Source organism: Carcharodon carcharias, chromosome 4 (genome assembly GCF_017639515.1).
Source record: "Carcharodon carcharias isolate sCarCar2 chromosome 4, sCarCar2.pri, whole genome shotgun sequence".
Taxonomy (NCBI): Eukaryota; Metazoa; Chordata; class Chondrichthyes; order Lamniformes; family Lamnidae; genus Carcharodon; species Carcharodon carcharias.
Genome location: NC_054470.1, coordinates 162,143,599 through 162,265,494, shown reverse-complemented (window position 1 = coordinate 162,265,494; position 121,896 = coordinate 162,143,599). Strand labels below are relative to the sequence as shown.

The 121,896-nt window shown below is 43.7% G+C and overlaps 2 protein-coding genes across 4 annotated transcripts in view; one reads left to right on the top strand and one right to left on the bottom strand.

Moving 5' to 3' along the window:
* Window positions 1-4,373: 4,373 nt before the first annotated feature.
* On the bottom strand, window positions 4,374-61,598 carry scamp1 (secretory carrier membrane protein 1). 2 transcript variants are annotated; one of them, XM_041185909.1, is made up of 9 exons: window positions 61,421-61,598; window positions 38,425-38,502; window positions 32,628-32,726; window positions 26,758-26,866; window positions 26,109-26,237; window positions 25,173-25,332; window positions 21,964-22,065; window positions 18,122-18,239; window positions 4,374-10,695 (listed from the first exon to the last, which is right to left on the bottom strand). In XM_041185909.1, the coding sequence occupies exons 1-9, from the start codon at window positions 61,475-61,477 to the stop codon at window positions 10,543-10,545; spliced, it is 1,005 nt and encodes a 334-aa protein (XP_041041843.1). In that variant the 5' UTR covers window positions 61,478-61,598; the 3' UTR covers window positions 4,374-10,542. The 2 variants fall into 2 exon arrangements, with proteins under 2 accessions (XP_041041843.1, XP_041041844.1); XM_041185910.1 differs by lacking the exon at window positions 26,109-26,237.
* A 58,042-nt stretch (window positions 61,599-119,640) lies between these two features.
* ap3b1a (adaptor related protein complex 3 subunit beta 1a) overlaps window positions 119,641-121,896 on the top strand; it is a 338,438-nt gene continuing 336,182 nt past the window's right edge. For both annotated transcript variants that reach the window (XM_041185794.1, XM_041185792.1), the window contains exon 1: window positions 119,641-119,962. In XM_041185794.1, coding sequence (XP_041041728.1) covers window positions 119,811-119,962 — 152 coding nt within the window. In that variant the 5' untranslated portion in view covers window positions 119,641-119,810. The remainder of the gene's footprint in view (window positions 119,963-121,896) is intronic.

Genomic DNA, 121,896 nt, shown 5'->3' with positions numbered 1-121,896 from the left:
TTCCAAGTTTGCTGATGACAAAACTAGGTGGGAATGGGTGTTGAGGAAGATGCAGAGCAGCTTCAAGGGGATTTGAATAGGCTGAGTGAACAAGGACATGACTGATGGAATATAACGTGGAAAAATCAGAGGTTATTCACTTTGGTAGGAGGAACAGATGTGCAGAGTATTTCTTAAATGGTAAGAGATTAGAAAGTGTAGATATAAAAAGGGACCTTGGTGTCCTCCTCAGTAATTCACTGAACTCCAACATGCAGGTGCAACAAGCAATTAGGAAGGCGAATGGTATCTTAGCCTTTATCACAAGAGGATTCAAGTATAGGAATAGCTGAGTCTTGCTTCAATTATATGGAGCCTTGGTACTGTGTGCAGTTTTGGTCCTTATCTTCAGTTAGATATTATTGCCAGATGGAGTGCAGCAAAGATTCACCAGATTTGTTCCCGGGATGGTGGGACTGTCCTACGGAGAGAGATTGGGAAACTGGGCCTGTATTCTCTAAACAACGAGAGGTGATCTCGTCAAAAATCTACAAAATATTTAAAGGGATAGACAGGATAGATGCAAGTAAGATGTTTCCCCTGGTTGGAGAGTCTAGAATCAGAGAACACAATTTCAAATAAAGGTCGAAGCAGAGAAATATTTTTACTCGGGGTTGTGAATCTTTGGAGCTCAGTGAGTATGTTTAAAATAGAGATTGTCATTGACAGATTTCTAAAGACCAAAGGGATCTGGGGATAGTTGTTGGGTGGGGGTGGTGGTTTGGGGCGGGGGGGGGTGAAGGCATTTAAGTGGATGATCAACCATGATCATATTGGATGGTGGAGCAGGCTCAATGGGCTGAATGGCCTACTATGTTCCTTTGCTGCAACAACTGGAGTAGCACTGTGTAGATGTGCTAAAAGGGAGAGAGAGAGCAAGCAAATGCAAGAGCAAGGAATGGAGCCATTTATAGTGAGACAATGAGGGAGGAGCATGGTCTGTTCCAGGGAGTGAGAAGCAGAGTGGTCATTTACAAGGAGAGGGTGCGAGAGGAGCCAGGCCTTTAACAGTGAGTGAGAGAGAGAGAGAGAGAGAGAGAGAGAGAGAGAGGGGGAGAGAGAGAGAGAGAGAGAAAAGAATGAGACACCATTAAAGAGCACGAGAGGGAAAAGAGCACAGGCAGCAGCTAATTGGTGAGTATTTCTAGTCCTTAAAGTAAGGTCTTTAGTTTGTGTTTAGATCTTGTCTTTTGTTCCCCCCAAAGATCAATACTGGTTTGTATAAGAAAATAATAATAATAAAAGTGTAAAGCATGGAGGTATTAGGGTAACCAATTATTAAATTGAAAATGCGATAGTGATGGCAAGATGGGTAATGTGTTGCTGCTGCAGCATGTGGGTACTGCTGGACACCAAGATGAACCAGAGCAAACACATCTGTACCAAGTGTTTGCAGCTCGAGGAACTTCAGATCTGAGTTAAGGAGCTGCAGTCTGAGCTGCAGGCACTGCACCAGGGGAAAGCTACCTGGGCATTTTGCTCTAGGAGGCAGTCACACCTCTCAGATTAGGTAATTCAAATTTGGTCTGTGATCAGGGACAGGAGGGTGTGATTGCAGGTGAAACAGGTATGCACTTTGGTAGGCAGAATAGAGGAGCTGAATATTATTTAAATGGATAAAGACTGCAGAAGGCTGCAGCACAGAGGGATTTGGGAGTCCTTGTGCATGAATCTCAAAAAGCTAACAAACAAGTTCAGCAGGTAATAGGGAAGGCAAATGGAATGCCGGCCTTTATTTCAAAGGGAATGGAGTATAAAAACAGGGAAGTCTTGCTAAAACTATACAAGGCACTAGTTAGACCGCACCTAGAATACAGTGAACAATTTTGGTCCCCTTATCCAAGGAAATATATACTGGCGTTGGAGGCCGGCCAAAGAATGTTCACTAGGTTGATCCCAAGGATGAAGGCATTTTCTCGTGAGGAGAAGTTTGAGTAGGTTGGGCCTGTACTCATTGGAGTTTAGAAGAATGAGAGGCGACCTTCTTGAAACACGTAAGAATCTTAGGGGGCTTGACAGGGTAGATGCTAAGAGTTTGTTTTCCCCTTGTTGGAGAATCTAGGACCAGAGGGCATAATCTCAGAGTAAGGGGGCACCCATTTAAACAGGTGAGGAGGAATTTCTTCTCTCAGAGGGTAGCAAATCTGTGGAATTCTTTACCACAGAGGGCTGTAGATGCTGGGTTGTTAAGTATATTCAAGGCTGAGATAGACAGATTTTTAAATCAGTAAGGGAATCAAGGGTTCTTAGGGCAAGGCAGGAAAGTGGAGTGAGGATTATCAGATCAGCCATGATCTCATGGCCTACTACTGCTCCTATGTCATATTGTCTTAAGAAAAGCCAAAGCATGTAGAAGATAAGCTTTAATGGAATATATGGAATAATTAGTTGCTTTTTGCATGGAATATTGGATGGTTTGATAAGTTTGTTTATTGGTGACTTTTAATGTAGCATTGTGGCCAAGACAATTGTCAAATGAAAGAGGCAAAATAGTGTGGGACTGTTGTTGAACTTCAGATAATTGAAACAGTTGGCTATGAGTTACTAACACTTAAGTCTGAAGTGTAGGAGCTAGAGTCTCCTTTAGTAGGAATGAACCAGAAGTTCAATTTCCCAATTTCTGACATTTTTTAATGTAAAAAGGAGCCTCATCGTATTGAAGATGGCAGTTAAAACAATATTTCTTGCATCTGTATTTTAAGGCTTAGATTTATACAATGCCTTTCATAATGTCAAGACATTCCAAAGCACTTTATAGCCAATGTTTGAGGCATAATCACTGTTGGAATGTAGGAAAAGTGGCAGCCAAATTTGCACATCTAAGAAAACAGCCTCTGAATGACCAAATAATCATTTGCTGATCAAACAAAAAAAAACAGGAGCAAAAATAGACCACAGAGCTCATCGAACCTACTCCACCATTCAATACAATCATGGATGATCTTGAGCTTCAACTGCGCTTTCTTGCCAGCTCTCCATATCCCCCAATTTTCCTGAGACATCAAATGTCTATCCCAATCTCAAATGTATTCAACAATGGAGCATCCACAACCCTCTGGGATAGGGAATTCCAAAGATTCACAATTTTCTGAAGTAGTTTCTCAGCATCTAAGTTCTGAGTGGCCTCAGATCAGCCCCTTATCTTTATTGATGCGTGCCAGGAATATTTCTGCTCTTCTTAAATAGTGCCATGGGTTTTTTAAGGTCCATGTAAAAGCAGATGGGGCCTCACTTAAGTGTCATCCAAAAGACACGTCCTGATAATGCAGCACTCCCTCAGTACAGCACTAGAGTTCAGCGAAGATTTGTGCACTCAGGTCACTAGAGTGGGACATGAGCCCAAAACCTTGTGACTCAGACAACAGTGCTGTCAACTGAACTACAGCTGAACTCCAAGAGCCTTATTAAGAACTAATGTCATGAGGGAGTGAGTTGCAAGGTCTAAGGTGCAGGCATTGTGTTGGGATAAGCAATGCATGAGTAATGAATGAACAAAGAACTATTGGATCCTTTTTTTAGAAAGAGTAAAATTAACTTGGAAGACTGCCTTATGGGCCACTGGTTTTCCACTTTAGTTCAGCTCTTTTTTGGATGGAGTTCAAAAATGGAATTCAACTAAAAAACAGTTTAGAAATAGAATCCATTCAGTGGGTGAAAGCATAGCATAGTAATTAACCATGCATAGAAGGTTTTAATCTATTGTTAAACTCAACTGGAGCAAGCTAGGAATGAAAAGAGAAAGAATCAGATTGGTCAGAATTTTGATCAGTGTTTGGATGACAGTCAAGTTTGGCTGTGAGGCCACCTTATGGCCAAGTAGCATCACTATTTGCTGCCCATGTTTGTAGCTTACTATTTGGGAAAATTACAATAGGATGACTCCATGGCTGCACCATTACACTTCTGAAGTGTCCATCAGCTAATCACTGCAAGTTAGCACTGATCAAGTTATTTGTTTCTTTCAGCTGAAATGAGGCACAAAGCTCTTTCAATGAAAGAAATGCCATGAAATGAATTCCTGACAACTGTACCAGAAGCCCCAAGGATACACAAAATATTTAAATTTAAAATGAGATAGCTAGCTGTTTCAAATCTGGAATTGTGCAGCTTTGGATCCAATTTAGAAATATCTCTGCCTTATAACATGAGCAGATTTCAGGAAGAAAACAGTAAAATGAAGAATGTTATTAAAGTTCAGCAAAATAAGTGTTGCTAAACTCTTCCTTTCTCACATAGCCTCTTTTCAAAATTAGTTGCATGTATGCTATATCCTCTCAAGGGCCATGCAGAGGAAACTAGGCAAACAAACAAAAAAGCTTGGAACTATTCTTCAGTGCGTTGTAACTTTTTTTTATTGTAGAATGGAAAGAGAATTTGTACAGCGTACTGCAACTTGAAACAATGGCAGAATGCAATTTACAAAATATACAAATAAATATCTTAGATTTTAATAAACCAAAACTCTTGAATGCAAGGTGACCATGGAAATCCACATCTTCAAATAGAGTTCTAATTAAATACTAAGTCCAAGGTTGAAACCTGGGCTTTCAGATGAGAGCAAGAGCAAAGAAAACAGTGTTACACTGTGAATAAGTGTTTTTTTTAAAGCAAATTCTATTTTTTTTAAATAAATCAATGCTACCCATCAGTTAGCTGAAATCAGGCAAAACATCATATTCTTCAGAATGTAAAGAGGCTGTGTAAAATTGATATTTACACATTCTGCCCAATTAGAGCGTACATATTCCACACTGCATAATTCCTTGATTGATACTGCCTCACTAAATTAGTTTTTTTTCCTTAAACAACCCAAGGAGATTACTGGTATTGCCATACTCCTTTCTCAAAAAAACTGGAAAGAAGTTCAGAATTAGGGCTTACATGGAAATGTCCTTGGTCCATTTATTTTCACCATTTCAAAACACAAGACCAACTGTCTTCCCATTACCTGTTTCTGAAAACAGCCCAGTATTTTGGAAAAACCCTTCAAGCAGAAATGTAAAACTTGGCCTGCACATGTAATCAGTTTGCAAATTTTGAACGATCCTGAAATATCAAATTCCAGCTATGAACTTATCAAGTTGCTAGTATAATGTTAAGGTCTTTTGAAAAAATTCAAGCTAGCATTAGAATCCGAAGTGAACGTTTCTCTCAGCAATCCAGTTGCCAATTTAGTAGGAAGTTTTTAAAAACTGCATTAAAAAAGATAAATTAGGGTGGAATTTTACAGCCCTGTCACAACAGGGTGGGGCCATAAAATGCAACGAGCCATTCAAAAGTCCACTGATTACGGCAGGACCAGAAAGTTCAGCTGGCAGGATGGGCAGTAAAATTCCACCTCAGGTTGGCAGTGATGGATCTAGCAAAAAGGTTGGGAGATGGAAAAGCAGCAAGAAAGAAATTCTCCTTTAAAAAGTAAAGTGGGTAGCTTGGAATATCATTTTGTTACATAAATTTTCTTTTATAAACAAGGTATAGGCCTTGAGTTTAGCAGTAGCAATAACAGCAAATCTGTCATTACTCCAACGAAACGAAAAGCAGCTTCTGGAGTCCATGCATGGACATTTAAATGTGAAAGTCACTGACAGCAACTTCTGGATTATGTTCCTCCAGTGTTCCTCCAATCACTAAACAAATCAGTGAATTGATAAACACTTACTTTTACACTCAGTCTCACTGTAAAGAAACATGAAAAAAATGACATCATGTTGAATACGGTGTAGGTATAACTGGGTTTTGGGTTTTTAAAATAGAACATCAAGTTCATAATTACTGAACATATAGTTGGTCCTGAAAAGCAACTTGTTTTTGGAATGTCAATTAATTTTTTGATGTGTTTGGATTGAGAGAGAAGTTAAAATTATAAGCAATCTTTTATTTTACTATCTGAAATTTAAATTAATCATGAAGGTATGCAGTGCTTTCAAACTTCATGATCTGTTTTGTGAGAATACTTCAATATTTACCCTATTTGCTGAATGCCTGTGGCATTAGATTTAAAACTGCTGTTGGGAAAGGGAGATCTGTGCAGAGACGACCAGATCTTTGTAGGCAGCTTTCATAGAGGTCAGTGGTGAACATCACTGACTGCAAATTCTGGTGCATATTATTGCAAGTTCTTCACAAGAACTGGTATAGTGCTCAATCCACTAAGAAACAGATACTACACTCAAGAATTGCAATGTGGTATGCAGACAGAACCAAACTTTGAACAGAAATTACATTAAAAATGAACACAAAACAGTTTACTTGTACTTTACAGCAGATATGGAAGAAACAAATATCCTGTCAGTATGGTTATGCTAATTATGGGGCATAAGTGATTTTTCTGGCAAGTGTCATATTTTAAAATGTTTAATTGTGAAGTATGATTTCAAGCCAGGCTTAAAAATGCATTTTAGCTTCAGGTTTACCATAAGTTTGTTTGTATACACATTCTAAAAAGCTTTCCTTTTTAAATGTGCCCTATTGACATATTAATTTAGGAATGAATCAACTTAGACATGAAGAATTATGAAATGACAAACTTAAATGTTTAGAGCTAGAATGTTGTTGAACAGCACTGTAGCCTGAAGTTTGTTTTGGTACTGTACTTAACTACTACATTGTAGTTGACCATTGCTGCAGGTGGAGCTATGTTCATCCCTACTCCTTATATTCAACCAGTGTTTCTGAACTTCTAGTTTTATTAAAAAGAAAATTGGGATACACAATTAACAGAATTTAAATGTTAAATTTCCACCTGACCACTGGTGCTCAAGTTTCTGCTTTTCACTTGTTTCCATACCATAGTCCCTCCTGGAAACACCTAGTCATGCTAAAGTGCTGTTACTTGGGAACTACAAGTACCCTCTATCTCACCCCAGTGATTATTTCTTACGTTTGCTTAGACAGTATCAATAGGCACAGAACTAAATTAAGCCTGGTCTCCACCAAATTCCACAGGTACACATTTCCAAAGTATTCCCTGACTGACTTCTCTTCATCAGTAACCCAAGGACAAGAGTTAAATTTTATTAATTTCAACACTACCTTGATGACTTCACCTAACTCTGATCCAGGATCAAACCTAGGATCTTGCTACTCTGTATGACTCCATACCACATTAGATGGCGCAACTACTTACAGCCATCTGTGGAACAGCACAAAAATGGGCCTCTTGGTTTATAAATGTGGACCTACAGTAAATAGGAATAAAACTCCCAGTTGAGTTTCGTTTCTTTCACATAACATGCAGAAAGTTAAGTTCTACTTGTTATATTCATCCATTTACCTTTAAATTAGCTCATTTCAATCTACTTCATATTCCATTAAAAAAAGTATTCGACTCAACTTCGAAAACAGGAAAAAAATGATATATTACATTGTAAATTGAGAACAATCATGTTTCTTCCTTTAACTATAGGCAGTATTACATAGTTCAAAAAAGATCGACAAGACTACAAAGTAAAATGGGCAGAATAACCAACACTCAAAAAGAGATACTAGTCAAATGCAATATTTAGGATTTAGGAAAGGATCCAACTGCAAAGTTAGGACCTCAATCAGTAACTTCACAGGACATTTACATAATCCACTGGTTAATAACCATCCTCCAACATCAACATATTCACAACTGCAGGATACCCCCAAAAGTACATCTCAACCTTTGTGTCACTAAAATTGGTTTTAAAAAAAAAAGTCCTCATCTGCATTTAAACATATATTCCATGATCATTTGCGGTGATGTGGGATAAAGATACTTACTCAAGCTACTCTACTTCATTCATTTCAAGGAATTACTGTTGAAATTTAAGCACTGTTTACCCAAGTTAAAATATTTAGCAATTCAAAAATTGCTATTTCTGCTGACATAATACTAATGCACTCCATTTCACAATTCAGTTAAAAATATAATCACAGTACTTCACAACTGTGAGATTTAAAAACCAATTTTAAGTAGAAAACAGCAATATCACTAACTACATAAACTAACAATGACATTTCTTTCAGGGTCTCTTGTAACATTGAAATATTTACCACCATATTTAAACAGAAGTACAAGTAACTGCAGTTTGTTACTTACCATTTGAAGCTCTTTGATTCACTCCAAACCGAGTATCTGGTCACATTACAAGCCTATTAAAACAGCACTCTCCATTTACATTTTCATAACTAGCATTTTAAATGATGTATAAATCAAGATTTCATTCACTAGTTATTTAAAAAATATATTTTAATAAGAGTTGATTCAAAACATGCCTGCAAGGAAATGCATCTTATTTGTTACGATTGAACAAGTTCAGAATTGTTCAATGCTTGGGGATATGAATTTTACATTATGTCTTTGCTTGCCTACCCAAGTTTATCTTGATCCATTCACTACTGGATGAAATATCTGGACATGCCCTGTAGGTGCTAGTTCCAGGAAAACGGACAGTTCCATGGCCAAAGCTGCAGTGTGGATTCTGGCTACATCAAATGTCATGGTGAGTTAAGTTAATCTACAGCTTTCCTCCCCAGCCAGTCCGGAAATACTCTAATAGTTATAGGTGATGGAAATAGCAGTGGCAATTTTATGGGCGTTTATACACACAACCAAGAAACATCACAAAATCAATCGACTTATTAATTTCAACTCTTAACTCCTAACTTTTCAGACAGTGTTCATTTCAACATCCAAATACATCATGCCTAGATCTTCTGTAAAACATTACAACTGCCTTCCAAATAAAAGTACATTGTCCCCTAAAACATAGCACATTTATACAAGAATACAGATACATTTAATGCATGTACAAACAGGATAAAACAAAATTTAAAAGCGTGTCTCTTGATTAACAACTGATGGTGCACCTAGTTGTTGAAAATCAAGCTAACACATGCATGCGCACGCGTATACACACACACAAATCAACACCTCTTAATAAAATTTGAAAAGAAAACAAATGGAAGGGATTCAAGTGAGACCACTCAAGCAGAGTGGAGAGATCTCCAAGAGGCATGTACAGCTTGCAAGTATTCCTTTATACAATAACCATCAGCATTGCAGAAAACAGTCCAACAAAAAAAAAAAGCATTTTATGATCTACACACAAACCAGTGTGGAATAAGGATTAACTAATAAAATCCAAAATCTGCTTTTGAAACCATCTGCAGCTGATATGCACATTTAGATCAAAGCTTAAATCAGTGTTGGAGAACTATGTATATACAAAGGCTCTGTACAATTCCCTTCTCGGGACATGTTTAACAAATCAGGTCATATAGTACAGGATCCATTTTCAAAATTAAAACTCTTCCTTTCTTCAGGCCCACCATTAAGTTTGTTCTATAACATCACTGGCCTGTTTTATTTTAGGTAGTTTGTACTACTTCTAGGTCTGGCCTGTGGAAATTTATACACAAAAATCAACAGTCATAACTACCAGAACAAAATGAGATGATCTCGTTGATCAAGAAGTCTGAAAGATTTAACAGTAAACAGTTGTTCTACTTATCAATGTCACATTTTAAAAAGCAGTCAATTCAACCACTCTTTACTGAAGTCTTGTTCCTAAATCCTTCAGAAATCCATTTAAAGCAATATTTTATTGATATTTAGGAAAGTCTTAAATGCTATTGCACAAGTCTGAGTGGCAACAGCTGGATTTATTTTTTATCCATTTAAAACGGTAAGTAGAACCCTAGGTTTTGCATTTGTAGAGTGCCTATTTCTCAAGGATGGGCAGAATTTATTTTCTAATTTAAGTAATGCGATTAATAGGAAGGCACAACATACATTATTGCAGTTCAATTTTCAAAAGACATAGTCCAAACAGTTCACTACCTGTACTTGGCAACACAGTTACACTGTACCACAGTTCATACTTCAAACTATTTAGGCTTCTCAGTTATGTATTAATAACAATACAAAAAGTAAATCAACCATGTGATTATGCCACCAAAAATTACAAGGATCATGCCATTCATTTTCAGTTAACAGTGCAGGAGAGCAATAAGAAAAAATTAAAGTTAGTTACTTTGACATTGACTTGGAAGTGCTTTTCATAAAGGCAGTTACGGATGTTTCACAGAAAAATAAGTTTCCAGTCCAATGTACTAGGCAGTACAAACAATTCTCCAAGATCAAAGTTGCGTGCAAATCAGTCAGCAGTCCAGTGTAGCACAGAAGACATAAGATTCTCCAGTAATTCTGGAGTGCAATATTAAAGAAGCAGTGACAACATGCAAATTACAGTCTGTTAACCAAAAAAGGGCAATATGATCATCCAAAACAGTTATGAAAAATAAAAAGCAATTTAAAAACAGAAGGTTTTGTCAAGCAAGAGTACTGTTTGTAAGTTTTTAGCCCATGCAAAAACCTAATTCAAGGGCTACATGGAGTTTTTTTTTATACAAAGGTTCATGCTGGAGCTATGGTGAGATCATGTTCAGAGACATCAGTATGCATGTAATGACTGGAGTGGTATATGGATGATGAGTGATTGAGAGGAGGGTGGGTGATTTGCTTTCCTTTTTCCCTTAAATTTGGTTGCCTTTGAAAGCACCACGAGCTGCAGTAGAAGCTGCATTTGCTGCAGCTGTCTGTACAGTTTTATTCGACATGACTCCTGTTGCAAACTCTTGCTGTGCTTTCTCAAAGCTAGCTCCTGTAGTACGATACATTCCATGTACCTAAAGGAAGAAAAATATCTTAAGTTATTAAGTGTTTCTCACTTCAAGACTTAAGTGTGAGAAATAAAGCTTAAAAAGATTAGCTTTATTGTTGCTTGTAGCATAGCTCAAGAAAATGCTCATTTAGTAACAGCAATCATAAAATAGAAAGGAAGACAGATCTGTGGAAATGAAAGCAAGGCTTCAGAAGCAACAAAAGCCTCTTAATTTTTTTGACATCCAAGTTATCTGCACTACGTTTATCTACATTTTAATTTGCATACATCAAATCTTTGCAAAACCTTTTTTTATTCATTCATGTGGTGTGGCTGGGGGGGGGGGGGGATGTTCCAGAATTTTAAGCCAGTGACGGTGAAGGAATGGAGATATAGCTCCGTTTTGCAGGAGAATTTGCAGGTAGTGGTGTTTCCATGCATCTGCTGTCCTTCCCTTCTAGGTAGCAGAAGTCCCTGATTTGGAAGGTGATGTCCAAAAATTTTTTATCCAGAAATAGAGTCATAGGAGATCAACAGCAGAGAAAAAAGGCCCTTCGACCCATCAAGTCTGTGCCAGTCAAACAAGTACCTAACTATTCTAATCCCATTTTCCAGCACTAGGCCCATAGCCTTGTGTGCCATGGCATTGCAAGTGCACATCCAAATACTTCTCAAATGTTATGAGGGTTTCTGCCTCAACCACCCTTTCAGGCAGTGAGTTCCAGATTCCCACCATCCTCTGGGTGAAAAAATTCTTCCTCACATCCCCTCTAAACCTCCTGACCCCTACCTTAAATCTATGACCCCGGTATTGATCCCTCCACCAAGGAGAAAAGTTCCTTCCTGTCTACCCTATCTATGCCCCTCAATTTTATACACCTCAATCACATCCCTCCTCAATCTCCTCTGCTCCAGGGAATATAGCCCCAGTCTATCCAATCTCTCCTCATAACTAAAAGTCTCCAGCCCAGGCAACATCCTGGTAAATCTCCTCTGCACTCTCTCTAGTACAATCACATCCTTTCTATAATACAGGTTCCAGAACTGCATAACCAGCATCTTATACAGTTCCAGCATACCCTCCCTGCTCTTATATTCTATGCCTCGGCTAATAAAGGCAAGGATCCCAAATGCCTTTTTAACCACCTTATCTACCTGTCCCGCTACCTAAGAGACCAGTGGACATGCAGTTGCTGCAGTGAATTTTCTGGATGGTACACATTACTGCCAGTGCACCAGAGGAGGGAGCGAATGTTTAAGGTGATGGATGGGGAGTCAATCAAGCATGCTGCTTTGTCCTGGATGGTGTCAGGCTATTTGAGTTGTTGGAATTGCACTTAGCCTGGCAAATGCAAAGTATTCCATCACAATCCTGACTCGTGTCTTGTTGGTGGTGAACAGGCTTCGAGTCAGGAGAATTCACCACAGAATTCCCAGCCTCTAACCTACTCCTGTGTCCAGGGTATTTATATGGCTGGTCCAGTTAACTTTCTGGTCGATGGTAACCTCCAGAAAGTTGGTGGCAGGGTACTCGGCTATTGAATGTCAGGGAAATGATAATTGCCAGGCATAAGTGGGTTTCTCTATTGTTTAGAACTTTGAGACCAGTTTAAATTTTCTACCACTTGCATATGCAATCATCAATTAGTGTTTTATAAAAATTTTGTTAAAAGCTGCATTTTGTTTCTGATACACACTAATTCACTTAAAAGCGCAAATACATTTAGAAACTTTGCACTATCCAAGACTTTTTAAAAAATTTCTACTCAGCAGCTTTTCTGCCATCATCTGGACAAGGGTTTCATCTCTAAATGCGCCATCATCAGAATTAAGTAATTGCACTTAGATTTCCTATGATGCGCGCACACAGCAAGTTAAACACACAGGTGAAACAGAGAAACAAAATGTAGTGGGTAAAATGCCACAAGCTGTGACTAAAATGTAACACACACAGAAAATGGATAGTTTTAAGAAAAAATATTTTTGATAAATATCCCCACTTAAATCAGTTAACCCCAAGAATCAACATCAGTAAAGTACACAATCAGCAAATCCGGTCATGAATTGAAAAACTATAGGAATTGACTGCACTTAAAGCATTGGTCGCACTCTTCTTCTTAATTGTTGCTTGCTTACATTTGCACATTTTTTTAAATTAAAGGTTCAAGACGACTTAACTTACAAATACACTGCTAAACTATTCTACATTCAAATGTGCCACTCACTGGGAAAGATCTCAGCCGACTCAATACCCAGATTTGATTATTACACAGTTTATTTATTAAATATATATGGCCCTTAACAATAGCCAGCTTTTATGTATCCTAGTCAATGGCTGCACAAAAAAATGTCAGCTCTTTCAAATGAATTAAGCAACCTCTACTTTCTGAACATGTTTTTGAGGATAATTAGGATACATACAAGTGTTTTCTTAGATTGCCCAGTGAAAGCAATCTTTGCTGAATGTTTTCCCAGATTACTCAAAATGGAAAATCTACAAAATTTTCTCCAAATAAAAATAAATGTCTTTTTGGATAAAGTGCTATTCAAATTTTCCTCTAGATTACTTATTGGCAAAATTCTCTCTGCTTTTCCCCCATCCTCAAAATAAAATGGTACTTCTGTTTTCAAATGTGTGCATCCTCCTTCAGCTGAAAGCTGAATAAATTCTTTTCCATAGCTATGTTAATCTATCCATTCAGTTGATTTATTACGTAATAACTTACATTAAATAGCATTTTTAAATGTAGAGAAAATGAATCCAATGGTATTTCACAGAAGCAGAAGGGTGAAAAATGATTACATTTCCTAAATTTTGGTTCAGCAAGGACTCAGAAATGGGTTTTAAATAGGTTATTAAACAGGAGGAACAGGAGATGGAGAAATTTGAAGATGTGGAGCTTAGATGGCTGAAAGCACATCAATCATTGGGGTGGGGTAGGAGTTTTACTGCTAAAGATTGGAGATGGGGAAAGAGAGTGTTTAAACTAGAGGATGAGAATTTTAAATGTGAGGAGAACCAGGAGTGAAATGCAGATCAGCAAGGACTTACTCCAGGATACGCTATGTGCAGTAAAGTTTTGGATGAGCTGAAAATTTATGAATGATTATGAGCATTTGAATAAATACAGCCTTGAAGTAATACAGGCATGAAGATTTAAATCGGTGAGTGTGAGTCGAGACAAGAGTGGGAACAGCAGATGTGACGGGGGCAGAAGTTTGTGGTCTTTGTGAAGGAGAGGATGTGGCATCAGAAGCTCAGCTTTGGGGTCAAATAGGATGTTTGCTATTAGGTTGGTTCAGCTTGAGACAATGGCAGGGGAGTGGAATGGAGTTTATAACAGTCTGAAAACAACTAAGTCAAGCAACATGACAGCAAAGAGGCATAAAATAGAAATGATATTTTGAGATGAAGGACATTAGCAATTTGAGACAAGAAATATGATAAATGAAGCATGGTTGGATGCTATGGTTCCCCAAGCCTTCCACCATTATGGATTTTCATTTCCTCATGTTTGGGTCTGTTTAGACCAAATGATAGAGATTGAATTGTCAACAACTTAATTATTGCTGCATCCGGTGACTTTGAGGATGGTTGAAGATGAATTAAAAAGGACACTTGTCTTCAATCATCTGGAAATTCCCATGTTTCTTACAGCCAGAATGGAAGACAGCAAAAACGTGAGTGAGTGGTTGGCCAGAGGTATTGTAGCAAATGGAGGCCCAAGGCAGACAACTGAGCGTGGAAAATGTCAAAGGCAAAAGGGTAGCTGTTAATATGGATGAAAGTGTGTGTGCACGTGCAGGGATTTTTAGAGAACAAGAGAAGTTGAAATGAAAACTGAATTCACAGAGGATGAGGGTACAAATGAGGAAGGTTCTCTCAGATCCCAGTAGATGGTGAGAATTTTAAAGGAAAGTGAGAAGGTTGGAACAAAGTATGATTCTCATAAGAAAATATTCTAAAGTAGTAACAAAAAAGAGACAACAAGCTGAGATTTGATGGTAAGAGCCATATTGCCACCACAGTTTATTTGGGGAAGGTAACAGTAAGTATTATCAAACCAGAAAGCTTCATTCAGGGTCAAAAGATTGACTACTGTGTTGCAGGGTGACAAAGTCATACCTGTCTGTAGAATAATCCATTATAAGATTCTGGGTGGCAAGGGCCTTGCTTGCATGGGAACAGACATTTTGGAAGGGTAGCAGATTCTAAGCAGAAAGTGCTGGGTGGGATGAGCAGAAGGACGTTGGCAAGGTTAAACTCTAGTGGGCAGATTGAGGCGTGTGATTGGGGGAGGGGGAAAAGGAAGGAAAGAAGGTGACTTGCAGTTGATGTCAAAATGGGGTCAAAAGCAAAAACGGACAGTAACAATACATTTTAAAAAACTTCAGAAATATCAAACAGCATATTGATTATTTTCAAGCAACACAATTCAGATTACAACTGCCTATAGTAGTGCTCTGACTGCCATCTGCTGGAATATTTAGATAAACAATTTGCAACAGCCAATCAGTAATACAAGTGCAAATTTACATAATCTTAATTAAAATTACAAAGGCCCTCTGGCACTTACACAACTGTTCTGGAGAGCTTCAACAGCAAATATCAGGAGGTTATTCAACTTCACGGGGACATTAGAACCGAGCTTGAACCAATCATAACCTGATGGTCAACCCCTTGGAACTGAGGAAGGTTAGAGATAGGAGGGGCAATACAGTGAAGGGGTATAAAAACAAGAATTAGAATTTTAAATTTGAGGTGATGTAGGGCAAGGAGCAATGCAAATGAGCGAGACCATGAATAAGTGAGCAGAACTTGTTGCAGGATAGGAAACAGCAAGTACAGCTTGAGGTGGAGTTGGGGGTTCAGACGGTGCAAAGCAGGAGGCCAGCAAAGCATCTGGACATTACAAGAAGTGGATGAGAGTTATAACTGGGCTCTTTTCTTAATATCTTAATCGTTCATGGAATTTGGGTGTCACTGACAAGCCACCCCCAATCGCTCTTTGCTTTTTAATGTCTAAGCGAAGCCAAGATAAAAGAAACACCAGATGAAGTACAGAAAGGTGTCAAAGTAGAGGTCAATTGGTGTGGTGGTGGTGGTGGCTGCAGCAGTACAGAAAGAAAGATTGTTAGTGAATATTATCGGGTGAAAGCAACAAGTTTGGATTGGCCATATGATAAAGGCATGCAAACTTGCTGAATAAAAGATTAGAGGGATGTATTCCAAGAGGGGGAAAGAGAATGATGTTAAACAAATTGAAATTGAAAAATGTGGCCGGGGTGGGGGTCTTATGACGAAAGCACAAGACTGAGGCGCAGAGAAATGCACTGAGGACAAATCCTCTGTTCCAGTAACCAAGATTTTGGTGAAAGGTTTTGGAATTCCATTATCCAGTGAGGGAGAAAGAAGCTGTGAAATACCTCCCTTATAGCAACAGTGGGTGCTTATTGTAATATTTCTGGGTGTTTTGGATTAAGAATCTATTTGGACAGTTGCCTGAAAGGGATGTGTAGTGGGAGCTTAGTCAAGTAGAAATCTTGTGAGAACTGTTATAGAACTAAATGCAACTGCGTAACTGTAGTCTTGTGTGTTTAGATTTTCTTTTCTTTTGCTAATAAATCTTTTAATTTAATCTTTAAAATCTCAAAAGGTGGTAGTGGACTCATTACTTTTGACTTCAGCGTACAAGCCTTCTCATAATAAATACAAATTACAAAGTTGTTGTGATAGGGTTGCCAAGTTTCCCTTTCGGATTTGGTCAGCCTGGCAATATCATTTACCATATCTTAAATGGTATTTATATGGTAGACCCAGATGAGTTTCTGGTCAATGGTGTTAGGGTGTTAATGGAGGGGAAATTCAGCCATGGTAATGCGTTGGACATCAAGGGGAAGATGTTCAGAGCCTGGCACTTGTGTGGCACGAACATTACATGCCATTTGTCTGCCAAGCATGAATGTTGTCCAGGTCTTGCTGCATGTGGCACCGACTGATTAATTATTTGAGGAGTTGCAAATGGCCTTGAACGCTGTTCAACCATCAGCGAACATCCCCAGTTCTGGCCTCATGACAGAGAAAAATGAAGCAGCTGAAGATAGTTGGACCTAGGACACTACCCTGAGGAACTCCTGTAGTGATGTCCTGGGGCTGAGGTGATCACTCTCCAGTAAACACAACCACCTTCTTTGAGCTAGATATGATAACTACAAACAGTGGAGAGTTTCTACCCCTGCCTCCAATTTTGTTGGGTTGCCTTGGTGGTGAAATGCTGCCTCTGTCAAAGGGCAGTAAATTGGGGAGAAGGCGGGAAATTGGAGTTGAAGCTGGAATTAGATCAGCCATGATCGGAATGAATGGTGGGGCAGGCATGAGGGGCTGAATTGCCTCTTGCTCCTAGTTATGTTCTTACATTCTCACTGCATTCTGGAATTCAATTCTATCACCCATGTTTAGGCTAAGGCTGTAATGATGTCTGGAGCCAAATGGGCCTGGCAGAACCCATACTGTGCACTGATGAGCAGGTTAATGCTGAGTAAGTACTAAGGTAGAGGCAGAAGAATGTGATGTCAGGAACCTTTATGTTGGGGGAGTATATGGGGTTAGATGCGTGGCTTATAAAGCATATCAAGATTGGGGCCAGCCTGAGGCAAGGACTGGAATGGAATCAGAGACGAAGGAATGGAATATGCAGCCAGGGCTGAAGGCAAAACATAATTTTTCTATGGCAGTAACTTTAGTAGTTCTGGAAATTCAAAGTTTCAATATTACAGAGGTGGTCATTTCAAATGGATTCAGAGTTGATCAAAATCCACCATATAATTAAATTCATTGGAGCAGAAGTGGCTCTTGTAAACCATCAAATAAAGGGGTATTCTTACTTTGGGAACTGAAAGCGGGTTTTGCATAAGAAAAGCCTAAACAGAACCTAACAGAAATCACTGCCTTAAGAATAACACCTTTTAAAAATAAATCAAATGTGAAAAATTGGGGCCCTGACTCTCACCCATCAATTCCAAACAAACATTCTAGAAATTATCCTGAAGAGGACCACCAAACATCAAGTAAACCCAATTCAACATTACATATACACAGGTACCAAGCAACTGTTTCAAGATACTTGTTTGATTCAAGAGTCTGAATGACCATCATAATCTTAGTTTAAAAATGTCATCTGAGTCTAGAAATGTAAAATAGATAATTTTCATTCTAAGTATTTATATTTCAGATCCCTGGCTATCAAGAATATTGATTATTTTGATAAATGCCATCAGTTTTATATCAATAAAGAAGACTTCACAATTTTATACAAAGTAGTAAAAATTTTATTCTTTTCAAAAGCATTTAGCAGGGGTTAAAAATATGAGGATAAAAAGTATGGAAACTAATGAATACAAAAAGTTCACATAATGTTGTGTATTACAATGGATAGTTAAAAAATGCTTACCTTTTTGAACATAATTAGTGAGACAACGGCTGAGCCAGTAAAAGCTGCTGCAACAATCATCATCAGAACTCCAACAGGAATGCTGTTATTAAGAGCTGTAAGTGCTGAAATCCAGCCACTGAAACAGAGATGGATTTCAGTTCTGCCTTTCAAAATGCAAGTTAAGACAACCAGTAACATTTGAAGTTAATAGCCACAAACTCTACAGATTTTCTACAAGTTTTAATGGCCTACATTTTGCAGTCAGTGACAAAGCAAGGATGCTTGCCGCTGACCTCAAACAAAGTCTCACTAAGAGATTTAGAAATGTGTGACAAAGACTTAACCTCCTCTCCCCATTCAGTTGATTGTGGTGTTCTTTAGTAAGTTTCCCAGCGTGGAGTTGCAGTGATGTCATCAAGCTGTTCAAACAGCCAATCAATTCTCATGACAGCCAACCAGGAAATAAAAAGTACTAAAAGTAAACGACTTTTTAAAAAAAAACAAGGAAATAGAGGGTTGGGACATATGCATCGGGTGAAAGAAGCAGCTGGAACATCATGGAAAAAAAATCTAGAAATTAATCATTAGTGATATTTAACAACAATCCACAAATATAAAATTATTTTTTCAGGACTAGCTCCGTTGTTCAGCAAAAACTATTATTCAGATCATCATTAAAAACCAAGCTACAAATCAATGTGTAATTTTTAAAACAGCGAAGCTAGGCCAGCAAAAGGGCAAGTTCACACCACATGAATTGCTCTTAATTATTGCCAGCTCTGGGGGTTCCATAGTGGAGTCTGTGGCACAGCAATGAAAGCCAAACTGCGACTTCAGGATTTCCACGTTAATCTTCCCCAAATCACAAAGTTGTCATCAGTTTCAAGGGAGTAACGATTTGGAGTGCTGACAGCTCACTGTCAAAAACCCCTGCAAAATCCAGGCCAATACATTCCTTGAAAATTAAAAGATTTGCATTTTTCTTCCACATTCCAAAAGATAATTGAGTGTTCCAGACAATACACTGGAGGAGGAGGCTCCACAAATATTCCCATCCTCAATGATGGAGGAGCCTAGCACATCAGTGCAAAAGATAAGGATTTGCTACAACCTTCAGCGAGAAGTGCCAAGTGGATGGTCCATCTCAGCTTCCTCCAGAGGTCCCTAGCATCACAGATGCCAGTCTTCAGCCAATTCGATTCACTCCACATGATATCAAGAAACGGCTGAAAGCACTGGATACTGCAAAGGCTATGGGGCTAGACAATATTCTGGCAATAGTACTGAAGACTTGATCTCCAGAACTTGCCGCCCCCCTAGCCAAGCTGTTCCACTACAGCTACAACACTGGCATCCACCTGGCTATGTGGAAAATTGCCCAGGTATGTCTTGTACACACAAAGCAGGAGAAGTCCAACCCAGCCAATTACTCATCAGTCTACTTCAGCATAAATAATGGAAGATGCCATCAACAGTGCTATCAAGCGGCACTTGCTTGGCAATAACCTGCTCACTGATACCCAGTTTGGGTTCCACCGGGGCCACTCAGCTTCTGACCTCATTATGGCCTTGGTTCAAACATGGACAAAAAAAGAGCTGAACTTCTAAGGTGAGGTGAGTGGCTGCACTTGACATCGAGCCTGTATTTGATGGAGTGTGGAATCAAGGAGCCCTGGCAAAACTGGAGTCAATGGGAATCAGGGGGAAAACTCTCCACTGGTTAGTCATACCTAACACAAAGGAAGATGGTTGTGGTTGATAGAAATCAGTCATCTCAGCCCCAGGAGTTCCTCAGGGTAGTGTCCTTGGCTCAACCATCTTCAGCTGCTTCATTAATGACCCTCCCTCCATCATAAGGATGTTTGCTGGTGATTGCACAATGTTCAGCACCATTTGTGACTCCTCAGATCTGAAGCAGTCCATGTCCAAATGCAGAAGACCTGGACAATATCCAGGTTTGGGCTGAAAACTAGCAAGTAACATTCATGCCACACAAGTGGCGGGCAAGGACCATCTCCAACAAGAGAGTGTCTAACCATTCAATCAATGGCACTACCATCGCCGAATCCCCCATTAACAACATCCTGGGGGTTACCATTGACCAGAAACTGAACTGGGTTAGCCATATAAATACATGGCTACAAGGGCAGGTCAGAGGCTAGGAATTTAACGAGTAACCCACCTCCTGACTCCCCAAAGCCTGTCCACCATTGACAAGGCACAAGTCAGGAGTGCGATGGAAAATTCCCCACTTGCCTGGATAAGTGCAGCTCCCACAACACTGAAGAAACTCGACACCTTCCAGGACAAAGCAGCCCGCTTGATTGGCACCACATCTACCAACATTCACTCTCTCCACCAACAGCGCAGAGTAGCAGCAATGTGTGCCATCTATAAGATGCACTGCAAGAATTCACCAAGGCTCCTTAGACACCTTCCAAACCCACAACCACTACCACCTCAAAGGACGAGAACAGCAGATAGATGGGAACACCACCACCTGGAATTTCCCCTCCAAGGCACTCACCATTCTGACTTGGAAATATATTGCCATTCCCTCAGTGTCACTCCCTAACAGCACTGTGGGTGTACCTACACTACATAGACTGCAGCAATTCAAGGCAGCAGCTCACCACCACCTTCTCAAGGGCAGCTAGGGATGTGCAATAAATGCTGGCCCAGCCAGCGAAGCCCACATCCCGTTAATGAATAAACAATTTTTTTCTAAAACAAGCAAAATATTTGCACCAATATTATTTCAATACCTCAATTATATCAAAGTAAAATAATTTGAAATCACTGGAGTAACCTGGGTTTCACAAGTAGAGGTATTAAGTACAAAAGCAGGGAAGTTATGCTGGACCTTTATAAAGCTCTGATTAGGCCTCAATTAGAAAACTCTGCCCAGTTCTTTAGGAAGGATACGAGGATTCTTGAGGGGGTCCAGAGGAGATTTACTCGAATTTTTCCAGGGGTGAAGGATTTTAGCTTCAAGGTTAGTTTGGAGAAAGTGAGGTCATTCCCCCTGGTACAAATGCGATTGAGGGGAGATTTGATAGAGGTACTCAAGATTATGGCAGGTTTGGGCAAGGTGGACAAAGAAAAGCTGTTCCCCTTAGCTGAGGGTGCAAGGACGAGGGGGCACAGATTTAAGAGAAATGGGTGAGGATGTGAGGAAGAACTCTGTGCAGCAAGTGCTGATCACATGGAACTTTCTGCCTAGGAGGGTGGGGGAAGATGGAGACAATGATTTCCTAAGGAAATTGAATAAGCATTGAGAAAAAGGAACTTCCAGGGCTACAGAGATCAAGTAGGGGAATGGAACTGACTCGATTGCTCCACAGAGAATCAGCATGGGCTTGATGGGCTAAATGGTCTACTTCTGCACCATAATTGCACTGCTGAGTGTGGACACAGACCAGGAAGATCCAGTTTTGATTTCTTGGCTGAGATTAGCCAAGTAACCAGAGATTGTAGCAGCTGGAACACTCCAGTCCTCAGCAGCTGTGTGTGGAGGGGAAGAGAGAGGGTGAGGTCAGAAGAAAAAAATTCCTCCACTTTGATATTTGTCCATTGACTCCTGCTCCAACAGCAGGTATGTATGTGGATGCTGACTGAGAAGTAAACCAGTCATGGCTATAATGCTCACCCAAGGAAAGTGAAAAAGCAGCACAAAAAGGACTGACCTGAATACCTCAAGTTCCATTTAACTTAATTTATGGTTTCCTTTGTGAACTCAAAAACTTCACTTAAATGTAGTTTATTTGAAACCAAAAAAAAGTCAATGGAACAATTTGGTCTAATTAGAAATGAGAACACTCAGATGACAATGACTTTGAAACCTAGGAATTAATACTCACCAGTTTCCCCACTGTGGAATTCCTACTGACTGCAGTACATGGACAGCAAATTGACAGATAAATACGAAGAAGAATAGAAAGAAGCTGAAGGAACTGTCACTCCTGAAAAACAATATACCTTCATCAATTTTATTGAAAATGCTAATAACGTCGATGAATACTGCACCCCTGCCTCACAGTGTGCATCTTGGGATAAATCGATCAGAGGCACAGAATTTGTACAAGATCATTGTTCATTTCAAATCTTATGAAAATGAGAATTAAAGCAGAGTTTTTCTTTCCCCAATGAAGCAAAAAAAAAAGCAAACCGAATAAATAGTAGATTGAAAGGCAGGTTTGTTGGGAAAAGGGTGCACGAGTAGTATACTTTAAATGGGGGCAAAGTTGGGTGATATGGAGGAGCAGAGTAATTTAGAAATTCAGGTTCACAAGCACCTTGATACCATTAAAAAGACAATGGAAATGTTAAATATAAAAGCCGATATGTTGAATCCATGTAAAATCTCTAAGTCCAGTGCACAAATTCAACTGGATGCTGTCTTATATAAAGAAATATGAAAATAAATTTGATAAACTGGGGCTTTTTAAATCAAGCAGTGGAGGAGATTACAGAGATAATTTGATCAGTGCTCAAAATTGAGAAAGCAAGAGATCATGCAGGTCAACACACTAATTTTTATGCATGAGAGATCTAGAACAAGCAGGTATAGACACAAGATTAGAAACAAGAGTGGGCCATTCAGCCCCTTTGAGCCCGTTTAGGAGCCATTCATCAAATTCTTAATCTCTTGATATTTTGACCTAACAAACGCCCATTAATCTTGAACAAAAACAGAAAATGCTGGAAAAACTCAGCAGATCTAGCAGCATCCGTGGAGCGAGAGAAACAGTTAACGTTTCAAGTCCTTATGGCCTTTCTTCAGAGCTCTGGTGGATGTGGAGAGAATGCTTCCTTTTGTGGGAGAATCTAGAACAAGGGGTCACTGTTTAAAAGTAAGGGGTCACTCACTTAAGACATAGATGAGGAGAAATTCTCTGAGGGTAGTGAGTCTTTGGAACTCTGCTTCCACCAACTTTTGAGGAAGAGTCTTTGAATATTTTTTAAGGCACAGCTAGATAGATTTATCATTAAGAAGGGGGTGAAAGGCTATCTGGGGGCAGGCAGGAATGTGGGGTTGAGGTTACAATCAGATTAGCCATGATCTTATTGAATGGTGGAGCAGGATCATGGGGCCAAGTGGCCTACTCCTGCTAACATGCATGGACATCCGTATCTCTATACATGGACACAGAAATCTATATGCTCCTCCACAGTCCCTAGCTTATTTTCTTTCCATTCAGCAAATATTCTGATTTGTCTTTCTTGTATTCAAAATGGATGGACTGCATTAGTCATGGTTTTCAGCACTTATTCAATCTACATCCCTTCCTCCTCCTATCTGCATAACTTACTTACCACCAAAGAATGCATGTAATTCTATTCCTTCAAGTCATTAGTGTGTCATGAAAAGCAGAGGCCCACTTGTCATATGCTAACAATCAGAACAATCCTTTATGCCTTCTCTCATGTCCTCCCTCTCAAATCAATGTGACTGTAGAATTTTTCTCAAAAAAAAATACAACAGGCTTGTTAGGATATGGAATACACTACCAGAATTAGACAGATATAGGGGTCAGAAACACTTACAGATTGGACAGATGGTTGATGGAAAAGGGAATGAAAAGATATGCAATTGTGTCTTGTGCAGAGAGAAGCTATACAGATTTGACATTTAACAATACAAATCTCATGGGGGTGGGTGGGAGAGAAAAAGAGATGGTGGCGTAGTGGTACTATCATTGGACTAGTAATCCACATGCCTGGGTAATGCCCCAGGGACATAGGTTCAATTCCCACCACAGGAGCTGTGAAATTTGAATTCAGTTAATAAGTCTGGAATATAAAACTAGTCTCAGTAATAGTAACCGTGACAACTATCATCAATTGCGTAAAACCCATCTGGCTCACTAATGTCCTTGAGTGAAGGAAATCTGCCACGTGACTCCAGACCCACAGCAATGTGGTTGACTATTAAATGCCCTTTGAAATGGCCCAGAAGTCACTCAGCTCAAGTGCAATTGGGCATGGGCAATGAATGCTGGACTTGGCAGCAATACCCACATACCATGAAAGAATCAAAGAAGTCACTCATTCCAATGAGAAGAAAAATCAGGATCATTCTTAACTGGTTGAACAGTGGATTTATTTTCCACACAGTTATTATGTTCTTACCAGACCCAAAGAGGTCAACATTTTGCAGCCATTTTAGAAAGCAGTTATGTATCTGGACTTCATGCTCTCTTTGTACACACCCTTCAATGCTTGTGTTTACCAAATAATCCCATTTTTTTTCCCACCTGCCCCAAAACGTTAACTTTCAACTGTCTTCTCATTGCACTAACACGTCTGCATCTTCCGAAAAATCATCATTTTCCTAAAGAAATGCCCTCCACTTTATTTGCAGAATCTCCTACTTGTGACATCAGCAAATCCCTACTCAATGCACTAATCTCTCACTCTAATAAGTTAAATGGAAAGTGAGAGTTTCTCATGTCTGCCAACTGATGCACAAAATTTAATATGCCAAATGTCAGCATATAAGACCATAAGACAAAGGAGCAGAAATTAGGCCATTCGGCACATTGAGTCTGCTCCTCCATTCAATCATGGCTGATAAATTTCTCAACCCCATTCTCCTGCCTTCTTCCCGTAACCTTTGATCCCCTTACCAATCAAGAACCTATCTATCTCGGTCTTAAATACACTCAATGACCTGGCCTCCACAGCCTTCTGTGGCAATGAATTCCATAGATTCACCACTCTCTGGCTAAAGAAGTTTCTCCTCATATATCTTCTGATTGTCCACAAAGGAAACCAGGAACTTTGGTACATCATGCAATGTCCCTATTCAGTTCAATAGCAACTTACAAAGTTATGTATTGATAAATAACTTGAAGGTCATACATCATGAACAGCATTCTGATTAGTAAAATTTCAGCAACACTTATCGCAATGAAGTTACAATTTCCAGAATTTATTTTTAAAATTCTCGTGGATGTGCACTTTCTGCAAGCTAAAAAAAGCCAGTTTGGAAATCACACTTATTTTTGAAGTTATAGGTTTTACATTTATTTCACCTTTTAAACATTATAAATAGTGAGTTACTAACCTGAAGGCTTTGTAGAGTGGTCTGTACCAACAAATAAATGAACAGGGGGTAAAAAGCAAGAACCAGAGAATGGCCAGGCCAAAGTCCACCCCTCGGTAGCTATCAACACAGAACCAGGCAAGGCAACCAATAATATTTACCAAGAGTGTAACAGCATGGACTGTGGAGGAGAAAAAAAATAAAATTAAGTCTAAAAATTGAACTGTTTAAAGCACATTTTTGGAGGTGCAAGAATATAACTTTAGAATTGGACCTAACCTTGATCACAAACCAGTTCCATTGGTCACAGATTTCCTTTGAAACACCATTAAATATTGCAAGTTGCTCACATTTATGACATTTGGCCAACAAAAAAAAACTTGCACCAGTGAATAAGTTGCCAATTTACAATAAAATGTCATGAAATTACAAAACAAAATTGGATGGTCAGCAATTCCTAATAGTACAGAGTGTGTCCATTCAATTCAATTATCTTAATGCTCTCAAACTGATAAGCATTGATCGAGGTAGTAGGTTTGAAGTTAGCCCAACTAGAATTTCATGGCAATTATATAAAATTAATTTTGGGGGGGGCACAGCAGGAGAAGTTGGTGCAGAGTTTCGGAAAATGTTTCTAAAAAAGCATTTTTTACCTTTACCTTCCAGCTAATTTAAATGCTAATAAATTTCTTTATTCAGGCTTGGCTTTGTACTATATGAATTTTGGAGAACTTGATTTTTTACTATAGATACTGAAACGCTTACACAAATTGTAAGTATGCATCAGGCAGTAACTCCCACACATTTCCTGTAATCAGTGGCAAGCATTCTGCAAACATTTGTAACTTAACATGTTTGACAAAATAATGCCTGTGAAAATTTAGATATTTTACATGCTACCATCCAAAAGATAAACATAAACATTAAAATTAAAGAAAGTTGGCAGAATTTACATACACATCCATAAGTAGTAGAGCATCTTGACTGTTTTTTGAAATTCAACAGGGATATCTACAGAGAGGTCCTGATAGAAACATGGTCCCACAGGGCATCGTTCTGGAAGGGGTGGCCAATTGTTCTTCCGAGCTGAAAAGAAAATAGCTTACTGTGTGCAGTTCTATAAATCAATTGATAATGAATAAGAAAACCCTATTTTCATCTTGGCTAAAGGAAAGAAAAATCTTTGGGAATAAAAAACACATTATTGCTTATCAATAAATAAGGGTCACAAAAAGGAAAATTAAATCTGTCAGTGTATGTAGAATGCCATGGTGCAGTTTTATAATCATAAATATATTTTACACACATATACCTCAACCACCCATGCACCACACAAATTGACTTAAAATATTAATTAATTAGCAATGGACAACAAATGCAATTATGGAAAGCTTGAATGCTGGTTTGATACCTTAGAACTCAATTGTAGAAAATATGACTACGAGGTAATTAGCAAAGCTGGATGCTAAAACCTGAATTAACTTTTAGCCAAATTGTCTGCTATATCGAAGTAGTGAACTTTGGGGTATAAACATTACTTTCCACTAATATAGGAAATCTATGTACAAATGCAAGGATTTTTTTCCAAAGCAATGCAACTACATACGATCGTAGCTGAGATTTTTCATCTCACGTTCCCGTCGATCAAGCTCTGCTGCCTTTTGCTCTAGTTCTTCCTGACGTCTCAGCAGCTCAGCCTGGGCTGCAGCAGTTTCCTAGAATACAAATTCAAGCTTGTTTTAACAAATTGAAAGCTACAATTCAAATTAAACACAAATTTAATAGCCTGATGGTTATCTTAAGCAGGTATTTTAATTTTGTACAGGGTTTTGTAAAGGGATAATGTAAATGTGATTTTGTGCAGGTGGAGGGATAAAGTCCAGCGAGGCTACTTCCAAACTATATCATCTTTCCAGAGCAGCCATGCTCCAAGAACTTCTCTGACCAGTTTCAGCCAACGCAGATATCCTCCACGAGAAAAGCAAAAACCCACAAAGCACGCCCAACTATGACAATTCAACCTTACTGTAAAGTTTCAGGCGGTGATCCAGGCAAAGACACAGGCTTCATCATTATAGCATGTTAAAATTTCTGCATTATTATAAAAGAAAAGTAGCCAGAACATGGGAGCAGGGTTTTAAAAAAGTACGCCATGACAAGAGTTATAGAGGTCTACAGCACAGACAAAAGGCCCTTCAGCCCATCGAGTCTGCACTGGTCAAACAAGTATCTAACTATTCTAAACCCATTTTCCAGCATGAGGCCCATAGCCTTGTATGCCAAGACATCCAAGTGCGTATCCAAATACTTCTTAAATATTACGAGGGTTTCTGCCTCTACCATCCTTTCAGGCAGTGAGTTCCAGATTCCCACCATCCTCTGGGTGAAAAAAAATTCTTCCTCACATCCCTTCTAAACTTCCTGCCCCTTGGCTTAAATCTATGCCCCCTGGTTATTGATCCCCCCCCCACCAAGGGGAAGAGTTCCATCCTGTCTACCCTTTCTATGCCCCTCAATTTTATACACCTCAATCATGTCCCCCCTCAATCTCCTCTGCTCCATGGAAAATAACCCCAGTCTATCCAATCTCTCCTCATAACTAAAACTCTCCAGCCCAGGCAACATCCTGGTAAATCTTCTCTGCACTCTCTCTAGTGCAATCACATCCTTCCTATAATGCGGATTCCAGAACTGCACGCAATACTCTAGCTGTGGCCTAACCTGTGTTTTATACGGTTCCAGCATAACCTCCCTGCTTTTATATTCTATGCCTCGGCCAATAAAGGCAAGTATCCCATATGCCCTCTTAACCACCTTATCTACTTGTCCTGCTACCTCAAGGGACCGGTGGGCACGCACACCAAGGTCTCTCTGATCCTCGGGTCCTACCATTTATCGTGTATTCCCATGCCTTGTTTGTCCTACCCAAGTGCATCACCTCACACTTATCTGGATTAAATTCCATTTGCCACTGATCAGCCCATCTGACCAGCCCATCTTTACCCTCCTGTGTATCTAAGGCTACCACCCCACCAATTTTCGTGTCATCCGCAAACTTACTGATCAATCCTCCTATATTCAGGTCTAAATAGATTATATATACCACAAACAGCAAGCAGCTCAACACCGATCCCTATGGAACCTCACTGGACACAGGCATCCAGTCACAAAAACACCCCTCGACCATCACCCTCTGCTTCCTGCCACTCAGCCAATTCTGGATCCACTTTGCCAATTGCCTTGGATCCCATGGGCTCTTACCTTCATTATTGGTCTCCATTGCTGGACCTTATCAAAACCCCTGCTGAAGTCCAAATAGACTACGTCAACAGCATTGCCCTCATCTACACACCTGGTCACCTCTTTGAAAAATTCAATCAAATTGGTCAGACATGACCTCCCCTTAACAAAACCATGCTGTCCTTGATTAATCCCTGCCTCTCCAACTGTACATTAATTCTGTCCTTCAGAATTGCTTCCAATAGTTTCCCTGCCACTAAGGTTAGACTGACTGGCCTGAGGTTGCATGGTTTACTTCCTCCCTTCTTGAATAACAGGACCACACTGGCAGTCCTCCAGTCCTCTGGCACCTCTCCTGTGGCCAGAGAGGTATTGAAAATTATTGCCAGCGCCTCTGCTATCTCCTCCCTTGCCTCACTCAACAGCCTGGGATACGTTTCATCCGGGCCTGGAGATCTATCTACTTTTAAGCCTGCTAGACCACTTAGAACCTCCTTACTTTCTATGCTAATTTCTTTACTTATATCAGTCCTTCTGCCCGATTTCCATACCCACAATCTATTCTTTCAGTCTGCAAGAAGGGCAAATATACAATTATGCCTAGAGATTTAGTGTAGTTAAATCCAGATAAACTTTCTCCAATCTGCGACATTAGATGGTTTGCCAATGCATATTGTTTCGATGGCCTAAAGGGAACGGTGGGGGAAAAAGGTAATCTGCCAGCATGCAAAATTCCTCTTGCCTCAGGAAGCCAAGAGCTATTGTTATTTGCCATGCATTTGAAGCCATAAAGGTTAACAATCTTTTCTGAGGTGTTGAGATAGGAGCTCCACAGCCCTACCAAAGATACTTTGAAGGCCAATTTTGAACCGAAGGCACCAGAAAATGCCCAAATCATCTAAAATTACTGCAACGTACAAGTTTATTTGTTTCAACTATTTAGCATTACAAGAGAAGAGCACCTCCCCCCAACGAAAAAAAACTAAAAATTCTGAAATGCTAGGCAAGTGGTTTCAAATGTTGGCAGGCATTGAAGTGCAGTTCAGCAGAATCACAGTTGGGGAGGCGATGGCGTAATGGTGTTGTTGTTGGACCAGTAACCCAGGGTAATGGGTCTGGGGACCCAGGTTCGAATCCCACCAAGGCAGATGGTGGAATTTGGATTCAATAAAAATCTGGAATTAGAAGTCTAATGATGACCATGAAACCATTGTCAATTGTTGTAAAGACACATCTGGTTCAATAATGAAATCTGTTGTCCTTACCTGGTCTGGCCTACATGTGACTCCAGACCCAAAGCAATGTGGTTGACTCTTATGTGCTCTCTGAAATAGCCAAGCAAGCCACTCAGTTGTAACAAACCACAACAAGGCACAAAACTGGACGGATCACCCGGCATTGATGGGCATTGGAAACGACAACGGCAATCTCAGACGTGTCGATGCTGCCAAGTCCTCCTTACTAACATCCGAGTGCCAAAATTGGGAGAGCTGTCTCACAGACTAGTCAAGCAACAGCCTGACAGTCATCCTCAGAATCATACCTAACAGATAATCACCATCCCAGAGTGTGTCCTGTCCCACCGACAGGAAAGGCCCAGCAGAGGTGGCAGCACAGTGGTATTCAGGAAGGAAGTTCCTCTGTGAATCCTCAACATCGACTCCCTACCCCATCAGGTCAAACATGACCAAGGAAATCTCCTGCCACTTACCACGTACTGCCCTCCCTCAGCTGATGAATCAGTGCTCCTCCATGTTGAACACCACTTGGAAGCACTAAGGGTAGCAAGGGCACTGGATGGGGAACTTCAACATCCATCACCAAGAGTGACTCGGTAGCACCATTACTGACCGAGCTGGTCGAGTCCTAAATGACATAGCTGTGAGTCTGCAGCAGGTGGCGAGGGAACCAAGAGGGGAAAAAAAACATACTTGACCACATCCTCGCCAACCTGTCTACCACAGATGCATCTGTTCATGACAGTATCAGTAGGCGTGACCACCGCACAGTCCTTGTGGAGATGAAGGCGAATTCTCACCTTCACATTGAGGATACCCTCCATCGTGTCATGTTACACTACCACTGTGCTAAATGGGATAGATTTCGAACAGATCTAGTAACTCAAGACTGGGCATCCATGAGGCACTGTGGGCCAGCAGCAGTAGAATTGTACTCGAACGCAATCTGCAACCTCATGGCCCAGCATATCCCCCACTCTACCATTACCATCAAGCCAGGGGATCAACCCTGGTTGAATGAAGAGTGCAGGAGGGCATGCCAGGAGCAGCACCAGGCATACCTAAAAATGAGGTGTCAACCTGGTGAAGCTATATTATAGGGTTACAGGATAAGCAGCAATTGATAGATGGGGCTAAGCGATCCCACAATCAACGGATCAGATGTAAACTCTGCACTCCTGCCACATCCAGTCATGAATGGTGGTGGACAATCAAACAACTCACTGGAGGAAGAGGCTCCACAAATATCCCCATCCTCAACGATGGAGGAGCCCAGCACATCAGTGCAAAAGATAAGGCTGAAGCATTCGGTATAACCTTCAGCCAGACGTGCTGAGTGAATGATCCATCTCAGCCTCCTCTGGAGGTCCCCAGCATCATAGATGCTGGTCTTCAGTCAATTCGATTCACTCCACATGATAGTAAGAAACGGCTGAAGGCACTGAAAACGGCAAAGGCTTTGGGCCCTGACAATATTGCGGCAATAGTACTGAAGACGTGTGCTCCAGAACTTGCTGCGCCCCTAGCCAAGCTGTTCCAGTGCAGCTACAACACTGTCATCTATGCAGCTATATGAAAAAGTGCCCACAAATGTTCTGTATACAAAAATGACAAATCCAACCTGACCAATTACCGCCCCATCAGTCGACTCTCCATCATCAGTAAGGTAATGGAAGGGGTCATCAACAGTGCTGTTATCAAGCAGCATTTGTTTAGCAATAACCTGCTCACCGACGCCCAGTTTGGGTTCTGCCAAGGCCACTCAGCTCCTGACCTCATTACAGCCTTCAAACATGGGCAAAAGAACTGAACTGAGGTGAGAGTGACTGCCCTTGACAGCAAGGCAGCATTTGACAGAGTGTGGCATCACGGAGCCCTAGCAAAACTGAAGTCAATGGGAATCAGGGGGAGTACCCTCCACTTGCTGGGGTCATACCTAGCACAAAGGAAGGTGGTTGTGGTTGTTGGAGCTCAGTCATCTCAGCTCCATGACCACACTGCAGGAGTTCCCCCGGGTAGTGTCCTTGGCTCAACCATCTTCAGCTGCTTCATCAATGACCTTCCTTCCATCATAAAAGGTCAGAAGCGGGGATGCTCACTGCGGATTGAATGATGTTCATCATTCAACATTCATGTCACACAGTGTGAGGCAATGACCACCTCCAAAAAGAGAGAATCTAACCATCGTCCCTTGACGTTCAATGGCACTACCATCGCCGAATCCCCCAATAACAACATCCTGGGGGGTTACCATTGACCAGAAACTGAACTGGGTTTGCCATATAAATACGTGGCTACAAGAGGAGGTCAGAAGCTAGGAATTGTGCAATAAGTAACTCACCTCCTGACTCCCCAAAGCCTGTCCACCATCTATAAGGCACAAGTCCGGAGTGCAATAGAATACTCCCCACTTGCCTGGATGAATGCAGCTCCCACAATACTCAAGAAGCTCAACACCATCCAGGACAAAGCAGCCTGTTTGATTGACACCACATCCACAATCTACAAGATGCAGTGCAGGAATTCACCAAGTCTCCTTCAACAGCACCTTCCAAACCCACAACCACTACCATCTAGAAGGATGAGGGCAGCAGATAGATGGGAACCACCACCATCTGAAGTTCCCCTCCAAGTCACTCATCATCCTGACTTGGAAATATATCGCAGTTCCTTCATTGTCGCTGGGTCAAAATCCTGCAAGTCCCACCTTAACAGCACTGTGGGTGTACCTACACCATATGGACTGTAGCGGTTCAACAAGGGTGCTCAGCACCACCTTCTCAAGGGCAACTAGGGATGGCCAATAAATGCTGGCCCAGTCAGTGAAGCCCACATCCCATGAATGAATTAAAAAAAAACTTGTAAAGTCATATGGTTGAGCAGTTTGTGTCCGGATCTTTCTGCACGTAAATAATTATAAAAATTTTAACATGGCATTTAAAATCCTAACACTACAAATTACCACAAATTCAAAAATACTCATGCGTTTTAAACTTGCCTGTGTATGTGGTGCATATGTGGGCGGTTCCTCTGTTGGCTTCATAATAGCTGGCTGTGTACTGGGCATAGGACGCTTTTCAGCATTTCCTGGTGGTGCCTGAGTAATTAGAAAAACACAATACATGTTTTCATACAATCAGCAGCAACATCATGGCACTTCATATTAATTATATTTGTCAACAAAAAAAATCTTGCAATCTTCAAGTCTGGCAAAAAGGGAAGTGCAGGCAATTATGGGATCTTACAATATTGTGAAGGGGCGGGGGGGGGGGGGGTGTTGGCGGCGAGAAACAACAAGCATGTGGTAACATTGAAAGCAAGGCTCCGTTTCTGCTGTGCATCCTATGGCCATTCCTCTGTGCCTCACCCCAACAACTCCACTGTGAGACTCATTTACCAGCATTGAGTTGAGTTAGGTATCCCGCCCATCAGTTAATACTTCTAATAACTGAATGACAAAAAACTGTGGAAGCACAATAAACAGTCTTGAATTCTATTAATGTTTCTGGCTCAGAGCAAGGAATCTGGCAGTACGACTAGATGCTGGTGAGCTAGGACTGGATTCTGGTGGATGGTGAGTAAGGAGCCTTAATTTTAAAAAAAATCTTTTTGTAAAAATCTTAATGTTTCTAGTTCGAATTTAAACTGTAGATTTCAGTTAAAAGCTAAAATTCCCAGCAATAAGCAGGGTTTTAACATTGGGTGAGTAGTTGGACTTATTAATTAAAGAAGCAGCTGAAACTGGGTCCCTTCCTGTGTAAGTGGGTCAACTAGCCTTTATGTGCTCTTGAGACAAAGCCAGCCAACTTAATGCGACTTTTAGAACAGAGTGTTGGGAGTTGGCTGATTAAGGGAGTTAGGGGAGGAAGGGAAAAAGGTGCTCCTTTGTTTTTGATATTTGATAATGAGAGGAGCAGTGACCTTAAAGAGCGAGGGGAACCAGGCCCAAGGGCAGGACTGGGAGCCAGCTCGAGAGGAGCGGCAGCCTTGGTAAGTAGGACCTGGTGAGTATTTCAACTGTCCAGTCTTTGAAGTAAAAATTGGTCTTTAGCTTAGATTAGATAGTGTTTAAAGTACAGGTAAGTAAGGTGCCGAGTATATATTTAATATTCCTTAAACTTGAGGAAGCAAACATAAAGGGGGTAACTTAAGGGTAAGTCATGGCAGGGCAGCTTGGTCATGTGAAATGCTCCTCCTGTGCAATATGGGAAGTCAGAGACACTTCCAGTGTCCAAGGCAACCACATGTGCAGGGCTATCTCCTGCTGCAGCAACTCAAAATCCACAAGCTGCAGCTACAGCTAGAGTCACTGTAGTACATCCGCAAGGCTGAGATCTTCATGGGTAGAACATACAGTGAGGTGGTCACACTGCAGGTACAGATTGCACAGGCAGAAAGGGAATGGGTGACTGCCAGACAAAGTAAAAGCACTAGATAGTTAGTGCAAGAGTCCCCTGGATCCATCTCCTTCTCTAACAGATTTTCCATTTTGGATACTGCTGGGGGAGATGGTTTCTCAGGGGAATGCAGTGAAAGCCAAGTCCATGGCACCATGAGTGGCTCAGCTGTACAAGGGGAGGGAAGAAGAAACAAAAAAAAAGAGCGGGACAGCACGAGTGACAGGGGATTTTATCATAAGGGAAACAGATATAAGTTTCTGCAGCCACAGATGTGACACCTGGATGTTATGTTGCCTCCCTGGTGCCAAGGTCAAGGATGTCACTAAGTGGCTACAGGCCATTCTGAATGGGGGGTGGGATAAACAGCCAGAGATCGTGGTCCATATTGATACCAACGACATAGGTAAAAATAGGTATGAGGTCCTGAAATCAGATTATAGGATTTTAATCTCAGGATTACACCCAGTGCCAAACGCTGGTGAGATCAGGAATAAGAGAACAAAGCAGATGAATGCATGGCTGGAGAGATGGTTTGGAGGGAGGGGTTTAGATTCCTGAGGCAATGGGACTGATTCTGGGAAGATGGGACCTGTACAAGCTGGACGGGTTGCACCCCAGCAAGACCAGAACCAAATCCTCACGGGGCTACTCAATAGTACTGTGGGGGAGTGTTTAAACTAGAGTAGCGGGAGATGGGAACTGGAGCAGGGATACACGAGAGGAGGAAACAAAGTTAGGAATGAAAGGCAGAAAAGTAGAAAGCAAAAGCAGAAGGCAGAGGAAACAAAAGCTGGCAGCAAATAGGGCCACAGTACAAAAAACGTATAAAAATGTTAAGACAAGACTAAAAAGGTACTGCATCTGAATGCACAGAGCATTAATAATAAAGGTAAATGAATTAACACATCAAATAGATGTTAACAGGTACAATATGATTGCGATTACGGAGACATGGCTGCAGGGTGACCAGGGCTGGGGACTGAATGTGCAAGGGTACTCGATATTCACGAAGGACAGGCAAAAAGGAAAGGAGGTGGGGTGGCATTCTTAGTTAAGGATGAAATCAGTGCAATAGAGAAAGAGGATATTGGCTCAGAAAATCTAGATGTAGAATCAGTCTAGGTGGAGCTAAGAAGCAACAAGGGGGTGGAAAACATTAGTAGGAGTGGTCTATTGGCCTCCGAAACAGTGGTGCTAAGGTAGGGGACAGCATTGAAAAAAGAAAACTAGAGATGCATGTAACAAGGCTGCTACAGTAATCATGGGTGACCTTAATCTACATATAGACTGATGGCAAACCAAATTAGCAATAATACTGTGGCAGATCAATTCCTGGAGGGTGTACAAGATGTTGTTTTTTAGACCAGTACATCAAGGAACCAACGAGGGAACAAGCTACCCTAAATTTGGTATTGTGCAATGAGAAGGGGTTAATAGTAATACTTGTGCTGGGTCCTTTAGGGAACAGTAAACATAACGTGACAGAATTCTTCATTAGGATGGAAAGTGAAGTAGTCCTATCTGAAACTAGAGTTCTAAAATCACAAAAAAGGAAACTACAAAGACATGAGGGGTGAGTTGACTATGATAGATTGTGGAACTTCATTAAAAGGCATGATGGTGGATAGGCAATGGCTAATATTTAAGGAATGCATGCATTGCAACAATTGTACATTCTTTTCTGGAGCAAAAACAAAGGAAAAGGTGCTCAATTTCTTTTGTTAGCCACGGTTGCACAGAGTATTAGATCCAAAGAGGAGTTATATAAAGTTGCTAGAAAAAGTAGCAAGCCTGAGGATAGGGAGCAGTTAAGAATTCAGCAAAGGATGACCAACAGATTAAGAGGGGAAAAAGAGAGTAAACTTGCAAGGAGCATAAAAGCAGACTGTAAAAGCTTCTATAAAAGTGTGTAAAAAAAAATAGTTAAATCAAAACGTAGGTCTATTACAGTCCGAGAGTTAATCGTAGAGAACAAGGAAATGGCAGAGCAACAAAACAGCTACCTTAGTTCGGTCTTCACAGAGAAGACACAATTAACTCCCCAGAAATGCCAGGGAATCAAGGGTTGAGTGAGAAGGAGGAATTGAAGGAAAGTAGTATTACTAAAAAAGTGGAGAAATTAATGGGACTGAAAGCTAATAAATTCCCAGGGCCTGATAATCTACATCCCAGGGTACTAAAGGGGGTGGCCATCGAAATAAGGGATGTGTTGTTTGTCACCTTCCAAAATTCTGTAGATTCTGGAGCAGTCCCAGCAGATTGGAGGGTGCCAAGTGTAACCCCACTATTTATAAAAAAGGGAGAAAACAGGGAGTTACAGACCTGTTAACCTAACATTAGTAGGGAAAATGCCAGAGTCTTAGTAAATACCAATGGGATTAGGCAAAGTCAATATGGATTTATGAAAGGGAAGTCATGTTTGACAAACTTACCGGAGTTTGAGGACGTAACTAGCAGAACCAGTGGATGTGGTGTATTTGGATTTTCAGAAAGCTTTCGATAAAGTCCCACATAAGAGGTTAGTGTGCAAAATTAAAGCACATGGGACTAAGGAAAAAAAATTGGCAGGAATTGAGGAAACAGAGGAAGAATAAAATGGGTCTTTCAGAGTGGCAAACAGGAACTAGCTGGATACCGCAGGGATCAGTGCTTGGACCCCAGCTATTCACAACATAGATCAATGATTTGGAATCAAATGGAAAATTTCCAAGTTTGCTGATGACAACAAACCTAGGTGGGAATGTGAATGACGGGGAGCGTGTTAAGAGGCTTCAAGGCAATTTAGACAAGTTGAGCGAGTTGGCAAATACATGGCAGATGTAATAAAACATGGATAAGTGTGAAGTTATCCACTTCGGTTGGCAAAACAGAATGGCAGAGTATTATATAAATGGTGATAGATTTGGAAATGTTGATGTACAAAGGGATCTGAGAGTCCTTGTCCACCAGTCACAGAAAACAAGCATGCAGGTGCAGCAAGCAGTTAGGAAAGCAAATGGTATGTTGGCCTTCATTGCAAGAGGATTTGAGTACAGGAGCAAGGATGTCTTACTGCAGCTGTACAGGGCCTTGGTGAGACCACACCTGGAGTATTTTGTGCAGTTTTAGTCTCCTTACCTTAGAAAGGATATACTTGCTATCCCAGGAAATCGGTCTGGTGAAGCTTTGCTGCACTGCCTCTAGGACAAGATTGGCGTATAAGGAGAGACTGGGTCAACTGGGAGTTTAGAAGCATGAGTGTGGATCTCATTGAAATGTATAAAATTCTGACAGGGATGGACAGAGTGGATTCCGGGGTAATGTTTCCCCTGGCTTTTTGGGGGGGTCTAGATCAAGGGATCATAGTCTGAGGGTATGGGATAGGCCTTCAGGATTGAGAGGAGAAATTTCTTCACTCGGTGATGAATCTGTGGAATTCTCTACCACAGAAGGCTGTGGAGGCCAAGTCACTGAATAGATTTAAGGAAATAGATAGATTTCTAAACTCTAAAGGAGTCAAGGGGTATAGGGAGAGAGGGGGAGTATGGTGCCGAGATAGAAGATCTGTCATGAATGGTGAAGCAGGCTCGATGGGTAGAATAACCTACCCCTGCTCTTATTTTCTCTTTGTTTCTAGTAGAAAAGGAGGACTAGGGAAGGGTAAGGGGAAAGAAAGTTGTTTTTAAACTCATTCTTGGGGTGTGGGCGTTGCTAGATAGGCCAGCATTTATGTTCATATTTCTTCTTAGACTTCTCTGCCCAAAGGCAGGTCCTTGGCAATTATTTGTTGAACCACAGCAAAGTACCATTTTTAAAAAAAATAAACAGGTAGGGTGAGAAGGCAGATCCCGAGTCTGCCTCAGCAGGGATAAAATCCCATACTGTTGGCATTAACCTCATCCTCACATTAGCTGTCTGGCCAACTGAGCTAACCAGCACCCATTAAGTCAATTCCTTCTCATCCCAGCGCCAATTCCAATATGACCAGACTGAAGTTTCATTTGAGGAGAAAATGGCTTCTTATATAACTAGACATTCTAGATCTATTTTAGGAGGAAGAAAAAACACTATGGAATTGACAACATGGTATATGGGAAGTTTCATCAACAGGAGTCTTCAAATGCTCAAACCTACAAATTTGAGTATGTGTGTCAAAATATCTGTGCTAGTATCACAGGCCTTTTGCCAATGCCACTTTTGAACCAGTGATCGCATGGTATGTGATCCAAGACGATTAGCCCCTGGATTTTCTATTCCTCTGCGCTGTTTACACCTGGCCTCTTGTAATATCATTTTTCTTCAATTTAATTCCTTAGTCTGATTGTGGAATAATGCATGGCAATTACACTTAGCATCCAATAGGTAAATGTTCTTAGCTATGCACAACGGTAAAGTAGTGAATTGAAATTCTCATACTGTCCGTCCATCTGTGAAAGGATTGTATTCCTCTAATGCTGGTGGAGGATTTCTTGTTACTTGTGTAACTGATGGATCCTAGGATGAAAAGCAGCAAGAATCAACAAATGAAGAGGCTTTGCATTGTGAAAGTGCAATCACCAATCACCATGGTTAAACATAGCCAGAAGGAGTCGAGCAGAAGGCAACATTTACTCAAGTTTTAGATTTATTTGCAGTCAGACATTACAAACGTATAGCTCCCAACTCCACAAGCCACCACCAGTGTCAAGTGTTTCTTAATACTCTTTTGTGCAAACAATAACTAAACAAATTAACTTAAGAACAACACCTTAAAAGGGGTACTATAACCAAGACAAAAACATCAATGGAAAATTAAATTAAAATGTCATTACTGGGACAGGTGATGCACTCCAACCCCTGCATCATCCTCTGATTGCAGAAGACTTCGAGTGTACCGGAGAACACTGTGCTCCCTCTTCAGGAACACCCAGATGCGGATGGGAGAGAGAGGCAGGCAGTGGGGTTGAACGATCCCTCTCAACCACCCACTGCCTGCACCTGTTTATGGATACCTCAGCCAGGTGAGGAGCATGCTGGTGTTCGTTTATCTTATGTGCAAAAAAAGTACAAACAAATAATTTAATTGACAGCCCTTTAAAGAGGCACTGTAACAAAACCAAATCTTTAAAGGAAACTTATCAAATTAAAATGTTGTTTTGTGGCCTGTTGATGCACTCCAGCTCCTGCTGTGCCCACTGGTTGTGGAAGACCTCAAGCATACCAGTGTCCTTTCCAGGGACACCCAGACGACATGGATGTAACACGTAAGAGAGGTGGCCTGGTCGGGTCCAACAACCCCCTCAATGGCTCACTGCCTGTTTATGGCCGCTTGGCCAGGCCCAGGAACAGTGTAGCACCCACTAGGTACTGCATGGTAGCATCAGGCTGGATTTTGGGTCTGAGTATCTGAACTTGGACTTGAACCCACAAACTTCTGCTTCAAGAGAGCTATCCACTGAATCACATTAATGTTTCTTAATATGAGCACAAGTCATTACCCAACGAGTGGTGCCAACTGTAGACACTGAATTAACAGACTCTTAAAAATGTTCAAATAATATTTCAAAACCCAAAGAAAAAATGATTTTCCATAATTCTCTATAAAGCCTCTCTTCTCAGACCCCCAATAATCTTCTGGTACAAGCATCTATTTTCATGAAATAAGCAAACAAGATTGCACTGACCCATTTGATCTTGGAGATTTCCATTTTCTCTCACAAAAATTAAGGATTGATCTTGCTAGCCTGAAACAATTTTCACTAACACTTTTGATCAAGTGAACTTTATCCCACAAAGAATGGTTATCTGTGTAACATTCAATGGGAAAATTGTTTTCAGTGCAGTCCTTTTACAGAATTTCCCAAATATTTGACAAATAGAATCCCATTTCCACTGCTTCCACAAGTGCCAGTGTTTCCGCAGCTAAAAGTACTTTTAGCAACTCTTTTCATTTTCTTAGTGTCCCAGGCTAAAGGCCAACATTTCCCATTTTCACACACCAAAAAAGATATGAAACCCAATGCACTTGAATACCCATCAGGAAGATTGGCATGAGAAACATCATTAAAAAGAACCAATTTCATGTTCTTTGGGTCACTCAAGGATAGAAACTAAAAGTATTCATTTATCCATTTTTAATTTTTTGAAATATTTTATTTGCCCTTAAAGCATCGACTTTAGGGTGATTCACCATAGTACTAGTTCCAAAAGATCAAAACTGGCATCCGGTCTTGTTTAAGTGTATAACCAATTCAACTAATCCAGATCTGCTAAAAATGCTTTCATCCACATTCCTTCCATGTGCAACTCTTCCTTTGTACTGGCACCTGCATATCCATTATCTGGATGATCTCAAAATGCCACAAAGAGTCCTCCATCCTTTGTGACAATTGGGGTCCCAATTGTGCCATTAAAGCTGCTAGAAATGACTGCTTCCCCAGGAATTTTTTCAAGGCAGTGGAAATCTGCTCCAAAAGGAAGTCTCCTTCCAAGACCAGGAGCCTGCCCATATACAACACCTTAGCACAATCAAATCATTTAAAGAGGGCAGAACAAGGAGTTTCCAAATTGAATTTCTGCTTTTTTTTTTAAATACAGCTAAAGCCCATGATATATTCATTCCAAGGAGGAATATTGTCTTTTGAAATCCATCAGTCTGACCATGTCTCATTGGCATCCAATAGATCATCTTTCTGATGCATTTTATCCATGAAACCTAATAGTAGAGCCAATCCTTCCTCAGTATCCAACTGACGGGCTTCCAGCTTACAAACTTTCAATTTTACTTGTTAGGAAATGACAATGTCAAGGCCATAACTCGTTTCTTCTTTGGTAAGGATGTAACCTATGCCCACATATCCCACTTCATTCTTCTACTGATCATAAAGTTCAGACTCTTGAGTGCCAGAGGGTAATCAGACCCTGATCAGCTTGTTTTCAAACATTCTTCAAAAGCATACTTTTGCTGGACCTGGTCCTAATTTACAACCTAATAGCTATGCATTTCAAAATGTCCATGCCATTGTTACTATTTTGAAACGGTCTACACAAATAAAACTGGAAACCAAATAACTACATACACAAAACTGATTAACTATGATTAACATTCACTGCAGCAGAAGCATTTTACAAGGCATTTTGCTGCTGAAAGAATGCTCCTTGAGAAAGACAAAATTGTTCTTCACATTACATGGAGTTTGCCTACTTGGTCCGTCACTGAGATCACAAAACTTCAGTAGGGGATATCGGCAAATATATATCAAAATTAACTACTGCTATCTTTACGGAACAAAAATAAAAATAGCTGGAAAAACTCAGCAGGTCTGACAGCATCTGCGGAGAGGAACACAGTCAACATTGAATCCATATGACTCCATCAGAACTCATTTCCAGCATCCGCAGTATTTTGTTTTTATCTAGCTGCTATCTTTACAGCACTTTTATCACCAGCTTCACCTCTCTGAACCCACTAGCTCATTAGATAAAGCCTTCAAGCTCTCAATTTCATGAGATAAAGTTACAAACTTTTTTTAAAAAAAAGATCCTTGACCTGCATCCTACAAATTTTGCATTCTTGATAATTTTGACATTGAATCACTTCTCTCCTCTTGATGACAGCAAGACTGTTCTTCTCAATTCCTATGCCCATTGTAAACTTAGACTGAAAAATCGATGAAAATATTACCAAGATTAATTTTTTCCCTCAAGTGAAAAAGTGAGTAACAATATACCCCAAACTCAACGTATTAGATAACTGTAAAAGCGCATGTTTTCATGTTAAACTTATCTGTGTCAATGATTTTCTTGACAAAATGAATTGAAAAATGCAGTGTATGAATTATGCATTTGCAGCTGACATGAGAAATGATAGGATAATTGTGCCCAAATAACATTTTTGACCCAAAACACAGCTTTACTATAATTAAAAAACATGAGCTTAACTATTGTATAAGTCTTTTATGAAGTAAACATCTAGTTCAAAGACTTTTAGACTCAAATTCTATAAACTTATCAGGAAAGCTACTGAGTTTATAGATTTTAGATAAACATTTTTAAGAGGGAAAAAATTATCCTGAATCACAACTTGGTAGAACATCATCTGGCAACACAAGTATAGATAGTAAGTCTGGAATGGATCTCATTTATGGCTCAGTGGTAGCACTCACCTCAAATCCACACTCAATTCCACTCAAGATTTAGACATGTAATCTAGGCCAACACCCTACTGCAGTACCAAGAGAATGCAACACCATCAGAGGTGCCCTCTTTCAAGTGAAAGGTTAAACCAAGACCATCTGCCTTTTCAGGTAGAACGAAAAAAGATCCCATGGCACAATTTGAAGTACAGCAGGGTCCAGGTTAATAATTATCCATCAACCCACATCACTAGAACCAATTGTCTGGACATGAGCACATTTTTGCTTGAGAGCACTTGTGTGCAAATTGGCTATAGCCCACTTTATACATTTCCCAAGTAGTCATTATTCATGTATGAAATTTGATAGCAAGTGCCAGCAGGGGGAATGATAGATAACAGCTCTGAAGATTACAGTAGACATAAAAATCAGGACAGCAGCGGGCATTCTGCTGCCAATTTGGTCAGAGGTAGAATGTATAGCAAATTGGATGTGCTTTGTTTTGTACAATGCTACTAAGCATATTGTAGCTGCATGAAACTTCAACCTTTCAGTTTTGAAGCATGATAATATAGTCATCCAGTCACAAGATTCTGAAATAGCATTGCATACATACCCATTTACCACATGGGGCTAAGGAAGTCAAATCTGTGGGGACAGTACCAATGTCAATGAACAAGAATGATTTCTACATTTGGGAATTAAGACTCAAGGTTGAAAAGCAAATCAATGATTGAAAGACTGTGGTAGCTGTTAAGGTAGCTGGCTTATTCAGCAAAAGGACACCATTTGTTCAGACAAATATAGTAATCATGTAAAGTCTGGGAAACAAAAGTGGTGGACAGAGCTGTTACAAAGTGAGAACAAAAGGATATGTAGGGAAGATATGCACCCAGGCAGGATATTATATTTTGGCCTCTAACATGGTAAACATTTCATAAATCTAAATAAATTAGGAACATTGGGATTCCCTGTGATTATTTCCTTGACTCAATGTCAGGTACACAATATTTTTATTTTAGTAGCCATTCCTTGAATAAAATTTAATGCCTTAGTAGCAAGACTATGGCCCGGATTTTCACTGAATCAGGTTAACTCTGGAGGCATTTAAAAATCGTGGGATGGATCAAGTCTGGGATTCCAGCCCCCATTCCTGACATGAGTATTTCATACCAATGAAGAATAAGAGTGCAGGTTGGCAGTTCACACCCTGCGCTCCTGAGCTGTTCAGATCTGCTGCAGAGATAGGCATCTTGTATCCAGCCCTGCAAATTTGAGGAGTTGGACCAGCTTCTGGAAGTCCCCTGGTTCACAGACCCCTCAGAGCAGTCATGAGCCATACCTTTTGAAACCTAAGCCTTACCCATGCCATGACCATTCTCCATATGCATTATGGAGAACAAATGCACCATATAACAATGGCAAGTGCTCACCAAAAAGAAATGCCCATTCAGAAATTTGCTTTGAAAAAAAAAAACTGTTGTTCTATAGCCATATAAAAGTGTGTCTGAGAGCCATATCATCAATAACAGCCTCACTTCACACTTAATCTTGTCCAGATAAACAGATATTGATAAAACAAAATAAATCATAACCTCAAAGATGTCAATCCATTGAAGCAAACACTCCACTTCAACAAAACAAGAGTTCTGCTGAACTAATCCATTTCAGTTTTGGAGCTCAGCCAAGCATTCATAAGAGCCTAGTGGAGAGACAGATATCTGGCATCTCTGTTGATACAGTTCCCAGTTGGTCTCAGGTGATTGCTTGGTTAAGCTCCAAGACAAAAGGTAGTGAAAATCCTGCCCCATGGTGTTCAGAGTCAACAAGTATATATAGCCAACCACTAAATATTTGATGGAAACCCCTATCTTGAGGGCTTTTTTGCAATGAGGGCTTACCATAAAAAGTACTAGCGAAAGCCAACTTGTTTGAGGGACCAATTTCTGATATATTCTATGCAAAACAACTTTAGAGGACTGGCCAGAAATTTGGATGGATTCTAGCAAGCAGTGCAACTTCTTGGAATTAAATAATTAGAAGGTGAACCACAGACAATTTCAGTTTTGGAAATGTTAAGGATTGGGAGAGTTAATATTTTATAGACTTTTGCTTTGCAAACAATGAGACAGAATTTAGACATAGGTCTGTTCTAAAGGGAAAATGAACCCTTTCCAAATGTTAATTAGGGTATTGGGCACACAATGATTACTTTCCAAAGAAGCACTAATTGCTGGTTTGATAATTGAACCAATTTCATTACCTGATGAGAAAAAAAAATCAATTTGTGATGAACTCCTGACACTGAAAACTTGGCTCACAAGAATAGTGTGCAAGCAAAGCTTATTCTGCATAGAGCATTTAATATGTCATAAAGCAGCAATTTTGAACTTGTAAAGTAATTGAAGGGGTCATCAACAGTGCTATCAAGTGGCACTTGCTTAGGAATAACCTGACACCCAGGTTGTTTTCCGCCAGGGACACTCAACTCCTTACCTCATTACAGCCTTGGTTCAAACATGGACAAAACAGCTGACTCCAGGAGTGAGGCAAGAGCGACTGTCCTTTACATTAAGGCCACATTTGACAGCGTGGCATCAAGGCACCCTAGCAAAAAATGGAGTCAACAGGAATCGGGGGGAAATTCACCACTGGTTAGAGTCATACCTAACACAAAGGAAGATGGTTGTGGTTGTTCGAGGTCAGTCATCTCAGCAGGAGTTCCTCAAGGGCGTGTCCTTGACCCAACACCTTCACTTGCTTCAATGGCCTTCCTTCCATCACAAGGTCAGAAGTGGGGATGTTCACTGACAATTGCACGATGTTCAGCATCATTCACGACACCTCAGATACTGAAGCAGTCCATGTCCAAATGCAGCAAGACCTGGATAATTTCCAGGCTTGGGCTGACAAGTGGCAAGTAACATTCAGGTCACGCAAATGCTAGGCAATGACCATCTCCAACAGGAAAGAATCTAACCATCACCCCTTGATGTTCAATGGCATTTCATCACTGAATCCTCCATTGTCAACATCCTGGGAGTTACCATTGACCAGAAACTGAACTGGACAAGCCATATAAATAACGATGGCTGCAAAAGCAAGTCAGAAGCTAGGAACCACGCGACGATTAACTCACCTAACTCCCCAAAGCTTGTCCACCATCTACAAAGGCACTAGTCAGGAGTGTGATGGAATACTCCACACTTTGCTGGATGAGTGCAGCTCCCACAACACTAAAGAAGCTCAACACCGCCCAGGACAAAGCAGCCCAATTGATTGCCACCACATCAACAAACATTCACTCCCTCCACCACCAAAGCACAGTTTCAGCAGTGTGTACCATCTACAAGATGCACTGCAAGAGTTCACCAAGGTTCCTTAGACAGCTCCTTCAAAAGCCCCTGACCACGACTATCTAGAAGGTCAAGGGCAGCAAATACATGGGAACAGCACCACCTGGAAGTTCCCCTCCAAGTCATTCATCATCCTGACTTGGAAACATGTTGTTGTTCCTTCACTATTCAAAATCCAAGAACTCCCTTCCTAACAGCACTGTGGGTGTATCTACACTACATAGACTGCAGCGGTTCAAGAAGGCAGCTCACCACCACCTTCTCAAGGGCAACTAGGGGTGGGCAATAAATGCAGGCCGAGCCAGCGAAGCCTACATCCCATGAATGAACCAAAAAAAAGTCAAATTGGCATTAATGCAAACAATTATTGTTAGTTTGACAATACAAATGACTGACCCTTTTAAATATGTACATTTTAAGCACAGAGGTCTATAGTGAGAATGGACAGCATCTCTTGGTGGACAATTAATGGACTGCTGCTTTATGAGGGCAAGCATGAAAAATGGTAGTTGGGCATATGAATGGAGGACTGTCAGTTGCCGTAGGTGAGTTTTTTGATTTTAGAAGAAATTTAGAGAATAAGACAGAGCATGTGCGAGACACAATCAAAATACTGATGAATTTGAAAACTTTTGCAAAACTAAAATAAAACTACAAGTTGACTCACGCCACCTAGATGCCGAGACAAAAACTTCCTGACATACAGCAATTTTATGCCACTTGCATAACATGGAATTATTTTGTCACAAGTGATTTTACTACCAAGCATACTGCAAAGTCCAAAATAATTAATAGAATAGGGGAGTGAATCCAGGAACAATACAGTTCTTTTTTCAACCCACTAAATTTTAAGCAAATCGGTAAACCACCAGGTGAGCAATATTAATTTTCAAAAGAGAAGATGGGATGTATAGCAAAAAAAAAAGCTAGAGATTACACAATATGCTAGGCATATTCACATGTTTTAGTGGAAATGCTATGAACAAAAATAAAACAGGAGGGAAAAAAATAGGTCCATTATTCAGCTGTTCTGGCCAATTTCATTTTTTTGTGCTCTCCTTCAGAAGCTGTGCAATTTCTAAGACTTCCACTGGTTTTAAGATTAGAAAATGCTGAACATATGGTTCTATAGTTGTAAAGAACACCCAACTCTGCTAAACTTGCTGAAATTATTCCAGCCCTTGTATACACCAGATAACAAAACAAGCTCATCAAAATAACGAGTGAGCGAAAATGAGTTTCCTCCAAACGAGACTTGTGCCTAACTGCCTCCAGTGAAACAATGCTCAGATTTCCATGCAAACTAATTAAAATAAGCCAGAAAGTCAGATCTCTTAAGAATCAGTGCAATCAAGCAGTGGAAAAGAGGCAAATCAATTCATTACAGAGCCTGTGGGTGTTAGGTTGGGCCAATATAAGAATGGAAAAACAAAACTTCCCCCTTTGGAGTAGGGCTGCAGACCATAAGGGAAGGAGCGCTCATCTGTCGTGCAATATTTACACAGTAATTTAAAAATCCATCTGACCAGAATCCAAAAACACTTGGAAACTTCTCCCCTACTGTATTTGACCGATAACAGTAAAAAAAAATCTTCAATTTTGCAGAAAGCAGATGTTCAGCGCTCTAGGCCGAGGACCAGGCATGCAAAGAAGGCTGGTGGCCTCATCAGGAATGCAGCCCTTAGCAGAAATGACCAAGACAAGACGACCAAAACATAGACAGATCACAGAATGGTGGACTGTGCCTAAAAAAACTCAATGACCTGACTAGGTAAAGGAAATCAAGACATTTATTTTTAATAATCTCATTTTGTCACACCAAATACACCAGACTCAAGATGAATCAACTTTTCCTTCATGTCTTTGTTGGACAAGAACACGAACAATGCCCAAATGAGAGAATGAGGAGTAGTGTGGATTTCCCCAAGCCTCCAAACGCTGCCCCCTGCAACCCCATGATCAGAAAGCAATGGGGCCGCACAACAGCTGAGGTGGGTGAACAGTCTAAACTTTGGTTATTTATTATGCTTCCATACAGACAGTGACACATGGTTGCCACCCCACACCCTTTGCCACTCGCAACAGTTCCCAAGTTTCTGACACCAGTAACATTGTGGCAGTGGGGGACAGAGGACAACAGCCAGAATGAGGTCAGCGGAGCCTAATTTGTCAGCTGCATGCAAGAGGCCCACTGACTGAAATGCATCAACAATAATATGGACAATCTTGCCAGCCTGGTGTCAAAGTATTGTGGAAAGCTTCAGCAGCACTAACAAACTAAAGTACAACTGCAGGAGCCCATGAAGCAGTTGACCGTTAACACAAGATATCTGGTCAGTCCCCTACATAGAGTCCATGAAGCAGTCATGGCCTTCAATTTAGTGGAGGCTGAGGTTTCTGTTCAGAATGGCATAGTGAGAGAGTGAGCTGCACATTTTGAAATTTCATATTTTGCACCCTTGATCATGTTTAAAAGTTACGTTTAATAAAAGAAAATAAAACTAAACAATGTTCATAAATTGAAAGAGGAAACAGTTGTACCTTTTCAGATGTTTAAATTTCTATTCTATCATTGCAGAATCAGAAATTATTATAACTAATCTCTTCTGTATTTGAAATAGGTCAGATTTATGAAAGTCTGTTTTTAAGCTGTGCTGACAGGCCTGCCCTTTTGGGTGTTTGCCTCCTCCACAAGTTATACACCCTTCCGCTCAGAATCCTGTGGCACTGCATCTTCTATCTCTACCAAATGCTCTCTGATGTAGAGTTAGAAACCTTCTACCATTGTGAAGTTGGGCATGTCCTGTAAACCACCACAAATCATCACCACTCTCCAGAATACTGCATTAAGCCCCAGACCTTCCCAAACACACTCAAGTGGCTCTTCACCAGCCCACAGGTCTTTTTCTGTCCAGTGGGTACATGCTTGATGCTCATAGTTCTCTGCTTAGGTCTATGCCACCTGAAACAATTTCATAAGGCATGCCAACAGCAGGAGTATTTTGCTTCAAAAACATCCATTTCACTTTCACTGAGCATATGCACTATCTTGGAATTCCTCATGGTGAGCATATCATGGCATAAATACAAACGCGCACACAACATTACACTATTGAGGTCAAATGACCAATGCTTGTTCAAAGTAGTCAGCTTCAAAGGAATATCTTCAAAATGGAGGAAGGAGAGGTAGAGAGGGTACAGTCTAAGCATCTGACTTTGCCCGATTTTACCATGCACTTCCAAGTATTCTGAAATCTCATCCTTAATAATGGACTCTAAAATCTTACCAACGACTGAGGTCAGGCTAATCGGCCTGTAATTTCCCGTCTTTTGCCTCACTCCCTTCTTAAACATGGGGGTTACATTAGCGATTTTCCAGTCCTCTAGGACCCTCCCTGAATCCAGTGATTCCTGAAAGATCACCACTAACACCTCCACTATCTCCTTCAGAACTCAGGGGTGTAATCCATCTGGTCCAGGTAATTTATCCACCTTCAGACCTTTCAGTTTTCCTAGCACCTTCTCCTTGGTAATGGCCACCATACTCACCTCTGTCTTCTGACTCTCTTGAACATTGGGGATGTCACTCTTGAACATTGGGGATGTCACTCTTGAACATTGGGGATGTCACTCTTGAACATTGGGGATGTCACTCTTGAACATTGGGGATGTCACTCTTGAACATTGGGGATGTCACTCTTGAACATTGGGGATGTCACTCTTGAACATTGGGGATGTCACTCTTGAACATTGGGGATGTCACTCTTGAACATTGGGGATGTCACTCTTGAACATTGGGGATGTCACTCTTGAACATTGGGGATGTCACTCTTGAACATTGGGGATGTCACTCTTGAACATTGGGGATGTCACTCTTGAACATTGGGGATGTCACTCTTGAACATTGGGGATGTCACTCTTGAACATTGGGGATGTCACTCTTGAACATTGGGGATGTCACTCTTGAACATTGGGGATGTCACTCTTGAACATTGGGGATGTCACTCTTGAACATTGGGGATGTCACTCTTGAACATTGGGGATGTCACTCTTGAACATTGGGGATGTCACTCTTGAACATTGGGGATGTCACTCTTGAACATTGGGGATGTCACTCTTGAACATTGGGGATGTCACTCTTGAACATTGGGGATGTCACTCGTGTCTTCCACTGCGAAGACTGACGCAAAGTACCTATTCAGTTCCTCCGCCATTTCTTTGTTCCCCATTACTACTTCTCCAGGGTCATTTTCCAGCAGCCCAATGTCCACTTTTGCCTCTCTCTTACCTTTTATATATCTAAAAAATCTCTTGCAATCTTATTTTATATTACTAGCTAGTTTACCCTCATATTTAATCTTCTCCCTCCTTATTTCTTTTTTAGTTGTCCTCTGTTGGTCTTTGTAGGCTTCCCAATCCCCTGGTTTCCCACAGCTCTTCGCCACATTGTACGCTTTCTCTTTAGCTTTTATGCTGTCCCTGATTTCCCTTGTCAGCCATGGTTGCCTCATCCTCCCTTTAGTATGCTTCTTCTTCATAGGGATGTATTTTTGCTGTGTCTCCCAAATTACTCCCAGAAACTTCTGCCATTGCTGTTCCACTGTCTTTCCTGCTAGGCTCATCTCCCAGTCAATTCTGGCCAGCTCCTCCCTCATGCCTCTGTAGTTGCCTTTATTCAACTTTAATATTGTTACATCTGATTCCAGCTTTTTCCTCTCAAATTGCAGGGTAAATTCTATCATATTATGGTCACTTCCTCCTAAGGGTTCCTTCACCTTAAGCTCCCTTATCAAATCTGCCCCATTACACATCACTAAATCTAGAATTGCCTGTTCCCTAGTGGGCTCCACCAAAAAGCAATCTCGTACACATTCCATAAATTCCTTTGCTTGGGATCCACTACCAACCTGATTTTCCCAGTCTACCTGCAGATTGAAATCCCATGATCACTGTAACCTTGCCTTCCTTACACACCTTTTCTATCTCTTGGTGTATCTTGCGCCCCACATCCTGACTACTGTTCGGAGGCCTGTACATAACTCCCATTATGGTTTTTTCACCTTTGCAGTTCCTCAACTCTACCCACACAGATTCTACATCATCTGACCCTACATCATTTCTTGCTATCGATTTAATTTAATTTATTACTAACAAAGCAACCCCACTCGTTCTGCCAACCTGATCTTTTCGATAGGATGTATATCCTTGGATATTTAGCTCCCAGTCCTGATCCCCTTGCAGCCATGTCTGTTATGCCAACCACATCATACCTGTCAATTTCAATCTGCTCCACAAGCTCATTTACCTTATTTCATATCCTGTGTGCATTCAGATACGATACCTGTATTTCCCATCCCCTCTCTCATTGTCGTCCCTTTATCTGATGTGCTTGAAGTTAGATTCCTAGCCCTTTCCAAACACTCTGTCCTATTTTGTGTTGAATCTCCCCACCCCCCACCCCTCCACCACCACCACCACCAAATGCTAACCTGCTTTCTTTCCCATTAGTCATACTTCTAGGAGTTTGTGTACAGGAGATACCTGGGTATTTTTCCATCTTGCCAGGTGGATGCCAGTGTTGTCGCTGCACTGGAACAGCTTGGCTAGGGGTGCGGCAAGCTCTGGAGCACAAGTCTTCAGTACTATTGCTGAAGTATTATCAGGGCCCATAGCCTTTGCAATACCCAGTGCCTACAGTCATTTCTTGATATCAGCCAGAGTGATTCGAATTGACAGAAGACTGGCATCTGTGATGCTGGGAGCCTCCAGATGTGTTGCAACAGCTGATATTTTATTTTAACAAGGAAAATACACCAAGGGGCGATTGCTCCCCTATACGCTTGTTTATTCAAAAATGGTGCAAAGTCTGGATATGGTTGCTGCAGCTTCCAGCAAAGGTGAAAGTGAGCTACATTGCGAGCCTGACAGATAATCTTAAATTGGTTGTTTGTAAGATTCTGCCTACTGCAAACAGCAGAAGGGACATAGTGTTTGATACAATCTGATAGTTGTTGGGGCGTATGGCCTATGTACCTGGCAATGCACAGGCGCTGAAATTCATATCACAGGCAGACAGGACATCTGAAACAAAAACAAAAACAGAAAATGCTGGAAAAACTCAGCAGGTCGAGCAGCAACTGTAGAGAGAGAAACAGTTAACATGAGTCTGTATGACCCTTCTTCGGTTATACAGACTCAAAACATTAACTGTTTCTCTCTCCACAGATGCTGCTAGACCTGCTGAGTTTTTCCAGCATTTTCGGTTTTTGTTTCAGATTTCCAGCATCCGCAGTATTTTGCTCATCAGACAGGACATCTTTTTGACTTGATGGCAGCACCCTGTTAGAGGAAAACACCTCTCCTCATATGCAGTGCAATATGCGAGAGGTGTTTTCCTCTAACAGGATGCTGCCATCAAGTCAAAAAGATGTCCTGTCCACCACACAATTGGGTAGTGTGATGCACAAATTGTCGGTGTGATGTTAATGATTGGCTAACGGTACTCAAGTACCCCTGTATGTTAACAGGCAAGCAACTGGTGTACACTCCTACCGTGAGCAACCCTAATGAAGTGAAGGGTAAAATCTATGATGTTCTCCACTCAGTGATTGCTACTGTGCCAAAGTCAGACAAGTTAATCATTTCTTCATGACTTCAAATGCAAGAGCTAGTGCAGATTATCAGGCATGCGAAGGGGTCATTGGGAATTTTAAAAAAAACTGGGGGTGACAGTTGCAACAGCAATGGTCTCCTCATGCTGAAAATGTGCACTAAGCATTGGCATCTAAAAATCAACTGTCATTACCAGGCAGAGGAATAGGTGGAACGCACATGTAACAAAAGTCATATGCAGTGATGCCTGCTAGACTAACCAACATATTCCAAAGCTAAGACAGACAGACAGAGAGACACACACACACACAGACAGACACACACACAGACACACAAGTGTGAGTGTGTGATCACCAACGTCTAACAATAAAACCCCTTTCATAGCACCAATTTTATTTGTAATATAAACATATTGCTTGATATCTGCTAGATACCAAGTAATATGTTTATATTACAAATAAAATTGGTGTCAGTTTTCACCCCATTTCTTGGATGCTCTATTCAAAAAAAAATGCAAATGCACTCTACCTCTGTTTACATTTCAAAAGCTAGAACACAAAGCACCCAGACGAGCTGGCTTTAATCCAATTAAGACACACCCACAGACTAAACCTCTACTTTAAAAGAAAAAGATTTTCCAATATTATATACATTAATAGCTTCATGACAAAAAGCACTTGACCGACTGGAAGCAGACAAACTTCAGTCACATGCAGATCATGAAGTCTAAAAGATTCTATGATGCTCTGAACTGTTTACAGGTGCCATTCTACTTGGTTCATCACCAAGCTTTCAGCTGATGGGACAACTCTGCTCAAAGAGGAGGGCCACAAATTCTAAAAATACCTGACAGAACACTTTAAACACACCTAAAAAGCTTCACTTTCTTGGCTAGAAATGACAAATGCAATCAAACTCCTGTCTAGTGCCAAAGGTCCAGCTGGAGCTCTACAAAGGCTGGAGTCAATGTCTGGTGAAGAACCTTTCTGGCTATATGGGAGCAAGGAACCATCCTGCAAAGATAAAGATGCCTTCCCTTGCCTACTTGGAAAGTGAAAAGAATTCACCAGAACCCTTCTGAACTGCTTAGTGCAATATCATGACCAGCATCTGCTGTCAGAGAGTTGATGTGCTTCAGAAAAGTTTGAGGAACCATTGATTATGGTATTTGGGATTAGGACAGCTCCAGAGAAATGCCAAGTACAGAACATGGACCTCTACACCACATTTATTGCCCTGACCAAAGCCTTTGACACAGTCAGCCATGAGGGCCCTTGGAACCTAAAATGAAGAAGTACTTTCTCCAAGAAATTCATCACAATTTTTCGATATTTCCATAAATAGAATGCTCACGCATAACCTGGATGATGGCGAGTCTTCTGACCCATTCCCAGTTACTAATGGAACTAAACAGGTCTGTGCGCTAATCCCAACCCTCTTCAGCAGGTTTTTCCTCCACTATGCTCTCCAATGCCTTCAATGAGAGTGATCCTGGCACTGAAATCAGATATCACATGGACCAAAAAGCTGCTCAGGGATGACTCCAGGCAAAGACCAAAGATCTCCAAGGGCATACTTTATGTTCCTGACTGTGCACTAGCTGCTGGCTCAAAGCTGGACATGAAAAGTAGCATTGACTTGTTCGCCAATGCATTGATAACTTCAGCTACTCTAAGAAAGCCCCATCTAGGCCAAGGTTTCAGTCCATGACTAGAACATATCAGCAGTGGTTAAGTTCATTTACCTCAGCAGCACACAAAGTGTCTAAAGTAATGACAAGACACACCCAAGAATTGCCAAAGCAAAAAACGTAGTCTTCAGCAGATTTCATACATCAGTCGGAAGAGGAGCAAGTCTGCCTATCAAATTCAAAGTTGATAGAGCAATAGTCCTGCCCACTGTTCTAGTCATATGGGGCTTGGACTGTGTAGTGTCTGGAATAGGCTGAGCACCTCCCATTCCTTGGCAGCCATATCGCTCAGAAAAGGCCATTGGTGTGGAGATTCAACAGCGGATCAGCTGTGCCACAAACTGCAGGAGAGTGTTTGACCAAGACCTCTGCAAGTCAAAAGTCCTGTGTACAAAGCAGTTGTCACCACACCTGGACTTCAGCATGACCTGGGTTGTGTGTCAGTGACACACAAGAGTGCTAGTGAAATTACATAGCAAGTTCACATCAAGTCATTTCTAAAGATTTCCTAGTGCAGAGGGCTTTAGCAGCACATCGTGTAGCAGGGGGTCATTAATAGCAACTTTGGGATTTCCACAGTTAATTGTGCAAATGTGGATGCCAGGATTTGCTCAGTTTTGTCGTCACTATAGCTGCAAAGTCCAAGCCATTATCTTACCCTCAGATCACATTCAAGGCAAGATGTGGGGCTCTTCAGCCTCGTACCTCAGTTTTGACACCTGGGATCAACTGGATTGTATACCTTTCAAAAACTAAGCGCAAAGTGATCTTGAACTTCAATGATAGAACCAAATGGCCTGACCAGAATACTAAACAACTTTAGCATGATCTTCTCAGAATTGTACTTGAGTAATCGAATATGGCTCAGCATGATGTTCATACAGTAGCAACACAGTGGTTGGACACATTAAAATATCTCTCAGACCTCTCTGAACCTCCTCCCTGGCTCAAAACAGATTAGGGGAAACTATTGGCCATTGCGGGCATGCATGCAGAATCCATCTAAATTTCGTTTCCCTATCGCCAATCAAGTCAGCCAGTCACAGACTACTCCAACTTTAAAAACAGAGTCAAAATCCCTCAATTCCCTACCTAATAGCACCGTGGTTGTGTACCTAAACCACACACTGCAGTGGCCTCAAAGCAGTGACTCACCACCCTCTCAAGGGTAATTAGGGATGAGCAATAGCTGGCTTTGCCAGTGACTCCCAAATCTCAAACAAACGACTGAGGCCCAAGATGTTTTACTAATGCAGAAACAGGTTCTCAAATGTTCGAGGAAAGTTCAGCACAATTTAGAGAATGGGACATGGAGGTCACTGTCCCTATAGGAGGAACACAGTTAGACAAAGTGTTTTAGGTCAACTCCAGGGGCAAGAGCAGCAGTAGGTTTTGACCCACTGGATATAAATTAGGTTATGTACTTGGGATGAAAGGCCATTAGGCCCATACGCACTCGCCCTACTTCTTACTTGATTCTTTTGTGATCCACATCTTTGTCCATCACTCATAAACCCCCCCAACATAAGTATTCTAGAAATATTAAGAATGCCTGACTCTTCAAAATAACCAGCCTAAATTTTCACTTTTCCTTCTGTTATTTGGAAAACTATAAAATCATAACTTGGGCTTTGATAAAATGCAAGGAGTCAGTCAAGTCAATAACTAAGATAAAACATTCACACATCTAACCCCACAGGGCTCTTTCATATTAAGTGAATAACCTTCAGTTCTATCCAGCACCATCACAAACAAAGAATCTACCTATAGTTTGGAAGGCACTAATTTAATTCAAACCTAAATTAAGTGTTGGATTTGCTGCAAAGCATCTAAGGCATGAAGCCCACTGCCAGAGATCAATTCACTTACATCTCAGATCCTCCTCCTTGCCCTTCTACTTCCAAAGCAAACTTCTTAGCATCCTTCCACCTCATGAGACGACGATTTGCGCCATGGCGGTTAATTTTGTTAAACAGCCTGGTGCAGCTCGGAAGCCCCACTCTAGCGTAGCTGTCATATTTGCTGCACGTCAAGACATTTGGCTGAGAAAGTGCATGATTCACTAGCCTGTCTGCTCTGGGCCCTCTTGGCAAGCTGAGCTTTGTGTCTGCTCGTACCTTCTAATGCCCCTCCAAACAGTTAGCCTTCAGGGGTCAGACATTGGAGATTTTCAGTTGTCAGTGTCAAGGTCCACCACCTTCATAACTCACTTGCAGGACTCCTTGTAGCAGAGGTATGGATGCCCAGCAGGTGGTGACCGATTCACCATACAGATGGTCTTCGGGCAGATGTCAGTGGCTTGGTCAGAGTGTATTCCGGTGAAATTAGCACACTCCAGGGTCTCAGAACTAGTGGCCTTGTCCTGCTAAGAGATGCTGCGACTGCATCCGAGACAGTGAAGGTGGAAACTGTTCAGCTTTTTCATATCACGCACGTTTTTCAGGTCTCACCATTGTAAAAAGGAGTAACAGGCTTGGGTAGACATGCACTTTGGTCAGGTTGCTGTTGTTCCACATTCTTACTCAGCTTACATACAACAGCTACAACTTTGAGGTGTTGGTTCCAGCATCTTGGGGGACTGATTGTTGGCAATTGCAGCTCACAGTCAGCATCACATCGTCAATGCTGATAGATGGCAAGATGGCAGTCTGGCATCCTGGACCACGTCATTTTTCTTCCTGATGGACAAACGAAACTCCCTATAAGCGCAAGAGAGTCTGTCCATTTGCCGCTGAAGGCATTCTCAGTATGGAATGCTAGTGCAGCTTCGTCAGCATCGAGCAACTCTGATGATGGTACTTAGCACATTTTTGTTTTGGATCTCTGGTGAGCAAAACCATTTGACTCCATCGCAGATCTAAGACTTCCAATATTGCCCCATCATAGTTGACCTTACCCATCATGTTATCACAAAGAGAGACCACACTCAGCTGCTTCAGAAGGGATGCCATTTTCGCCAGCAGCTTCAATAGACCACCTCTGCTAACATAAATCAAAAGCCTTGGTGAGATCAATGGAGATAATATACAGTGGTCTCCTTTGTTCATGGCATTTCTCTTCCAGCTGCCAAACCGAAAAGATCATGTCAATTGTGGGTCTTCAAGTCTGAAACCACACTGGGATTCAGAAGGGGGCATTACAGTCTTACAAGCACATTGTTGCAGAAGCATTTGCCCACAATGTTCAGCACAGAGATGCCTGGATAGTTGTTGCAATTGCTGTGGTTGCCCTTGCTCTTGTGCAAGGTCACAAATTTTGTATCACGCACATCCTGGAGTGATGCCCCATCCCTCCAACAAGGGCAGAGCAGTTTGTACAGGTACTGAAGTGCCAGTTTCCCATGTTTGGACATTGGCATAGCTTCTCTACAAGAGGAGAGGGAAAGCTTACATAGAGTGGATCATCGAAAGAAAAATATTTCAGTTCATCTGCAGAGGAAACACGTGGGCAGGGCGTAGGCTCAGCTGTTAGAAACTCTGCTCGATGATAGGACCCCCCACCCAAACACAACTGGTTCAGAGCATGTTCTTTCTTTGTGTCTCAACTCAAAATAGGACCAGTTAACCTCACTGATGTTTCAACACTGTACTCTAGTAGAGGCAAAAGACCAGTTCTATGAAGAGCATGACACTGCTATCAGCAGGATCCCCAAGTCAGAACACCTATAACCTACTGGGGGATTTCAATGATGAGCATGGACCATTGACTCCTGCCTTGGGAAAGATAAACGAAAATGGACGAAGACTGAGTTTTGCTGCTGCCACAAGCTGTGTGGAAGGTACAACTTCTTTCAGAAAAAAAACATGCTACAAGGTGTCCTGGAGGCATCCAAGATCTGGGCATTGGCTCCAGCTGATCTGATCACCATCAGACATGACTCTGAACAGTATTCTCAACATACGCAGCTATCACAGTGCCAATTGAGATACAAGTCACTCCCTGGTGTGTAATAGGATCAGGATGCAACCTATGGAAGCTTTTTCAAAGCAGAAATGCCATCCTCATATCAACGTCAGCCATATTGCTTATCTAGATAATAACCAACAATTCCTTGACTTGATTGAGCAAGTGCTCTACAACACACCACCAGAGTGGAGGGGTAAAATGGAATATTTTGAGACACCACTTACAATATCACAAGGCGTGGGAAGCAAAGAGCGGAAAAACACCGAATGGTTCAGGCCAATGTCACTGTGATGGAAACCATCATTGAAATCAAATGATCCACTCATTTGTTTCAAGAGAAATTTGAGCAAGGAGACTATGAATGCATTAAGAACTGCTCAATGTAAAAACCAACAGACTGCTAGGCACTGTGCCAATGACTCCTGTTTACAATTTTGCCAGAATATCCAGGTGCCCTTTGACACCGAGAATGCTAGGGGCATGTATGCCCCAATTAACATTTATACCATAAGGAACAATCGATGCCCAAGTCTCTCCTACTTCACTTCAGCACCCAGTTTATGATCTAGATCCAAATTTGCACACCAAAATGCCCAGGTGCTTTTTCCACCTCTAGTCCTTTCTACATTCAGCTCCAAGCGATTCTGACATGTAAACAATCTACTTGATATTTAGTTTTACAAACTGAAGTAACAGATCCAACACTCATCGCTTAAAATAAAATACAAAATCTGTTCAAATCTGCTGCTGTGACCATGCTGCCATTTGCGATTCTGTCCAAGTCAGCCACCAGCATAACCCAGTTTAACATAAAAAAGATATATTTCCTTTGTTTGATTTGCTTCAGCTATTCTGCTTTCTGAATTTGTTTTAGTTTGCTAATATTTCTTTAACGCCAACTGCTCTTTAATAATCTTCCCTATCTGAAAAAAGACATTCAAAAAGGCAAATTGCCCAATTAAGTCCAATTGTCTAATTAAGTCTTCAAGACTCAGCAATATCCAAAGATTGACATTCATTAAAGATTTTTTTAATTTAAAAATGTCCACAATAGTCATACAACTCACTTTCATTTAACTATCAAAGTGTCTCGCCATTTCTGTAAACCAGGCCTTAAGTGCAATAAATTATCTTAAAACATTTCTCCCTGACTCAAACTGACAAACAGCAGATAACATTCACACTACATTCGAGCACAAGGTGCGCCCCCACTACTAGGTTACCTAGCAACTGTGACTCATCCCTGATCACCAAATGCAAGATATTATCCTCTCTAGCACTGGGATTCACACTGAATTAAGCAGCAACCACTGATTGCATCACAAAAAAAATGCTCACAGGAGGCTTCCCAAGCTTATCCCCACTTTGATAATATATTATATTATAACAGGATAATTCTCCTATCACCACTATGACACAAGAATTCAGGGAACCAAATTGATTTTTTTCATAATGGTGAGAGATGATATTTTGACAAGGATTATAAAAGACTGCTGGAGATGCAGATAGGTGGTAAATACAGAAAATGTTCAATAATAAATGTTTGAAGTAGTGGAGCATAAAAAGATCAGAACGGATAACATTTTAAATAGAACAGAGACAAATCCATGCCTGCGGAAATACAGGTTCATGAAAGGTTGCTGCAAAAGTAAATAAGCCAATAAAAAAGACAAACAGAACCCCCAGTTTCATCTTTAGAAGCGTAAAACACAAATGAGGGAATGTTGAACTTGTACCAGGTTTTAGTTTGGTCTCAGTTAGAATACCGTTTACACTCTAGGGAATCCCATTCTCAGAAGCATATAAAGAGCACGATAGATTTAATAGATGTTGTCAGGGATGAGGGGGCTAGGCCAGGATTTATTGCCCATCCACAATTGCCCTCGAATTACTTTCTTGAACTGCTACAGGCCATATAATGTAGATATACTCACAGTGCTGTTAGGAAGCAAGTTCCAAGATTTTGACACAGCAGTGAAGGAATGGCAGTATAGTCCAGAGGCAGGATGGTGTATAGTTTGGAGGGGAACTTGCAAGCGATGTTCCCATCCATCTGCTGCCCTTGCCCTTCAAGGTGGATCTTCAAAATTATGGAGGGTTATGGTAGGATAAACAACCAGCTGCTTCCAAGTGGTCAGGGCACAAATTTAAGTTAATCATAAAAAAATTTGAAGGAATTTCTTTTACACCAATTGTAGCTAATAAGTGAGATTCTTGGTCATAACACGTGGTTGAAGCAGAACCCATAAATTTTAAACTGGAATTGGAGAGTTGCTCGCAAAAAGATCCATCCTGTACACCATGCTCATTTTGACAAAAAAAGGTATCCCACCAAACTCCACAAATTTCAATCCCATCTTGTAATAAACCATTAAATCAATGCCCCATCTGCCCTCTCTGGTGGGCAAACAGACCTCAAAATGCTACCCAGTTCTGACAAAAAAAGAAAATCACCAAACTTAACCTTATCCTTCCTGCACAGTTGCTGTTTGACTAGTTATTCTTAATTTCAGATTTCCAGTACCTGCAGGAATTTGCTTTGACTTGTGTCCCAGCCAACATTTATCTCTTGACCAACACATCCAAAAACAAACAAACAACCTGGTTACTTACCTCACTTCTGTATGTGAGAAGCTTGCTGTGCATTTCCCTACATTACCACAATGCCATATTTCAGAACAATTCATTGGGTGTAAAGCACTGAGCAAAAGAAACTCCCCCGATGAGCTATTAAATCAGGTTTCCCAATGTTAGTCAGCTCAGTGCCCAGCTTCTGTAGGGAGCACTTCAAAAAGGTAACAATCTTCCAAAACATAGCATCCATACTCAGAATGAGAATAAACAAAGTAACGATTTCCACTTAAAAGACGATTTAAGATTAATAGAAGTCAACTAACTAAAATTATTAAGCAACAGAGATATTAGTGCATCATCTATAGACTACACATTACTTATAATAGATAGTTCTCATCTACCTTACTTAAGTTTGCACTGCACTGATGCAAATTTTTAGAAAGTTTACTAGCAGTCAGTCATCACCTCAGGTGTAGAAGCATTAAGTAAATGTTCAAGATAAGAAATAGTGCACGCAAATAAATTTTGCAAATTATTTAAAAACGTGCCCTAAACTAGTTAGCAGAAGAACTTCAATGTTTGTCAGTATGAATACCGCTTTTAAAAAATAATATTTAGTTCAGTTAGGCGGCTACAAGATGCAGAGGGAGAGAACTTAATACGCGCGTTACAGAAAGAAACTACTCGAATAGTGACACACAACCTTTATTCATCTCTTCATTAGCACTTCGTACCGCTGGGATCCCAAAGAGCCGAGAGCACCCGCGACAAAACAAACAGTTACGATCCGGTTAGAATCTGCCCTTAGAAATATCTCCACCAACTTAGACATTAAAGCCACCTGGCACAACGTCTTCTGTGGCTTTTCCCCATTCTATCAACCACAGGGTTCGGCCGGCAAAAGAAAACAAAGTGATGGATCAGATACATCCCTGCTTCTTCTCAGGGCCGGTGAGAAGCTCCCCTCCCCCTCCCCTCCCCCTCCCCAGGCTCCCCTGCGCCCCGAAACAGTCGGATCCTCTTTCGCCCCCTCCCCTCTATCATCCTCCCAAGCCCTGCCTCCCCCTCCATCACAGACACTGTCCGCCGCGGTTCCCAGGGCCCCCGGCCATCCCCAAACGCTATTAAAGTAACGACATGGCGACTCCGATGTCATTTACCTTAAAGGGATTGTTAAATTCAGGATCGGCGAAGGGATTGCTATCGAAGTCCGACATATCCAAGCCTTGCGACACGTTTCCTCCGTTCCGTGTTTATTTCAAGGCACCGATTAACGGCCTTTCTCCCCCCCCCTTTAAACCGCAATCGACTCACATCGGCGAGAGAAAATGGCGGCGCCGGAAGTGGTTGTTCGGTCACGGGGTTTACATTACGTCATCGCTCGTGGCGGGAAAAGGCGGGACAGCTGAGCGCGTGTCTGCCAGGAGGGCAACCCGGAGAGCGCGAGGTAGTAACTAAGGTCCCCTATTGTGCGCAACAATGTTGTTTGCGAACAGCACAGTGAGAAAGATGAAAGCAAAAAAACTGCGGATGCTGGGAATCCAAAACAGAAATACCTGGAAAAACTCAGCAGGTCTGGCAGCATCTGCGGAGAGGAGCACAGTTAACGTTTCGAGTCCGTATGACTCTTCAACAGAACTAAGGAAAAATAGAAGAGGTGAAATATAAGCTGGTTTAAGGGGGGGGGGGGTGGGGGGGCGGAGGTGGTGGGACAGATAGAGCTGGATAGAGGGCCAGTGATAGGTGGAGACAACCTAAAGATGTCACAGGCAAAAGGACAAAGAGGTGTTGAAGCTGGTGATATTATCTAAGGAATGTGATAATCAAGGTACAAACAGCCCTAGATGGGGGGGGGGGGGGGAAATCGAAATTGGCCAAAAGGCAGAGATAAAACAATGAATGGAAATACATTTAAAAATAATGGAAATAGGTGGGAAAAGAAAAATCTATATAAATTATTGAAAAAAGATGCACTGTTGACAGATTTCAAAAGTTTTTTCGTTGGACGTGCAAGGAATTGCAATTCCTACTTCCAAAATAGGTTTCACCACAGGAATTTGTTAAATTGTGTGTCTTTAGAAAAGAAAGCTTGCGAAGATAGTGCCTGTTGATTGCTTAATCGCAAGATTGAGGAACATTTGGAAATGGTGAACTCAGCTGCACTAATCATTTTAAGACATCAGATTTTGCAAAGTCTAGCACTTGCACGTAGACATTATGTGGGCTTTCACACTGAAAGAACAAATTTAATTTTTTATATTTAACTCACCCAAGACTAATTAAAATCTGAAGGAATAAGAGTCCATTATTAGAAACAACAATTTTCAGTGTCAGAGAGGTTGTTTAATAGTAACTGTAAGTTTCTATGGTTCTTTATCCATTGCGAGAATGGATTTTGAAAAATATTTTTGGGGAATTTTGTGCCATTCTGTAAAGAAGGCTGGGTTTATGTGTGTGTGATTTAATTAAGCTGGGAAGAGATTGATAGGAGTCAGGTAGTCTGAGGGCTTTGAAACATGAAAAGGATAGAGGTGTTAAGTTTGAGGTAAATAGGTTAGATGTAACATTTGCATTTTCAGTTAAGTTGAGAGTTTGTTGAATATTAAAGGAGAGTCAGAGGTGAAAAGAAATAAGCTTGCACCTTGCAGGAGTTCCATAGATAAATAGTAGTGGGGATATTATATTTTATTGACCTGAAAGCAAAAGCAAGAGAGAGATTTGAAAGATTTGATATGTGGAAGGATTTGAGTTTCAAAAAGGTATGAGAACACTAAAGCCAGAGATGAAAGCGGAGAAAAGATATTTTAGTGTTACTGTGGAGAATTTAGGATATGGAGATAGCTGGAGCTCTGGACTGGGAGAGGATGCCAGTTGAACCAGTCATCCAGTCATGCCAGAAAGGTCTTGGGCTGCAACAAGCAGTTTTATTCTGAAGTGGATTCCATCTCAGAGTGGATGAGGGTAGAGATCATGTGGTATGCCTTTGTTGAAGCTACAGCAGTTTGCCTTGTGTAAGGCAAATTACTGGAATTCTGCATAGTTAGCATCTATCTAAAAGATAGCGTTGCTTGGAGGTGGTTACTTATGGGTTTGACCAAGTAGAAAGTTTTTGGAGGAATGTTTTGTAAAATTAACGTTAATTGTGTAACTGTAATCTTGTGTACTTAAGTTTTCTTTTATTCCTCTCAATAAAACTTTTACTTTTAATTTTAAAAAACCCTACAAGTGTTACTGGACCTCTTACTGTTGAGATTGGTACATCTTCTCATTTCCAGAATACCAAAATAAAAGGTATGGCCAGCAATTAACACGGGCTGTGGCCGTAACAACATTTTTAGCAGACAAGGCTCCTTGTCAAGATCAAAGTTAGAAAATCACCCATTAACTCTGTTTTGTCACAGAAGATATGGTAACACTGTTTATTTGATTGGACTAGTAATCCAGAAGCCTCGACTAATGATCTGGAGACATGAGTTGGTTTGAATCATACCTAGCCCAAAAGAAGATGGCTGTGGTTGTTGGAGCTCAATCATCTCAGTTCCAGGACATCACTGCAGGAGTTCCTCAGGGTGGTGTCCTGGGCCCAACCATCTTCAACTGCTTCATCAATGACTTTTTTTCCATCATAAGGTCAGAAGTGGGGATGTTTGTTGATGATTGCACAATGTTGTGCACCATTCGCGGCTCCTCAGATACTGAAGCAGCCCCATGTCCAAATATAGCAAGACCCGGACAATATCCAGGCTTGGGCTGACAAGTGGCAAATAATATTCATGCCACACAAGTGCCAGGCCATGACCATCTCCAACAAGAGAGAATCTAACCATTGCCCCTTGACGTTCAATGGCATTACCATCACTGAATCCCCCAATATCAACATCCTGGGGGTTACCATTGACCAGAAACTGAACTGAATTAGTCATGTAAATACAGTGGCTACAAGAGCAAGTCAAAGGCTAGGAATCCTGCAGCGAGTAACTCACCACCTGTCTCTGCAAAGCCTGTCCACCATCTATAAGGCACAATTCAGGAGTGTGATGGAATACTCTCCACTTGCCTGGATGAGTGTGGCTCCAACAACACTCAAGAAGCCTGACATCAGGACAAAGCATTACCTGGCACCCCATCCACACACATACACTCCCTCCATCACCAATGCACAGTGGCAGCAGGGTGTACCACCTACAAGATGTACTGCAGGAACTCATCAAGGATCCTTAGACAGCACCTTCCAAATCCACGACTGCTACCATCTAGAAGAGTGATCTTCACTATTTTTCAAGCAAGGGCCACTTTAGCTAAAAACCTGCAATATGAGAGCTACATCAACTACTATAATAGAGGGCATTACCCGATTCTCTCCTGCATGCAATAACATAAAGAAAGAAAGGACATTAATCCAAAGCAGAAAACTTTCTGGGGGAATGCAGGCTTGAATTGGACTGACTGGATCACTCATCAGTGCCAGAGTGAGGGATTTACCTGCAGAATGTGCTTCACTCTCCCAATCAACCAGTGGCACACTCCTGTATGCTACTGAGATAGCGGCTGCCCCTTGAACATTTTCAGTAGCCAACTGGATCGCAATGCCAGATGATGCATCCGTGGCGGGGTTGGGGGGGCGGGGGTGGCATTGTCAGGATAGTCACACTCCTGAACAAGCGGGCCTGTTTTCTGGATACAAACGGATCTCCTACATACACTCACTTACTCTCTCACTCACACATACACAATCACTTTCTCACTCCCGCACACATACTCACTCACTGTCTCACTCCCGCACACACACTCACTCACTCTCTCACTCCTGCACACACATTCACTCACTCTCTCACTTCCACACACACTCACTCTTTCACTCTCGCACGCACACTCACTTACTCCCACACACACACAGCAGTCAGCCTCTTCCTCGCCCCCCCATCCCATGACCTGGGGCTCCACTCCGCAGAGGCTTGCTCCTGGATCTCGCAGCCAGCCTCGCCTCCCCGAGGCCCCAGACCTCGCAGTCAGCCTCGCCTCCCCTGGACCTCCACTCTGCTCTTTGGGCCCTGGTTGGAGGTGCTGTAGCTCTGCTCTGGCAGCATGACACCACTGGTCGAAGAGTCGCACTTAGCATCAATGGGAGCCATCATTGGCTTGCGTGCCTTGCAATGAAGAACACTGATTTAGAAGGACAAGGGCAGCAGACACATGGGAACACCACCACCTGGAAGTTCCCCTTCAAGCCACTCACCGTCCTGACTTGGAAGCATATCGCCGTTCCTTCACTGTCGCTGGGCTAAAATCCTGGAACTCCTTCCCTAACAGCACTGTGCATGTACCTACACTACATGGACTGCAGGGGTTCAAGAAGGCAACTCACCACCACCTCAAGGACAATTAAGGATGGGCAACAAATGCAGACTTAGCCAGTGATGCCCATGTCCCATGAACAAATAATAAAAATAAATCTTACCATATCACCAGGGGAACTTAAGTTAATTAAATGAATCTGGAATGAAAAATGAGTCTCAGTAATGGTAACCATGAACCTACAAAATTATTGAAGAAACCCATCTCATTCACTAATGTTCTTTAAGGAAGGACATATGCCATTCTGATCCAGTCTGATCCAGACCTCCATGAATGTGGTTGATCTTGCTTGTCTTCTGAAATAGCCTAGCAAAGCATTCAGCTGCATCAAAGCACTGCAAAAAAATTATTATAGAAATAAAACTGGACAGGTCAATAGACATCGTCCCTGGACATCGGACATGATAAAGGCACATCCAATACTGTCAATATTGCAAAGACTTGTTCACTGACATCTGGGGATTTGTGCCAAGAGCTGTCCCACAGGTACTAATCAAGCAACAGCCTGACATAATCATATTCAGGAATCATATTTTATAGCCAATGCCCTCGACGCCTCCATCTCCATCCTGGGTATTTCATGACATACTGGCAGGACAGACCAAGTACAGATGGCAGCGGCACAATGGTCCACAGTCTGGAAGGAGTGTTTCTGGGAGTCCACAGCATTGTCTCCAGGCATCATGAAGTCTCAAAAAATCAGGGCAAATATCAGCTACGAAACCTCTTGCTGATTATCACCTACCACTCTCCCTCAAATGAAGTACTTTTGCTCTTCCATATAGAGCACTACCTGAAAAAAGCACTGAAGGTAACAAGGGTACAGGATGTATTATGAATGGGGAAATTCAACGTCCATCCCCAAGAGTGGCTCGAAAGCACCAGTGCTGATTGAGCTAGCTGAGACCGGAAGGACATATTTTCCAGTCTGGGCCTGCAGCAGATGGTAAGAAAACCAAAATGAGGAAAATATCTACTTGACCTTACCCTCACCCAACTGCCTGTCACAGATGCATTTAATTATGATAGTACCGATAGGAGTGACCACCACACAGTCCTGGTAGTGATGAAATCCTGTCTTCATATTGAGGGTATCTCCGTTGTTCTATATGGAAGAGCAAAAGTACTTCATTTGAGGGAGAGTGGTAGGTGATAATCAGCAAGAGGTTTCGTAGCTGATATTTGCCCTGATTTCTTGGTGCAACCTCAGTGCCTAATTGGATAGATTTAGAACAGATTTAGCAGTTTAAAACTGGACGCCCATGAGGCACTGTGGGCTAGCAGCAGCAAATTGTATTCCACTGCTATCTTAATCTCACGGCCTGGAATATTTCTCACTCCACTATAACCAGCAAGCCAAGGAATCAACCCGGTTCAATGAAGAATATGGAGGAATGTGCCAGGAACAGGTCCAGGCATGCTTAAAAATGAGACACCAACTTTGTGAAGCTACAACACAGGACTAACTGAGGAAAAAAACAAAAAAACTGCGGATGCTGGAAATCCAAAACAAAAACAGAATTACCTGGAAAAACTCAGCAGGTCTGGCAGCATCGGCGGAGAAGAAAAGAGTTGACGTTTCGAGTCCTCATGACCCTTCGACAGAACTTGCGTTCGAGTCCAAGAAAGAGTTGAAATATAAGCTGGTTTAAGGTGTGTGTGTGGGGGGCAGAGAGATAGGGAGACAAAGAGGTGGAGGGGGGGGGTGGGGGGGTGTGGTTGTAGGGACAAACAAGCAGTGATAGAAGCAGATCATCAAAAGATGTCAACGACAATAGTACAATAGAACACATAGGTGTTAAAATTAAAGTTGGTGATATTATCTAAACGAATGTGCTAATTAAGAATGGATGGTAGGGCACTCAAGGTATAGCTCTAGTGGGTTTTTTTATATATAATGGAAATAGGTGGGAAAAGGAAAATCTTTATAATTTATTGGAAAAAAAAAGGGAAGGGGGAAACAGAAAGGGGGTGGGGATGGGGGAGGGAGCTTACGACCTAAAGTTGTTGAATTCAATATTCAGTCCAGAAGGCTGTAAAGTCCCTAGTCGGAAGATGAGGTGTTGTTCCTCCAGTTTGCGTTGGGCTTGACTGGAACAATGCAGCAAGCCAAGGACAGACATGTGGGCAAGAGAGCAGGGTGGAGTGTTGAAATGGCAAGCAACAGGGAGGTTTGGGTCATTCTTGCGGACAGACCGCAGGTGTTCTGCAAAGCGGTCGCCCAGTTTACGTTTGGTCTCTCCAATGTAGAGGAGACCACATTGGGAGCAATGGATGCAGTAGACTAAGTTGGGGGAAATGCAAGTGAAATGCTGCTTCACTTGAAAGGAGTGTTTGGGTCCTTGGACGGTGAGGAGAGAGGAAGTGAAGGGGCAGGTGTTGCATTTTTTGCGTGGGCATGGGGTGGTGCCATAGGAGGGGGTTGAGGAGTAGGGGGTGATGGAGGAGTGGACCAGGGTGTCCCGGAGGGAGCGATCCCTACGGAATGCCGATAAGGGGGGTGAAGGGAAGATGTGTTTGGTGGTGGCATCATGCTGGAGTTGGCGGAAATGGCGGAGGATGATCCTTTGAATGCGGAGGCTGGTGGGGTGATAAGTGAGGACAAGGGGGACCCTATCATGTTTCTGGGAGGGAGGAGAAGGCGTGAGGGTGGATGCGCGGGAGATGGGCCGGACACGGTTGAGGGCCCTGTCAACGACCGTGGGTGGAAAACCTCGGTTAAGGAAGAAGGAGGACATGTCAGAGGAACTTTTTTTGAATGTAGCATCATCGGAACAGATGCGACGGAGGCGAAGGAACTGAGAGAATGGGATGGAGTCCTTACAGGAAGCAGGGTGTGAGGAGCTGTAGTCGAGATAGCTGTGGGAGTCGGTGGGTTTGTAATGGATATTGGTGGACAGTCTATCACCAGAGATTGAGACAGAGAGGTCAAGGAAGGGAAGGGAAGTGTCAGAGATGGACCACGTGAAAATGATGGAGGGGTGGAGATTGGAAGCAAAATTAATAAATTTTTCCAAGTCCTGACGAGAGCATGAAGCGGCACCGAAGTAATCATCGATGTACCGGAGAAAGAGTTGTGGAAGGGGGCCGGAGTAGGACTGCAACAAGGAATGTTCCACATACCCCATAAAGAGACAGGCATAGCTGGGGCCCATGCGGGTACCCATAGCCACACCTTTTATTTGGAGGAAGTGAGAGGAGTTGAAGGAGAAATTGTTCAGTGTGAGAACAAGTTCAGCCAGACGGAGGAGAGTAGTGGTGGATGGGGATTGTTCGGGCCTCTGTTCGAGGAAGAAGCTAAGGGCCCTCAGACCATCCTGGTGGTGGATGGAGGTGTAGAGGGATTGGACGTCCATGGTGAAGAGTGAGCGGTTGGGGCCAGGGAACTGGAAATTGTTGATGTGACGTAAGGTGTCAGAGGAATCACGGATGTAGGTGGGAAGGGACTGGACAAGGGGAGAGAGAAGGGAGTCAAGATAACGAGAAATGAGTTCTGTGGGGCAGGAGCAAGCTGAGACGATCGGTCTACCGGGGCAGTTCTGTTTGTGGATTTTGGGTAGGAGATAGAAGCGGGCCGTCCGAGGTTGGGCGACTATCAGGTTGGAAGCTGTGGGAGGGAGATCCCCAGAGGAGATGAGGTCACTGACAGTCCTGGAAACAATGGCTTGATGTTCAGTGGTGGGGTCATGGTCCAGGGAGAGGTAGGAGGAAGTGTCTGCGAGTTGACGCTCAGCCTCCGCGAGGTAGAGGTCAGTGCGCCAGACAACAACAGCACCACCCTTGTCAGCGGGTTTGATGACAATGTCAGGGTTGGACCTGAGAGAATGGAGTGCAGTAAGTTCAGAGAGAGACAGGTTAGAATGGGTGAGAGGAGCAGAGAAATTGAGACTCTAATGTTGCGCCGACAGTTCTCAATGAAAAGATCGAGAGAAGGTAAGAATCCAGAGGGAGGGGTCCAGGTGGAGGGAGAATATTGGAGATGGGTAAAAGGATCTGTTGAACTGGGAGAGGACTCCTGCCCAAAGAAGTGAGCCCGGAGACGAAGACGGCGGAAGAAGAGTTCAGTATCATGCCGAGCCCGAAATTCATTGAGGTGAGGGCGTAAGGGTATGAAACTAAGTCCTTTGCTGAGCACTGAACGTTCAGCATCGGAGAGGGGAAGGTCAGGGGGTATAGTGAATACACGGCTGGGGTTGGGATTGGAAGAAAGGGTGGGGACGGAGGAACAGGCAGGGGTGGGGGGTCCTAGATGGGTGTTGGTGTCGATGAGTTGTTGGAGCTTGCGTTCCTTAGCACTTGAGAGAAAGAGAAAAAGTTTCTTGTTGAGGCGTCGGATGAGCCGAAGGATAAAATGAAACTGGGGGCACGCGCAGCTTTGAAAAAGGGTACGGCGGTGCTGCTGGAGGGAGAGGTCGAGTGTGTTCATATGGCGGCGCATGGCACTGAGTGTGGATTTCAGAATGTGACGGGAACAGCAGTCCGAGAAACGTTTTATGTCCCGGAGATACCTGTAATCCTGGGTGGGTTCGAAACATGAGGGGTGGAATTTCAGTTGAAATCCACGTGGGGTAAGTCGGAGACGGAGACAGTCACTGAGAAAGGAGATATGGCTGTGAAAGCGGGTTTTAGTAAACACCTTGTCAAACACTAGGAGGGAAATGGAAAGCAAAGAAGGTGAGCAAGACAACAAAGAGATACGGAAATCTTGTCGCAGAGAGGAACAGAACTTCTTCAAGGAGGTAGGCATTTCTTGAAGAGCAGTGGCAGTCAATTAAACACAAAGATAAAAACAAAAAAACTGCGGATGCTGGAAATCCAAAACAAAAACAGAATTACCTGGAAAAACTCAGCAGGTCTGGCAGCATCGGCGGAGAAGAAAAGAGTTGACGTTTCGAGTCCTCATGACCCTTCGACAGAACTTGCGTTCGAGTCCAAGAAAGAGTTGAAATATAAGCTGGTTTAAGTTGTGTGTGTGGGGGGCGGACAGATAGAGAGACAAAGAGGTGGAGGGGGGGGTGGGGGTGTGTGGTTGTAGGGACAAACAAGCAGTGATAGAAGGAGATCATCAAAAGATGTCAACGACAATAGTACAATAGAACACATAGGTGTTAAAATTAAAGTTGGTGATATTATCTAAACGAATGTGCTAATTAAGAATGGATGGTAGGGCACTCAAGGTATAGCTCTAGTGGGTTTTTTTTATATAATGGAAATAGGTGGGAAAAGGAAAATCTTTATAATTTATTGGAAAAAAAAAGGGAAGGGGGAAACAGAACGGGGGTGGGGATGGGGGAGGGAGCTTACGACCTAAAGTTGTTGAATTCAATATTCAGTTCAGAAGGCTGTAAAGTCCCTAGTTGAAAGATGACCAAACATAAACTGGGCGACCGCTTTGCAGAACACCTGCGGTCTGTCCGCAAGAATGACCCAAACCTCCCTGTCGCTTGCCATTTCAACACTCCACCCTGCTCTCTTGCCCACATGTCTGTCCTTGGCTTGCTGCATTGTTCCAGTCAAGCCCAACGCAAACTGGAGGAACAACACCTCATCTTCCGACTAGGGACTTTACAGCCTTCTGGACTGAATATTGAATTCAACAACTTTAGGTCGTAAGCTCCCTCCCCCATCCCCACCCCCTTTCTGTTTCCCCCTTCCCTTTTTTTTTCCAATAAATTATAAAGATTTTCCTTTTCCCACCTATTTCCATTATATAAAAAAAAAACCCACTAGAGCTATACCTTGAGTGCCCTACCATCCATTCTTAATTAGCACATTCGTTTAGATAATATCACCAACTTTAATTTTAACACCTATGTGTTCTATTGTACTATTGTCGTTGACATCTTTTGATGATCTGCTTCTATCACTGCTTGTTTGTCCCTACAACCACACACTCCCACCCCGCCCTCCACCTCTTTGTCTCTCTATCTCTCCGCCCCCCACACACACACCTTAAACCAGCTTATATTTCAACTCTTTCTTGGACTCGAACGCAAGTTCTGTCGAAGGGTCATGAGGACTCGAAACGTCAACTCTTTTCTTCTCCGCCGATGCTGCCAGACCTGCTGAGTTTTTCCAGGTAATTCTGTTTTTGTTTTGGATTTCCAGCATCCGCAGTTTTTTTGTTTTTATCTCTGTGTTTAATTGACTGCCACTGCTCTTCAAGAAATGCCTACCTCCTTGAAGAAGTTCTGTTCCTCTCTGCGACAAGATTTCCGTATCTCTCTGTTGTCTTGCTCACCTTCTTTGCTTTCCATTTCCCTCCTAGTGTTTGACAAGGTGTTTACTAAAACCCGCTTTCACAGCCATATCTCCTTTCTCAGTGACTGTCTCCGTCTCCGACTTACCCCACGTGGATTTCAACTGAAATTCCACCCCTCATGTTTCGAACCCACCCAGGATTACAGGTATCTCCGGGACATAAAACGTTTCTCGGACTGCTGTTCCCGTCACATTCTGAAATCCATACTCAGTGCCATGCGCCGCCATATGAACACCCTCGACCTCTCCCTCCAGCAGCACCGCTGTACCCTTTTTCAAAGCTGCGCGTGCCCCCAGTTTCATTTTATCCTTCGGCTCATCCGACGCCTCAACAAGAAACTTTTTCTCTTTCTCTCAAGTGCTAAGGAACGCAAGCTACAACAACTCATCAACACCAACACCCATCTAGGACCCCCCACCCCTGCCTGTTCCTCCGTCCCCACCCTTTCTTCCAATCCCAACCCCAGCCGTGTATTCACTATACCCCCTGACCTTCCCCTCTCCGATGCTGAACGTTCAGTGCTCAGCAAAGGACTTAGTTTCATACCCTTACGCCCTCACCTCAATGAATTTCGGGCTCGGCATGATACTGAACTCTTCTTCCGCCGTCTTCGTCTCCGGGCTCACTTCTTTGGGCAGGAGTCCTCTCCCAGTTCAACAGATCCTTTTACCCATCTCCAATATTCTCCCTCCACCTGGACCCCTCCCTCTGGATTCTTACCTTCTCTCGATCTTTTCATTGAGAACTGTCGGCGCAACATTAGTCGTCTCAATTTCTCTGCTCCTCTCACCCATTCTAACCTGTCTCTCTCTGAACTTACTGCACTCCATTCTCTCAGGTCCAACCCTGACATTGTCATCAAACCCGCTGACAAGGGTGGTGCTGTTGTTGTCTGGCGCACTGACCTCTACCTCGCGAAGGCTGAGCGTCAACTCGCAGACACTTCCTCCTACCTCTCCCTGGACCATGACCCCACCACTGAACATCAAGCCATTGTTTCCAGGACTGTCAGTGACCTCATCTCCTCTGGGGATCTCCCTCCCACAGCTTCCAACCTGATAGTCGCCCAACCTCGGACGGCCCGCTTCTATCTCCTACCCAAAATCCACAAACAGAACTGCCCCGGTAGACCGATCGTCTCAGCTTGCTCCTGCCCCACAGAACTCATTTCTCGTTATCTTGACTCCCTTCTCTCTCCCCTTGTCCAGTCCCTTCCCACCTACATCCGTGATTCCTCTGACACCTTACGTCACATCAACAATTTTCAGTTCCCTGGCCCCAACCGCTTACTCTTCACCTTGGACGTCCAATCCCTCTACACCTCCATCCACCACCAGGATGGTCTGAGGGCCCTTAGCTTCTTCCTCGAACAGAGGCCCGAACAATCCCTATCCACCACTACTCTCCTCCGTCTGGCTGAACTTGTTCTCACACTGAACAATTTCTCCTTCAACTCCTCTCACTTCCTCCAAATAAAAGGTGTGGCTATGGGTACCCGCATGGCCCCAGCTATGCCTGTCTCTTTATGGGGTATGTGGAACATTCCTTGTTGCAGTCCTACTCCGGCCCCCTTCCACAACTCTTTCTCCGGTACATCGATGATTACTTCGGTGCCGCTTCATGCTCTCGTCAGGACTTGGAAAAATTTATTAATTTTGCTTCCAATCTCCACCCCTCCATCATTTTCACGTGGTCCATCTCTGACACTTCCCTTCCCTTCCTTGACCTCTCTGTCTCAATCTCTGGTGATAGACTGTCCACCAATATCCATTACAAACCCACCGACTCCCACAGCTATCTCGACTACAGCTCCTCACACCCTGCTTCCTGTAAGGACTCCATCCCATTCTCTCAGTTCCTTCGCCTCCGTCGCATCTGTTCCGATGATGCTACATTCAAAAAAAGTTCCTCTGACATGTCCTCCTTCTTCCTTAACCAAGGTTTTCCACCCACGGTCGTTGACAGGGCCCTCAACCGTGTCCGGCCCATCTCCCGCGCATCCGCCCTCACGCCTTCTCCTCCCTCCCAGAAACATGATAGGGTCCCCCTTGTCCTCACTTATCACCCCACCAGCCTCCGCATTCAAAGGATCATCCTCCGCCATTTCCGCCAACTCCAGCATGATGCCACCACCAAACACATCTTCCCTTCACCCCCCTTATCGGCATTCCGTAGGGATCGCTCCCTCCGGGACACCCTGGTCCACTCCTCCATCACCCCCTACTCCTCAACCCCCTCCTATGGCACCACCCCATGCCCACGCAAAAAATGCAACACCTGCCCCTTCACTTCCTCTCTCCTCACCGTCCAAGGACCCAAACACTCCTTTCAAGTGAAGCAGCATTTCACTTGCATTTCCCCCAACTTAGTCTACTGCATCCGTTGCTCCCAATGTGGTCTCCTCTACATTGGAGAGACCAAACGTAAACTGGGCGACCGCTTTGCAGAACACCTGCGGTCTGTCCGCAAGAATGACCCAAACCTCCCTGTTGCTTGCCATTTCAACACTCCACCCTGCTCTCTTGCCCACATGTCTGTCCTTGGCTTGCTGCATTGTTCCAGTCAAGCCCAACGCAAACTGGAGGAACAACACCTCATCTTCCGACTAGGGACTTTACAGCCTTCTGGACTGAATATTGAATTCAACAACTTTAGGTCGTAAGCTCCCTCCCCCATCCCCACCCCCTTTCTGTTTCCCCCTTCCCTTTTTTTTCCCAATAAATTATAAAGATTTTCCTTTTCCCACCTATTTCCAATATATGTAAAAAAAAAATTAAAAAAAAAACCCACTAGAGCTATAAAAACAAAAAAACTGCGGATGCTGGAAATCCAAAACAAAAACAGAATTACCTGGAAAAACTCAGCAGGTCTGGCAGCATCGGCGGAGAAGAAAAGAGTTGACGTTTCGAGTCCTCATGACCCTTCGACAGAACTTGAGTTCGAGTCCAGGAAAGAGCTGAAATATAAGCTGGTTTAAGGTGTGTGTGTGGGGGGCGGAGAGATAGAGAGACAGAGAGGTGGAGGGGGTTGGTGTGGTTGTAGCGACAAACAAGCAGTGATAGAAGCAGAATATCAAAAGATGTCAACAACAATAGTACAATAGAACACATAGGTGTTAAAGATAAAGTTGGTGATATTATCTAAACGAATGTGCTAATTAAGAATGGATGGTAGGGCACTCAAGGTATAGCTCTAGTGGGTTTTTTTATTTTTTTTTTTTATTTTATATAATGGAAATAGGTGGGAAAAGGAAAATCTTTATAATTTATTGGGAAAAAAAAAAGAGAAGGGGGAAACAGAAAGGGGGTGAGGATGGGGGAGGGGACTCACGACCTAAAGTTGTTGAATTCAATATTCAGTCCGGAAGGCTGTAAAGTCCCTAGTCGGAAGATGAGGTGTTGTTCCTCCAGTTTGCGTTGGGCTTCACTGGAACAATGCAGCAAGCCAAGGACAGACATGTGGGCAAGAGAGCAGGGTGGAGTGTTAAAGAGCTATACCTTAGGGTTACCACTTAGCTATACCACTAGAGCTATACCTTGAATGCCCTACCATCCATTCTTAATTAGCACATTCGTTTAGATAATATCACCAACTTTAATTTTAACACCTATGTGTTCTATTGTACTATTGTCGTTGACATCTTTTGATGATCTGCTTCTATCACTGCTTGTTTGTCCCTACAACCACACACCCCCACCACCCCCCCTCCCCTCCACCTCTTTGTCTCTCTATCTCTCCGCCCCCCACACACACACCTTAAACCAGCTTATATTTCAACTCTTTCTTGGACTCGAACGCAAGTTCTGTCGAAGGGTCATGAGGACTCGAAACGTCAACTCTTTTCTTCTCCGCCGATGCTGCCAGACCTGCTGAGTTTTTCCAGGTAATTCTGTTTTTGTTTTGGATTTCCAGCATCCGCAGTTTTTTTGTTTTTATCTCCTTTGCCTGTACACTCGCTGGGATGGGTAATGGATCCCCTCGCTCAGCAAGCGGACGTGTTGCCTGACCCTCCTCTCATGGTCCCTGCGCCTATGTCGAGCCCTCAACCTAAGTAGAGTGGTTCCAATAAGCAGAGAAGTTTTGATGCCAGGGGTTGAACCTGACTCCAGATTAAGTTTGCAATTTGCACTGGATTCTGGAATACCTGTTGGAGAAATAGTTCACATTATTACAGAAGCATTACACTTTTCTAAAGCAATTGAAATAACCAAATTACATACTTGTAGCAGTAAATGCAAGACTCCTTTTCAGATATATCAAATTTACTAGTTAAGTGGCTTCTACAGATCAACATTGCATTCCAGAGACTCTTAAAACTGGAATACATCACACTGCATTAAAATGCATCGTAAACACATATTTTACAAAATAACGTTAGCTGAAGCGTAATACAGGCACTCCTATGAGTTAAACTCACCATGTTAAATATGAAGGTACTTTTTAATGGAATCAACAGCAGAATTGCATGATAAAGTTGTAAAAAGATTAAAATTTCCATCTTTCTCACACGTTCTGTATATATATACTTTCAACATCTTTCAAACGTATATGAAAAAGTCACACACCTAAAGAATCTCACCGAAATGTCTGCTGCCTCTGTTCACTGCAATTAGGTCAAGAATGAAAACGTGCAAAGAAATCCACGTAGATAATTGCCTATCATTGTGGCATCTAGGCGAAATTAGCGCTGACACATCAATTTAATTAGAAACCCTTCAGCGTAGCGTACGCAGCTGTAGAGTTAAAAATCCCGAGTTGGAAATTCGAATGCAGCACACTTTTAGCGCGCATGTGCGTGTGTCACGGCTTCCGCAGGTGTCCCGATGCACAACTTCCAAGCTAAGCTGCCGGAGAGCCGATTAGTAATGAGAAAGTTAAGGCCCTTTGTGTCTATCTCCACAGAAGAACACACAAATTACATAACAGAAATATAGGGTAACCAATGTGCTAATTCTTTCACAGGAGGTGGGTGTCACTGGCTAGGCCAGCATTTATTGCCCATCTTTAAATGCCCTTGAGAAAGTGATGGTAAGCCACTTTCCTGATCCCTGCAGTCCATGTGGTGCAGGTACACTCACAGGGCGTTTAAGAAGGGAGGAGCCCCCTTGTCTCCAAATGTTAATTACTGATGTTCATATATGCTACATGCATATTAATTGTACAACAGAAACAGGACAGAAATTTCTACAGATTAACTTTGAACTACACTTTTTATATAAACATTTATTTTAGAGGCGTAAAAATAGCTTATTCCAGTTTCTGATATCAGACATGTGTCTTTATTGAAAACAAAAACAGAATTACCTGGAAAAACTCAGCAGGTCTGGCAGCATCGGCGGAGAAGAAAAGACTTGACGTTTCGAGTCCTCATGACCCTTCAACAGAACTGAGTTTTGTTTTGGATTTCCAGCATACGCAGTTTTTTGTTTTTATGTCTTTATTGAATGTTGATTAATGCCTGTATTCTCACGATGAAGCCTTGCAGTAATGTGCGATCTTACCAAAGGTGATTGTTCAGGTGAGAATTTCACTTGCAAGGAGAGAGGATTCCCACATGGCATAGGTCTCAATGTGCCTTTGCAACATTCTCTGATGTGGGTGAATAACGCAGATCATCTGGTGCTGTGAATAGATGCCATGGTCACAGAATCTGTCAAAACCGAGCTCTTGCAGAATCTGCAATCATCAATTCATGTTGGAGGCATCTTTGTATTTCTTGCTGAATGGTTCCTTGCTCCCATATAGACTGAAAGAGTTCTGTGTGCTTCTTGGCCAGGCATTGACCTCCAGCCTTGTACACCTCAGCTGGGATAGTATCAGCTTCTGGACCTTTGCTGCTTGACAGGATTTTGATTGTGTTCATTGTTTCTAACAGCTTGGGAGGGTTATCAACAAAGCAGTTGATGGCAACCTGTAGAAGTCTATTGGTTGCTTCTTCATTGATGGATCATGGCTGATTGAGGATGTGTTAAAGTGCTCTGCCCATCTTTTTAGAATTTGGTCTTAAATTTCTGTGAGCCATGTTGACCCATTGGCATCAAGGATTGGTGATGAACTCGTAGACTGGGGCCTGCAGACAGTTTTCAAAGCACCGCAGAATCTCTCCAAGTCTGTGGTCTGCGTATGACTGTTGCTTGTCTGCTTTCTGATTCAATAAAGTGTCTTGCATCTCTCTCAGCTTTCATTGGACAGTCTGTGGCTGTTTCAGTAGATAATGTGTTTGGAAAGTGAAGACTGGACATTTGAGGTAAACCATGATTCTCCTCGAGTAATTTCTGATTACTTCACTGTTTTCATTGAACCAGTCTTGACGTTTATGAGAGTTGGGGCCAAAGGCATCCATAGCAGTCGAGTACACTATGTCCCTGAAGGTTGCTTTGTTGTGCTCAATGCAATGCGTGTCCATTTCACTCTACACAACAGATTCTCGATTTCTCTGAGAGAAATTCCCCCATGACTCCCTGTTTGAGCCTTGACAAACTGAGGTGCTCCTGGACTTTCGTGCTGTTGGGATGTCAAGGGGGATAGATATTGACGTTTAGCTTTTGTTATGGACAGGGGAGGGTTTAATTTAAAACAGCCCTGATTTCCCCTCTCAATACCCATCCGTAAACAGAAATGTGTTTGATTTTTGATTTTCTCCTTTCATAGTGGTGGCATATTTTTCCCAACCCCTCTGTTTTGGAGTGAACCTATCCTCTTAATAACCCCACAGCAAACTCAAGATAGGGGAAAATCAGAGGGTTAGTTTATTTTACACACAGTCGAAACGCAGAGAGGGGGTGTTGCTTTGTAACCCCCAGTACATTCATATAATTAAAGAGGAGTAAGGGAAAGAAAAGGTACGGGGCAAAGACCACAGACAAAATAAGAATTATTGTTTCACGTGAGTCCAGAGGCCAGAATCAAAAATCAAAAGCAAAATGTTCTTATCAAAAGTCCAGTGGTGTATTCCTTAACAGAGGTTAGTAGGCTGAAGCTGATGCTGGGTAATCCACCTTTCCAGTAGCGATGACTTCACAATGGGACAGATACACAGAGATGAATTAAAAGTTCCAGTAGAAACTAGTGTAGGTGGGAAGCCAGGTATTCAAAAGCCTGGACAGAGCCCTTTTCTGCTGCTGCCTGCAAGATGGAAAATGGCAGTCTGCTTTTTTTCAGCTCCACAAGGTAATATTATAGGTTCTAGCAGCGTGGTGGGGCGGGCATGTCATGTGACTTAATTTCAACTTCTCCACCTTTGTTGAACAAAGGATGTATTTGTCTGGACTCTTGAGATGGTTAATGTTTCAACCATTAATAAGTTCTCTAGAGGGTTCTTAGTCCTTTAGTCCTCACAGATGATTGTCTTTGTTGGTGAGGGGCCTGGCCTTATAAATGTAAATGGCCTTTGTACAAGTCCTGGGGATTTGATCTCTGAAGTCATAGGGGCATTAGCACCTCTTCAGAGATAACAAGGTTGCTGTTGTCCTGAAAGTCAAAAATTCATTTTGTGGGAGTCATAGCCAGTCATGGCTCCAGTCAGTGTAAAGCAAAAACAGAATTACCTGGAAAAACTCAGCAGATCTGGCAGCATCGGCGGAGAAGAAAAGAATTGACGTTTCGAGTCCTCATGACCCTTCAACAGAACTAGGTGAATCCAAGGAAGGGGTCACCCCTTCCTTGGATTCACCTAGTTCTGTTGAAGGGTCATGAGGACTCGAAACGTCAACTCTTTTCTTCTCCGCCGATGCTGCCAGACCTGCTGAGTTTTTCCAGGTAATTCTGTTTTTGTTTTGGATTTCCAGCATCCACAGTTTTTTGTTTTTATCTCAGTGTAAAGCCCTTGTCCAGTTATTTAAAAAAAAAACAATTTCATAGATTAGCTAGGATGATATATTATAAAAATATAGAATGAGGTCTCATCCTCCTGACACAATGAACATCAAAGGAGTCAGTTCTGTTGTCAGCACGGCATATGGCTTTCATTACACACACATCCTGCCTGTCCCTCTGCTTGGTGATGGCATAGTGAATTAGATGCCAATGTATCGAACAGGGGTGTATCCAAGACATCTTGTTACAATTAGAGAGGTTGAAAACTGTGTTGTTGATTAAGAACTCATGCTCAGCACACATCTTCAGCAAGAGGACATAATTGCTGTTTTGATGATCCCTTTCCACACCTGGTGTGGCCAAACTTGTCTGATTTTGTCACAGTATCAATCAAGGAGTGAAGATCATCATAGAATTTATCCTTGACTTCATCAGGGTTGGTCATGGTAAGGGTGTACACACTGATAAAAGTTGTTTGCTTATTGCCGTATAAGATGAGAATAAGCACCATTAGATGATTTTCAATACCCTTGGGAAGGCGAATCAACTTCCTGATGGGATGGTTAGGGACAGCAAAGCCTACACCAGCTTTGCAGCATTCTTCTGTTTCATGGCCCCTACAAAAGAATGTGTACCTGCACCAATTTCCTTGAGCTGAACTTCCACAACTAGACAACACTGGTCACCATTGATGCATGGAATGTGCAGACCCCCATTTTGTATAACGCCACAGCTCACAGACCTGAGAGAAGAACTGCTCTTAGTTGGGAGAGGACAGGCTAGGTTCTCATATATCTGCAATTCATGTTAAAAAGGTATTGAAGCAAAAGAATAAATTTGAGCAGAATCTTTTTAAAAACTCATAAATATATACAAATTTTCTTTAAAAGTCAGATAAGTGATATCAGTCATTTTGAAAAATCATAAATTTATACATTTTTTTAAAAAGTCAGATAAATTGATTCAGAATAATGTTTAAACATCTTTAAGTTGCATTGTTAAAAAAGTGCGCCTTCCAGTTCTCATTGGCCTCATTGTATTTTTTAATTATTTGCAAAGTGACACCATGTGCTCCCTCTGCCTGAAAATATCAGCCTTAAAATATTGTAGTGAAAATGCTTCATTATTTGTGTGCAGTCAGCCCAATTTCTTGCCGATGCCTTTCTCTGTTTTTAGTCTTGAGTTCAGTGAGTGCAATGGCAAAGCATTCAGAGCAGGGCATAATGGCTCAGCACAGCTTCCAGATTTGCATGCTACAGTGCTCACTCTGTGGGTGGAATTGTCCCAGATTTGCACAAAATACAGTAGTGGGCGGGAAAAAGGAATTTTGTACCCGCCGGCCTCAATGGCAGATTTTCGCGCTGTATCATCCCATTTCCGGCGCATCCCACCTCATTAATAATGCAGTCCTTGGAAACACGACCACCCTGCTGTCACCTCAGGCCTTCAGTAATCCAGGTGCCATATTGAAAGGGCACCCCTGCACGAAGCAAGCACTCTCTAAGGCATCGGATGCTGCTACAAAGTCATGGCTGCCAATGGGAGGAAACATGCTGCCTCCAAATTAAGTAACGCCTCCATCGGGTGCCTACTGGACGCTGTGGAGGCCTGCCATGAAGTTATGTACCCCTGCTCCGGGTGAAGACCAGCAAGCAATGTCAACAATTCAAGGAGGCAGTAGCAGTGGTGGTCAGTGCCAACGCCCTGCAAAAGAGGACAGCCACCCAGTACCAAAAGAGGACGAATAGTCTCTATTCCAGCAGTGTAAGTCACTGTTCTCATCGCTCTACCTCTCACACTCACAAACCACAGGGATCTCACTCACTGCCAGTTCAAGAGACATCACCATTTACACTCTCGCACACACGTTTATCTGCCCTGTGTATTGTGTCTTTATGCAGGACAAGCTGGCACACAACAAAAGGGAGATGTCGCAAACTGATGGGGGAATGTTTGACCGCAAGCTCCTCACAGGCTTTGAAAATAGAGGCATCCAGCTGGCCTGTGACAATCTGGACTGTCCCTGTGTTGACGATGAGGTCAGTGGTGCTCCACCAAATGAGAATCCAGCAATGCAACATCCATCAGACAATCATGCTATGAGTCAGTTCCCCTGTTCTGCAGTCCCCTGTCATGCACTAATTATCTCTTCTTGCTTTCGCAGGCACAATTGGAAGCAACCAAGGGGGTCCACAAGCCAAGTCCTCAAATCAAGCTCTGAAGACACCTCGGAAGACGGATCTGAAGACATCTGAATTGAAAACCTGTCACAACGCTCACCCACGCCCTCCACCAGCGCAGAGACACACACCTCAGTGGGACTTAGCTTTACAGCAGTCTCAGGATCACAACCTGATGAGCACATCACATTGTCTGATCCACAGCAGGTGGCAACAGGGACTTCCCAGGTTTCTGGCACTCAGAGGACTGCTGGAGGCCAGAAATCTGCTGAGTCCGAATCAGATGAGGAGCCTCTGGATTCAATCATACCTCAGTTGCTGGAGCTGCAAAGGCAAGCTTGGGAACATTGTGGGGGGAAGGGATGTCCGCTGCAGTCCTCAGATTGCAAGGCATGGTGGAGGAGTCCATCCGCCTTCAGCCAGAGGTGATAGCGCCGGCTTGCCAATGCACCAAGGTTAACACTGGTAGGATGGCAGCCATCATGGAGACCTTGATACAGGACATCACTGACACCATAGTTGCCATCCAACAGTGTCAATACAAGAGGGGTGCAGGGTAACTCGATCTCACTCTAGCTTCCCCTTCTCCTTGAGGAGTCAGCCAGGGGCCCTCAAGCACGCATAGGGAGGAGGATCAGCAGGTGTACACCCCAGGACCATTCACCCAGGTAACTCCAGGAGTGTTTGGCCCATCCAAATCCCCTCTTTCTGTAATCCCAGCAGCTCCAGGCCGAGGAGGGTGCCACTGCCACACAGCAGGACCCTGAAAGCAGGCCAAGGCCCTCCATGTCTCGGCCCTCCAGAGGATGCCCGTCAAGGTCATCACAGACAGGGCATGGCTCTGCTGTGGATGTCGGGGGAGCACCAAGATGTCACAGTAGGGTTAGGAAGATTGAGGAGATTGAGTTGCATAGCCTGGGCACAGGTGTTAATCACTTCTACTTAATGCTCATATTGTAAATAAACTCCCAAGAATACCTCTTTGCCTACAGTTCCTTGTTATGACGAGCAGTGTTCTTGTCACTCAAATGTGACTCCTTGGTTCCTGCATAAGATAAAGGCAGGTGTCTCAGTCCAGGTCCTCTTCCCTGTGCAGTGTGTAACCTTCAGACAAAAGCGATGGTCCTGTTTCACACTCACCGGACACTAGTGATGCCTGCACCTCGACGTGCTTGTCATTGCTGCCAGAATATCATGGGCAAGCGTTATGGAGTACCATCATTCTCTCTGTGTGCTCTCAATACCTTTGAGTTCGGGCTGGCCCCCCCATCTCTTCAGCATCTGTGACCAGTGACGCTGTGGCACCTGAAGGGGTCAGGTGCTGAAGGATGAAAAAGGATCAGGTGCATTTAAAGTTTCATGGCTGCATCTCTATGATATGACTCTGATCACAGAGTCCAAGCGAGCTGCCCTCAGCCATACAGGAGTCAGACATTTACAGAGGCAATGTGAAGATCTATGGAGCGTCCTCACTGCATGTTGTCATCGTCCTCTTGGAATCGAGTGACAATTAGGGCTTCTGTTGTGTATCCATGATGTGAGCCTGAGCACTGAGGGTATGTGCACTGCCATCAGCCACACAGGAGTCAAACATTCACAGATACAAGGTGAGGGTGTCAGCACTGCATCTTGTCATCATCCTCCACATTTGGTGGCACTTTCATGCTTTTATGTTGCTTGAGTGGGCACAAATGCTTCAGAGGCCCGACTCCAAGCGTGTCAATGTAGCTGCAGCTGAATGGTATCAGCAACAGAAGAATGCTCACTTTTGACAAGATTTTCCAAGTGCGTGGCCGCTTCCCTCACCACCAGCCCCCCCACCAACCCCCCCCAACTCCTACCCCCTCCTCCACCCACCCCTGGCATGTGCTTAATTATGTCCTTCAGTCTGTCTGTGCTGCCTTGCACCCCCCTACCCACGAACCCCACCCCCCCCCACCCCATTCTGACCCACACTGGAACCCTTGCCCCGGCACTGCACTGAAAGCCAGCCAGGAAAAAGCAACTTGCCTGTGCCCTAAGCAAACACGTGGCACCTCTTCCTTGCTGTCCTACAGGCAATGCTCATGAGCACAGTGCTAGGTTGTGTGCACTCACCTCCAAGTTCCCCTCGAAGTTTAGTTCGCCAGGTGCACGCCTTTTAAAGGCAGTTGTGAAGCAGGCCGTTCTGAAGTCACGCCGAGGTGGGCAGTAAATTTGATGTGGGGAGATAATACCGGCGAGCAGGGCTCATAATCAGACGCATGGTAGTGGGAAACGCGGCCCACCATTGATGGGTGAAGCGGACAATTGCAAACTAATTTCACGATGGCATAAATCTGATTTTTGGCCTTCTCACCATATTGCCACCCCCACCCTATTGCCTGCCATGATGCCCGAAGCCAATGGGGCCAGAAAATTCCAGCCTGTAAATCTCTGACCCTCTCACCTCTCACCGGTGAAATGATGTTGAATGCTGACAGCTGAGCTGTCCTTAGCACAGTAAAATCTGGGCCAACGTTGTTCTTCAAAAATTACTGCACAGTGGATGATCTGGGCACTCAGTATTACAAAAACATGTATTAGTTAAGACTGGTAACTTGTCTAATTTCATAACTGTCCTGATTGGACTAAAAATATGACTGCAGTTTTCTAAAAATATGTAGAGTTTTAAAATGGCTTGTTTTATACAAATTAGAAAACAAACCAGGCATTCTATTTCTAATTAGTTGCCAAGAATATCATTTAACAGACAAGTAATATTTCATTTAAATGATGTATTTCTGTAATAAAATGACTTTTTGGAAAGCAACGCCTAGCAACATGTTCATGGGGCAGAGTTTTCCCGTCACCGTGCGGGGGTGGGCCCGACAGGCTGACGTGTAAAATGACGCGCGGTGACCTCGGACGTGCTTCCCGGCATCATCGTATGCCATTGCGATATTTCGTTCGGCAGGCACGCACCAGAGTTGTCAGCGCGCCCGCCAAAATGTAAACGACCTATCAAGGCCATTAAGAAAGCAATTATTGTCATTAGTAACACTGCCCGTTCAACCTTAAGGTTGGCGGGCAAGCGAAAAGCCCAAGTGGCCTTCAGAGTTTTCAGGAAACCTCATCCACCAGCGGGATAAGGTTTCATGAAGCTTTTATTAAATAAATAAATAAATTTTAGTTAATATACAAACATGTCCCAACTCATGTGACTGCGTCACATGAGGGGACATGTTTAAATAAATTTTTAAATCATTTATTCAATTATTTTAATATCCATTCAATCTCCCTGAGGCAGCTGTTTTGCCTGGCTGGAATGGTGGGTACTCGCACCTGATTCTGCACTTGGAGGGACATTAATTATGCAAAGGCATGTGTCGGTCCGAATCACCTGTCGGGTTGGGAGCTGATTCGTCTGCCCACTGTCGGCTGGCCAGTTTTACGGTCCCGGTGCCATATTTAAAGGCCAGTCCAACACATAGACCCTTATCGGGTGGGCTCGACGGGGGCAGGTGTGAGCGGTGGAGAAGTCAATCACCACCTGCAATCGGGGCTGGACCACGATTTCACACTTGTGGGCCAATTAAGGCTCGCCCAGCATGAAACGTGTGTGGCAGTGCTCAGAGCTGCCTCAAGGAGATGAAGAGTTTTGACAATTAAAAATTAAGATTTTTGAAATGTTAAAAAACTTGTCCCCTCAAATGAGCAGGTACATGTTCCAAATTAGGTTGAAGTCTTTCTATTTTTTGAAATGACCAATTGAAACTCATCACGCCTGTGGATGAAGTTTCGCAAAAAATGCAAAGGCCACTTGGCATAACGTTGGAAGGGCAGTGAAAAATGTAATTCAATTACCTTTTTAATGGCCTTAATAGGCTTTTTAATTGTTGGTGGGCGCGCTGTCGATTTCCACACGCGCCCACCGACTGAAATATCGCATTAAGTGCGCAATGGCGTCGGGACGCTTGCCCAATGTCATCATGCGTCATTTTACACCCAAACAGGTCGGGCCCGCCCACTCAGCGAAAAATCCTACCCATAACCTCACTCTCTCCAGCCCACCAGAGATGCCTGGCAGCCAGAAGAAGAATGCCGAGAGCCTCAAGAAGGAGGCAGCACCCTGCTTCTCCAGCCCTTTATCAGAGGGGTGCAGGCACACAGGCAAGTGCTCTATCCCAGGGATGGCTGCAGGAAGCTCAGCAGCCTCATCTATCCGGCCTGCTCACACTCCGTCCCCTGGCTCTTCTGGGAAGGGCTCACCACACACAGGGGACATGCATCTCACCCAATCTCTGCTCCATTCCTTCTCATCACATGCCTTTCTTTCTTCTTCATGCAGGCCAAGCTGGCGCACAACAGGCGCGAGAGATCGTAAACGGGGTGGGACGGCCAACATCATTGCTGTCACTGAGTTTGAGTCCCACCAAGCTGGCTGGGGAGGACAGGGATCACTCCTGTGGGGGAGGGGAGATTGCCTTTTCCCAGGAAGCCAGTGCAGATCACAGCTCCAATACTACATCAAATCCTGACAATCACAGTGAGTCACATGCAGTCTTAGCTTGCTTATGCTCATTAACTGAAACTCTATTTTCTATTTTCTTGGCACCAGCAGATCCAGGCCCCCAAACCAGTCCAGTACCAGTGCGAACCGCCAGGCTTCATCAGAAGAGGAAGCTACAGAAGAACAGTCACAGCGCTCACACGCACACTCCACCACCTCAGAGACACACACATCGGTGGGACACAGCTGTAGATTATGCTTGGGCCCACTCTCTGGGCAACACCTCACTGACACATTCCCACAGCAGTTAGAGGCAGGAACAGCCAAGTCTCCGGCACTCGGAGGGCTGCTGGAGACCAGCCACCCACTCAGTCCAAGTCAGATGATGAACCTCTGGAAGCGGCTGCCAACTCATTGCTGGAGATGCTACGACAGATGGCGGAACATCAGGCAGAAATTTGGTAGTCACTCAGCAGACTAGAGCGAATGATGGAGGAGTCCATTCGCGTTCTGTCTAATGTCGTGGCTCCTACATACGAGTGCCTTGAGATCGGTTTGGGAAGGCTGGCTACCATTATGGAGACTTTGGTCCAGCAGGTCTCGCCGGATTTGTGCTTGGCTCTGCACTCCAATGGCCGCACATCTTGGCAGGCACCATCAAGATGTAGATGACATGGGGATGAGGCTTCTTGACCCCCCCCCTCCAGATCATCTCCAGTAGTCAGAGCAGGACCCTCGGGCACTCAGAGGGAGGATGAGCGTCAGCCGGACACCCCTGGGGCCTCCTGTCAGGACACTCTAAAGGTGTGCAGCCGCTTGCACCCCTCTGCCTGTGACCCCTATCCACTCCAGCTTCTCAGGCCACGGAGGGCACTTCTGCCCCTAAGCAGGTGACCCTTAACAGACCGGGACCCTCCAGGCTTCGGGCCACCAGAGGATGCCCACCAAGACCATTGCAGACATCAGGACATAGCAGTCATCAGCCTGCCTCCACCTCTGCTGCGGATGTCGGGCTGCACCCAGGCATCGTGCGAGAGTTGGAAAGTTAAGAAAAACTGATGTCACTTTTGGGTCACGTGTGTGCTAGACATGTAAATAAATAGCACTTTTGCGAATATATTTGATGGTTATGTGAATGTTCTTGGCAACTGAAAGCGTTGTGATTTTGTATTTTGGAACCCTCTTATTTGGTGGTTTACCCTTCCTCCCACTCAGTGATAGTGCCCCACTGTTGGGATTCACATTCCTGTGATGTCAACCTCAGTTGAACTAGTCTCTGCACCCTTTGTTTGATGTCAGGGAGATGTGTTTAAATCTTTATTGGAGGTGTGTGATGTAAGTGGTTCTAACCCTTCTTCCTCATAGGACACCAGTGTGTGAGGGCAGCTAATCAGCACTGATAATCTAGTGGCATTTGTGTCTCCCCAGTGGTAGTGGCAGAAGAAAAGACATGCACGGGAGAAGGAGATCCCTAGACATGTCCACATCTCAGTTACAGAAGCGTTTGCATCATAAGACAGCGGCAAAGACTCCAAGTCTTCTCTCGCATCACTCTTGTTCCTAAGTGGCCTCTAAATTGACAGCATGAGCTCACTCACAGGGTCCCACGGACCCAAGTAAAGATTCATGGCGATTCACAAGGGCAATGTGCAAGTATGAATGTAGGACTTGTTTTCGCTGCGAGTGGGTGGACATCCCCTGAGATGAAAATAAATGGCATTGAGGGCTAGGAGAGATATGGCCATATTCCCTCAATCAACGTTACTCTTCCTGAAACCTGTCAGCAGTTAACATATCACAGGCATGTCTCCCACATCTTCCTTCCTTCGTGGTATGATAGCACTCATACTGACCCTCAGCAGCCTCCTGAGATTCTTGGTCTCTGGATCTTCATCCTCCAATGAGCTCTCATCCCCCTCCAGGTCATCCTCTGGCAGGGGGTCACCTCTCTGCATTGCCAGATTGTAAAGGGTGCAACACACTGCAATGATGCGGGAAACCCTGTTGGGAATGTATTGGAATGAGCCACCTGAGTGGTCCAAACATCTGGTATGTACCTTCAGAAGCCCTACGGTCTGCTCTTTAAGGGAGTGTGTGGAGCTGTGAGCAGCATTGTACCTCTCCTTAGATGGACTCTGAGGGTGACACACCGGTGTCATCAGCCAGAATTTCATCTCAGGGGATGTCCACCTACTCGCAGCGAAAACGAGTCCTACACTCACACTTGCACATTGCCCTTATGAATAGCCATGAATCTTTACTTGAAATCCTTGTTCCCAAGGAGCCACCCCTGCAGATGTAATGGCCGCTGGGCAATCTCAGGCACCTGGGAGTGACTTAGGATCTAGGAGTCATGGCAACTCCCAGGGTACCGCGCACAAATGTACAGTATGTGCTTCCAGTGATCACAAGGAGTTGTACATTGATGGAATGATAGTCCTTGCGATTTATAAACATTAGAGGCTGCTGTCATGGAGCCCATATAGCCACATGGGTGACCCCAGAAAGGCCCCCCTCATGTTCACTCTTCCCCATGACTGCCATTCCACAGCCTCCCTCATCGTTGCCCCCATCGTGTTCATCAAACCCACCCTTGCCTCACAGCCCACCCCTGGCTGAAGTGTTTCTGAAAGCAGAGGCCTGGATGAATACCACAGCACAGTGGTGTTCCTCAATGTAGGCAAAGAGCAGGAGCAGGAGCAGGTCAACCCTACAGTCCCAGCAGTGTGGCATTAATTCCAACAACACGGACGCAGCTCTATGGCAGGCAGGCTATGTATGTTCCGCTCATCTCGGAGTTACCTGCGAACTGAGGTTCGACTTGTGCACGCCACCCCTTTTCAAATGGGTTTGAGGCTGACGTAATTTCCCGTTGGCGTGACACAAGATTGGAAAGCCTGACAAGATTCCAGCGAACAGCTGTTTCAACCAGCATTCATGATATGTTAATGAATGCAAATGGAATTCACGCCGCTAGTTGGCGGGATAACCAACCCGCCATAAGCCCACCATCAGGAGAGTTGCAAGCTGTTTTTACACCGGTGGATCGTCAACTTTTTGCCTGCCGCTGAATCCTCCACTCCTGCCGCCACAAAACCTATCACGGGCGGGATGGGGAAATTCCGCCCCATAAGTGTTGTATCTTGGTGAACCAGTCCAAAATTAACCTTTGGGAAAGTGACCTCTACTCTCCATCCAATCAAAGCTTGTTTTCTTCCTATGTCCAAATGGCTAAATCCAAGACTGGGAAAATGATTTTGAAAGAAAAACACAAATGCAAACTGTAGTTGGCTTCAGCTGAAATGTCATTTTTCGAGTTGAAGTAATACACTCCATTTCAGGCAGTAATGCTCCATGTAAAAAACTGACATGAACAAATTTATCTGACAGAATTAGACGGTGGCGGGGTGTAGGGGTGGGGGGTGGTGGGTGGTGGCAGCTGCAGGGAGCAAGCCAGAATTTTCCCACAGGCATCGGAAACCCGATATCGGAACAATTTGTGAGACCTGAGCCCGTGTTTCTTGGCAAAGCACCTGCCAATGCAAGTCTATGAGAGGTGGCCTGATAATTGGCCACTTCCACATTTGCTGTCCAATTAAAGACAAAGCGTAGACTTTGCTGTCATCAACAATAAGTTGACTTGCCTTCCCAAGGGTGCTTATGATCATCTGATAGTCTTAACCCCCTTCTTTCATGGCAATGGGCAAGCAACTTTCAACAATGTGTACACCCCTACCATGACCAACCCTGATGAAGTCAAGGATAAATTCTATGATGAACTTCACTCCTTGATTGCTATTGTGCCAAGCTAATCATTTTTTGATGTCTTCAATGCCAGAGTTGGTGCAAATCACCAGGTGTGGGAAGGGATCATTGGAAAAACTGGGGTTGGCAGTTGTAACAGCAATGATCTTCTCTTGCTGAAGATGTGTGCTGAGCATGAGCTCTTAATCACTTACACAGTTTTCCACCTCCCTGATTGCAATAAGATGTTTTGGATGCATCCCTGTTTTATGAGTTGCAACTAATTGGCTATATCATCACCAGACAGAGGACAGGCAGGATGTGCATTTAACAAAAGCCATGTGTAGCACTGACTGCTGGACTGACCATTGTATTACCATTTCAAAGCTAAACATCAAGATCTATCATCCTACGTGCCTCTAAGGCACCAAGGTCCAGAAGCATCTCAATGTCTAAAAGCTCAAACAGGCAGTCACGAAGGAATCTCTCTGAGTAACTCAAGAGTTGCCCGCATACAGCAAAAATAGACACTCACTGTGTTGAGGATGACTGGGTGACCTGCAGGGATATAGTGTATTCCACTGCTTTAGAGGCCCATGGTCCTACCTCTTGTCAGCATTAAGACTGATGTCGATGAAAACAATGAGGTAATCCAGAAACTACTGGAGGAGAAACATTGCTTCTACAGGGCTTTCCTCAATTACAAGCTATCAATATCTAAGCACAATGCCCACTGAAACATCCGCTTGATTGTCCAATGCAAGCTCAGAGGGATACAAGACATTCGGCTGAATTAGAAAGCAGATGAACTTCAGTATATGCAGACCATAAAGACTGGAAGAGATTCTACCATGCTCTGAAAACTGTTAATGTTCTCCAGTCCACTAATTCATCACCAATCCTCTGTGCCGAAGGGTCAACGCTCCTCACAGAGAAAGCCCAAATTCTGGAAAGATGTGCAGATCCATTTAACCACATCCTGAATTGGTCTTCATCCATCAATGAAGAAGCAATCAACAGACTGCCACAGTTGCCTTCAACTGCTCTGTTGATGGCCTTCCCATGTTGTTAGAAACAACATATGCAATTAAACTCCTGTCTCATGGCAAAGCTCCAGCAGCAGATGCAATCCCAGCTGAGGCTGGGATCAATGTCTGGAGAAGAAACTCACTGAACTCATTCAGTCTATGTGGGAGCAAGGAACCGTCCCGCAAGAATACAGGGATACCTTCCTTGTCCACCTGTACAAGTCAAAAGGAATTCATCAATCTTGGCAACAATCACAGAGGAATCTCACTCCTCTCCTTAGGCAGAAAATTCTTCACCAGAATCCTTCTGAACTGCTTATTTAAAGCGAGGTTGTACTGTTATTGTCACTGGACTAGTAATCCAGAGACCCATGGTAGTGTTCTGGGGACCGGGTTCGAATCCCACCATGGAAGATGGTGGAATCTGAATTCAATAAAAATCTGGAATTAAAAGTTTAATGAAACCATGAAACGATTGCCGATTGTTGTAAAAACCATCTAATGTCCCTTAGGGAAGGAAATCTGTTGTCCTTACCTGGTCTGGCCTACATGTGACTTCAGACCCCAGCAATGTGGTTGACTCTTAAATTACCTCTGAAATGGCCGAGCAAGCCACTCAGTTGTAACAAACCACTAAAAAGTCACAAAAAGGGCCCTTCCTAACAGCACTGTGGGCGTACCTACACCACATGGACTGCAGTGGTTCAAGAAGGCAGCTCACCACCACCTTCTCAAAGGCAACTAGGGACGGACAATAAATGCTGGCCCAGCCAGCAAAGCCCACATCTTGTGAATGAATAAAAATAAACCTCAAGACCAGGATCTGCTGTCAGAGAGTCAGTGCAGTTTCAGAAAAGGTCGTGGAACGACTGATTTAGTGTTTGGGATTAGGACAGCTCCAGAGAAATGCCAAGAACAGACCATGGATCTCTACATCACGTTTATTGCCCTGACCAAAGCCTTTGACACACAGTCAGCGGTGAGACCCTTTGGAAGCTAAAATGAAGAAATTCAGCTGCCCTGAGAAATTCATCACAATCATTCACAAACAGCATGCTCACACATGTCCTGGATGATGGCGAGTCTTCTGACCCATTCCCAATCACTAATGGAACTAAACAGGGCTGTGTGCTAGCACCAACCTTCTTCAGCAAGTTTTTCTCCCCATGCTCTCCAATGCCTTCAATGATAGTGATCTTGGCATCTAAATCAGATATCGCATGGACAGGAAGCTGCTCAATCTGAGATGACTCCAGGCAAAGGCCAAGATCTCCAAGGGCATACTTCAGAATTTTATGTTTGCTGATGACTGTGCACTAACTGCTGGTTCAGAGCTGGTTGTGCAATGTAGCATGGACTTGTTCACCAATGCATTGATAACTTCAGCCTTATGATCAGCACAGAAAAAGCTGAAGTAATATATCAGCCTATACCAGTAAAGCCCAATTTAGGCCAAGGTTTCAGTCCATGACCAGAACCTGCCAGCAGCAGATAAGTTCAGCTATCTCAGCAGCACACTCTCTCAAGCTGCCTATATATATATATTTGCAAGAATTGCAGAAGGAAATATGTAGTCTTTGACAGACTTGAAACATCAGTCTGGGAATGAAGAGGATTAAGACTGTCTACCAAATTGAAAGTCTTTGGAGAAATAGTCCTACCCAATCAGCTCTAGGCATGCGAGACTTGGATTATGTACCAGTGTCACACCAAGAAGGTCAAACACTTTCACTTGAGCTGCCTTTGGAAGCTTCTAAAGATCCGATTGCAGGACAAAATACCAGATACTGAGGTGCTCACCTGAGCTGGCAAGTCAAGTGTCTGCACCATATTAAGATAATCACAACTGCGTTGGGCTAGTCATGTAGCTAGAATTCCTGACACTTGCTTATCAAAGTGAATCTTCTACGGATAGCCTGAGTCTGGGATGCACTTTCATGGCGGTCAAGTGAAGTGCTACAAGGACACTCTAAAAGCTTTAGTTAGGACTTTTAATATCGAAGGTGAGTCCTGGGAAAAATCTGCCCAGGATCGCTGCACCTGGTGCAACTAAATAAAAAATGATGCGGTCTCCTTTGGAAGCATATATCAGAAACAGAGAGAATGCACAAGGAGACGAAATCTCAAGCCAGCAACTCGTCCAAAACACAATCCTGTCCAATTTACAGCAGAACCTTCCAGGTACAGATCAGGCTTAGCAGCCACCCACATACCCAAGGGAACCCTACCAAATGCCACAGGTGATGAACATGGTCATCTTCGCTTCGAAGGAAGAACAGGAAAGGATGGTGGGCAGAACAGGGATGTGGGAGGACCAATGGGAATGTCCGACCAACAACCTCACCGGGAGCAGTGAGCGCTGCTGAAGAAGAAGGAGGTCTAAGTGATGCCGAAAAATGGAGGCGCTTACAAAAGACTGCAAACTTGCAAAGTCAGTTTCAAAAAAGAGCCCAGAACTGAGAGAGGAGCACCTTGAACTCTGATCCAGGTTTTCCCGGGTCCAGAATGCAACCCCAACCAAGCTCCCAAGGCCCAACACTTAGTTAAGCTCAGGGAGGAGGGGGAATCTCTCCACAAGCATGCCTATGGCTGCGACTGGACTTCTTTCAGCCTTGCAACTCCATGATACTGCCTTTTCATTCAGCCTCTGATGGTCGTCTGGGCACTGTAACCTCCCGCCGAGAGGCTGCCCCTGAATTGTTGATGGTGTTCTGCTGCAGTGGGGGACCTGTGCAATGCTGGGGAACTGGGGAACTTTATTTAATGTCAAAAAACAGCCCTTGATTGAGGCCTTAATCATGTGGATAGCCTGCCTGCCTCCATCGAGCAGATTGCTGATGCCAGTGGCAGCCCATCCTTTGGAAAATCGCCTGGAGGTGGAAACATGTTGGGGAGCCTTCCTGACAGGCTTTCATGCTGCTTTCCCAGCTCCCCATCTTGAAACTGGCCTCCACAGAGCTGGGAAAGTACCCCCAGGATATCAGCTGCCCCCTGTTATTATCATTTGTGTCTCTGACTGAAATCTATTGGGCTAGACTACAGAGTGCAAAAGGAGGTTGATTGTCCCTCCTTGTGTTCATATTCTCATTTATTGTTGTAGTTTCAGTTACACAGGGGCCTGCCACTTCTATCTGGTTCACACTTTCTATTGTTAGTTCTACTGTTTCACTTATCCTAGGGGTAGGGTTAAGGTCATGAGTTTAATCCTGGTTCCCATTAGGTTAAGGCTGTTGATATTAAGGTTATTTTCTCTGGGCAGTTGCAGCTTAACTAAGTGTTGGGCCTTGGGAGCTTGGTTGGGGGTGCATTCTGGACCCGGGAAAACCTGAATCAGAGTTCAAGGTGCTCAGGTTGATGGGAGTTCTTGGGTTAGGGTATCTTAAGGTTAAGATTTTGTGTTAGGGTCTGGATTCATGCCAAGTTCTGGGGTAGATGGGTTGGCAATTATGTTTGAGGGGTTTTTGAGTAGATGTCTCTCTTAAGTATTCCTCTGCATGCTTCCCATTTCCATTCCTCTTCATATGTTTCCCTTTTTCCTTGAATAAATAATAGGGCAGATTTTCCTGGCCTGCTGCCTGCAGTGGAGATTAATAGAAGAATTGTGGCCCTTCTGCCCACCCTCAGGATCACTGATGCGTCCTGTGCCAGACAATTTCCCCAGCTCAGGAATACAACCTTGCTCTTCGATGGTTCCCATCCTGAGAAATACCTAATTCCAGGACAGAAGGTGCAGGAAAACTGGGCGTAGCAACCCGTAACCACCCAGACAATCTGGCATCAGCCTAGGCACAGGAAACAACATTGGAAAACTCAGCCCCAACAGCCCTGCAAAGTCCTCCTTACTAATATCTGGGGGCTACTGCCAAAATTGGGAGAGCTGTCTCACAGACTAGTCAAGCAACAGCCTGACATAATCATTCTCATGGAATCATATCTTACGGATAATGTCCCAGACGCCACCATCACTATCCCTGGGTATGTCATAGCCTGTCCCACCAGCAGGACTGACCCAGTAGATGTGGAGGCACAGTGGTATACAATCGAGAGGGAGTTGCCCTGTGAGTCCTCAATATCAAATCCGAACCCCATTAAGTCTCATGGCATCAGGTCAAACATGGGCAAGGAAATCTCCTGCTGATTACCACGTACTGCGCCCCCTCAGCTCATGAATCAGTGCTCCTCAATGTTGAACAGCTCCTGGAGGAAGCACTGAGGGTGGCAAGGGTGCAGAATGTACTCTGGGTGGGGGACTTCAATGACCATCATCAAGAGCGGCTCAGTAGCATCACTACTGACCTGAGCTGACCAAGCCCTAACGGACATAGCTGCTAGACTGGGTCTGCGGCAGGTGGTGAGGGAACGAACTAGAGGGAAAAACATACTTCACCTCATACTCACCAACATGAATGCCCCAGATGCAACTGTCCATGTCCATGACACTATCAGCAGGAGCCTTTGTGGAGACAAAGTCCCGTCTTCATAGTGAGGATACTCTCCACCATGTTGTGTAACACTACTGTCGTGCTAAATGGGATAGATTTTGAACAGATCTAGCAATTCAAGACTGGGCAACCATGATGTGCAGTGGGCCATCAACAGCAGCAGTATTGCACTCAACCACAATCTGTAACCTGATTGCCTGTTATATCCCCCAGTCTACCATTACCACCAAGCCGAGGATCAACCCTGGTTCAACAAAGAGTGCAGGGGGGCATGCCAGGAGCAGCACCAGGCATACAAATGAGATGTCTACCTGGTGAAGCTACAACACAGGACTACTTGTATGTCAAACAGCATAAGAAGCATGTGATAGACAGAGCTAAGCAATTCCATAACCAATGGATCAGATCGAAGCTCTGCAGTCCTGCCACATCCAGTCATGAATGGTGGTGGACAATTAAACAACTCACCAGAGGAGGCAGCTCCACAAATATCCCCATCCTCAATGATGGGAGACCCCAACACATCAGTGCAAAAGATAAGGCTGAAGCATTCACAACAATCTTCAGCCAGGAGTGCCGAGTGGATGATCCATCTCAGCCTCCTCCGGAAGTCCCCAGCATCACAGATACATGTCTTCAGCTAATTCAATTCACTCCACATGATATCAAGAAACAGCTGAAGGCACTGGATACTGCAAAGGCTATGGGCCCTGACAATATTCTGGTAACAGTACTGAAGACATGTGCTCCAGAACTTGCTGCACCCCTAGCCAAGCTGTTCCAGTACAGCTACAACACTGGCATCTACCCGGCAATGTGAAAATGCCCAGTTATGTTCTGTACACAAAAAGCAGGACAAATCCAACCTGGCCAATTACTGCCCCATCAGTCGACTCTCCATCATCAGTCAAGTGATGGAAGGGGTCACCAACAGTGCTATCAAGTGGCACTTGCTTAGTAATAACCTGCTCCCTGATGCTCAGATTGGGTTTCGCCAGGGTCACTCAGCTCCTGAGCTCATTGCAGCCTTGGTTCAAACATGGACAGAAGAGCTGAACTCCCGAGGTGAGATGAGAGTAACTGCCCTTGACATCAAGGCATCATTTGACCGAGTGTGGCATCAAGGAGCCCTAGCAAAACTGGAGTCAGTGGGAATTAGGGAGAAAACTCTCCACTGGCACCTAGCGCAAAGGAAGATGTGGTTATTGGAAGTCAATCATCTCAGTTCCAGGACATCACTGAGTTCCTCAGGGTAGTGTCCTCGGCCCAACCATTTTCAGCTGCTTCATCAATGACCTTCCTTCCATCCTAAGGTCAGGAGTGGGGATGTTCTTTGATGATTGCACAATGTTCAGCATCATTCACGACTCCTCAGTTACTGAAGCAGTCCATGTCCAAATGCAGCAAGACCTGGACAATTTCTGTACTCGGCTAACAAGTGGCAAGTAACATTCATGCCACACAAGTGTCAGGCAATGGCCATCTCCAACAAGAGAGAATCTAACTGTCGTCCCTTAGCATTCAATGGATTTACCATCACTGAATCCCCCACTATCAACATTGACCAGAAACTGTACTGAACTAGCCATGTAAATACATTGGCTACAAGAGCAAGTCAAAGGCAAGGAATCTGCATCGAGTAACTCGCTTCCTGTCTCCCCAAAGCCTGTACACCATCGACAAGGCACAAGTCAGAGGTGAGGTGGAATACGCTCCACTTGCCTGGATGAATGTAGTTCCAACAACACTCAAGAAGCTTGACACCATCCAGGTCAAAGCAGCCCATTTAATTGACACCCCATCCACAAACATTCACACTCTACACCACCGACAAACTGTGGCAGCAGTGTGTACCATCTACAAGATGCACTGCAGGAACTCATCAAGCCTCCTTAGACAGCTCCTTCCAAACCCATGACCACTACCATCTAGAAGGCCAAGGGCAGCAGGCACATGGGACACCATAACCTCAAAGTTCCACCCCAGGCCACTCAGCATCCTGACTTGGAAATATATCACTGTTCCTTCACTGTTGTTGGGTCAAAATCCTGAACTCCCTCCCTAACAGCACTGTGAGTGTACCAACACCACAGGGACTGCAGCGGTTCAAGAAGGCAGCTCAGCCCCACTTTCTCCAGGGCAGTTAGAGATGGGCAATAACTGCTGGCCCAGCCAGCGACACTCACATCCCATGAATGAATATTAAAAAATGGTTTGTAAGTATATATCAGGCTTCAGATATCAGGAACTGTTACAATCATGATTCAAGCTGATGATCCTGGGGAGTGTTGATGTATGTTAAAAATGGCCCTACCATCACATCTTTGGCCCGAGGACACTCTAGTCAGACCACAGAGTCAAGGTTTTGCATGTCCAATCAATGAACAATCTGGAAAATTAGGCAGGAGCTCAGAAATGCTGCCTTGCATCTACTTTAAATGCCTCCAGCTGCTGTGCACCTACTCTATGTGTGTGCCCAGTTTTGTTCTCAAATGAAAGCCTTAGAAATCCCATAGTAACGTAAGAGTGGATTCAGCAAGCCAGGTCTCTACAACTTTTGCGCTGACTTTTGCACTGGGGAACTGGATATACACCAGAGAAAAGAATCAGGAAAATTGACCCTGTTGTCTCCCACTATTATCTGAAAAGTAGGACACTCTTCTAGGGAGCTAACAGCAAAATTTCTGTGAAGGACACCATGGTCTCTGGTGGCTTTTGACCTAATCCTACTTTGGGCACCATATAACCCAGCACATTCCTGCCTGCTGTACCTAACTGGTCTTATTCACTTCATGTGAAATGGAAAATCATTAAAGGTGGAAAGAAAATGGTGAGAATGTACTGCATCCTACTGACTCTGCGCAACCTAGTGGGGGTCAGTGCTGAAGGTCTCTGGTGGGTGTAATTGGCAGGATTGCTGGCTGAGGATTTTTGTCCAACTTCCGACACTGATTCTCAGGCAGCAAAGATCAGACAGGACCTGGGAGTGTAGCGCAAAACCTTGTGCCAATTTTGTAAAATTTTCAATACATTCTCTGAAAAACTGCTTTGATGGAGGTGTTCATTATGTTGGAGTCAAATACAGACATTTTGTTGTAAAACAATATTTTATTTTCCTACTTTTCAAGCCAATGTTGCCTCATCTATTGCTCACACAAATTCTCTTTTTTTTTATTCATTCATGGGATGTGGGGGTTATTACCCGTCCCTAATTGCCCTTGAGAAGGTGGTGGTGAGCAGCCTTCTTGAACCGCTGAAGTCCATGTGGTGTAGGTACACACACAGTGCTGATAGGGAGAGAGTTCCAGGATTTTGACCCAGCGACAATGAGGGAACAGCGGTATATTTCCAAGTCAGGATGGTGGGTGGATTGGAGGGAAACTTACAGGTGGTGGTGTTCCTGTGTGTCTGCTGCCTTTGTCCTTCAAGATTATAGCGATTGTTAGTTTGGAGGGTGGTGTCTAAGGAGGCTTGCTGAGTTCCTGCAGTGTACCTAGTTGTTGGTACACACAGTTGTCACTGTGCGTTGGTGGTGGAGGGAGTGAATGTTTGTAGATGGGGTGCCAGTCAAGCGGCTGCTTTGTGCTGATGTCAGGCTTCTTGAGCATTGTTGGAGCTGCACTCATCCAGACAAATGCAGAGTATTCCATCACACTCCTGACTTGTGCCTTGTAGATTGTGGATAGGCTTTGGGGAGTTAGCAGGTGAGTTACTTGCTGCAGGAATCCTAGCCTCTGACCTGCTCTTGTAGACACAGTATTTATATGGCTAGTCCAGTTCAGCTTCTGGTCAATAGTAACTCCAAGTATGTTGACAGTGGAAGATTCAGCCACGGTAATGCCATTGAATATCAAGGGATGATGATGAGATTCTCTCTTGTTGGAGATGGTCATTGCCTGGCACTTCTGTGGAGTGAATATTACTTGCCACTTGTTAGCCCAAGCCTGGATATTGGCCATGTCTTGCTGCATTTGGACATGGGTTGCTTCAGTATCTGAGGAGTCATGAATGGTGCTGAACATTGCGCAATCATCCCCACTTCTGACCTTGTGCTGGAAGGAAGGTCATTTATGAAGCAGCTGAATATGGTTGGGTCTAGCACACTACCCTGAGGAACTCCTGCAGTGATGTCCTGGAACTGAGATGATTGACTTCCAACAACCACAACCATCTTCCTTTGTGCTAGGTATGACTCCAAACAGCAGAGAGTTTTCCCCGATTCCTATTGATTCCAGTTTTGCGAGGGCTCCTTGAGGCCACACTCAGTCAAATCATGGTCAATAAACATAAGAAAAACAATCTAATTCTATTGTTCTCAACATATTTCACAGCTGACTCAGCTGCTCATGGCCTCCTAACTAAAGATACTGATGCTGGGAACACTGAACAAATAGCCTCTCTTCTGCACTTCTATTTGTTTTTCTCCCTTACAGGCCTTCTTTCTCTCTCATCCTTCTCTAATTTTCTGCTTTCCTTCTGAATTCTTCCTTCGTCTCCAAGGCCTGATTTTAACCCGATGCAAGTTGATGAGTTTTGAATGGGTTAAGATGAGGTCCTATATCTCTTTCATGCTTTCTTCCCTATGTGTCTTACTCTGTTTTTGAAGTTTATATCCCTTTCATCTCATTCTGTGTGTTTCTCTCAACTTCTTGCCTTCTGTCTGTTTCTTCAGCTTTCGCTTCCTCATGTCTGCCAACATAACAGTAGCGACCACAGTTCATTTACTGTGGGTTATTTTAGGATGTCCTGGAGATTCTTCTTTCTTTCCTTCATTGTGTGCCTCCCTCTCTGCCTCTTCTGTGTATCTCTACCTCACATCATCATGAGAGCACCGTCATCACAAGGATTGCAATGGTTCAACAAGGCCCACCATCACCTTTTCTAGGGAACTAGGAATGGATTATAGATCTTGCCTTACATGTTGAGAATATCCCTTCTTTATATGTGTCTTTCTCTTTGATCTTCCCTTTTCCTCTCTTCTATCCTTGTGCCTCTATTAACCCTTTCACTCTGCCACCTACCTTTTCCTTCTAACACCTTCTTCTCTTTTTCCATTTTCTCTTTCCTTTATTAGTGTCTTCTTTCTGCATCCCTCACTCATCACTCCTTTCCCTTTTCTCCCCCTCCTCCAAGCCTTCCCTTACCTAGTCCTTTTTCTTGCCACTCCTTTCTGTGCCTCTCATTTCCCTTCTCTCTTTCTCCTTTTTGCTTTCCTTCTTTTGTTTCCTTTCCTTTTTGTAACCCCCCTCCTTCCCTTCTACAAATGCCATTTTCTCTGTTGCTTAAGTTTTCTGTTCCTTCTGTGCCTTTTGTTTCCACTCACCTTCCTTTTTCCTTCTACCTCCCAATAGTTTTTCTCCTTCTTCTTGTTCATTCCTCTCTTACACAAGAACAACTTGCATATATATCAAGCTTTAAATGTGATGAAATGTCTTAAAGCGCTCCACAATAGCATTATCAAACAAAATTTGACCACAAACCACATTTCTCCCTCCTCCTCCTTTTTCACCTCTGTCTCTTTCTTTGTTTTCCTACTTATTCCTTATTTTGCCTCCTTTCTTTTGTTTTTCACTTGTCTTCTCTCTCGCAAGTTGAAGTTCCGCACCAGGATTTGAGCACAATAATCTAGACTGATACCTCACTGCAGTACTGAGGGAATGCTACACTTTTGGAGGTGTCATCTTTTGGGTGAGACATAAAAATGAGTCCTTGTTTGCCCTCTCAGGTGGATGTAAAAGATCCCATGGCTCTATTAGGCAAAAGAGCAGGGGAGTTAGCCTGATATCCTGGCCAATATTTATCTTCACTCAACATTTCAAAAACAGATGATCTGGTTATTCTCACATCGCTGTTTCTAAAAGCTTGTTCTGCGTAAATTGGCTGCCTGCAGAACAACAACCACATTACAAACATATTTCATTGCATGTAAAGTGCTTTGGGATGTCCTGAGATTGTGAAAAGTACTTTATAAATGTTAGTCTTCTTTTTCTTCATTTCCTCTCTTATCCTTGCTCCCTCTCAAGTGACTTCTTTCTTTTGTTTGTTTCTTTCTTTGTCTCCTTCTTCCATTCTCTTTACCACCCTTCCTCGTATCCTTTTCTCCTCATCTCCTTCTCTACATGTTTCTCACGTGCAGACTCAATGGGCTAAAGGGCCTCTTCTGCACTGTGTGATTCTGTGATTCTAGTTTTTGCCTTTCTTCCACTCACTTTTCCTCTTTGGCTTCTATTATGTTTTTCACTTTCTTCCTTTTCTCTGTTTCCTTCCTTTAGCTTTCTTTTTTGCTGTGTTCCTCATTTTCTCTCTACATTTCCTTTTCTCTCTCTCTTGCTTCCCTTCACATAACCACCTTTTTCTCCTGTCTTTCTTTCCTTCTCCCTCCTTTCCTCCTGTGCGTTTCCCTTCCTCTTTTCTCTCACTGTTACTCTCTCCTTTTATATCATAATCTCACCTCCCTTCTGTTTCTTTGGTCCCTTAGAAAACATATTTGTTAGAATAATGCATAATAATGTATAAGACATTCCCCATTCTGTGGGCCTCTGAAAAGGTAATTAGTCTGATGTATAAGACATCTTTCTGTTCCTTTGAATAGTTGATCAGTAACGGTCCTGTAGAAGGGTAATCTAATGCAATGGTTATTGTATTGAAGTGTTTGTGGTTCAAGAATAGCAACCCAGAGGTCATGAATTCAAAATTCATCACAACAAATTCTGAAATTGAATTCAATAAAAAGAAGTAACCGTGGAAACTGCCATAACAGTCCAACTGATTCTCTGATGTCCTTCAGTGAAGTAAACTGGGCATCTCTGCTGAATCTGCCTAGATGTGATGACAGTGTTCGACTCTTAATAGAAGCCACTCAGTTGAAAAATCAATTGGTACATAATGGCTCAAGATGATGGCTACTAGAGCTGGGCAAAGCATGGCCTTATCATATCACACACATGTTGAGTAGCAATAAAAAAAAACACATGATTCTGCTCATTGGGCTCCTGAAGACTTGATCAATGCACATTTAGTTACTGAGCAAGATTTAAAAGATAAATTAAACCTACGAAGCAGTTATGTGGCTTAACTTTTGCGGTATGGCTAGAACCTGGATTTCCCCACAACCAAAAGATTCACAGGCGATTTAAAGTACTGCTGCTTTCAGTTTCAGTTCTTAGAAGATCATACAATACTTACAGGTGAGGAAATTCATCCAACTCATCATAATAATTCATTTAGAGCAACCCTAAACTCACCCCATTGCTAATTGTCGTTGCTTTGTAAATGATTCTCTATCTATTCCATAAGCTGATTACTCTCCAAATGAAGTAGAAACTCCTTAAGGTACCTTATTCTCATTTCTCTGTTCTACTCAGACAGTGGTGAATCTTTGGAAGTCTTTTTATTTTTTCTCCCAGAGGATTGTGTGATTTTGGAACTCTCTGCCTCAAAAGGTGGTGGAGACGGGGTCATTGAATATTTTTAAGGCAGAGGGAGATAAATTCTTGTTAGGCAAGTGAATCAAAGGTTATCGGGGTTAGATGGGAATGTGGAAATTGAAACATAAGATTAGCCATGATCTTATTGAATGGTGGAGAAGGCTAGAAGGGCCAAATGGTTTACTCCTGTTCCTATTTCTTCTGTTCTTATGTTGGAGAGGCTGAGTCTTTGAGCATATTCAAGATAGAGATCAATAGATTTCTAGGTATTAAAAATATCGAGGGATATGGGGATAGTGCAAGAAAATAATGTTGAGGTAGAAGATTGGTCAAAATCTCATTGAATGACAGAGCAGGCACGAGGGGCCGAACGGCTTACTCCTGCTCTTATTTCCTATGCTCCTATGTTACTCCCAGCATTTATCTGAAAGTAGTGTTTCGGATTAACGGGTGGAATTTTCCACTCATGCAAATGGCGGGAATCATGGTGGGCGGGGGCACTACATTTGCCCGATTGATCCTTACCTCCCTAATTCAATGTCAAGCATGAGGAAAGTGGGAATGAAGGGTGGAATGATGTCAGCCTTGAATGAAGAGACGAGATCTACCTGCAGAGAGGCATGGAAGTCTATGGGCCTCGAAATTTGACACTATCTTTTTCATTAACTCACTCTCACAAAGTAGGCACGATTGCTAGCTACACATTGGAGAAACAATTAAAATGTTAGTTGCGACAACTACTTGTGCCATCCATAAACAACAGACATCAGTGCGACAGTAGCAGGATAATCATGAACCTTGATGAACACTTGGCCAGAACCCAAAGCATGGCTGACTGAGGTTCAAGGCTGACAGGTGTATTGGCCAGGCATCAGTGTCACAGGTGATGTGCCTTTCCTGATATTGCAGATGTACAAATAAAGGTGACTCATTGTGGTGGGGATGTGTGAGAGTTTAGGCAACTTAAGATCCAGTTGAGAGCTCATTAGGGGGGTTCATTTTAGATCCTTAAATAAATGCGGGACACTTTACCACTTTGACTATCAGTTGAATCCAGGGGTGGAGTGCTGCTGGAGCTGTTGGATGGCCGCTCCGGCACCTCCAACCAGGGCCTGAGAAAAGTAGGTGCTGATGGTTGCAAACACTGGGACCCATGGGGCTAGGGCGGTTTTAAATGGAGTTCTTGTCGTCCATACTGAGTAACTTGAGCTGAGGACCTGACATGCTGGCTTATAAAAAGAATCAGAACTTTTACGTTGAGAGTTACGATTTTTTGAAGACAGCCTGTCAGGTCAATTTCACTCATTGTTACGCTGCTGCTGGGGAGGTTGTGGGTTTGGGGAGTGGGAAGGAAGGCTGTTGGAAGGGGGGCTGTTGTGGGGGTGGAGAGGGTGGGTTGGGTTGGGGAGGGGGGAGAGAGTGTTGTGGGAGGGGACTAGGGGTATTGGGGAGGTTGGGGAGAGGTGGGGAAGAGGTTAGAGTGTTGGCATCGAGGGGGAGGGGATGGGGACTTGTGGGGGTGGGTGGGAGAATTGGGTGGTGGGGAAGTTGGAGGTCGGGGAGGTTGGAGGTCGGGGAGGTTGTTGGAGGTAGGGGTAAGAAAGAGATTGGTGGCAGTGGGAACATTAATATTTTTCACTTAAAAAGCATAGTTTTACTGACTTTTGGGGACTCAATTTTATTTTTATTCATTCATGGGATCTGTGCATTGTTGGCTAGGCCAGTATTTATTGCCCATCCCTAAATGCCCTTGAAAAGGTGGTGGTGAGCTGCCTTCTTGAACTGCTGCAGTTTATTGGTGCAGGTATAGCCACAGTGCTGTTTGTGAGGGAGTTCCAGAATTTTGACCCAGTGACAATATAGGAATGGCGATATATTTCCAAATCAGGATGGTGTGTGGCTTGGATGGGAATTTCCAGGTGGTGATGTTCTCATTTATCTGTTGCCTTGTCTTTCTAGGTGGTAGCAATCGTGGGTTTGGGAAGTGCTATCTAAGGAACCTTGGTGAGTTCCTGCAGTGCATCTTGTAGATAATGCACACTGCTGCCGCTGTGCGTGGAGGGACTGAATGTTGAAGGTGGTGAATGGGGTACCAATTAAGTGGTCTGCTTTGTCCTGGTTGGTGTCAAGCTTCTTGAATGTTGTTGGAGCTGCACCCATCCAGTCAAGTGGAGGTATTCCATCACACTCCTGACTTGTGCCTTGAAGGTGGTGGATGGTCTTTAGGGAGTCAGGAGGTGAGTACTCACCACAGGATTCCCTGCCTGTGACCTGCTCTTGAAGCCACAGTATTTATATGGCTAGTCCAGTTCATTTCTGGAGTATAATGTGCGAAAAAGTTAAATTGTTCACTTTTGCAGGAAAAGTAAAAAAGCAGAGTATTACTTAAATGGAGAACGACTGCAGAATTCTGAGATGCGGAGGGATCTAGGTGTTCTAGGGCCTTGGTGAAGCCACATCTCGCATAATGTGTGCAGTTATGGTCTCCTTATTTAACGAAGGATGTGAATGCATTAGAGGCAGTTCAGAGGAGGTTTACTGGATTGATAAAAACAAAAAACTACGGGTGCTGGAAATCCAAATCAGAAACAGAATTAACTGGAAAAACTCAGGAGGTCTGGCAGCATCAGCGGAGAAGAAAAGAGTTGACGTTTCGAGTCCTCATGACCTTTCAGTTCTGCTGAAGGGTCATGAGGACTCGAAACGTCAACTCTTTTCTTCTCCGCCGATGTTGCCAGACCTGCTGAGTTTTTCCAGGTAATTCTGTTTCTGTCTTACTGGATTGATACCTGAAATGAGTGGGTTGTCTTCCGAGGAAAAGTTGGACAGGCTGCGCTTGTTTCCACTGGAGTTTAGAAAAATGAGAGGTGACTTGATTGAAATGTATAAGATCCTGAATGGTCTTGACAAGGTGGACATGGAAATGGCATTTCCTCTTGTGGGTGTTTCCAGAACGAGGGGGCATTGTTTTAAAATTAGTGGGGGTGCCCTTTTAGGACAGAGATGAGGAGAACTTTTTTCTCTCAGAGGGTTGTGCGACTTTGCAACCCTCTGTCCCAGAAGGCGGTGGAGGAGGGTCATTTCTTTAAGGCAGATTCTTGTTAGGCAAGGGAATAAAAGGTTATCAGGGGTAGATGGGAACATGGAATTAGAAATACAAACAGATCAGCCATGGTCTTATTGAATGGCGGAACAGACTTGAGGGGTCAATTGGCCTACTTCTGCTCCTATTTTGTATGTTTGCATGTTCCCCCAGGATGTTGATTGTGGGGAATTCAGTAAAGCTAATGACATTGAATTAAAGGGATGATGGTTAGACTCTCTCTTGTTGGAGATTGTCATTGCCTGGCACTTGTGTGGTATGAATGTTACTTGCTACTTGTTAGTGCAAGCCTGGATATTGTCCAGGTCTTGCTGCATTTGGACATGCAATGCTTCAGTTTCTGAGGAGTTGTGAATGGTGCTGAACATAGTGCAATCATCAAAGAACATCCCCACTTCTGACTTTATAATGGAAGGAAGGTCATTTATGAAGCAGCTGAAAATGGTTAGGCCTAGGACACTGCCCTGAGGAACTCCTGCAGTGATGTCCTGGAACTGAGATGATTGTCCTCCAACAACCACAGACATCTTCCTTTGTGGTAGGTGTGACTCCAACTAGAGGAGAGTTTCCCCGATTCCCAATTAACTCCAGTTTTGCTAGGGCTCCTTGATGCCACACTCGGTCAAATGCTGCTTTGATGTCAAGGGCAGTCACTCTCACCTCACTTCTGGAGCTCAGCTCTTTTGTCCATGTTTGAACCAAGGTGGCAATGAGGTCAGGAGGAATAAATGAGGAATAAATCTGGAATATAAAGCGAGTCTCAGTAATGATGATCATAACAACTGCCATAGATTGTTGTAAAAACCCATCTGGTTCACTAACGTCCTTCAGGGAAAGAAATCTGCCATCCTTACCAGGTGTATTGTACATGCGACTCCAGACCCACAGTAATGTGGTTGACTCTTAAGTGCCCTCTGAAATGGCCAGCAAGTCACACGGTTCAAGAGCAATTTGGGATAGGCAACAAATGCTGGTACTGCCAGTGATGCCCACATCCCATGAAAGAATAAAGTCAGCGATGAAAATTATGGCTGTGATGCAGAGCCTCCCTGCTTGTCCAGGAGGTTCTTCTATAGCCCACCCATCACTGCTACATTGTTAGCAGACGCCGTGTTTCACCGATGAAAAGCTTCACTTGTTGCAGAATTACACATATTTTCCATGCATGCCATTGGCATTTAGAATTTTAATTGTAATTGCGTCAGAACTGGGTAAGAGAACATAAGTGGTGCACTGTACTGGTTACGACATTGGAACAACATCCTGTTGACAAAATCCTGGCCCTTCTTTCAACCTCATCAATCCCATCATTAGCTATTTCAGTACATAAATTGCAGATGTTACCATTTTTTAATTTGTTCATGGGATGTGCTGGCAATGCCAGCATTTATTACCCATGCCTATTATTTATTTCCCTTTATAAGGCGGTGGTGAGCTGCTTGAACCGCTTCGGTCCATGTGGTGTAGGTACCTTCCTCCATCAAATGGACCTTCCTTTGTATTATTCTTGACATTTATCTCCATGAACTTTCATCTGCCACTGTTCAGCTCACTCAGATATTTTATTTGGCTCAGTGCATCATTTCTGGCTGCGTCTTGTGATTACACTACCTCCGAATTTGGTATTATCTGTGACTATGTGGAACAGGCTCGAGGGATCGTATGTACGGCCTACTCCTGCTCCTGTTTCTTATGTTCATATGACTAGTTTGCATGAAGTGTTTAAAAATATGAAAGGATGATTCAGAGTAGGTAGAATCAGTCTATTTTTATTAGCTGAGCAGTTAAGAGCAAGTTGCCTTGGATTTAAGATTAAATGTAAAAGAACTGAGAACAGGAGAAACTATTTTACCCACAGGTTTGTGAGGTTCTGGTGTTCACTTCGAGGGTTAATGGTTGAGGCAGGAAAAATATCAACATTTCAAGAGGAGATTGCATTGGTTGGATGATGAAAATTGGTTTGAAGGTATTTGGGACGACAATGGGCAAATGTGATTAGAACCAGAGGTGGTTCATCAGGTGAGGCAATGGAAGCACTGTCTCATCTAGAACCTTTTATGTGTACAAGTGAGTGGGGAATTGGTGTTTCTGTCCACAGCAGCTCCAGTTAAGCAGGGATGGTGTCAGCAGTGGAGCTGTGCTGCATACTATGGTGAGGTTCCACAAGAAGGATTGCCGATGAGCTGCAAGTGGAACCAGGGATAGGAGAGGGGGAGAGAGAGTTCAGAGGTGTGAGATTAGAGAGGGGGATGGGGATTTATGATGTGCATTTCAGAAAGAATGAGTTCAAGAAAAAAATGCCAGCTTAGTCAAAAAGATTATTGGGCTCTTCTTTTTACATCTGTTTACTGGTTTCTTTTTTTTTAAACTTTACTTTCTTTCTATAAGGAAAGATGGCTATGGACAAGAAATGTATTATGCATGTGTAGAGGGCTTATTGCCATGGTAACATTGAGAAGGTCACCAGTCTCCAATGATTAGAACCATTGGAGGATAAACTATTTGGTTGATAAACACTGGCACAGACTGGTTGGCTGAATGACTTACTTTCATGTTGAAATTTCTATCCATTTCTGAATCTAACATATTGACGTAAACTAAAATCAGCTGTGGTCCCAGCACTGAGCCCTGGGGCACCCTATTCTATACTTCCTCCCACCCTGTTATTACCCCACAATTTAACAGGTTACTGTTGTTTTTCACCCGTCAGCCAATTTCTTATCCATTCCAAAGTTTTGTTCCAAATGTCTACACTTCTGAGTTTAATTAATTTACCTATTGTGTGGAACTTTGTAAATGCTTTTGGAAATCTGGCAATACAATTTGGTAAGGTTTCCCACAGTTAGCTTGGGTTATCACGTCCTCCAAGAAATCAAAAATGTTGGTCAGGCAGGATCTATGCTATCTAAAGGGATATTGGTTGCTGCTTATTAGATTGCTGTTGTACAATATTCCACAAATACATTTCTGATAATAAATTCCAGTATGTTGCATGGACGTTGAAATAAAGTTAATGGAATGGGTTCTCTGTATCTCTTTTGCCATCCTTGTTGAATTGGGTACCACGAGTGTTTCCTCTGTATGCTACGTTTTATTACTAAAAAAAACTACATAAATATAAGTTTATTTATGACGTGACATCAGTCGTCTCAATTTCCCTGCTCCTCTCACCCACTCTAACTTGTCTCTTTCTGAACTTGCCGCACTCCATTGTCTCAGATCCAACCCTGACTTTGTCATCCAACCTGCTGACAAGGGTGGTGCTGTTGTTGCCTGGCGCACTGAACTCTACCTCACAGAGGCTGAGCAGACACTTCCTCCAACCTCCCCCTGGACCATGACCCCACCATCAAGCTATTGTTTCCAGGACTGTCACTGACCTCATCTCCTCTGGAGATCTTCCCTCCACAGCTTCCAACCTCATAGTCTCCCAGCCTCGGACAACCCGCTTCTACTTCCTACCCAAAATCCACAAACAGGACTGGCCCGGCAGACCGATCGTGTCAGCCTGTTCCTGCTCCACAGAACTCATTTCTTGCTATCTTGACTCCATTCTCTCTCCCCTTGTCCATTCTCTCCCCACTTACATCTGCAATTCCTCTAATGCCGTACATCATATCAACAATTTCCAGTTCCCTCGCCCCAACCACCTCCTCTTCACCATGGACGTCCAATCCCTCTACACTTCCATTCTCCACCAGGATGGTCTGAGGGCTCTCCGCTTCTTCCTTGAACAGAGGCCCGAACAATCCCCATCCACCACTACTCCTCCATCTGGCTGAACTTGTTCTCTCACTGAACAATTTCTCCTTAAACTCAGCTCACTTCTTCCAAATAAAAGGTGTGGCTATGGGTACCCGCATGGGCCCCAGTTATGCCTGTCTCTTTATGGGGTATGTTGAACATTCCTTGTTCCAGTCCTACTCAGGCCCTCTACCACAACTCTGTCTCCGGTACATCGATGACTGCTTCGGCGCCGCTTCATTCTCTAGTCTGGATCTGGAAAAATTTATTAATTTTGCTTCCAATTTCCACCCCTCCATCATTTTCAAGTGGTCCATCACTGATGCTTCCCTTTGCTTCCTTGACCTCTCAGTCTCAATTTCTGGTGATAGACTGTCCACCAATATTCATTACAAGTCTACCGATTCCCACAGCTACCTCGACTACAGCTCCTCACACCCCGCTTCCTGTAAGGACTCCATCCCATTCTCTCAGTTCCTTCGCCTCCATCGCATCTGTTCTGATGATGCCTTTTTCCAAAACAGTTCTTCTGACATGTCTTCCTTCTTCCTTAACCAAAGTTTTCCACCCACGGTGGTTGACAGGGCCATCAACTGTGTCCGGCCCGTCTCCCGCGCATCCGCTCTCACACCTTCCTCTCCCTCCTAGAACCATGATAGGGTCCCCCTTGTCCTCACTTATCACTCCACAGGTCTCCACGTTCAAAGGATCATCCTCCACCATTTCCACCAACTCCAGCATGATGCCACTACCAAACACATCTTCCCTTTACCTCCCCGGCGGCTTTCCGCAGGGATCGTTCCCTCTGGGACACCCAGGTCCACTCCTCCATCACCCCCGACACCGAAACCCCCTCCCACGGCACCTTCCCATGCAACTGTAGAAGGTGCAACACATGCCCCTTTACTTCCCCCCTCCTCACCATCCAAAGGCCCAAACACTCCTTTCAAGTGAAGCAGCACTTCACTTGCACTTCCCTCAATTTAGTCTACTGCACTTGTTGCTCCCAATGTGGTCTCATCTACATTGGAGAGACCAAACACAGACTGGGTGACTGCTTTGCGGAACACCTTTGGTCTGTCCGCAAGCATGACCCAGACCTCCATGTCGTTTGCTATTTCAATACACCACCCTGCTCTCATGCCCACATGTCCGTCCTTGGCTTGCTGCAATGTTCCAGTGAAGCTCAACGCAAACTGGAGAAACAGCACCTCATCTTCCGATTAGGCATTTTGCAGCCTTTCGGACGTAATATTGAGTTCAACAATTTCAGATCATGAACTCTCTCCTCCATCCCCACCCCCTTTCTTCCAATAATTTAGAATTTTTTTTAGACTATATTTTTTCTTTTCCCTCCTATTTTTAAATTTATTTTGACCTACTGTTTCATCTCCACCTTTTAGCCCATTTTGATCCCTTCCCCCCACCCCATCCACACTAGGGCCATCTGCCACTAGCTTGCTTCCCTTAATGTCCCCAATAGCACATCCTTTAGATAATATCACCACTATCAACACGCCTTTGCCCTTTTGTCTATGAGATCTTTGGCAGTCTCTTCTTGGCCTCCATCTATCACTGGCCCCCTATCGAGCTCTCCTGTCTGACCCACTTCTACCAGCTTATATTTCATCTCATTTCTATATGTCTTAGTTCTGATAAAGGGTCATACAGATTCGAAACGTGAACTGTATCCCTCTCCGCAGATGCTGTCAGACCTGCTGAGTTTTTCCAGGTATTTTTGTTTTGTTCTAGATTTCCAGCATCCGCAGTATTTTGCTTTTATATAAATATAAGTTGTTATTGTTAGTAACGCTCCAGCGTCCATTGAGTAGTAATGATTTTTAATGTTGCACTAAGCTCCTCACTAGTGTCTCTTCACCCTCTGGGATAAACACCCTGGGGATTTATTTGTTTTGTTTTGGGTTGTAAAGGGATCAAAGAATGTGCAAATTATTATTTAAATGTGTGAATGTTCATTAATCTTGGGGGTTTATTTAAGAACATAAGAACTAGGAGCAGGAGTCGACAATTCAGCCCCTCAAGCCTGCCCAGCCATTCATTACGATCATGGCTGATCTCATTTTGCCCTCAACTCCAACTTCCCGTCCTCACCCCATAACCTTTCAACCCATTACTAATTAAAATTCTGTCTATCTCCTCCTTAAATTTATTCAGTGCCCTGGCATCCACTGCACTCTGAAGTAGTGAATTCCACAGATTCACAACCCTTTGAGAAAAAGGGTTTCTCCTCATCTCTGATTTAAATCTACCACCCCTTAGCCTAAAACTATGGCCTCTCATTCTAGAATGCCCCACAAGGGGAAACATCTGCTCCACGTCTACTTTGTCTATCCCTTTTTGCATCTTATATACCTCAATTAGATCTCCTCTCATCTTTCTAAAGTCTAGCGAGTACAGGCCTAAACTGCTCAATCTCTCCTCAGAAGACAAGCCCTGCATCTCTGGAATCAACCTTGTGAACCTCCTCTGAACCGCCTCCAATGCAACTACATCCTTCCTCAAGTAAGGGGACCAAAACTGTGCACAGTACTCCAAGTGCGGTCTCAGCAATGCCTTGCACAGTTGCAACAGCACTTCCTTATTTTTATACTCTATTCCTTTCACAATAAATACCAAAATTCCATTTGCCTTCCTTATTACTTGTTGTACCTACATACTAGCTTTCAGCGATTCATGCATGAGGACACCCAGATCCCCCTGCACTGAAGCGTTTTTTTTTGCAAACATATACTTTATTCATAAATCTTCAAAAACATTTCGAACATTTTAAATCACCATTACAAAAATACAAACAGGTTCAACTTTTACAAACTGAAACACAAGGTGTATCAGAAAAAACAATGAATATTTCATTAATTGGCAGACATACATTTTAATCTGTACAGACTGAGGGGCTCTTTACAGTTCCCAGTCCCCCAGTGCACTGTGGCAGAAAGGTCTTAGGCAGCGACCCTTCCCCATTGTGCCTTTGTGGCGGCTGCCCTAAGCTTAACTGTGTCCCGCAGCACGTAGTCCTGGACCTTGGAAAGTGCTAGTCTGCTACACTCGGTCGGGGACAAATCTTTGCGCTGGAAAACCAACAAGTTTCGGACAGACCAAAGAGCGTCTTTCACCGAGTTGATGATCCTCCAGCTGCAGTTGATGTTTGTCTCGCTGTGTGTCCCTGGGAACAGCCCGTAGAGCACAGAGTCCTCTGTCACAGAACTGCTCGGGATGAACCTCGACAGCAACCACTGCATCTCTCTCCAGACCTTCTTTGCAAAGACACAATCTACAAGGAGGTGAACAACGGTCTCTTCCCCACCACAGCCTCCTCGAGGGCAACGTGCAGAGGGGGTGAGACTCCTGGCGTGTAGGAAGGATCTTACAGGGAGGGCCTTTCTCACCACCAGCCAAGCTACATCTTGGTGTTTGTTGGAAAGTTCTGGTGATGAGGCATTCTGCCAAATTACTTTGTCAGTCTGCTCAGGGAACCATCCCACAGGATCCACCCTCTCCTTTTCCCTCAGGGCCTTTAAGATGTTACGTGCCGACCACTGCCTGACGGACGTGTGGTCGAAGGTGTTTCTCTGCATAAATTTTCCCACCAGGGACAGGTGGTACGGCACGGTCCAACTACTTGGAGCATTCCGCAGCAGCGTGGCCAGACCCATCCTTTGCAACACCGGGGACAGTTAGAAACTCAGCATGTAGTGACACTTGGTGTTTGCATACTGAGGGTCTACGCACCGCTTGATGCAGCCGCACACAAAGGTGGCCATCAGTATGAGGGCGATGTTGGGCACGTTTTCTCCCCCTTTATCTAGAGGCTTGTACATCGTGTCCCTGCGGCCACGATCCATTTTCGACCTCCAGATAAAGCGGAAGATGGCTCGGGTGATCGCCACCACACAGGAGTGTGGAATGAGCCAGACCTGCGCCACGTACAGCAACAGCAAGAGTGCCTCACACCTGATGACCAGGTTCTTACCCGCAATGGAGAGGGAGCGTCGCTCCCACATGCCCAGTTTCCTTTTCACCATAGACACTCGCTCCTTCCAGTTTCTAACGTGTGCCCTGGTCCCTCCGAACCATATCCCCCAGCACCTTCAGGCCATCAGCCCTGACAGTGAAGGGGACAAAGGATCGGTCAGCCCAGTTCCCAAGGAACATGGCCTCGCTCTTCCCACGATTTACCTTGGCTCCCGAGGCCAGTTCGAACTGGTCGCAGATGTGGATAAGTCTGTGCACCGACAGCGGATCAGAGCAGAAGATGGCGACATCGTCCATGTACAGGGAGACTTTGATCTGAGTGCCTCCACTACCTGGGATCGTCACTCCTCTTATGCCCGGATCCTTCCTGATGGACTCAGCAAAGGGTTCTATGCAACACACGAAAAGAACAGGCGAGAGAGGGCAGCCCTGCCTGACTCCAGATTTAATAGGAAAGCTATCTGATTCCCACCCATTGATTGAGACTGCGCTACTGATGTTAGTGTAGAGCAGTTGGATCCAATTGCGAATTCCCTCCCCCAACCCCATTTGAGAGCACATCCACCATATAGGTGTGTGATATTCTGTCAAAGGCCTTCTCCTGATCCAGGCTGATGAGGCAGGTATGCACACCCCTATCCTGTACATAGGCAATCGTATCCCTGAGCAGCACGAGGCTGTCAGAGATCTTCCTGCCCGGCACAGTGCAGGTCTGGTCAGGGTGGATCACCAATTCCAGAGCGGATTTGACCCGATTGGCGATGACCTTGGACAGAATTTTATGGTCCACATTCAACAGTGAAATGGGTAGCCAATTTCTAATTTCCTCCCTTTCCCCCTTGTGCTTGTAGATGAGGGTGATAATGCCTTTCCTCATGGATTCTGACATACTGCCGGCCAGGAGCATACTGTCGTACACTTCTAGCAGGTCTGGGCTGATCCAGTCCCACAGAGCCGAATACAACTCCGCCGGCAAGCCGTCACTTCCGGGAGTTTTACTCTTCTCGAAGGACTCAAGGGCCTCAGTCAGTTCGTCAGGAGTTAGCGCTTTGTCCAGACTCTCCCGTGTACTGTCATCTAAGACCTCCGTGATAGAGGACAGGAAGGACTGGGAGGCCGTGCTGTCTGTGGGCTTTACGTCATACAATCTGGCATAGAAGGATTTGCTAATCCTCAAAATGTCAGATTGCAATGACTTAACTGAGCCGTCTTCTTCCTTCAGGCTGCTGATCACAGAGCTCTCCCTGTGTACCTTTTGGAAGAAGAAACATGAGCACGTCTCATCCTGCTCCACGGAGCGGACTCTGGAACGGGAGATGATCTTGAAGGCCTCCGAGGCAAAGAGCGAGGCTTGCTGGCTCTTCACCTCTTGAAGTTCCTCCTTGATATCGACCCCCATCGACCGCAGCCAGAGCAGATTCTGCATGTTTTTCTGGAGTCGGGACATTTCCCTCTGTTCCTTTCTAGCTTTCTGGGTGCCTTTGAGGACGAAAAACCTCTTGATGTTTCCCTTGATCGCTTCCCACCAGTGTGTCAGGGACTCAAAGTGGGGTTTCATGGTTCTCCAACCTTTGTAATCCCTCTTGAGCTCCTCAATGTTCTCTGGGGTCAGCAGTTTCATGTTTAGCTTCCATACCCCCCTTCCAACCCTCTGGTCCTTCTCTAAGTAACAGTCAGCCAGTAGGAGGCAATGGTCAGAGAAGAACACCGGCTTGACATCGGTGGATCTGACTGTGAAAGCACGGGACACAAACAGGAAATCTATCCTGGAACAGACGGACCCGTCAGGCCGCTACCAGGTGTATCCACGCTGCGCTCCATCTGCAGGGTTGCTGAAGACGTTGTGCAGCTTGGCATCCTTTACTGTTTCCATCAGAGATCTGGATGTAGTGTCCAATCTGCTGTCGGCCCTGCCGGATCGTCCAGCCGCATCGATGATGCAGTTGAAGTCACCGCCCAGAATGACCGGCCTGGAGGTTGCCAGCAGCAGTGGGAGCTGCTGAAAAACCTCCAGCCGCTCAGCCCCTTGTGACGGGGCGTAGACGTTAATTAAACGAGTGGAGCATTCTTATACATTACGTCTGCTACGAGGAGGCGCCCGCCCACCACCTCCTTAACCTGGGAGACGGTGAAGCTGCCTCCCCGCAGCAGAATCCCCAGGCCGGAGAAACGAGAGTCATTTCCTCCCGACCAGATCGATGGCCCATGGGACCACCATCGTGACCATTGCCTGTAGGAGCTGAGGTGCGGTATCGCACACTCCTGCAGAAACAGCAGGTCAGCTTTGACCTTGGCAAGGCAGTCCAAGGTCGCAACACATCGCGTAGTAGATTTAATGCTACCCACATTTATGGATACAATCTTTACACCCATTTTAAAGCAGTTAGTCGCTTACCAAACCTGTTGTCTCTGAGAGTTCCTTCATGCCCGTGGTGTGCTCAAATTGCTTCACTTGGGATGGGCTGAGGAAAGCGTCCTGAACCTCCCCATTGGAGATGTTCTGCTCGGGTGGCATCTGGGGGTCCATGCAGAGAGTGGGGTTTGAAATGTCCTCTGTTGGAGATGCTTCTCCAATCCTCTCCCCCTCTGGGGCGTTGCTGCTCCCGGCTTCCCGGAGCTGGGGTGCGCTGAGCGCCTCACTGCTCCCAGATTCCTGGGGTTGTGGGCCAAGTTGGGGTGCGCTGGTCTCCTCAGTGTCACCAATGTTCTGGAGCTTGGGTGACTCGTCCTCCAACTCCCTAGCATTTTGCCGCTTCTTCTGTTGGCGCCGCCCTGGCCCTTCTTCGTCCGAAGAGCTGCTGCTCTTGTTATCCGTGTCGGATAGGAGACGCCTCTTGACTCTTGTCAGGGAAGTGGCTTGGTTTCTTTTTAGCCCCTTCTTCCTTTTGGCTCTCTTCACCAGCTGCCACTCCCACTGCTGCTTTCCCACTACTGCCTCCTCCTCCTCCGTTGATTCGCTCTCCTGAGGAGTGGGAGGTTCAGGGGGCAGTGCTGTTGATTGGCTGTCTGCTGCCTCAATTTTTTCCTCCACCTTGTCTCTCTCTGTGTCCTCCTTAGTCCCGATGTTTTCCCTGGGGGCCTTGGTGGTTGGTGTGACACGAGGCATTTCTTCCGCTTCCCCCTCGTTGGCTTTAGCTGCCTGTGCACAAGTACGGCAACGTTTGGGGCAGGTCTTGTGGAGGTGACTTGCCTCGCCACACAGGTTGCAGCACTTAGCCTGTTTACAATCTTTTGCCTGGTGCCCTTCCTTTTTGCAGTTCTTGCAGAGGACAGCACTGCAATTGGCCGCCACATGACCAGACTTGCTGCATGAGCGACAAAGTTTGGGTTGCCCAGCGTAGACAAGGTAACCACGGCTTCCCCCAATAGCGAATCTCGAAGGGGGGTGGAAAACGGCTCCCTTACCGTCGGTCTTGAGCGTTACCTTAACCTGGCGTTTACATGTCCAGATCCCCAAATTATCTTTAACTTCAGTGCACTCCCAACCTTATCGAAGTACCTGGTAAGGAAGGTGAGCACATCAGCGACAGGGATGTAGGGGTTGTACAGATGCACCGTCGCAACCCGTTCACGATGCAACGGTAGAACAAAGAGCGGCTCCGCCGTCAGGATCTTCATTTCTGGCAGGTCTTTCTTTCCCTCAAACACCTTCAGGAGTTTGACACAAGCTGCCACATGCTTGAAGGTCACATCAAAGAAACCAGCGCTGGGGAAATCCTGCAGGCAATAGATATCCACAGCCTCAAAACCACACAGCTTGAATAGGATCCTCTTCGTGAAGGAGGTCCTATCCATTCCTGTTCCTTGCTCGCTGCCCTTCACCATGACTCGAATGGTGTTAGGTACCTCATGGTAAGGGGTGTGACTGGTTATAGCCATTGCTCTTTCCCTGGCAGAAATGCGATGAAGGTCTCTCCCCTGCCAGGTAAGTATCTGCACTGAAGCGTTCTGAAATTTCTCTCCATTTAAATAATAAGTCGCCTTTTTATTCTTCTGACCAAAATGGATAACCTCACACTTATCCACGTAAACTCCATCTGCCAAATTTTGGCCCATTCACATAACCTGTCCATATCCATTTGTAAATTTCTTCTTTCTTCCTTGCAAATTAATTTCCCACCTATTTTGGTGTCATCTGCAAATTTAACTATAGTACCTTCTACCCCTGAGTCCAAGTCATTAATATAGATTTGCATATTTAATTTATAGAATTACAGTATCGATCCTATTCAGATTTGTTTTATTACTGATGATTTTATTATTTTCATCTAAAAAAACCAGTACAAAAACATTTTCCTATTTCTAGAAAAGCAAGGTAAAAATACACGAAACTCGTTTCAACAAAAGCATATTGAATGAGCAAGAACTCAGACTCCGACAGGGCAGCCACATATTTGAACTGTAATAATCCAGTAGAGTCATTCTCTTAGGGTGAGATTGTGGAAGCAGTGGGCTGGCCTCACTTGTTTTCCGTTCACTGCTCCTAACCTGCTCTCCCTTCCTTTCTCCTCCTGTTGGTCCACTCAGTTTCTCCTAACCGAATAGCTGTTAAATCTGCCTCATTTACACTCAAGATCTCCACTTTCTGCTCAGACCCTCCAGCTATAAAAACAACACTCTCCTCCTGTTGCCAAGTGTGGCGTCACCTGATCCTGGGCTGATGGATACAACCCGCATACTGCCTTTCATACAACAACATCTTATATCTATATATAACAAAGTCGAAAAACAGCTCAGCTATTTCATCAGTGTTTTTTCATACTAATTACTCCAGTTCTGCCTTCTTGAACTGCTGCAGTCCATGTGGTGTCCGTACACCCACAGTCCTGCTGGGAAGCGAGTTCCAGGATTTTGAGCCTTCACTGTGGCTGGATCAAAAACCTGGAACTCCCTTCCTGACAGCTGTGTTGGTGTATCTACAGCACACGGGCTGCAGTAGCTCAAGAAGGCAGCTCAGTGTTACCTTCTCAAGGGATTGGCAATTAATGCTGCATTTGCCAATGACGCTCAGATCATCCCAAAAAGGAATTAACAAAAAGGCAATTATTTTTCTTTGTTTATACTTTCATGGGATGTGGGTGTTGCTGGCAAAACCAGCATTTCCCTAATTGCCCTTGAACTGAGTGGCTTGATAGTCCAATGCACATGGCAGTTAAGTGTCAACCACACTGCTGTGGATCTGGAGTCATGTGTAGGCTAGACCAGGTAAGGTTGGCAGATTTCCTTCCCTAAAGACCATTAGTGAACCAGATGGATTTTTAACAACAATCGATGATAATTTTCATGGTCACCATGACTGAGACTGGCTTTCCACACCATATTTATGAACTGAATTTACATTCCACCAGCTGCCACGGTATGATTTAAACCTGCACCCCCAGGGCCTGAGCCTGGACCTCTGAGCTAACTCGTCCAGCGACATTACCACTACGCCAACATCTCAACCGCCCCCATAGTGCTCAGTACCACTGCAATTATTTGCTTACACATCATCCAGAAGTGGTTTGCAATCTGCTTGATGACCAGTGGGCTCCAGCCTAACAGTACAAAAACAAAAATACCTGGAAAAACTCAGCAGGTCTGGCAGCATCTGCGGAGAGGAGGACGGTTAACGTTTCGAATCCGAATGACCCTTCAACAGAACTGACAGTGCCAGGTGTGAGCAACGCTGAAGTGAGGGCACGCTCCCCGCGCTCGGGGTCTGCACCTTCCCATCGCCAAAGCCCGGAGCAGCGATTGGCCGGGGCGCGTGCGAGACGTCATGAGGGAGGGGCGTCTCCCGGGCAGCCGTTGGATCACGTGACCTCGGCGTCAGCTGACCTTCCACTGCCTTCCCCCTGTCACATTTCCGGTGCCGTGTGACTGGGGACCGGCAAGCGAGGGGTAAAAAAAATACAAAAATTATATTAAAAAAAACCACATTTAAGCATTCGGCAGCCGGATTGGCGGCGATTGTGCTCCATACGGACGGGAGAGCCCTCTGCAAATGATGGCGAGTAATAACGTGTCCTACAACGATCAGGGTGACCGGGGCCTGGGAGGTGGTGAATCGACCGAGTTGGGCCAAGAAGCCACGGCAATGACTTCAGGAGGAGGGGCAGGAGTGGGGTTCCGGCTCTTCAGCGCAGACTACAAGAAGTAAGTTAAAGAGTCAGTTTGTGCTGGATTGCACACTCTCCTGAGGCTGCGTTCCCCGACTACAAAAACTGTCTCAGCTTTTATCACCGTTCTAAAGTTCATAAAGGGAAAGACTTTGGCGAACTTTGCTCGTGTCAATTAATTTTCAAAGGCATTGCTTGCGATGAGGGTTGTTTCTCAGACAAATAAACAACAAGCGGCAGAATGTTTCAGTGTGAAGACAGTACTTTATTACACTGGTACTACCATACCAGCTTTTTTTATATTGAAGCGCTGTAACATCTTCGGAAGATATTGTGATGACTCTGGTCACTTTTCACTCTCAGCAAAATTACAGAATCTCAGAATTGTTACAGCACAGAAGGAGGCCGTTTGGACCCTTGTGTCTGCACTGGCTATCTGAATGAGCAGTTAACCTGGTGCCATTCTCCTGACTTCCATTGGTAACCCTGCGCATTCTTCCTTTTTTAGATAATCTAATTCCCTTTGAATGCTTTAATTGGACCTGCCTCCATCACAGCCTCAGGCAGTGCATTCCAGATCCCAACCACTCGCTACATGAAAAAGGTTTTTCACATATCACCTTTGCTTCTTTTGCCAATTATGTTAAATCTGTGTTCTCTGGTTCTTGACCCTTCTACTAATGGGAACGGTTTTTTCTGATATACTCTCTCCAGAGACCTCATGATTTTGAATGTTTCTATCCAATCTTCATCTTCTCTTCAAGGAAAACAGTCCTGACTTTTCCAATCTATCTACGTAACTGAATTTCCTCATTCCTGGAACCATTCTCGTGAATCTTTTCTGCACTCTTTTCAATGTCTTCACATCTTTCCTAAAGTACCAGGCCCAGAAGTGGTGTAACACTCCAGTTGAGGCCGAATCAGTGTTTTCTACAAGTTCAACATAACCTCCTTGCTCTTGTACTCTATTTGCCTATTATTAAAGCTTAGGATACTGTATGCTTTATTAACTGCTCTCAAATTGTCCTGCCACTTTCAGTGACTTATGCACATATACACCCAGGTCCCTCTGCTCCTGCATCCCCTTTAGAATTGAACCCTTTATTTTATATTGTCTCTGTGCTCTTCTTGCACTCTGCATTGATCTGTCGCATGTCTGTCCAGTCGCCAACATGTTCATGTTCTTTTGAAGTTCTAAACTATCCTCCTAACGGTTCACAATACTCCCAAGGTTTGCATCATCGAATTTTAAAATTGTGCTCAGTACACAAAGGGCTAGGTCATATCAAGAAAAGCAAGGGGATCTCCACTACAAACCTTCCTCCAGTCTTAAAAGCATTCATTAACCACTACTCTTTTCCTGATCACTCAACCAATTTTGTATGTGTTGCCACTGTGCCTCTTATTCCATGAGCTATAACTGCTCACAAGTCTGTGCGGCAATGTAACAAATGCCTTTTGGAAGTTCATGTACATCACATCAATAGCATCATCCTCACCAACACTGTCACCTCTACAGAAAACTTTAGCAAATTAGTTAATTATTTTTCTTTAACAAATTCATGTTGACTTTCCTTAATTAACTTCTAAGTGACTGCTATTTTTGCCCAGAATTATTGTTTCCAGAAGTTTCCCCACCACCAGACTGGCCTTGAGCTGCTGGGCTTATCTTTACACCCTTTTTTTTGAACAAGGGGGTGACATTTGCAATTCTCCAGTCCTCTGCTACCACCCCAGAGGCTAAGGAAGACTGGAAAGTCATGGCCAGTGCCTCCACAACTTCCATTCTCACTTCCCTCAGTGTCGTTGGATGCATCTCATTTGGCCCTAGTGCCTTATCAACCTTAGTTGCATTGAGCATTGCCATTCCTGTTTGCTGCAGGGGATTTAATTGTAATATCTTTGGACCCATGTTTTGAAAATGATTAGTAATCTTTTAATGATTCCCTTTAGCACAGTTGTCTAGCATTA

Coding starts and splice junctions, on each gene's coding strand:
- scamp1 (XM_041185909.1), bottom strand. CDS start 61,477: ATGTCGGACTTCGATAGCAATCCCTTCGCCGATCCTGAATTTAACAAT. Junction 25,333..26,108: donor GCTCTACTACTTATGGATGT/GTATGTAAATTC, acceptor TCTCCTCCACAG/TCCATGCTGTTACACTCTTG. Junction 22,066..25,172: donor CCACTCTACAAAGCCTTCAG/GTTAGTAACTCA, acceptor ATTGTTTTTCAG/GAGTGACAGTTCCTTCAGCT.